At 39.2% G+C, this 144,179-nt stretch overlaps 3 protein-coding genes across 3 annotated transcripts; all 3 read right to left on the bottom strand.

The window, feature by feature from the left end:
• Window positions 1-30,422: 30,422 nt before the first annotated feature.
• On the bottom strand, window positions 30,423-56,284 carry LOC130085669 (adhesion G-protein coupled receptor G2-like). Its single transcript, XM_056251568.1, has 7 exons — window positions 56,182-56,284; window positions 55,989-56,089; window positions 46,899-47,026; window positions 46,498-46,763; window positions 35,450-35,519; window positions 30,836-31,119; window positions 30,423-30,568 (listed from the first exon to the last, which is right to left on the bottom strand). Exons 1-7 carry the CDS (start codon window positions 56,267-56,269, stop codon window positions 30,423-30,425), a joined length of 1,083 nt encoding a protein of 360 aa, XP_056107543.1. The 5' UTR covers window positions 56,270-56,284.
• Window positions 56,285-56,321: 37 nt separating this feature from the next.
• On the bottom strand, window positions 56,322-61,199 carry LOC130085668 (mucin-3A-like). Its single transcript, XM_056251567.1, has 6 exons — window positions 61,173-61,199; window positions 59,422-59,586; window positions 57,250-58,175; window positions 57,016-57,178; window positions 56,811-56,948; window positions 56,322-56,411 (listed from the first exon to the last, which is right to left on the bottom strand). Exons 1-4 carry the CDS (start codon window positions 61,197-61,199, stop codon window positions 57,067-57,069), a joined length of 1,230 nt encoding a protein of 409 aa, XP_056107542.1. The 3' UTR covers window positions 56,322-56,411; window positions 56,811-56,948; window positions 57,016-57,066.
• A 5,745-nt stretch (window positions 61,200-66,944) lies between these two features.
• Window positions 66,945-142,827, bottom strand: LOC130085667 (adhesion G-protein coupled receptor G6-like). The gene is made up of 11 exons (XM_056251566.1): window positions 142,625-142,827; window positions 142,360-142,528; window positions 142,142-142,276; window positions 141,935-142,036; window positions 141,810-141,846; window positions 141,623-141,723; window positions 137,318-137,445; window positions 135,998-136,263; window positions 68,092-68,182; window positions 67,727-68,010; window positions 66,945-67,075 (listed from the first exon to the last, which is right to left on the bottom strand). Exons 1-11 carry the CDS (start codon window positions 142,822-142,824, stop codon window positions 66,945-66,947), a joined length of 1,644 nt encoding a protein of 547 aa, XP_056107541.1. The 5' UTR covers window positions 142,825-142,827.
• Window positions 142,828-144,179: the final 1,352 nt, after the last annotated feature.

Here is a 144,179-nt window from a genome sequence, read left to right as displayed (position 1 = left end):
ATTCTAAGGGAAAAAATTACTTATTTTTTTAACCTCAGAATAGTTTAATATCTCACAATTCTGACTTTAGGCTATAACACGCAATTGCGACTTATCATGCAATTCTGACTTTATATCTCCCAATTGGTATTATAAAGTCGAAATTCTGACTTTTTTCTCGCAATTCTGAATTTATAACACATAATTCAGATTTTATATCTCCCAATTCTGACATATTTTCTTAGAATTGTGAGATATAAACTCGCAATTGCGAGTTATAAAGTCAAATTTTACCTCAGAATAGTTCTCTCACAATTCCGACTTTATAACACAATTGCGACTTTATATCATGCAATTCTGACTTTAGCCTATATCTCCAATTTGCGTATTATAAAGCCAGAATTTCAAGTAGCCTCGCAATTGCGAGTTTATATCTCATAATTCTGACTTAATAACACGCAATTGCGACTTTATATCACGCAATTCTGACTTTATAACCTGCAATTGCGACTTCAATTCTGAGATAAAAAGTCAGAGTAGTGAGATAAAAAGTTACCTTTTTTCATTTGTGGCGAAAACAAGCTTCTATATGTATTGCAGACACTGAACAGCAAATTAAGAGGAACCATAGGCTACAGATCACTGTGGGAAAATGAGTAGGCTATAGCCATTAAAGAAGGAACTCTTACCAGGCAAAATATCAAGCACTTTTTTTCTTTCTTTTTTTACATCTGACGAGATTTATTTTCTTGATGCTGTTATTATTTTTTGCATTTTCCCTTGAATGTGTACTGGTATTTTAAAACGTTTACAGACTTTATTGTATTGTACCTTTAAAATTACAAAGACAATTAGGCTACTTGATTCATTTTTGCTTCCACTCAACAGCAAATGTGACCTGAATAAAATAAAATGGCTTTAAAAAAAAAAAAAAAAACTTGCGGTGCTGAGGACATGCTATTAATCGATCAAATTTAGGTTTAAAATCATGTGATTTAAAATGTTGTAAAATTAACTATTTTGCATAGCCTATGTGTGAAACTCGGATAAGCATCCCATTTATGTAAATAATTACTTATTTATCAGTAATTACTATTTAGCAGTACTATTCTACACAGTTTAGAACATCATATCAGTACAATATTGAGCATACATGTCACTTAAAACCAGCGCATGCGAATTATAATCCAGAGATCGACACTGCGCATGCGTATATGACGTCAGCAAAACACACCTCCATCCAATACGTATTGGACCATCCAGCTACGTCATCGTGCTACAGGCTGCAGCGAGGGGTGTCTCGAATTTTCTCCCTCCCTCTCCCTCCCTCTCCCTCTTTCTGTGTGTGTGGGGGGTTTGGGGAATTTGACTATTATTTTAATGGTGTTCAAGGTTTCAGGGGCTTTTGGGGCCCTTAACGTGCTTGAAAACTCTTGAAACTTTGCACACAGGTCAGCGCCCACAGCCATCAGGCCCGGGCTGAAGCTGGTACCCGGGCGTGGCAGGGGGGCTCAACAGCGCCCCCTTGAACGGGGTCCCCAAAACTTGGTCCATAGATCAAACACGCTTGCATGAATTAATATGAAACTCAGTACACATATAGATCTCATCGGGCCGAACAACTTACCCTCGGTCAAGTTTTACGCCAGCCCAACAGGAAGTCGGCTATTATGGGTTGTTTGGAGAACGCTTGCTCTGGAATTTGAAGTACTTCTCCTAGAGATTGCATCCGTTTACCGCCAAACTCGGTCAGCTTGAGGTCAACACATTGAAGATGCTAAATTGTGGACGGATTTTTGATATCTCGACCGGTTTGGCCGTGGCGAGGAAACGAATTTATGGCGAGAAAAGAGAAACACGAAGTGTTATAACTTCTGCATACATTAACTGATCTTGATGAAACTTCAGCAGTGTGTTCGTGGTAAGAGGCCAATCAGAAGGATGTAACTATTGTGAGTCAAAGTTATAGCGCCACCAACTGGCAGCAGGAAGTGTGTCACTTTCTAAATGCTTTTGACAAAAGTGGGGGGGTTAGTTTTATCTACAGTAACAAAACTCGATATGTATATTGTACTCTTCGAGCCGGACAACTTTCTAATTTACCGTAATTAGCTCGGATCAACAGGAAGTCAGATATTTTTGTCTGAATGTGGACTTTTGGCTAAATCAGCCTCTGATTTTTTACCCACTCCTCTTAAGTGGTTTATTCAATTCCCACCAAACTTTTTCAACATGATGAAAATACATTAAAGAAGCTAAATTGTGAATGGCTATTGAATATCTCAAATTGTTTTGCTATGGCGAGGGATTAAAGTCATGTAAAAAAAGTAAACACTAAAAGCCTCATATCTTCTAAAAAATGAATTATACACCATTTATTTTTAGATAAAATTACACAAATATCAGAACTAAACCCATTTTATTCTTGTTTTCAATTTAAGAATAATGTACAAGTTTAAAAATAGCCAGAATGTGCTATTCAGTTAAAAAATAAATACATCAAATAATACAAAGGGCTATACTGCCCTCTTGTGTCCAAAATGATATCAACTCAGTACATAAAACTTTTTTATCAGGTATGCCTATTGGGTCCCACTTTATATTAAGTGGCCCTAATACCTGTGAACTTACATGGTTACTAGATATGTACTTAGTATGTAACTACAGTGTAAATACACATTGGTACATAGTATTTACAACTGTAATATTTGTGTAACTACACATATGTAACAACCCACGGAAAGGTATGTGTAAGTACAAATGTGTAACAGGACATTGGTAACAACACTTTTTCCACTACAGTAAGTACACATGTGTAACAGGCATTATGTAACTACATTTTGTAACAACAATATGTATTCACACAAGTTGTTCCACTTCCACACGCAGTCTTCCATACTGTAGTTACCAGTTAAGAACACACTGAAACCATGATGATTCCTATGTGTATACCATGTATTTACTATATGACCGGCAGGACTTATGTTGAATTACAGCTAAGGTTTTCCCTTGTGGTACCAGTGTACATACATGGTAACTCCTCAGGAACTCTGCACTTGATACAATGTGTTAAACTGTCATAACTTACATGTATTATGCAAAACCCAAACCTCTGTGCAACTGTACTAACAGTGTACTTACATGGTAACTCCTCAGGAACTGTCCACTTAATATAAAGTGTAAAATGGTCATAACTTACTGTGTATTATGCAAAACACAAACCTCTGTGCAAATGTACTAACAGTGTACTAACATGGTAACTCCTCAGGAACTGTCCACTTAATATAAAGTGTAAAACGGTCATAACTTACTGTGTTTTATGCAAAACCCAAACCTCTGTGCAACTGTACTAACAGTGTACTAACATGGTAACTCCTCAGGAACTGTCCACTTAATATAAAGTGTAAAATGGTCATAACTTACTGTGTATTATGCAAAACCCAAACCTCTGTGCAACACTGTATTAACAGTGTACTTACATGGTAACTCCTCAGGAACTGTCCACTTAATATAAAGTGTAAAACGGTCATAACAGAGACCATCTCAGCAAACCCAAACCTCTCATAGTTTTATTAACAATAACATTAAAATATATTTTGAGCCACTAATCCTACTCATACCCCTAAACCTACCCATAACCATTCCTTAAAACCACGTAGGCTACACTTATGAAGAAAATAAAAACATAACAGACAGACAAGTAACGTTAACGTTATAAATTTCACAATAATTCGTTTATTGCGAAAATGTCAAAACCGGTACCAAAAGTCGTTCACATGATGATGCGTTGCAGCCGCAGTCCTCTCTTGCAGTATTATGATAGTTGGGTATGAGGTACAGATCAGAATATCAATTATTAATCCATGAAAATGTTAATCCGGTTTCGGTTCACTGCACTCTCTGTGAAGGCGCGCGCGCTTCTCCATTTCAAATGTACAACACCGACTGAAACACGGCATGTCGCAATCTGTGACGAAGCAGGCGAGAGCCAATGAGCGTTTGATATCACGGCCGTAAAACATGTCGTAACGCTTCAAGAAGGCACATTTTTTTTTATTTGAATTCATCACCAGCGCGCCTGAGCGCGGGATTTGACGTTGGCGGTCGCTGCTGAGAAATGGAGATGAAGATCATAAAGGGCTGAATTTGGATCTGTTTCTTGCAAACAACGTATGGATTCTAAAGATTTGGATTATATCAGGCTAATACAATTTTTGTTTTTTTGTGAATTTATGTTGTGTTTTATTGGAGGAAACGCTTTTTGTGTCTCACGGTAAATAAACTAAATACTACAAAATGGTTAAACGATTAAACAAGGTATTTTTAAAGTTTTAAAGTGTAGGCTATTCTTGTTTATTGTTTACAGACACTGGAATTTACTGTAAAGGCAAATAGGTCACCACAATGGCAAATCAAAAAATCTAAATTAAAGAATAAATCTTTAAAAGTGCTATGCCGTAATATCCCAGAATCTATCAAAGCATAACTATAACATTTATATTTCAGAGTTTACTATCCACTACGTAACCTTGTGTTTTGCATTTACTGTGGTACACAACAATTACACTTTATATTAAGTGGACAGTTCCTGAGGAGTTACCATGTAAGAACACTGTTAGTACAGTTGCACAGAGGTTTGGGTTTTGCATAATACACAGTAAGTTATGACCATTTTACACTTTATATTAAGTGGACAGTTCCTGAGGAGTTACCATGTTAGTACACTGTTAGTACAGTTGCACAGAGGTTTGGGTTTTGCATAAAACACAGTAAGTTATGATCATTTTACACTTTATATTAAGTGGACAGTTCCTGAGGAGTTACCATGTTAGTACACTGTTAGTACAGTTGCACAGAGGTTTGGGTTTTGCATAAAACACAGTAAGTTATGACCATTTTACACTTTATATTAAGTGGACAGTTCCTGAGGAGTTACCATGTTAGTACACTGTTAGTACAGTTGCACAGAGGTTTGGGTTTTGCATAAAACACAGTAAGTTATGACCATTTTACACTTTATATTAAGTGGACAGTTCCTGAGGAGTTACCATGTAAGTACACTGTTAATACAGTGTTGCACATAGGTTTGGGTTTTGCATAATACACAGTAAGTTATGATCATTTTACACTTTATATTAAGTGGACAGTTCCTGAGGAGTTACCATGTTAGTACAGTTGCACAGAGGTTTGGGTTTTGCATAATACACAGTAAGTTATGACCGTTTTACACTTTATATTAAGTGGACAGTTCCTGAGGAGTTACCATGTTAGTACACTGTTAGTACATTTGCACAGAGGTTTGTGTTTTGCATAATACACAGTAAGTTATGACCATTTTACACTTTATATTAAGTGGACAGTTCCTGAGGAGTTACCATGTAAGTACACTGTTAGTACAGTTGCACAGAGGTTTGGGTTTTGCATAATACATGTAAGTTATGACAGTTTAACACATTGTATCAAGTGCAGAGTTCCTGAGGAGTTACCATGTATGTACACTGGTACCACAAGGGAAAACCTTAGCTGTAATTCAACATAAGTCCTGCCGGTCATATAGTAAATACATGGTATACACATAGGAATCATCATGGTTTCAGTGTGTTCTTAACTGGTAACTACAGTATGGAAGACTGCGTGTGGAAGTGGAACAACTTGTGTGAATACATATTGTTGTTACAAAATGTAGTTACATAATGCCTGTTACACATGTGTACTTACTGTAGTGGAAAAAGTGTTGTTACCAATGTCCTGTTACACATTTGTACTTACACATACCTTTCCGTGGGTTGTTACATATGTGTAGTTACACAAATATTACAGTTGTAAATACTATGTACCAATGTGTATTTACACTGTAGTTACATACTAAGTACATATCTAGTAACCATGTAAGTTCACAGGTATTAGGGCCACTTAATATAAAGTGGGACCGGCTATGGTAATTAAATATAAATATATTAGGTATGTGGCTGTGAGGATCTTTTCCCACCGGTTAATCGACGTTAGACACCAGCGAGGCCTTTTAAATCGCTAATATAAAAGTGAAAGTAAAGTAAGGACGTCCGCACGGACATTTATAGTGGTGGCGCTCGCAGTGCGCTCGAATGAATTTCTATGGAAGTAGAAATGAAAAAACGTTCGCTCTGTTCTGCTTGCTCGTCGCCATGGACGCGCACCGTAATGAATGCCACTGCAGCCGCATACTTTTTAGTGTCACTTTAAAATTAGTGCAATATCGGGGGGGCCAATTGCTTGAATTGTGAGTTCAATAGTCTATTATTTTTCACGGAAAACACAACAACAAAAGAGTACAATGACAGATTCGCTTAAATAGGCGCTTCTACATAAAATAGCCTATTCCGTCATCATCTTTTCAGTCAGCTCTTCACTATCGTGATTAATGAAATTTGACTCCTGTTGCTGATATTTGCTGCAACTTTCGTTCTGCTCACAATTTAGTAAGCAAACACTTCTTCAAATGTGTTTTTATTTTATTTTTGTGTATATATATGTGTGTGTGTATATATATATATATATATATATATATATATATATATAGCTTATGTTTCAAATATGAGTTAATTAACAATCGTTTGAAAGAATGATACTTTTAAACATATCACTAAACCGTCATTAGGTGTCGCCAGGCGACCGTCTTAATGAGCGAGTCATTGATTCATTTGTTCGAACGATTCGTTCGAACGGCTGAGTCATTCATGAATGAGACAGATTATGGATTGGTCATTGAATCTTTGAGTCAACCGATTCGTTCAAAATGCTGAATCATTCAGTAATGAGAAAACACGTTGCTGTGAGATGCTCGATGGTTCTGCTGTGATCTTTGTTTAACTATTTTCACTGCTGAAACAGAAAAAAGTCAGTATTGCATATAAAATGTAAGTGATTTGACTTGTGTGTGTGTGTGTGTGTGTGTGTGTGTGTGTATGATTGTGTCTGTTACAGTGATTGTTTAACCCTTGTTAAAGTTTAGGCCTTGTCTTTTTGGATATATATATTTTTATATAAAAAAAATAGGCATACAACCCATATATTTTAAATGTATTGTTTGCTTTAAATTACATTAAGATTTGTATGTTTGGTAATTGAACCTGAATGAATTTTAAATGAATGTGCTATATTTCAGAGTTTTCCTTAAAATTTGAACTAACACTAACTTTATTCTCATCTGAATGATAGATTATTTATTTCTGTATAAAATAAAAAAGAGATTTTGGTTGGGTGACAGTTGTAGTTTACAGTTTGACAAAAGCACAATGTTGTGTTTTATTGCGATTGTTCACAAATATAAGTAAACACTTTACAGTTTGAATAATGTGCTGTATGAACAAAAGGACGGAGTATGTTTTTATGTCTACATTGTTCAATCACGTTTCACACACACACACACACACACACACACACACACACACACACACACACACACACACACACACACACACACACACACACACACAAACTTTTTTTCTAATCAGATCAGGCAAGTAATATTCTGTCTTGGCACAATTGATTTAACTTTCATAACTTACTTATTTCATGTGTCCATTAAGTCCATAAGACCGTAGGGTGTCTCATTTTTCATTTTAGGTTTCAGAAGGTTGCTCACGCATATGATATGTGCCCTCAATGCACACTTTTGCAGAGCCCACACCAATGCAAGCTCTACAGTACACATCTTCTCAACAGTCAAAGCGGGGTTAAGTTATTGCCCGTCATGCACAGTAACCCTAAAGGCACCAGGGTGGCGGTGCCACCGGCTTGTTTTTATATATATATAAATATAGCTGCGAGCAGCGATGAAGGGCCAAAGCCGGTGGCACCGCCACTCCGGTGCCTTTAGGTAACTAAAGGCACCGGTGTTGCAGTGCCACCGGCTTGGGCCCGTAATCGCTGCTCGCAGCTATATTTAGTTTTGTTTTTGCCCGTCATTTTCTCCCACTTTGCAAAAAAAAAAAAAAAAGGTTTTTCTACTGATCCTTCTTTGCTAGAGCTGATATTTTGGTATATTATCATATCAATATTAGAAAGTAGCATTTAAAAGTTTATTTTAACTAATAGTATAATTTTGTACCATAGCCTCCTGAGACCCAGAAAAAAAAAGTTTTTTGAATTTAGTTTTTTTCCATGTCATCACACTGTTTAGAGCACAATAAACAAATGGTAAAAAAACATATATATAAAATAATATTTTATTCATACGTTATGCTATGTCCTCTGTAGTGGACGCCAGGACTAAGTTGTTTAAAAAATAAAATGACATGAAATTATATATGTATAGGCAAAACCAATGGGATTTTTTTTTTCAATCACCAATACATTTTGGGGTTTCAGGATTTTTTCAACCAAAATTTGTATAAAGATTATTCTCAACTATGTTATGAAAGAAATAATGGAATGAATTGATACACCATTTTACTTTTTGCAATATGTGGGTAAAATGGCCATAAGTTAATATTCCCATTCAATGCAATGTATCTATACACTGTATCTAATTTGCACATTAATGTGTTCTTGGAGCAACATTTAATGAAAAAATAAGGGTAATAATTGGAGTAATAATTGGCAACATTTTAATAATAATGTCTAATATTTCATAGGAATATTGATGTATAATTTATTTCCATATTCACTTGTTGTGTCTCCCAGAATGCCTGATAAACATGATTTTAGTCCTGATGTCCTCTACAGTGGACACGTTTGAAATCAATGTCCTGTTTTGTAACAGAAAGTAATTTTTTTATTTGAAACCCCTTAACATTTTCCTGAGATGTTGTTTTATGAAATACAATTTGAAAAGTAGTCCAATTTAAATTATAATTACAATATATTATCATATTTCCATAAGAATGCTACATTTGATCACTAAATTAATGTCAGACATTTTTAAAGACCAATGAGAAGTTGTTTTCATGGTGAAACCTCCAAACATTTGGTATCACTGAAAAGTCCTGAATGCGCTCTTTACAGGACACCCAGGTTGTGTCATGTGACATGTATGATGTCAGAGAAATTCACTAAAATATAATGTCCACTACAGTGGACAAAAGTCTATTCTTGGGTCCCAGGAGGATATACAATAGAATAAAATTAGCAGCTCTATCATCAAATTGCTTTGTGCTTTGTTCTGGTTTTACCTCACTCCAGTCTAAACTAAATTATTTTATGGGTAATTTACTACACATTGTCAAAGTAACCTGAAAATACAGTGGATTATTAAGGCTAAATCTTACTAACCACTTTTGCTAAATGGGGTAAGCACACTTACATTCTCATTTCAGAGGTGTTCTGTGTAAATGATTTGTTATACACCAATTCAGACAGTGATGTCTCATGAGTTCAGTGTTGGACAGATCAGTTGTTTTAACCATTCATTAAAATAAATCAGGTTAAAGAAGTCATTAGGTCGCGAATCGGACATTAGCGGACATGGATGCATTGTATGATAACCCTGGCTGTTAGGACATCGCAAAAGATTTGTGTCAACACAGAAAACACTTAATCACTGAATAGGATTTTTTTTTCCGTTTATTTAAAGTGTGTTTTATGTCAGCAAACGCGTCTCAGAGAAGAGGCAGCGTTTTTTCACACCCAGTGGTAATTCAGCAAAAAAATCTCAATGCGCCAATTTTAACATGGATTTGGTCTTCTGACATTTTATCATTGTTAATTTTGATTTAATATGCGTGAGAGAGAGAGAGAGAGAGGGAGAGAGAGAGAGAGAGAGAGAGAGCTTATAAGTGCTTAAGTGCTTCAAACTATAGTTTGAACTGAAGACAGAGAGAGTGTGAGGCCCTCTCTCTCAGCTCATTCTGTCTCCCTGTCACAAGCGCAGCAGTCATCAACATCACTCATAAAACACAATAACTGATCAAATAAGGCTTTGGCGGGACAAAAATTTGTTTTGGTGGCCGTCAAAAAACTTTGATTGTAGGAAAAACCCTGAATGATAAAAGTGTAGCCTAATATAATTTACAATATCTGAACAGTGACCACAGATAATTGCAATTTTACGTTCAGAGTCACTACAAGTGTGTCGTTGGTGGATTTTTTGAATATTGATCTGTTTGAGTGGCTTGACACATGTGAAGGACAAGGACTATAAATGGCAGACCATAGGAGTGTTAGGAAAACTGCTCCAACAACAGTCTGTATACATAGGTGTGTGTGTGACTTTATGGAATACTTGCACTTCTGTTTATAATAAGTACGGATTGATAGTTTCCGGTTATGTATATTTTCAATGTGCTGTAGCCACCTAGTAGACTAAATGCCACTTAAAATAGGTGCGTCCCAATTCGTGTACTTATGAACTAATCTATGCCGATTTGTAGTAGAAATAGTGCGAGTAGTCTGTTCACTGAAAATTTCAAAAAGAAAAAGTGCACTTTAAAATCCCGGATGATGCACTTAATTAACCGAATAAAAAATAAAAACACTTCATAAACTCAACTGTTGCAGCTTTAATTTCATAGTGGAGCGGGAGGAGCAGTTAAATGAAAAAAAAAAAAAAAAAATTATAAAGTGTATACACTATATGGTGTATCATTTGGGATGCAACTAAGTTTCTGCAAGATTTTAAAATCCGGAGATTTTCAGGGACAGGAGAAGATATATTCTTCTGATTAATAATATCAGAACAAACCTTTATTTATTTATTTATATTAAATATTTTAATCAAATCGTTTTTTATTGGCAATCATTTCACTGTTTAAGACTAATTAAATATGTGTAACATCATTCAATTTAATATGTGTAACATCATTCAATTTCCTTAAGGCTGGTACCGCATTCATTCAGACTATTTTAAAACACTGGGTGCACAAGTACAAGTAACAAGTACAAAGCAACAAGTAACACACACAAGCAAATCCTGTTTATCATTAGTACGGCTGAAAAAACTTCAAGCAGATGGTACAAGATGTTAGCTGTATTTTCAGCACAGAAAGAAAGAAAGAAAGAAAGAAAGAAAGAAAGAAAGAAAGAAAGAAAGAAAGAAAGAAAGAAAGAAAGAAAGAAAGAAAGAAAGAGAAAAGAAAGCAAAGGCTTATTCTCATAGTGGCCTGTTTCACTTGTCCTGTTAAATAACCAACTGTTCTGCCATAATTAGAGAGAGAAACTGAAATTAAAAACAATTTGAAAGTAGATAAAATCTTACCTGATGTCGCCTGGCATTCCACATTCAAAATTACTGTAAAAGAGAAGTGATGGAATTATTTAAAGTCTCACTAAATATAAATAATCTATTATTGACCTGCGCTTTCTCAGAAACGCATTACAGCGCTTACAGGACAATTCATATTCAGACTCCATTCAAAAAGCTTGTTTTGTTGATTATTTTAGCCATAAGTGTGTTTGGATCTGTTTATGGTTTGCATTGACAACAGTGATCAATCATAGTGAAACACTTTTGTGGAAAGTACATCTAATCTTATGTGAAAAAGAACAACAACACCAAAAACTCACAAACTTCAACACTATCACTGTCTATTGTAGGACGACACACACCTGAGGAATTCAAGGTTAGGGGACAGACAGCAACATTAGCATTTGGCAATAACTCCAGCTGTATGCCTTCAAACGTCTCATTCATTCTGACTTCACATTGCCCCCCATGGTTTATGCTGAAACTGTATGATTTGCTCTCTCCTGAAACCAGAGAGAACATTTTACATTTGTTGAAAAATAGTTTTTTTTTTTTGGTTGAAATCAAGCATGTTTTATAAATAATATATACACAGGTTTTACCTAGAGATGAGATTATTAGTGTGTAATTGATTATGTAAACATTCCCTTGATGTATCTCCTTAGCTGATAGAGATGTCAGATTTACAGCTGGAAGAAAACCAGAAATTACCTCAATGAGTTTATCAGTCGTCACAAGTGCTTTCAGACAATAAAATATGTAATATTTACATAGTCTACCTGTATTTGTTGATCTCACACAGACTTGGAGATTTTCTGAGCTGGCTGCACAAATACAATGTATAAGGCCACTATGTAATGTATATGATAATCATATACATTTTTTAAAGCAACATACTTATCTGGCACGAAGCACAACAGACGATCATCAGCCACAGCAAATTCTGCTTTTGTTGAGACATAATTCCCAAAAACATTCAACAAGAGTTTAGTTTTCTTTTCAACAGATGTTAGTTATAAATATTAAAGCATTTTCTTATTTCGTTCTTGAGATGTAAAGTCCACAGTCCAAGAGGAGAGAGAGTTTCATCCGTTCACATATGAAGCCGTATGATTATGATCTGCAGATCAGAGCCGCTGGAACACTGACATACGGTTCATTTGCAAACATGAAAATCATGTTATTTTGGGCTTTAACCGTGAATTTCAGGATTAATTTACATTCAGGTCCAGTTTGTCACATTTGTTTAAACTAAAGAGAACTATGTAAGTGTACAATTATATTTAATAATAGAAACAAGATTCCAATGAAAGCATCACCTTAATTAGTGGTTATCGGACAATATTTAGATTATTTTGTCCCATACATAAAATGTTGTTTTATTGTTAAATCTTTTATGTTGTTTATAAAGTTTGTGTCTTTCTTCCCTTTCAATAAATGGTACTTGCTGTGATATTTTGTCACCTAATCAATAATATTCACATTTTTACACATTTGACTCATTTGAATAAATGTTTTTGTAGCCACTGAAAGTCCATCATGATTAATAAATGTTATCTACACATTGTATTATCTTCATTACAACCACATGAGAGACTCTCAGAGATTTAGCCTCATTAAACAATGCAGAAGTCATTAGCTGATTATGACAGTGTTTGCGTTGCAACATTTTGTAAACCTGTTTTATCAAATGATCATGCAAATATCTGTATCCACAGGCGTTTGACTTTAGTTTCATCCTGAATATGTAAATTTGTTTTATAAAAGAGCTTCAGGATTGTTTGTGTCTCTCTGACACACGTTAAACATGGATTATAACTAGGGCTGTCAGTTAAACGCGTTAGGCTATTAATGGCGTTAACGCAAACCCATTTTCACGGCGTCAAATTTTTTATCGCGTGATTAGCGGTCTTTTTGGCATAGCAAACTTTGCAGTCAGGACGCAGCATGCGCAAAAATGTGCGATTAAGTGATTAATAACAGACGGTTTCAGTAATGGTCATCACAGATATTTGACATTTGTTTTGAGCGATTTCAGTAAAGTTGCCCTTTTTAGTGTCATCATTGTGTTGTCAAATGTCATCATTTAATGTAGATACATCATTTGTCTTTGTGTTCTAATTTTGGTGAAAACATTTGGATTTTGGTTTCCCCTTAAACAGCGACTGTACAAATCAGTTTAAGAAATCAGCCTTAAAGTCTTAATTCTCGCTAATAATGAAAATTTTCCACAGCATTAATTGTGGATTGAGCGATAGTTGTGATTGAGCTTTCTGCATCATCAGAGAAATTACCTTCTAAGTCTTCTAGCCTACACTGTAAAAAGAAAAGGTGCCTGGAGGAACCTTTTGGGGTTCTTCACTTTGCCACACCGGCGGAACCGTCTGTAGATCCTCTAGGAACCCTTTTAAAAGGGGCGGTTCTCTGAGGAACCACCCAGGTTTCCTGAGGAACTCCTATATTAGGCACTGTGTAGAACCGTTTTGGGTGCCTCCAGGAACCAATTTGTATTTATTTATTATTATTTAATGTTGTTACTATGGTTACCATTCATTTTTATACCATTCTATTATTATAATAAACAAACTGAACCAAATACAAAATAATAATTGTTTATTACATATTTTAGATCCATTTTAATACATACACTTCCATACACTTGAGAAAAGAAGCTAGTAATAGATGAATATCAATGAATAGAATTCACAAACAAATAGTATAATACATAAGCAACATGAATAATCAACCGTGTATATACAATAGGCTATACAAGAAAAGACATCTCAACAAAATGCATGGAAACACATATGTTGCATGTAAAAAAAATATTAAAAAAGTGCATCTTCACTAAAGTTAAGTTGTGTTAAGCTTGTTAAGTCTGATGTCACTGTTTCCAAATCCAAAAGCTCTATCAGATGCCAAAAACAAACATCAAACGGTGCTAATATACACTCATTGTGCTGTAAAATTCCTAAAAATGATGATCCTAACTTTTATCTCTTTACTGAAATCTCAGATGGTTAGTTATTAAGCTATTTTGAATCGTAAAATATTGAAGTCTGTGATGCCGTGAGACTGGAGACTGTAATGAACACTATGGCTTTTGAAAAGCTTAAATGTGTGACTTGAATCAACAGGACTCATAAATGGTTGTTGAGTATTCTCACTAGAAACAAGATAGATAGTTAAGGTGCAGTATAATTATCTGTTGTTCATTGAATTTTCACTGGTGAATTCCAGTCATTTCAATAAGAATCCACACAATCAGCAATTTTATGTGTGGTCAAAAATGTCACTATGGGACCAAGTTGGTCACTGGAATTGGCTGGATTTGACCAACAGAAAGCTGCTGGAAAGTGACTCCTGTGTGAGCTGTGCTTCATACATTACGTCGCTACATTGCTGACAATGGTCAATGCACTTTTTCTTCACAAGGGACATGTGAGGTACTTCACGACTAAAAAAAAGTCAAAAGGTGCAGCAGCTTAATTTTCCATTTGTTTTCCCTCTTTTCTGGTGGATGGTCCAGGCACTTCAATGATTTTCAGGTCTACAGGAGGATTTTTTAATCTTGTTCAAACTTGTATTTCAGCTTACAGAGGTCCCTGCAAAGAACCAAAATTACTATTAGCAAAGTTATTAAAGTGATAGTTGTGAACTTAAAATAATTTCCTTAGCCTTGTGACATTACTAACCTGTTTGACTTTCTGTCTGTGGAACCCAAACGCAGATCTCGGGCATAATCAGAGGCGGACAGAGTACAGAGCTTTGTTACTTGAGTAAAAGTACAGATACCCCTTGCTAAATTTTACTCAAGTACAAGTAAAAGTACTACATTCAGATGTCTACTTAAGTAAAAGTACTAAAGTACTTGTTTTTAAAAGTACTTGAGTATCAAGAGTACAAGAGTAGATTTTCTAAATATTGCATTACTAATCTACTGCCACAGTGCTTACATTTATGCACAGACCGTCCTACATGGAGTTATGAAAAATGTTAATACCTTGGAGAATGTAAAAGGAATTGAAAGTAAAATCAAGTCATTTTCATCTTTTTACCATGTTGCTTTATTTAATTTAATTACATTTTTGGGGGGTCCCATCTTTAAATGCGGGGACAACACACACACACACACACACACACACACACACACCACATATAAGGGTGGCGCTGCCAATAGAGCACCTAAAAGCTGTCACAAAGAACCGGCAAAATGAATGATTCTGAATATGTAAAATATAGCAAGGAGATATTTTAATTGTTTATTAATAAACACTTGTTAATAAACAAGTGTTTTCTTTGTCAGTGTCGGCTAGATGAAGTTGACGATGCTGACTCGCGATCTTCAGTAGTCAACGCGCCAGAGAGAAATGCACATTTCATACGGATTACATAAGCAGAGAGCAGTCTGTAGTCTGTTTTCTTTCGTTTTGAATTTTTCTGTTTAAAAGTAGACATATCTGTGAGAGGCAAGTAGGCTACCTTATACACTGAGTTTCGGTTCATTTGTGAAACGAGATCCAGTTCACGTGCCGGCGCCTCCGTTTCTTATCTATCGTCTGCTATTTGCTTCTTATTTATTAAAGCCAGGCAATTGGTTGATGAAACATTGATTAAAATTAAGATACAATTAATGCAAAACGAAATTCAGGTTAAAGAAAGGTTTTGTGTTTTCTGTTTGATGTCTCTGTGAACGTTTTAAACCATTTTTTATGCCGCTTTCAGAGCGCTCACGTCCGTAACGGAGAACACGTCCATAACATTGTTTTTTCCTCATAAATGCAAACTCGAAAAATAAAATAAAACAAAATTAATATTTTATGTACTGTGGAGACTGAGCGCCAACCCTTCTTCATTCGCTGGGTAGTAGCCTACTTTGGTTTGCGCAGTGTAATTCACATAATCAGTAAAAATATATTTTGCCTCCTAAAATTTTTTTTTAAGAAATCAGAAATCCCTCGTGGCTACGCCACTGCCACATTTGAACCTGACTGTGTTAAACACACCACATACTCAAGAACATCAAACCAAATGCTTGGCTTACATTAATGTGCAATATAAAATCTGACCATGGAGTTGACTTTGGCGGAAAGCTGAAAGTGATTGCTGATAGGCTGTCCCAATCAGTGGCGCCTGCACAATCCAATCACGTTTGAGAGGGAAACAACAAATTGAGGGTTTCCGAGATTTTTCTTTTTTTTTACTTTTTTTTTTTTTTACTCGGGTACTCACGGTTATGGATAGAAATGTATTGGAGTAAAGAGTACAATATTTGCCTCTCAAATGTACTTGAGTAAAGTCATGAGTACTCCCCAAAAATGATACTCGAGTAAAGTACAGATCCCTCAAAATTGTACTTAAGTACTGTACTCAAGTAAATGTACTCCGTTACTGTCCGGCTCTGGGCATAATGATCCCAGTCATCATTCAATTTCACTGCATGAGACAAGCAGAACAAAATTGTGTAAATCATTAATGAAAACATTCTTATGTACACTTGTCTAGTTCAATTTAATGCAACAATTTATGTAAAAATGGTTAAATGTTCTGTTAAGCTCCAAAAATGTCCCAGAAAAGTTTTCTGAGTAACATGAATGAGATTTAAGAGCATCAAGGAATATTTTCAGAGAATAACTGATTAAAAAACACAAGTACACTGTCAAACAAAACAAATTCACACAGAAAAGTTCATAGTAATAAAGTAGTTGCGTGTGGTGCAGGTAACTTACTGTAATTCAATGTTGCCTCTGAAATGTTCAGATGATTTTAGAAATGCAGTGGTTGTTCTGGGGAAACAAAAGAACAAAGCTGATTATATCCATTCACAACATAATATTTATTGGTCAGTAAAGGGCTTTAAAATGGTATTTGAAAGAATCAGGGTAAATTACCTGTAATAAATAAACAAAAACAGACCAAACTAACGTTAACTATAGGCCTATCCACTTGTGTTATTCATAACAAAAGCCAATGACAGCAGGAATCAGCTAATTAGTTATATCAGCAATTGGAAGACACATTTGTACATAATACATTGAAGTGAATGACTAAAACAATCTAAGACAATAAGTCAATGATTTCCATTTGTTCTTTAACGTTAGTTCATTAGATTAGTTAGCATTGCGACTAAAAACCTTCATACCACATACTGTGCAATAAACGAGTGGTAACGTAGACTCACCGTACTCATTCCGGACACTTGACCTTTTCTCGCAAATTCTATAAATAAAAACTTTCAGGTCACGGTATATATATATATATCCGTGCCATCTTTGCCTCCTCCTCTTTCGATTCTGACCAATCCTATGTTTCCAGAGCCAGTCGTTTCAAAGAAATCAACGTGAGTTTCTAACGTACACCAATGACTGTTCAGAAAATTGCTAGGGGAAGGTTTTCCGGCAGGACAAAAGGAAGAGGGGAGAATACCTCCGTAGAAAACGGCTCTTAAAACATGTTCACCCACCAGAAAATGACAAAATAAAATAAAATTAAATAATTATGAGTTACAATTTGCAAATATTTGTACTTTTTATAAGGGATTTAAAAAATTTAAATATTTAAAACTCTTAAATATAACGTTAACGTTAGAATATAATGCTCACATGACCAATCGTCGATTAAAAGACTGTATAGACACTTATACAACAAAGTTATGAAGATTAATATGATTATTTTACCAACTTATAGTTGGTAAAAACGAATGTGTTTCACATTAGAAATGACTCCTCCTTAACTGTCCGAAACACAGTGAGTAGAAATTTTCAGCCGTCCGGAACACCATAGCTGTGTCCCAATGTGAAGGCTGCGTCCTCCGAAGGCCGCATTTGAAGGCCGATTGGCCGCATTTGAAGGCCGATTTCGTCACAGCGGCGCGACGAAGGCTGTCCCAATTCAAAGGCTGCATCTTGGAAGGACGCATTTGAAGCATAGACAGTATAAGAAGTGGACAGAGCGATCTCATTGGAACTCAGTTGAGACAGTTGAAGCCCATTTTTAGCGATTTTTGAGCACTTCCGTTCCTGACGCGCAGACTCAAACCGACTCAAACTAAGCTTGATGACGTGAGCAACCTGTCTGACAGACGTTACTCTTCTAGTAGCTGTGCGTGAAAATTGCCAACGTTAATCTTGGGGAACTTGAGCAAAGAGTTCTTTGGCGTGAGTGAGCAGGAGTAAGTATTCCGTTGCTTTTATGGACTCATTATCTATGGGCTTCTCCCTTGACGGGACGTCCCCCCGATCGCCTGCGAGCTTCTCCTCCTGTCTGTACGGTCATTTCTGTACAGCGTGACAGAGAGTCGAGTGGTTATGACGCAATCGTTAGCCTATTTTTACTAAATCTGTTTCTACGGGGCCATAATGTAACATAGAAGGTAATGGAGCCCTTTATACATTGTCGTGTTTCTTTAGAAATAAATAATGGACAAATGGAGTCTTTAAACGCCTCAGATGTAAAGTTATTCGCTGTCAAAGTGACGCCAAAATGAATGGGAGTCAATGGAAATGCTAACGCAAGTGAAGTTCTGCTACAACATGGCGGCACCCGGCCGGCTTCAACTTCCGGTCGATGGATTACCCCCTTGATTTGAAGGCCGATTGCGTCACCGCGGCGCGATGAAGGCTGTCCCAATTCAATTCCGCATCCTTCGAAGGCCGTATTCGAAGGCCGGTTGCGTCATCGCGGCTGACGAAGGCTACCCTGATTCAAAAGCGACGCCAAAAGCACCCTTCGTTTCCCCGTGAAAGGAAGGATACATAAATGGACACTTAGCGGCCTATCCTACCCTGATCCTACCCCATAATTCATTGCGCGCCGGTGACGACAGCATTTTTGGTGCAGCATTCGGTGTGTAGCCTACAGTTCAAATTCAAATGTTGGTGTTCAACTATGCCTTTTAAAACCGTTCATTTTTCGTTTTTCAATTACGGGTTAAAAAAATTAAAAACGAATGGATGCAAATTTACACAGAGTCACAGACTATTAAACTAAAGATAGTTTAGTGATAGTTTTTTAGATTAAAGTCTTTGATTTTACTAGTATTTTGATTGACTATCAAACCTTTCAACAAATACATTATTTTAAATATTTAATAATATAAGGTAGCCTACTTTTGCGTCCATTTGTTTTTCTTTTTTTTTTTACCCGTAATTGAAAAACTAAAAATGAAAGGTTGTTGTATTTTTAAAAGCCAAAGTTGAACACCAAAATTTGAACTGTAGGCTACACAAATGCTGCGCAAAAAAAGAATAAAAAATAAAAACTTTTTGCCCCTTTATTAAACATTTAAAATATTCACAAATTACTATGGGACAAATGTCGATTTTACTGGTTTTCTAAGGCCAGATTAGAACCTGGAAATTATATTTTTCCCGCAATGCTGAATGAGAAGAGCCATGTCTCTGGAACCATGATTTATAGGCTAATGATAATAAATGTGTCTGAATAAATAACGAGGCATTTTAATTGTTCGTTTAAAAGTGAACATTTCAAGCTTTAGGCTAGGTATATTTTGTTTCAGTTCATTTATGAGACGCGCTCCAGTTCACGGAGATCATGAAAGCGCGACTGATTGTTTTATTTTATTTTACAAAAGCACAACGTTTTCTTGTTATGTGAGTTTGGACAAATAAAAGTAGTTGCGAATGATGTATTATTCTTTTCTGTATGACCAGAAATTATAGAGTATTTTTTAAGTTGTTTCCACTGTTGATGGGAAAAAGCAAGTGTTCGCGGCCGCGCCTCCGTGCCGTGCAGTGCGCGCTCACACTCCCACACACATTTGTGTCAAAATCTTGTGTTTATTTGTGATAATCTTAGCCCTGTATTAGGACTGACATTTGACAAATTTCTTTGTTCCTTTTTTGGATAAAACCGCCTTCTAAATATGTAGCCTAAATGTAGGCTAATAATAATAATATTATTATCATTTGCGTTGAGTTCACTGAAGACGGTAATAATCATAAAATAATTTATGAATGTTTTATTTTTATATAACCTCACCTTGTGTTTGTGTTATATTTCTTTTTTATATGTGAAGTCTTTTTTTGCTTATTCTATTATACTGAGCTTTTTCCTCCTAAAAAAATTACTTTAAAGACAAGTGGCCTAAATGTCGTTTAGAAAATTCATGTATTTAACATCCTCAGTCAAATATAAAACATAAAAATGACAATAGCCGATTCTGGCTCCATAGCTGTTTACTCAATTATAGCAAATTAATGATCAGGGGCCGTATTCACAAAGAATTTTATCTTACCACTAGGAGTACTCCTAAATCGCACTAAAATATTTTAGCTAGGAGTTTTGTCTTAAAAGTTATTCACAGCGCCTTTCAGACCTACTCTTAGTAAGGAAAAATGACAACTCCTAAACTAAGAGTGAGTCTTCGTTTCTATGGATGACGTCAATTCTCATGCACGAGCCTCCTCGCAATGATCACGGTGATTGGTTGTTAGATGACAGGGCCATCATGCGGAACATAACACAGACGCAACAAATCATGGAATTACGACATCTAAATATGTCTGTGTCCTACACAAAATTATAATAGTAATGTCATCGAAATACATATATGAAATACACATATGACATGTTTGTGCAGGCCCCAGTGAAGTGTGATTCTAAAAAGGCAGAGAGAGAGAAAAGTCGTGAATTAAAATAAATTAAATCAAGGTAGCCTAATACCCTAATGAAAACCTCCACTTGCCTAATAATGAAAAACAACACTTGCATTAACACTTGCTTGGTTAATTGACATCCTATTAGCCTAAATAGAATAGTTAAAGCAAGGAAATGTTGCTCTTATTGAAGTAATGTAATAGTTGAATGACAGTGGATTATAAAGTCGCCAAAACGTAAAAGAAAGCCCAACTGGACGCAGGATCAGTTACTGCTGCTGGCCGAGTTGGTGCTAAAAAAAACAAAAAACCAAAAAAAAAACATAATAAAAGTGAAATTCGGCACTGGGATATCAAGCAAAACTAATCGTGAGACATGGGAGAGGATTTGTTTGCAGATCAATGCAGCGTTCCCGCTTGTGTCGCGGACCCCGGACGACTGCGAGAGGCGCTGGTGTGCGCTACAATCCTTTGTGAATAGGTCTTAGTGAGTTAGGAGTCCTCTCGACTTCTTTTAAGCTGTCCCAGACTTAGGTGCTACTTTTAGGGCTAAAATGCTTCGTGAATTACTCTTAGTAAAAAAAATTAGGAGTCCTAAAGTTAGGAGTGACACGCCCATTATTTTTAGGAGTTGCTCCTAAATTCGCCAGTTAGGAGCTACTTTTAGCCTTAAAATTCTTTGTGAATACGGCCCCAGGACGGCAGCTCCGTCTCGCACTGTTGCTTGGCGCCATGGAGCGGTAATCGGGAACACCTGGATGCACTATTAGGAAATCCTATGAAGGCTACAAGGTGCGTCCTTCGAAGGACGAATAGGCTGCATCCTTCGAAGTCCGCGGCCTTCGGAGGATGCAGCCTTCACATTGGGACACAGCTCATGAGTTCTCACGATAATCCGGACACTTCGTCTCCCGGCAGTTTTTTCAAGATTTCTCCAAAATGATTAGTCCAAAATGTGTCAATCAAACTTTGGAACATGTGGAAGGCATGTCCCCAGAGACAGACGAGCCAATCAGGTTTATCTTTCTGCGGATTGATATCTTACGGGACGTTTTACTGTGCAAAGTGTCCGGAATACAGTGAGTCTACGTTAAACAGTGTAAAAACGATAAAGAAAAAAAAAAAAATTAGTTTGTATGTGTTTGAATATATAGTGAGTAGACTCTGTATTTATATTTCTTTGGCGAGTTTACAAACCTTGTAACGGAGAGCCGAACAAACAGCTGAAGCTTTGGCGAAAGGAGCCGTTACTTTCAAATCCGATGACGATCAGCTGATCTGTGTTGCGCGCGGGCAGCGCGAGGGTCACTGATGACAGCAGAGGCAGTTTCGAGACAAAATAAAACTGTTCTCCTCCTGCTGCTTCTCCTCTTGCTTCTTCTTTTTCTTCTTCTCCACCTGCTTCTTCTTATTCTTCTTCTCCTCCTGCTTCTTCTTCTTCATATCATTATTATTATTATTAGGCTACTTACTATTTATGGTAGTTAAGTTTTAAATAAATCAATAAAATAGGTCTATACTAAATAAATGTAAGTATACTGAATCAGAAGTATATATTATGAAATATATTATTATTATTATTATTTTAAACTTAAGTAGCCTATAACAATAATAGGATAATAATCCTATTCTGGCCTCACAGAACCATTGGGTTCCTCCAGATGCTGGCTTTAACATAAGAGATCTTCCAGGAACCACTTAAATGTTAAAAGATCTTACAATAACCATTTTATAGCATTCAAGTTCCTCTAGTTTCCCCCAAAGCACTTCGAGGTCTCATGGTAGTGAAAAGGTGACTCCAGAACCTCTGAACTGAATACAAAGTGCTTAAAGGATCCCATAAGTTCCAGCAAGAACCGCAAAGATTGTCAGTGCTCCTCCAGGAACCCTACCTTAGGAGAAAGAGCTTTGAGGCACTTAAATTACATTTTTAAGTTCCTTGAGTATCCGACAGGATATTTGAGGCACCTTTAGTTTTTACAGTAAAAAAAAAAAAAAAAAAAGAGTTACGAGTGTTTTTAAAGATAAAGTCTCGGAGAGCCTCCGAAGATGCGTCCTTCTAGCTCCGCTGCATCTTGTGACCCCCTCTTTATTTCATTCTTGAGATGAAAAGTCCACAGTCCAGGAGGAGAGAGTTTCATTCGTTCACATATGGGTTTTAACTGAATTTCAGTATTTTTGGCGTTTTGCATTTTCTATAACCAAATATGTTCCACATCCGTGTGTTTGATCAAGGAAATATCTGAATCCACAGGCATGTGACATTAGTTTCATCCTGAAGATATACATTTGTTTTCTAAAAGAGGTTCATTATAGTTAGTGTCTTTCTGATGCATAAACATGGATTATAACCCAATAAATCTAACATCAGTAATATTCAGCACAATTTAATCCTCCTACAATAACAGACGTTTCAGTAACAATCATCACAGATATCTGTCTTTTATTTTGAGTGATTTCAGTAAAGTTGCTAGCCTGGGAAAACCCAGACAACTTCCGGCAAATTTAGATTTGCTCTGAAAGTTAGTCTGGCAAAGAGCTCATTCAAGCCCATTTCCAATCCGTCGAAATCGCGGCACCAATCAGAAGCGTTGGGGCGGGCTTTACACGATGACGACAGCGCTGGGATTTTGAAGCAGATTTTGTAGCCTACATTACAAAGATGGATGCCGCCGTCGAACATCGCTCGTTCCAATCAGCTATCGCGTCTGTTTTAAGCGATTTGAACGTTTCCTTTTAGTTAAAAACCGAGCAAAGAACAACACTCGGAGATGTGTCTCCGCCGCTCTGCATACGTCATCTCCTTCATCGCTCTGATTGGTTTAGGTCTATCCGCGACGTCCGTTGGTGACCCCCCTTTGGAAATGATTTGTCTATGACGCTTTGCCAGACCATAACTCAGTTACAACTGAGAATGGTCTGGTTTTAACCAGGCTATAAAGTTGCCCTTTTTAGGGTCATAGTTTAATGTACATACAGAATTTTAATAATTTCTCACTCATTCAGAAGTGTCATTTGTCTTTGGTGAAAATTTTATATATTTTTTTATGATTTTGGTTAAAATACAGTTTCTTCTTAAACAGCAGCTCAGTTTAAGAAATGAGTCTAAGAAAGTCTAAGAGACAAAGACACCTTAAACCATAATTATTGTAACGCTAGGTGAAAATAAGCAGGCATGAGAGAGAATCTAAATGCTAGGAAGTTTAATAAAAACACAAGGAAACAGGGTAACGGGGGAATTAAGCAAACTCTTACAACGACGGACAATCCACAAGTGAAACATAAGCACTATATATACAGACAAAAGATCTAAACAAGATAACAAGGGGGCATGGTTAAATGGGGAAACACCTGGAGAACTAAATCAACATGATGAACTTCAAAGCAAAGCACACAACAGGAAATAAAGTCCACAAGGAAATATATGACAATTATGCAAATTTAAAAAATATTTTCCACAACATTAATGCTGGATTGAACGATGGTTGTGGTGGAGCTGGAGCTTTCTGGATCATCAGAGGAATATCCTGCAACATCATTTTGAATGTGGTAGTAATACAGGAAGAGGAAATGGTAAATGGACTGCATTTATATAGCGCTTTCACAGACCCAATGGCCACCAAAGCGCTTTACATTTTGCCTCACATTCACCCTTTCACTCACTCATTCATACACCGACAGCGTTGTCAGCCATGCAAGGCGCCATACAGCTTGTCGGTAGCAGCTGGGGTTAGGTGTCTCACACACAGCTGGGGTTAGGTGTCTTGCTCATGGACACCTCGACACTGGGTCAGGTGGAACAGGGTTGTAGACAACCTACATGAACCATTGAGCCACTGCCGCCCAGTTATGAAAGGTTTCAAAAAGGTTCAGAAAAGCCGCCCCCCCCCCCCCCCCCCCCCCCCCCAAAAAAAAAAAACCTGATAAGAGAAACATGTTTTATCTAATTTATTATATATTCTGAGTGACGCACGACCAGGCCAACCACAGGTAATAGGGTAATGTAGCCTGCTGTGGCTTGGCGATGCTCACAAGTAAGGTAAATAAAACACCTGTAATGATGGTGATAAATGATTTGTTATTAAATCATAAACATTCACAAACCACTGTTAATTTAACATAAAAGCAAGCATAGGCTACTACGTGCATGACAGAAATAGCGCAAAGTGCGCTCCCTTAATAATTCCTAAAATGATTGTGATTGTCTACATTGCTCAACGCTGCAAACATGTTATAAATAGAAACTTGTTCTGGCCTGTAAATCGTTTTTATTTAGTTACTTTATCCACAACAGTAAAAGACCTAGGTGTTACATTAGACTGCAACCTGTCTTTTGAAAAGCATATTTCATATGTTACAAAAACAGCCTTTTTCCACCTTAGAAACATTGCTAAGCTACGTAATATGCTATCAGTCTCTGATGCAGAAAAGTTAGTTCATGCATTCATGACCTCGAGACTAGATTACTGTAATGCTTTATTAGCTGGTTGTCCTGCATCTTCAATAAACAAGCTACAGTTAGTCCAAAATGCAGCCGCTAGAGTTCTTACTAAATCAAGAAAATATGATCATATAACACCGATTCTAGCATCACTTCATTGGTTACCTATAAAGTTCCGTATTAATTACAAGGTATTGCTTTTGACTTCTAAAGCTCTGAATGGTTTAGCTCCAGTCTATTTAACGGATCTTCTATCGCCCTATAATCCATCGCGCTCTTTAAGATCACTAAATTCGAGGCTTCTGGTCATTCCTAGGATATCCAGATCCACCAAAGGAGGGAGAGCATTTTCACATTTAGCTCCGAAGCTCTGGAATAGGCTTCCTGATATTGTTCGTTGCTCAGACTCGTTCTCCCAGTTTAAAACTAGACTAAAGACGCATCTATTTAGCCAGGCATTCATATACAGGTCCTTCTAAAAAAAATAGCATATTGTGATAAAGTTCATTATTTTCCAAAATGTAATGATACAAATTAAACTTTCATATATTTAAGATTCATTGCACACCAACTGAAATATTTCAGGTCTTTTATTGTTTTAATACTGATGATTTTGGCATACAGCTCATGAAAACCCAAAATTCCTGTCTCAAAAAATTAGCATATCATGAAAAGGGTCTCTAAACGAGCTATTAACCTAATCATCTGAATCAACTAATTAACTTTAAACACCTGCAAAAGATTCCTGAGGCTTTTAAAAACTCCCAGCCTGTTTCATTACTCAAAACCGCAATCATGGGTAAGACTGCCGACCTGACTGCTGTCCAGAAGGCCATCATTGACACCCTCAAGCAAGAGGGTAAGACAGAAAGAAATTTCTGAACAAATAGGCTGTTCCCAGAGTGCTGTATCAAGGCACCTCAGTGGGAAATCTGTGGGAAGGAAAAAGTGTGGCAAAAACCGCTGCACAACGAGAAGAGGTGACCGGACCCTGAGGAAGATTGTGGAGAAGGACCGATTCCAGACCTTGGGGACCTGCGGAAGCAGTGGACTGAGTCTGGAGTAGAAACATCCAGAGCCACCGTGCACAGGCGTGTGCAGGACATGGGCTACAGGTGCCGCATTCCCCAGGTCAAGCCACTTTTGAACTAGAAACAGCGGCAGAAGCGCCTGACCTGGGCTACAGAGAAGCAGCACTGGACTGTTGCTCAGTTTTGCATGTCATTCGGAAATCAAGGTGCCAGAGTCTGGAGGAAGACTGGGGAGAAGGAAATGCCAAAATGCCTGAAGTCCAGTGTCAAGTACCCACAGTCAGTGATGGTCTGGGGTGCCATGTCAGCTGCTGGTGTTGGTGCACTGTGTTTTATCAAGGGCAGGGTCAATGCAGCTAGCTATCAGGAGATTTTGGAGCACTTCATGCTTCCATCTGCTGAAAAGCTTTATGGAGATGAAGATTTCATTTTTCAGCACGACCTGGCACCTGCTCACAGTGCCAAAACCACTGGTAAATGGTTTACTGACCATGGTATTACTGTGCTCAATTGGCCTGCCAACTCTCCAGACCTGAACCCCATAGAGAATCTGTGGGATATTGTGAAGAGAAAGTTGAGAGACGCAAGACCCAACACTCTGGATGAGTTTAAGGCCGCTATCGAAGCATCCTGGGCCTCCATAACACCTCAGCAGTGCCACAGGCTGATTGCCTCCATGCCACGCCGCATTGAAGCAGTCATTTCTGCAAAAGAATTCCCGACCAAGTATTGACTATTGAGTGCATAACTGAACATAATTATTTGAAGGTTGACTTTTTTTTATTTAAAAACACTTCTTTTATTGGTCGGATGAAATATGCTAATTTTTTGAGACAGGAATTTTGGGTTTTCATGAGCTGTATGCCAAAATCATCAGTATTAAAACAATAAAAGACCTGAAATATTTCAGTTGGTGTGCAATGAATCTAAAATATATGAAAGTTTCATTTTTATCATTACATTATGGAAACTAATGAACTTTATCACAATATGCTAATGTTTTGAGAAGGACCTGTACATTTTTTATTTTACAGTTACTGTAAATCCGGCCCCTACTTCATAAACGCCAGAGGAGAACTGGCCCCGACTAAGCCTGGGTTCTCCCAAGGTTTTTTTTCTCCATTGGGTCATCTGATGGAGTTTTAGGACACCATCAGGTCACTTGATGGAGTTTTTCATTGCCTTTGGCTTGCTCAGTTGGGGATATTCAAATTAAATGACCCATCATACCACTGATCAGCTCTACCAAACTTGGCTGTCTTTTCCAGTAATAAACCAACACTGTTAAGTTGTTTTGATTGATACTGTGAAGCAGCTTTGATACAATCTGTATTGTGAAAAGCGCTATATAAATATATTTGACTTGACTTGACTTAGTTTTAGTTATTCTTGTTGCTTCTGTGCAACATATGAATAACAATTTATTTGTTTTATTTGTAGATATTTCTATTTTGCGGGAGTCCCGCAAATCGTTTTATTCTCCTGCAACCCGCACACACATGAGTACGTGCCGCCCGCACTCGGCCATTAAATCTAGTCCCGTGCCGCACTCTGTTGCATTGGGTCCCGCGGGAGTGCAGGTCTCTACACTCCATCGACTGAACAGCATTTTCTCGACATATTTCCGTGTTGTTGTTGCTCAGCAACAATGCTGTCTGGGTCGGGCAAAAGGAGGGAGGGACGGTGGGCAGTGCTCGGCGTGGAGACTGAAGGCGGTGACTGAGTAGTTCTGACATCACATTTTTACGGATGGTGAAAGGCACAGCTACTTTATGCAGGCTGTGTGCATTTGTCTGTGGATTGACTGTTTTGAAACTTATATGGTAGTTACATAGCCCCTAGACCTCTTTTATCATGAAAATAGCCAGGAAATTTCATTTTTGACAATATGGGACCTTTAAACATTCAAATGAGTCTCTGTACATGAACATGGTAAAATGAAAAAGCAAACCGCTGTGGCAGGAATGTTGAACAGGAACTGTTACAGGAATGTTACAAAGTCTCTCTGTTCAGATCATTGTGCTCACTAATGTGCCTTTTTGTCCTTCATTATGTATCTTTGGCTTTAATCAAAGAGCCATTCTTTTAATCTCCTCATTCTTTGTTCAAGTTCCCTCACAGTCCCACCTGATATGGTCATTAGGGGAGGGTCTTCGTCTTCCCAGGAGTGAAACACATCAATATTCATGATGATTCACGCCCTCCTCGCATACAGCTTTCTTAAACAAAACATTTCTTACAAATTTTAAATCTATAGACTTGCTATATGTGAGAGTCGGCAGGATGGTTTTCACATAGTTTAGAAGAAAAAATTCTAGGCTACGTGATACAATTTTCAAAAGTCTTGTAAACAAATAATCAGTATGGGTTTATGGCCTTATTTCAGTGACAATTTCTTTTTCAAGTTACATTTACATTTATTCATTTAGCAGACGCTTTTATCCAATGCGACTTACAAATGAGAACAAAAGAAGCAGTTAAACTAACAACAATATGCAAGTGCTATGACCCCTTTTAGTTTAATCTAACGCAAAACATGTAATTTTTAATTTTTTTTTATAAATAACAAATAGATTAGAAGAGAAAGTGTTAGTATTACTGGATCAAGTGCTGCCGAAAAAGATGCGTCTTCAGCAGTTTCTTGAAAGTGGCCACCAGCAGGGAATCAAATCACGCATTAACATAATTTTCTCAAAACTACAAACTTTTACATACATGCTGCTCACATATTGTTGTAGCAGAGTTTGTGCTTAATACAGTGTAATCATACTTTAGCCATGCAAGTCTTACAAGTAACAGAAATAAGCACAAATGTCAGAGCATGTCAGAACACCTCCAGGACCCAGAGGATTCAATTTGCTTTGATATCAGGCGCTCTGGCTAAACATGTGACTATGGTGGCTGGTGTCTCTATTTTTAACGTTCTGTGTAATAGAATCGCCAATAACTAGGGCACTTTCAACAAGATTATCAGTGGGTAGAGCCTGTTTGATGTCCTCTTATGTCAAAATATCACGGCAAATTTGATTTCTCATGTCATGACCCATTTAAAATAGCTGTTTTCTATATAAATATATTGTAAAATGTAAATGTTTATTCCTGTGATCAAAGCTGAATTTTCAGCATCACTTCAGTGTCACATGATCCTTCAGAAATCATTCTAATATGCTGATTTGCTGCTTAAGAAACATTTACGATTATTATCAATGTTGAAAATGGTTGTATTGCGTCATATTTTTGTGACAAATATAATGCATGTTTTTTCAGGATTCTTTGATGAATAGTTCAAAAGATTAGCATTTATTAGTAGCCTGAGTTTGACTGGAATTGTCATTAAAAAACATGTCATCAACAGGTGAAGTGCTCATCTCATTCAACTGGATAGAAGTTTATTAGTCAATGTGAATCACAAGTATTGAGTCAATAGCTGGTTGTAATTGCAACTACATGTCACACTGAGTCATTATAGATTATCTCATTCACATCTTCAACTCCAGCCTCAGACACTGTGAGTTACTCTGCACAATCTCACAGCGCCCTCTAGTGTTACACAAGCCTATTTCACTATCATAAATGCATATCAAATACATAACCACTGCAAACAAACCTGCAAAAAGAAACATTTAGTAGCCTACCACTGATATACTTATGTAGAATGACCAAATCAAATATTGAATATAATGCACAAATTCATGCCGTTATGGAGGCAAGAATAAAACAATTCATATTAGTGCACTGTATAAAAGAAACAATATAATTTTCACTTTTGTTTAGACGTCAGAAATATGGCTTAAAGCATAAGTCTAGATGAAAACTGCATTATAATTATTTGAAACAAAATTCTTTTTACTTGACATCTTTACAACTACATCAAGAAACAATGAATGAAATAATATTCTTTGCACAATTTAAACGTTCAAAAGTCAGTCAAACAATACATTTCATAACTAGGGTTACAGTTGTCCTAAACTTACAATAGGAGAAAAAAATGACTTTCAAAGTAGCTTCCATTGATGATGTTCAAGTACGTGTTAAATTATCTTAAAAGCTAATGTTCCCATTTATGAACCCATTATGAGTTATTGCATCCCCTCACCGTACAACATCTTAGACAGAGATTATTATTAAACATGACTAGTATTCAGACCTTCTACTTTCGACTTGCTGTCTAAGAGACAACATGGGTTTCTGTCTTAATTATGCTCATTATAAACATTTTCCACAGCATTATCTCTGGATTGAACGATGGTTGTGGTGGAGCCGGAGCTTCCTGGATCATCAGAGAAATTACCTTCAATGTCTTTGTGAATGTGGTAGTAATACAGGAAGAGGAAAAACCCTAGAAAAAAATCATAGAAAATGTATTCAGCTAATTATGCCTCCTCAAATACAATGATTTTTTAAAAACTGTAACCAATAATAAAAATAAAAAAATCCCATTATAGCCCTTATAATTAATTAAATACTTTGAAAAAATAGTGAAAGTGAAAATAAATAAATCAATTAAAAATCATCAATGAATGAAATCAAATAATTTGCTGAAATCTGTGAAAAATAGAAGCATCCTACTAAACCAAATGCAATGATGCATGTGATTGTTTCTCACCCTGAAACGAGTTCAACACGGTGAAGATGTAATATGAGGGGATGAGCATCGGTCCATAACTGAAGAACGCCACAGCCCACGTCAGGCCGAAGAGCAGGAACAAGCTCAACACCATCATGAGCTGCTTTCTGAACGTCTTTCTCTTGCCGTCAGGCGCTCTTATGTGCCGGGCTTGGACAATCTTAGTGACGATCATGATGAAGATTCCTGTTGTGAAGATGAAGACTAAAGCGTAGTAGCCAATGTTCACTATGTAGTGAATTAAAGGATCTGTAATCCAGCACCTATAATTAGAAGAGAGTGAAATATAATTAAGACAATTAGAAGGCACTTAAAGTGCCCCTAATATTCTTTTTTTTTTAGATATTATCTTTGATGTAGAGTGTCATAGAGCTGTTTGTGAAGATAGAGAGTTTGCAAAGTTTCATAGATCAAAGTGCAGATAAAGTTATTGTCTCCTAAAAGAAAGAAACTGAACTGCCTGAAACGAGTCGTCAGAAATTCCAGTATGACTTCCTGCTGAACCTAAAGGTTGATTTATACTTCTGCGTCGGACCTACGCCGGAGCCTCTACGCTGTAGACTACGCGTTGGTATTAATTTATACTTCTGCGTCGTTTTCCGCGTTGATGCGCGCAGAGGGAACATGTGAAACCCGAGGGAGCGGTTCTAGCAGACCAATCACAGCGCTTGCGTCCGCGTAGAATTGATGTGTTGTTACATTTTTGGAGAGGTGCACGTCAGGGTACGCGCGCTACACACAGCTTACGACGTAGCTACGGCGGGAGGTCGACACAGAAGTACAAATTGGGCTTTAGTAGGTTTTAATGCCTGCCAGTGTTGTCAAAAATATTGATATTTTGATATCAATTCTGAAATATTTGAAACTGTTCCAATACTCATTTTCTGCAGTATTGATATACCGATACTAGCTGCGTGTTCTGTCTCTCTCTCTTCTCTCCGACGGCGAATTGACACACACCGGCCTTCTCTCACTCACTCGTCTTTCCGGTTTCTTTCCCATTCTTTCCGGTTGAATAGCGCTTATATTATGCAAAAGCGTGTACAACTAACCGATGGCGTACTGTGCACACATAAAGCCGCCTCTCAAACAACTCACAAGTACCAAATTGAATTGTATTGTGCTTAAATGGTCAAATACACACAAATGTCAAAATGCCCGTCTTGCCCGTCAGTTTTGGAATGTAAATAGTTGAGCGAAAACGCATGTTGTGTAATGTTGCGAGTAGGACGATGCCGAGGGCCGTGGGAGAACGATTGCTGATGAGCTGTCACGGAATGGTCAGAACTGAGTGGAGGATACAAGAGCAGGATGAGAGGATGTTTATTAAATAATACAAAATAAAACAGAACCAAAATGAGTCAAAGTCCAAAACATTGACCAGGGAGGGATAGAGCCAGGAAGATCAGGCTTGTCAGGAGTCCTGGGTGAGGACCAGGATGGTGCAGGCTTAACAGACCACCCGGGCGGATCCAGCATCCAGGGTGGAACAGGCTTGGCAGGCATCCAGGGCGGAGCATGAGTCCAGGGCGGAGCAGGACATGTAGACGACCAGGGTGGATCAGGCTGTGCAGGTGACCAAGGTGGAGCAGGCAGTTCAGGTGGCCAGGGTGGATCCGGGTGTGCAGACCCTTCGGGTGGCCACGGTGGAGATGACCATTCGGATGGCCATGGTGGAGACAACCATTCAAGCGGCCAGGGTGGGTACCACCCTTCAGACGGCCATGATGGAGACGACCATTCAGGTGACCATGGTGGAGACCACCCTTTTAACGGCCATGATGAATGAACAGTCACCGGTTCAGGGACAGACACCGGCTCAGGGACAGACACTGGCTCAGGGACAGACACCGGCTCCGCAGACGTGACGGCGACAGTCTCTGGATCGGCAGAAGTGACGTGCTTGGGCGGCGAAGGCAAGGAGCTTGGGCGGCGCCGGCAGGGCAAGGCGTCTGGGTGGCGCGGCAGGACGAGACCCTTGGGTGGCGCCGTTAGGGTGAGATGCTTGGGTGGCGCCGGCAGGGCGAGACGCTTGGGTGGCGCCGGCAGGCCGAGACGCTTGGGTGGCCCGGCTCTAGGCCTCACTGGATGCTTCGGGGTCTTGGCTGCAGGCTTCGGAACAACCTCCGGGCCTCGTGGTTGACCGAAAGCTCTTCCTCCTCCGCTTACATGAGCGAACAAGCTTTATAGGCTCCTTGGCCACCACTTGGGACGCTGCAGGGAGAGTGAACCGCTCTGGGACAACCGGACCTGGGACCCCCGAAGTCGGATCCTTCTGGACCCCCGGGCTTGGGACCACCGAAATTGAGTCCTCCTGGACCACTGGACTTGGGACCCCTGAAGTCAGATCCCCTCGGACCACCAGACTTGAGACCACCGAAGTCAGATCCTCCCAGTCCACCGGATCTGAGATCATCAATGTCGAGTCCTCCCAGAACACCGGACTTGAGACCCTCGACACCGAGTCCTCCCGGACCACCGGACTTGAGAACCCCGACGTCGTCTGGTTCTTCCGGACCCTCCGGTTAGGAACCATCGAAGTCGTAGGATCGCCGTCATTAAATGAACTTGGACTGTGGACTGATGTTGGTGTCCACGACGACCATGTCCCCTTCTATGGCCTCCACGAGTCCCCGAGAATCTGGCCAAGCAGGATCCCTCAAAGGATTGCGGGTGAGCCGGAGTCTTAGAGGAGCTGCCAGTTGCCGTCCTGGGCTTACCCCCTCCCACCTGACCGCCAGCTCCCATGGTCTCCTCAGTCCTACGAGCGCACTTAGCGAAGTAGTCAAATAAGGAAATGGCAGATCCCTTCTCTCCCGCAGGAAAAATCTCATTCCGCTGTATCCACATTCTTTGGCTGGTTTGTTCTGTCACGGTATGAAAAACAAACCCGAGGGGAAAAAAAAGAGTGGTTTCAGGCAAAAACAGGTAACACAAGGAAACATGAAACATTGACAACGAACCAGCACAGGACAGCAAACACAGGGAGACTAAATAGGGAAACAAACAAAGGAGGGTAACAAGAAAGACAGGTGGGACAAATTAACCAATAATCAGATAACAAGATGGGAGGGGCTAGACAATAGACAGGAGAGCACATGGCACAAAGGAAACACATGACAAGCCATGTGCTCACAATAAACAGAACTAGAACACAAGCACATGACAAACCGGGAGTGTCAGAGCTCTGTCACCTACTAAGATAAAACCAGACAGAAGTGACAGAACCCTGACATGAGCGACACCTGCGCGACGCACCGGTCTCGTATCTTTCACGGAGGAGCGGAAGGATAACGGAACGACGACAGAGAAGGACGAGAGACAATTTTATTTAATGTTTCGTTTTATTATGTGTGGCGGCAGTCGACTGTGAGGGACTGCCGTCTTTACTTTCATTTTTGTATTTGTTTAATTATTTATTATTAAAATCGTTGAATGTTCGCCGGTTCCCGCCTCCTCCTTCCTACAACATCAAAGCTTGTTACATGTAACAGTATATTGGATCTGTGCATTAGCTCTTTAAGTGACAACAGCCTAATAAATATGCTGCTGTCTGTTTTATTAGTTGATCAGTCTGTTTTATTAGTTATTAGTTGCTCTTGACTGAATAACTTTTGTTGCTTTAATTGTAAGCAATAATCTGTATTTAATTGTTACAATGAAACTATGCAGCGTTATTTTGCATTTTATTAATTTCTGTAGTATTTCTTACCAGAATACTACTGTTAGACCCACCTCAAAGCCATATTTATTTCAGTTTTCTCTTTGATCTAACGTATTTATTTGTGCTATTGTTTGCGATTTAGTTGATTTGTTCTTATTTTATTAATGACTGTTTACTTGTCTTTTTTGTAAATCTAGTTCAATGATTTAAATAAAGCCTCCCTGTGCTGTGTAAGCTATTACAACAAAATTACCCAAATTATCCAATAATTATGAAATAATAACAAATTATATGTATGGCGGTGTATATATTTTCCCCGTGGTATCAAATATTGATATTTTAATTACAAGGAATCGTATCGAAGTTGGAAATTCCAGTATCATGACAACACTAATGCCAGCCTATGGTCTCCATTGGCTGCCGGTGAACAGCGTCTCTTGGCCCCGCCCTCAAACACTGTAGTTGTATCTGAGACTGGAAGAGTTCGTTTCGTGCTGTTCATGTCGAGAAGATGCTGTTTTCTGCTGACAAAGCAAATCCACTGATGAGATTGATACAGTAAAACCCACGCCATCGTTACTGTTCGTATCACTGTGTCAAGAGCTGAGATTCAGATATAGAAATAAGTGTTTGGTTTCTTCACAGCAGACTGGGACATCTGACCAATCAGAGCAGAGCAGCTCTCATAGAGGCGTGGTTTAGAAAGACTGAATCCTTTATCGAACCGTTTCATACACTGAGAGAAAAGAGCTGATACAGTGGATATTATAAGATTTTTTTTTTAAAGAGTAAAAATATATTTTTTTTAAACCTGGATCCATGTAAACCTATTGTAGGAGACTCCAAAACAACATTAGGAGCATTTAAAGTTCCATAATAGGGACAAACAAAGCTTCATTAATTCATATATTTGAGACATAAAAACTTACATTCGAGTTTTTACATTCATTTTATATCCTCCTATTGAAACAACAGCTACAACTATCGGAGCCGGAAAACCTGAAGACACACAGAGAACATTTTCATTACTTGAAATAAAATAAACTTTAACTGAAAATAAAATATATATTAAAAAAACATTTTCTTTCAGCTAGTTGCCAAGGAAACATTTCTCATATTAATTTAATTTAACTTAATGTACTTAAATGACTCAAACTAATTAAAACACCACGTAATGAAGACAAGCTGCTCAAGTAAAGGTCAAAAACATCATCAAAGTATCATGACAGGAGTTCATAAGACTTTTCAGGTGAACTTGAGTTTACAGTCTGACTTGCTGGTTTTTATTTATTTTTAATTATTTCTTAAGGCAAAAGTATAACAGGAGTTCCCTTTCATAAGGGAAAGGGAACTCCTGCATCGATACTTGATGCTTTGGGGAATGCCTTCGGCATGATGCGTCTTAAGTCTGTAGTGGAACTACTCCAATCTTGATTGGTGCTATGTCTTTTGCATGTGACGGTGATCCGGAAGCTATAAAAGGACATTGGAGCATAGCCGTTGTCAGTCCAGGTCTCATGGGGTTGCAGCCAGGGGCAGCCTCATGGGACAGCCGCCAGCTCCTCATATTTTGAGAAGGTTGCTGCCCTTGCTCCATTGAGACTTTAGGGGATCCGTATTCTAAATTATATAGATGACTGGCTCATTCTGGCTCAGTCAGAAGAACTGGCGATTCAACATCGAGATGTTGTTTTGTGTCATCTGAGGTGCTTGGGGTTGACACTCAATGTGAAGAAAAGTTCCTCTTCAGAGGACTACGTTCCTGGGAGTAGAGTGGGACTCAGTCATGATGCGGGCACAATTGTCTCCTGCTCGTATAAATACTATCTTAACCACAATGAAGAGTATTTGGTTAGGCCAGTGTTGTGGCAAAAATTCATCTCGAGCAAACATCACTGCGTAAGAGACAGTCAGAGTCAAATTATATAAAATAGAAGTATTTATTCTTGCAAGAATAGGAGCAGTCTAATACACAGTTGTTACCCTGTGCAGAAGAGTGACACACCCCCAGACAGACTGAACCAGCTTTTATCTAAGTTTCAAGGCCTTCTTTCCCCCAGAGCCTTCCTCCCAGTAGTTTTCCATAGACTAAGCCCCCCTGCACCAAATGGCCTTCTGACATCTAGGTCAGAGGTCCCTGTTCGTCTGCTCCCTGGAGTGTCTCCCCCTTCTGCTTCCCCAGGTACATAAACAGAATCTTGTCTCACTACAAGTGAGAGACACACATGTGACATTCTTTGAATCATCTATATTTTACACATTGAATAGGTTCTCTCTCTTATGATATCTGTTAGGGATCAATGACTATTAAAATTTCCACAACAAATTCCCGCTTTTTATCATTCTGATTACCCATAATCATAACAATAAACAATAAGACAAATTTTAAGTCATATCATCACACTTATACTCTTCATCTCTGATTTTTTGCATAAATGATCACTCTCCTTGAACCTGTGAAGAAAAGTTTAGAATGAAGAAGCATAAGGCTGTTTTTGTGGGGGAAAGGCCCCGTAATATTTTAGCTAGCAAGTAAATATTTTCACGACGCCGGGCTGAACGAGAAATCTGTTCCTGCGCTCCTGTAAACAGACCCTCAGTCACGCCAGTAAGGAAAAAGGTAGTTATAACATAGTAAGGAAACAAACAGATAAAAGTATAATAAAAAATCACTCAGTTTCAAACCCTATCTTTGTACGCCATCTCGTAACACGGATGACCGCTGCTTGTAACCTTCTTTAAATCTTTTGCCCTTAATCTTTCTCAGAAAATAAACAAATAGAAGAAAAACAAACAGAACATACATTTAACACATATCTCACTGTAGCTCCCGCTACCTGTATCGTCACATAATTTTGTTCATCCTTGGGATAGACTGTCATTTTCACCAATTGAACAGACAGCATGTTTCACCTGTCACTATAATCATATTCCCCCATGAATAACAAAATTATTAGAATAACAATCCTAAACCCTATCATTAAGCCTTTTCCATTAATCTACGCCCATCTCCATATTTCACCTCGGTTTTCCTAACCATATTTTGTTCACTTCTAATTCAATTTAGTAAGCTCTATTTAATGCCATATTTAACAAAATCTAACCAGAGAAGTCTTATAATTGTATCCATTCTTCTAACCAATGCAGTTGTTCAATATTAACTCTAATATTTCCATTACGGACACAATCAATATATTTTCTACATTTACAATCAAATCAATACCTAGTTTGATTCAATCAAACAAAATCATCACAAAAACAGATTCTTCTGTTAAACGTTCCGTTTCTTTTACCTTTAACTTTTAATTCAAACAGGCCGTGGTTCTACTTAATAAGCTTCAACAATAATCCCTATAATTTACATTAATTAATAGATCTTCTCTTCCCAAAAACATTTTCCTTAAATATTTCCTAATGAATCAGTAACCAATCAAATCTTTTGATCTACTGTATATCAATACTAAGCCCTATTTTGATTTAATCAAATAAAATCCTCAAAAATCATCACAAAAGCATTCCTCTGTTACACTTAAACCGTTTTACCACATCCTCCTCCAGGTATGTTGACCGTTGCCCCATGCACGTTCCGTCTTCGCCAGGTTTGACTCTTTACGAGCCGTAGCCCTGGGCTTCCCACGTTGGTGGGGGAGGTTACGTTACTAGCACGTCCTTGATTCCCCCACTTGATTCCCCCACTCCAACACGTCGGCGTTTGGGGTATCTGAGGTTGATTGGTGAAGCTTAAGATGCTTGGACTTAGGTGTCGCGTCTCCAACCTTTCAACCTTGCCTGAGGAGTTAACCATTTCCTGGTCATTTTCACCTGTGAATGGAGACCTTAAGTATTTTGTTAGTGACCGCTTGTCTTGCCGCTCGTCCCCTTTGGTGTGACCTGTGGAATTTTCACCATCTGTTTACAAACTGAAACATATTATCATTAGACATTTCTTGCTTAATAGCACTCAGTCCTTTTCCCCTGAAAAACACATATATCCACTTTGCTTACGTTAACAAGTCAATATTCATACATTTGGAGACACAATCAGTTCAGCTTGATGCAATCCATCCTGACATTCTGCAAAAGGAAACTTTTAAGTTATGCGCTGCGCAGGTGTAGCACCTTTCTGCCACAATAATAACCCAGGCCAGGACAGTTAGCCAAATTCATCCATAACCATTATTTTATTGGGCACATTTTGCCCTGTCTCCCAATCCTGCATGCTCTCTGTAAAGAGAAACAAATTTCGAGGTTATTGTCAGATAGTAAAGTACGTAGTTTCTTTTGTCTACTGTTCTCCCGTGTCCTTCGATGCCCTGGCGTTTCCTGTTGAAACAATCTTTGTTATTGGTGTGTGCAGCACACTCACAGACATAAATTTTGTTAGGCAGAAAAATGGCTTCTTTCAGGGCTTTTATCCAAATACCCCTAGTGTTCTCCCAACATTTATTCAGCAAATGTGAACCCCTTAATAAACCATATTTGGCAATTGTTATACCATCCCCCTTTTGATGCACGACACAACTCGAGCATCAATTTAACATAACATTTAACATAGTGTTTTTGATAAAGTTTGCCATCAACACTAATCCAAACATTGTCCTTCAGACAAATTTCCTCCAGACATCTTTCCCTGTCTCTGAAACAAAAATATTACATTCTTCACTTAAAGCCACAATCTCATCTTCTTCTCGCAGTATTTGAAGGGCAACGGCCCTCAGTCTCACAGCAAATGCCGCTTTTCAGGCCTGTTGTTTGGTCTCTCAAGTCAGTCATCTACAAACATTTTCCAAAGTCATCAATTGTTTCTATCAGGTCAGGTCGTGCTGTACAGACTTGGTCATTGTCAGTCAATCATTTCTCCCCCTTTGTTCACAATAATCATAAATGTGAGGGGCTCTCTTGATAATTTCATGTTGGCTTAGCCAATATGTCACTTTGTTGTTTCCCTCAAATCTACAACATTTTCATTTATCTCAGCCCATGCCAGATGGTGATCTACCACTACACTTCTACCTAATTTTACATCTGTTCATTATTCATTTGATTTTTAGACAAGTCAGCTGGGTTGTTTTGTTTCATTATCATTATTTTGCTTCAGCTTGCTCTAGCAGGCCGATAACAGAAAGACAGACACAGTTACCATCCCTTCCTCCGCTCAAGCAGTCTCTCTCACTATAAACAAATAATATTTCCCCCCCCCCCAGCCTCCTAAGGCTGTAACTTAGACAAAATTTGTATTCATTACAATAACCTTTGACCATTCACCTTTGTTATCCAGACTTTTCTCAAATCTACAAAAGCTGTCTTCATCTTTAGCCACCACCATGTCTAACGACCTTCAAGAGTTAAAACTATGTTATAACATATTAGTTCAAAATCAACACTATTATTTTCCTTGCCCATAAGGCAACCAGTACATAAAAAAAAATGTTATTACTGTCTCCACAACAACTAATGGGAATCACTTCATGGCCTCAGCTGGCTCTTGAAAGCCCACTCCTGTTCGCCCTTTATCTATAATCTCCATCAGGGTGTTTTCCCCTGGCATATTTGCAGACGCTTGTCACAATAAAAAACAAGCCATACAACTAATGCGGTTTCTTCTGGCGAGTGGTATATATCGAGGAGCTTTGCTTTATTGGGGAGACATGCCGTGACTCGTCATCGCGTCATCTCCCCTTAACGCCATAAGGACGCTGCTGGCCTCACAGCTCCTGCTCAACCCTCATACCTGTCTCACATAACACACCTCCATTCAGGAGATGCCCAATGACTTTACGTGATCCACTCTGGCTTGGGTTGCCCCCTGTCAGGCCAATAGAAGGTCGTACCCGTCATAGAGATGGCCACTCGTGCCCACTGGTGACCGCTCTTTCCAATCACACAATCAGTTCTCTTCAACAGAACTCAGCTGTTTTCTGGAGCTTAGGAAAGGCACGTTCAAGAGTCATCCAGAGCCATTCCGATTGCCTAATAGTGTTCACATAGGGAGACAGATTAATAACAACAGTATTTAATCACTTAAATCCATTAACCATCTTAAAAGCAGAAACCTAGCTGCTTAGATTTATACTCAGTGAATTTAGATCACAACCGTACATTCAGTGTACTTCATCTGTAGCCGGAGCCATCGGTCCTGAATGGTGGAGACTAAATGAGACAAAGAAGTTACTGGTCCTAAAACAAGCTAATCAAAATGTCATCTCTATCTGTATTATTATTTTAAATACTTCTTTAAAGTCATTCAGTTTTACTTTTAAAACAAATTGCTCTCTAAATGGTTTCTTTTACCATCTCTGTGTCTATGATTCATCAACTGACACACTGTGCTTTACACATTATCACAGATACCAGCTTTTAGCTGACTCATTGAATGAGAGAGACTCTGAGACTCTATTGGATGGTACACTGCTCTCTCATATACTTCTAACATCAAACATTTATCTATCATCTTTTAACTCTATCCCAGCTTAAGGCATCTTTGCCAGAAATTACATATGGTTTCAAATAAACATAATTTTATAGTTGTCTTTTGCCCACCTCAGGGAATTTAGACATTACAAATTTCCACTCAGATTGAGTCTCTGTCGCACTGGTAGTTTCAGGCACAGCACACATCTGATTTTAGATAAGCGAACTGTTTCATTACAGCCCATAGCAAACTTATCTTTTGAAAGCAAAACATCAGCTTCTAGTTCTTTCATGGTCAACACTAGCAGGCCTTTTTTCTTTAATCAAATGCCTCTCTATACATTTTACATTTAGCAACTCTTAATCCTATAACACTGCTTCTGCTTATTTGTTCTTACATAATGGTAATTATTCTAGTTCTCAATAACGTTTCACATTTCTCAATCTCAATTTTAGTTGTCAAGTTCTCAATTACCATAACTTAATATCTGACCTCAAAGTTTTCTCTTCTAGGAGTTTATCAGTCTCCAATCAGGATTCACACTAACTTTTACAAGGCTACTGCCTCTTTTGCAGTTATTATAAATCATCTTTGAGATCTGTCTCTCTATATTACCTGAACCCTTTTAAAAATGCTTAATTAAAACACAATTCTCCTTCTAGTTACCTTTACTATATTTTGCAACTCACATTTGTTGCAGTCATTCATTTTGCATCAACCTGTATTCAATTCACTTATAAAAATTACTATTATAGATCTTTTCTTCAAAAGGATTCACTTTAAGACTTCAATCTTTTGACCTTGTTTTTTATCTCTTATTTCTCAGACCAAAAATTGTCACTGTCGTCATTTAAACACTGATCTATTTTCAAACCAATATTATTACCAGAAATGTGTTGTCATTTTATCACATTTTTAAACACCTTCTCGGTGGTAATTTACAGTTACCTACTAAATTGTCCTGATGACCACCATTAAAACACTCTCTGTCATCTAGTGAATCTGTTTCAGCCTCAACTTCAGCATCAGACACCTGTCCTTGACTATAGTTTGATCACTGTGAGCTTGCAAACGGCTCCAACTAACTGCACACTCTTGAAGCAGTGTGTCCCATTCAGGAATGTAAACAGACCCACTGATAAGCAGTTCTCTGTATTCCTTTGACCATCCACCAATGGCGGATTCAAATCACAATAGCCAAATCATACTCTTTATCATTATTATTGGCAGAACATAATTTCATGAGCAGCACAGAAAATGCTCAAAATATTCGAATTTGTTTTCTGTCTTTACCTTAGTAATTTGGTATTATCATCAACAACACTAATTACAAGTACTGTTGCTGTTATCCCCGCTTATCTTTTACAAAACATCATCTGCAAATCTCTTCAAAGTGAGATCTTCAGAGCAGAGCTGTTTACAGCATTTGCTCTCTTCTGTCTCTCTATTTATTTATCTATTTATTTATTTTCCCGGACTGTTCAGTTACTCTTCATAAAGTGTAACAATTTGTACATCATTATTTTCATTACAACTGGTTTGAAGCCTTTTTCCTTCCATCACATGGTTAGTCTGCAGATTCAACTTAATATTATCATTATTGTCTCAGTCTTATCTCTACTGTTTCTCCAAAACAGATTATATTACTCAGTCCGTAAATTACACAGACAACCATTATAGCTACTTGCTTCAATACCCTTATTTTCTTAATCTTAATAGAATAAAGCAGATATATCATCATTATTTTATCAAAATCTAGAATTGTTCCCCATTCTGCTTAAAACATTCTTCATATCATGTTAATCCCTGTCAATCATACAATGCCTTATTTTATTCTAAAACTTTTCATATCATTTAAACAGTTAATTTGACTTCTATAAATTCTGTCAGACATTTTATTTTCATCACATATAGTTTTCTACTATATTTCTTCTCAATCTTTCCCTACATGCCAGTTCCTTCATTATCCTCTCCTTTCTTTTCCCTACATGCCAGTTCCTTCATTATCTAACCAGTACATGATTGTTTGCTTACAATCCTTGTCATATAAATTTAAGTTCTATAGACATCCCATGTCATGCATCCATTATCTGTTCACATTTTTACACACATGTTGAACGCAGCCACAACAACCTTTTGTCCCGCTGCCCTGTTCCACTGATTCTCGCACACTCTTAGTCTATTTGTGCTCATGGTAGCTCATGATCATGGTATTTTCTCAGTTTTTTCCCAATATCTAAAACATACATTTCCCCCCATACTTTCCTAGTTCTACAGAAAACCGGTGTATCAAATTTCGCAAGCTTGCTTTTGAGACATCCCCATACTGGCTGTTTTCTGTTCTCTGTGGATTTCTCTTCAACGCGCGTTTTCTTTAATCTGCTGGGCGTCCCCAGCAAATCCGATTCTTTTCTTTTAACCCAAATCGGTCGGGTTGCACTATTAGTGCCCTCCTAATTATGGTTTACCAAAAAAATTCTGGTTCCCCCTAATTAGCCTCAGCACCTAAAAACAATTTGCTCCGTCCGTGGAACAACTCATTTCCAGGTTGCCTATCTGTTTGAAATCTCTTGGTCTGTTACAGTTCTCACTTAATCCCAGATTATTTATCTGCTTGAAATTTCTTGTTCTGTCACAGACCTCAATTAATCTCAGATAATTTTCTCTCGTATCTGTTTGAAACCTCTTGATCTATATATAGATCTCAATTAATCTCAGATTACGTACCACAGAAACAGCCCTCAGCCAATATGGTTCAATTTCACTCTTCTCCCCAATTAAACTGAATTTAATTAACTTACCCAAAAGAAAATAAATTGAACTGTCTCTTACCAGAGATGCTTCTGTTGCCACCTGCGGGTTCTTTAGATTCCAGTGGTCGATTTCTCCCGGCCCTGATATCGGTCGGCCCCTCTCTCTCAAGTTTACGAGGTAGAGCTGGAACTTACTTAGTCCAGGTGGCCAAACACCGTCCGATCTCAGGTCCAGGAGGCACGTCCAAGGAATATCACTTCTGACACCAAAACTGTTGTGGCAAAAATTCATCTCGAGCAAACATCACTGCGTAAGAGACAGTCAGAGTCAAATTATATAAAATAGAAGTATTTATTCTTGCAAGAATAGGAGCAGTCTAATACACAGTTGTTACCCTGTGCAGAAGAGTGACACACCCCCAGACAGACTGAACCAGCTTTTATCTAAGTTTCAAGGCCTTCTTTCCCCCAGAGCCTTCCTCCCAGTAGTTTTCCATAGACTAAGCCCCCCTGCACCAAATGGCCTTCTGACATCTAGGTCAGAGGTCCCTGTTCGTCTGCTCCCTGGAGTGTCTCCCCCTTCTGCTTCCCCAGGTACATAAACAGAATCTTGTCTCACTACAAGTGAGAGACACACATGTGACATTCTTTGAATCATCTATATTTTACACATTGAATAGGTTCTCTCTCTTATGATATCTGTTAGGGATCAATGACTATTAAAATTTCCACAACACCAGGCCATCACTGTCAAACACTTTCAAAGAGTTCTGGGCCTCATGGCTGCAGCTTCCATCGTAGTGCCTTTTGGTCTGCTCCATATGAGGGCCTTGCAGTGGTGGCTCAGGACCAAGTGGTTTTCTCCGTTGGGGAACCCCTTTCGCATGATCAGAGTTACGCGCAGATGCCTTCGTGCTCTTGTCATGTGGAAGAAACCATGGTTCCTGTCTCAAGGCCCGGCTTTGGGAGGACCATGTCAGAGAAAAACGTTGACTACGGATGCGTCCCTCATGGGCTGGGGTGCGGTTATGGAGGGCTGTTACACCCGAGGTACTTGGAAGGACCATCATCTCTCATGGCATATTAATCGCTTGGAGATGTTGGCCGTATTCTTTGCCCTGAGGCACTTCCTTGTAGACCTCAGAGGCCATCATGTCCTCAGTAGGACAGACAATATGTCGGTGGTCTCTTATATCAACCGCCAAGGAGGCCTGAAATCACGCCCTCTTTCTAGACTGGCGCATCAGATTCTTCTATGGTCCCAGGATAAATTTCTCTCTGTTAGATCTATTTATATTCCTGGGGTTGATAATGTGGGAGCAGATATCCTGTCGAGGCAGGGGCTGAGGCCGGGGGAATGGGGCTCCACCCTGAAGTAGTTGAGCTCATATGGAGAGAGTTTGGCCGAGCGGAGGTTGAACTGTTCGCCTCTCATGAGAACTCCCACTGTCCGCTCTGGTACTCTCTCACATCCAGCTCCTTTGGGCCTGGATGCCATAGTATAGATGTGGCCAAGGTCACGTCTATACGCTCCCCCCCCCCCCCCCCGATCGCTCTGCTCCCTGGGGTTCTGGAAAGGGTCAGGAGGTACGGCGTGAGTTTACTCCTTGTAGCTCCGTACTGGCCGAATTTGGTTCTCGGACCTTAAAAGTCTCTTGGAGAGTCCTCCCTGGCGAGTCCCTATTAGGAGAGATCTTCTTTCCCAGGCCGGTGGTACAATTTTTCATCCACGGCCGGAGTTATGGAGACTATGGGTCTGGCCCCTGAGGGGGACCAAACCATAAATAGGTTGCCCTTTCCATCGAGGTGGTTAGGTCATCCATTCTAGAACCCCACTCTACTAGGAACTAAATATTTTTAAGAAAAGTTAGGTACGGCTTTGAACCCAGCTAAATACTGCCCACTGGCTTCAGTACTGGCATTCCATCCTGTTCTCTAACGGGACCTCCCGTTCATGCTTAGGGCCTCTGTGGCGGCCTCAGTGCCCTCCGCAAGCTTCTAAGGGTGAGCTCGTAGGGACATTCCCACTAAAAAACTCCATGTTCCTGTAGATTGGAGGATGAATCCTGTCATCTAGCCTATTGGCATCAGGCGGACGGGTTATCCCTGGCACCCGTCATGTCCTGTGGATGAGTTATATGAGAATATATATAAGAATCTTTTGAGTCTGCTTCCTGCTCGTCCTACTCCCTGGAAGAGCGGTGGCGTTGCCCCCTCTTACTCGAGGGCGTGGGAGCCACTCAATCTTATTTCTGCCTCGACACTGAGGTGCCTGTAGGCAATATCATGATTCATCAGGTAATCCATCCTCCATCGCATGTGTCGGATGGTCAAGGTCATAGCCTTGGAGGCCCCTATGTTAGGCCTCGGGCTGGGAGGAGTTAAAAGGAGTTCTCTCAGTGTGGCGGCGTGGGTATTCGTTCCCCAAAGTGTTGAGTATCGATGCAGCGGGAGTTCCCTTACGAAAGGGAATGTCTCGGGTTACTATTGTAACCCTCGTTCCCTGAGTAGGGAACGAGACGCTGCATCCCTCGGCAATACTTTTCGCGCTCCTGAGAATGACTTGCTTCGACCCTTCAAAAGCTGACGCGGCTATGTTCCGATGTCCTTTTATAGCTTCCGGATCACCGTCACATGCAACGTGAAGAAAGACATAGCACCAATCATGATTGGAGTAGTTCCACTACAGACTTCAGACACATCATGTCGATGGCATTCCCCAAAGTGGCGAGTATCGATGCAGCGTCTCGTTCCCTACTCAGGGAACGAGGGTTACAATAGTAACCCGAGACGTTTTGTTCATATAACTCACTCCAGCCGAACACAATGATCTTCCTCATGTAGTTTGTGATGGTGACGTTCTGTCTGATGAGCCATAAGTACATATGAAGAGCTTGAATGAAGAACCAGGTGAATGTAGCCAGCATTGAGTAATGCATGAGCAGCGCTATGAAGACACACGCAGCCTTGTCTTCTGTGTTGGCGACGCTCTCGTTTGACAAAAAGGATAAATTCAGGAGAAACAAAGCCACAAACATGTTTATCAAGATCTTCGTGGCTTGATTTGATTTGGCTTTCCTGTTCAAAAATAAAAACAACCTGTATTTGTAACTGCATTTATGCATTTTGCAGATGCTTTTATCCAAAAGAGGAACAAAAGCAGCTGGTCAAAAAACTTAAAGTAACTGTATGTTATATTTTAAGATACTCTACCGTAATAGGAAATGCATGAACAGAGCGACGGATAGAAAAAACATGGAGATGCCACAGCCGATAGAAGAGATGAAGCTCAATGATTCCACATACGAAGCTGTGATGTTTGGATTTACATCTGGAGGAGACTGAGCAGAGAAAACAACCCTTTTAAAACCCTATTAGCAAGAATCAGATCTAGGGCTGTCACTAACGATTATTTTGGTAATCGAGTAATCATTTGATTATTTTGACAATTAATCGAGTAATCTGATATTTTTTGTGCTAAGAAAAATAGACCTAAGAAAATACGTAAGCCTTTAAAATGACTTAAATAATAACAAAGTGGCAGTAATATTTGGTTCAAATAAAGTATATAAAAGCAAGTAATCAAATGGTTTTATAAAACAGCACTTTTAAAATACATAATGTTTATCTTATTCACATTATGTATTATAACAAATGCCTGCAGAAGGGCACCAACGGCCTGGTGTTGTTACACTTTACAGCAGATCAAATAATTGTTTCATATTAGCCAAACAAAAATTAATTAATGTTTACTTAAATTTAATCTCACAGGGCACATATTTATTTTATTGAATCACAGCCTCTGTGAATTCACAATAGCACTATGCCATAGTATGCTTTTTAAATTGTTTTAATACATCGTGCAGCCTTAGGCTGCGTTTACACTTGGCATTAACATGCGACCTGTATCCAGATGGTGTCCACATACACATTGAAAAGACGAGTGTAAACGCGCTTCTGATCAGAATGTTATCCGAGGACGCATTGTGATCGGATCTCAGTGTAATGCAAACGCGATCCAGCCATCGTGTCTGCATTCACAGGTGGACATCATATAAATCCCCGCCCAGTTTCCCCACGTGGCTGTCAGAAAATAATGTCCAGACGCAGTTTAGACAAGAAATTAAACTTATTTGAACCTTACAATAAACGTCAATCTTTAAAACAGTTTATTTAGACTTACATGATACTATGCGTGTCATTTTTCATTTTAATTGTGCAACATTATCTGAACGAGGCGCTCGCCTGTACAATAGGGCTGGGCGATATATCGATATAAAAAATATCACGATATAGTTCAAATATGCCCTGTGATCCTTGCTCCAAGCAAGCTGTTGACCCGGAGCTCACTGCACTGGTGCAGAAGCACCAGCCGCAAGCCATCGACAACACGAAACGGTGTTTCCGCTATACTAGGGGTGTGCGATATGACGATTTTTGATCGTGGACGAATAAAATGTCTCCACGATCTGCTTTTGAAGAAATATCGTAGTATCGTGCATTCTATCAGTTGCTGTTCTGGCGCCTCTGGCCCAACATGCTGAACAACGCGACGTATATTCACATAAAATGTTAACGCAGCGGAACGAGACACTGCAGTTCACAAAAGTTCATAATTTGCATGTGCTTTAATGCCTTGTCGGTTAAACATTTATTCGCGTGCTGATGCGCTGTTCTAACGTGTGCGTTTCTCAGCGCGTACATGTGAAGCTCACATGCACTAAAAGCCTGTCTACCAGCGCCTGGATACTGGACTAAGTTATCTTTCGAGTCTTATTGTGCTAATACTAGGGGTGGGAGAAAAAAATCGATCCATCGATGCATCGCGATTCTCTCTCCAACGATTCTGGATCGATTCTGAGAATTCCAGAATCGATTCTTAACTTAGTTTTTAACCAGATGTGCGATGACGTTGAGTTTGCTTTAGAAACACCCGTATTCTGCTTGCTTCCAATTCCTCACACACATACACCACTCGAACCTTCCGTAAATAATCTTTCATAAAGTTCGGAAAGGTTGAAGCGAATTACAAGGACATTCACAGACTTCATTGCACAGGATACGCTGTGAGAGACGCGCGCTTTCTTTGATGTTACACTTGAAGTGTGCTGTCTCGCCCGTCTGTATTTTCCTTACAAATGCTCTACGAAGTCATCATTTATGTGGTTTGGAATGCAGTGGACTTTATATTTAAAATATGAACCTCACTAACAGCAGGCTGCTTTCAATTTCAAATGCTGACGCGCGCTTTGTTTGTGAGACTGCTCGCGCATGCGGCTGTGCGACTCCGCGACTCCGTGTAGTGGTTTAATGTCAAGGGGGTAATCCACCAGCCGGAAACTGAAGTCTCAGCGGGGGCCGCCATTGGCTAACAAGCCTTCACCTGCTGTTAGCATCCCATTGACTCCCATTCATTTTTGCGTCACTTTGACAGTGAATAACTTTACATCTGAGGCGTTTAAAGACTCCATTTGTCCATTGTTTATTTCTAAAGAAACACGACAATGTATAAAAGGCTCCATTACCTTGTATCTTACGTTATGGCCCCGTAGAAGCAGTTTTTGTAAAAATAGGCTAACGATTGCGTCATAACACGCGACTCTCTGGCGCACACTAGAGAAATTACCGTATAGACAGAAATAGAAGCTCGCGCGCAATCGGGGGGACGTGGAGGCATAAAGTCAAGGGAGAAGCCCATAGAGTGTCATAAAGTTGCTCCTGCTGCGAGCTCATGGACAGCTAATACTCAAGAACTCCGGCTCTGCAAGATTCGGAAGGGAATGATTCAGATTCCTCTTGGGACAGCTACTAGAAGACGTACAAGTTGCTCACGTCACATCTACGTCGTCAAGCTCAGTTTGAGCCTGCGCAGTGCGCTTGGCAATCAGGAAGTGAGTGCTTCTAATTGACTTCACTTTTCTCCGTTGAAGTCTATGGGGTCGCTGTATCCATTTCTTTTACTGTCTATGTTTAATATAGCCTACTTGTGCAAAATTAACGTAAACACAGCCAGTTATGTCTTAAGGGATTAAACGGACAGGACACACCGCATTACTTCTTTTATTTCAAAAGAGATGCGTGCGTGAATGCAGCTTAATAGATCTCCCGCAGTCTATGATGTCATAGTAAAAAACAACAGTAAAGATGAAGAAAAATCACTCACAGTTCTTGAATGGAAAACGTTCAGATAATCTATAGGCTACTGAAAGCACTTTTTGTTTGTTGTTTGTTATATTTTTCTATGCTCCTCTTTATTATTTGTTATATTAGTTAGCCTATATTAGTTTAAAATTCTTAACATACAACTGTTTTAATAAAAAAACAATTAATTTGTAATTATTTTTTTAAAAAGTACTTAATTACTTATGTAAACTAAATAATTAATAAGGGAGGGAGGGAGGGGGGGGGGGGGGGGGGGGGGGATTCTTCCAGAAAGAATCGTTCTGGAATCGGATTGTGACTCCCAGAATCGGAATCGGATCGGATCGTGAGGTGACCAAAGATTCCCACCCCTAGCTAATACTGTCAAATACACACAAGGTTTACATAAACAAAGTCAGTTATGTCTAAAGCGAAAGCAAACTTGAGAAAATTGAGAGAAAATCTGCTTGTCAAATGCGTGTAGATTAGACGCGGCGCGCACAGCTCTTAAAGAGGCAGTAGCAATAGTAAACATGCTGCCGCTTGTCCTTAAAGAGATAGTTCACCCAAAAAAAAATGTATCTCATTATTTACGCACTATAATGTTGTTCCAAACCTGTATTAATTTCCTTCTAATATTTTTCTAATATTAATATTTTGAAGAATGTGGCTATCCAAACAGTAGCTCGTCCCCATTGACTTCCATGGGAGAAAAATATACTATGGAAGTCACTGGGGTACATCAACTGTTTGGTTACCCACATTCTTCCAAATAACTTTTATTTTCAACAGAAGAAATAAACTTATTCGAGTTTAAAAGAACTTGAGAGAGTAAATTATGACAATTATTTATTTTTTAGGAGAACTATCCCTTAAAAGTTAATAAAACAACAAAATGCAAAGAGAAAATCACTCACTCCTCTTGACTGATAACTTTTAATAGTAGCTTTAATAAGTATCATGTATAATTTATACAGTGAAGTCTATGTTTTGTTTTATGTTCATTTAATTACTTTCTTCAATGCTACTGTTAAATACACCTACTGTAGCTGAAAACATAAAGCACTGTTTATTTAATTTGTATATTAAGTTGTGTATGTGTAATGTGTATCATTGATCTTAATATTTAATAACAAAGAAAATAATGAAAAATGTTTTATCTTCGCCCCTGTCTGCCATTCTTTTTTATTTTATATTTTGTTACCTAAGGCTTTGTTTTTAAAATATGGACATTAGTTTGGCTGTAATGCTCAGTCACAAAATAGTAAAACCAAGAATCGTGATAAAATCGTGAATCGTGATTTTCCTGAAAAAAATCGTGATATGATATTTTTGCCATATCGCCCACCCCTACGCTATACTCATTCTGCCGTGGTGGTCCGCCACACCAAACATCATCCCGCCACGGCTGCAGCTTCTCAGTGAAGTCCGATATTGTGCACACTGTTGTGTTATTGTTAAGCCCCACTAAAGGCATACAAAATATTGTAAAGCACCATAAAGTTTTTGTGCAAAATATTCCAAGACTTCTAAAGTCATTCGATTGCATAATGTGAGGTAAAAATTAATATTTAAGTTGTTAAAACTGCAGTCGGCAAGTCTGGCAGATTGAGTGGATTTAGGAAAATTTTGAATGTTTACAACTCTCATGCCCCTCCCCCACTATCAACGGATACCCTCCCACAGTCCCACCGAGTTCGTACTCGTCAGTGCGTGTGCACCAGATTTTCAGTGAACGCGCCCGTCTCATCAGCATCCATCAACACCATGGAGTATTTGGAGGTATGCTGTCCTGGCTAATCTACCGATAGATTGCAATTGCTAACGTCATTTATACTCTAAATGAGGTTACTTGATTTTCCGCCATCACTCTTCGTTACTGCGCGAACTTCCGCGAACTTCAGGCGTGTGCATGTGATTGTAACGTGCGCGAGGGGTGGCGTGTGCCCGATCTGTGATTGACAGTCAGATCTCACACCCCCCTGCGCTGATTGGACCCGATGATCCGGGAGCTGTGGATTTTTGCAAAACAAATAACACGCTCCAGGTGGAGTTAGAAGCTCGGGTTTTTTTCTAAAACCACTTTATTTATGTTGTTCTGTCAGATTATAGTGTCGATTTCACTGAATATGATCAAAAATTTTTTGCCGACGGCAGCTTTAAGTTAAAGTTAATGGAAACTCATTTCTCCTCAGTCATTCTCCATTCAGCATTCAAACAGCGCGTCACGTTCGGTTACGACAGTAACACGATGACACTCTCTTCAAGATCAATGTTCCCACTATTATACTTTATTTGTAGATAAATGTCTATGTTTTGCATAAAATGACTTTGTCTTGCTGGAGTTTACTGCGCTTTCTAAATCATATTCCTTTCTTATTCATATTCATATTTAATTATGAACCAGGTGAAGAAACCTGTTTATTGTTTATTCATTTGATTCTGCACCTGTTTACTAAAATAGCCGGTTTCAATAAAACTAGGCTACTTGTGACGTCATATTTGGCTTTGACTTTGACTTAACATTTGCTCTCACTTTGCGTAAAAAATATCGGGATATGACTTTTGGTCCATATCGCCCAGCCGTCAGTCATGAGATCTTAATGAAGAGCTGCACGCTGCTTTGCAGAGGAATAATCGGAATCGGAATTTTTTAATGTTTTAAATGTTGAATGTTTTTATTGTTTCAGCATGTTTATCAATCTCCCATTTCTGTCAATATCATTGCACGCTATAACCTTAAACCCAGATGATCGATGATGTGACATGTTTAACATGATCAACCCCGTTATTTTTGTATGATTAACTCTGGAAGTATTCCTTCGTTCAAAAAACTTAATTTGATCTAAGACTGGAGATTGCACAGGAAAGTAAAGTGAGTCAGTGAAAGCAATTGGTACATTGTTTAATTGGTATCATCTTTACTCTTAATCTGGTGTTGTGCCACAGACCTAATTTAAATATTATGCAGGAAACAGAAATCCGATCGGTTATCCAGATACAGAGGCTGCTTAATTTGAATAAATGTAAACGCGCCATGTCCCGATTGGCTAATGATCTGATCTGCTTGATCGGATCACGGTGATTGCATGTTAATGCCAAGTGTAAATGCAGCCTTAGAAAACAGTGTAATAATGCGGTTCATGGATTCTCATCTGTGGAATGCGCCACTTCCTGGTATTTTGCCGGTTACTCAACACGGTAATGTCATGATTCTGCCATCAGGTCTGTGAGTTCTAGTATTTTGGCAGGATCATGACAGACCCATGTTCTGTGTGCAAGCACATGGCCTTGTGTTTTGGTCATGTGCTTGTGTTGTCTCGTCTCGTTACCCCGCCCCCTTGTTATCCTGATTCTGTCATTAGTGTTTCACCCGTGTCACCTGTTATGTTTGATTAGTCTTCCTATTTAATCCCCTTGTGTTTGCTGTCTTGTGTCGGTTCATTGTTATACGTTGATCGTGAGTACCCTGTGTACATCTAGTCATTGTTAGCATCGCTTGAAGTCTTGTTTGTTTTCTTGTTCAGTTGTTTCCCAGTTTAGTCTAGTCAGTGTGGTATTCTGTGTTCCATCTGTTTTGCCCCCTCGTGGGTTTTACTTTCTGTTTTGTTGTCATTAAACCGTGTCTTATTTTATACTGTCTGCGTTTGGGTTCATCTCTGTGTCTCACCGTGACAGAATGAACCGACCCATTCTGAACCCAGCGGACAGTATGTCATCCCCACTAAGACAACAATCAGCTGACCAGGAACTATGGTGGCAGTCAGCTATCAACGACAGCAAGTTGGGCAAGCTTCCTTTCCCTCCCCAGGGAGAGAGGTCCCTGAGAGGATATGCTCAGGCCGTGGAGGCAAAGAGAAATTTTTTACCGGAGAGCCTGGTTAACCGTTACCTCATCGCGGGTCTCAAAGTTCCTCCACCTCTGGCGGAACGGGAGAGGCTGGCCCACCGCCCGTTCCGGGACATGGTGGACTGCTTGGTTCGTCGGGAGTCACAGGGTCCCATGGTGTCGTCACCTCCTGCCTGTCTGCCGGTGATCCCGGAGGATCTGAGGTTAGGCTTCGTGAGGCTTGGAGAACAGACTCGTCCCAGTTCGACTCCCGAGGCATCATCGGCTCCGCGAATCAGGAGGAAGAAGAGGAGACCTGCGTCTGCCCAGCCAGAGCCAGTTCACGTCCCGTCTGTCCAGCTAGAGACTGTTCACGCCCCGTCTGTCCAGCTAGAGACTGTTCACGCCCCGTCTGCCTTCCTGAGCTGGGACTATCTGGAGCGTCTGGCTCGGATCTTAGAGAGGCCGGTGTTCGGTGTTTCGGAGCTGAACCCAGTGCCCGTTCCAGAGCCCGCTACGGCAAGCGCTGTTCCAGAGCCCGCTACGGCAAGCGCTGTTCCAGAGCCGGCTACGGCAAGCGCTGTTCCAGAGCCCGCTACGGCAAGCGCTGTTCCAGAGCCCGCTACGGCAAGCGCTGTTCCAGAGCCCGCTACGGCAAGCGCTGTTCCAGAGCCCGCTACGGCAAGCGCTGTTCCAGAGCCCGCTACGGCAAGCGCTGTTCCAGAGCCCGCTACGGCAAGCGCTGTTCCAGAGCCCGCTACGGCAAGCGCTGTTCCAGAGCCCGCTACGGCAAGCGCTGTTCCAGAGCCCGCTACGGCAAGCGCTGTTCCAGAGCCCGCTACGGCAAGCGCTGTTCCAGAGCCCGCTACGGCAAGCGCTGTTCCAGAGCCCGCTACGGCAAGCGCTGTTCCAGAGCCCGCTACGGCAAGCGCTGTTCCAGAGCCCGCTACGGCAAGCGCTGTTCCAGAGCCCGCTACGGCAAGCGCTGTTCCAGAGCCCGCTACGGCAAGCGCTGTTCCAGAGCCCGCTACGGCAAGCGCTGTTCCAGAGCCCGCTACGTCAAGCGCTGTTCCAGAGCCCGCTACGGCAAGCGCTGTTCCAGAGCCCGCTACGGCAAGCGCTGTTCCAGAGCCCGCTACGGCAAGCGCTGTTCCAGAGCCCGCTACGGCAAGCGCTGTTCCAGAGCCCGCTACGGCAAGCGCTGTTCCAGAGCCCGCTACTGCAAGCGCTGTTCCAGAGTCGGTCGCCGTGAGCGCGGCACCCAGTCCTGTCCCGTCACCAACCATGTTCCCCGTCAGAAGTCCCCGGACTGTCTCCTCGTGTGTCCCTGTCTCTACTGCCCCCGGACTCCCGTTTGTTTCCCCCGTCATGGTTCAACCTAGGACTGTTTCTCCGTCTACTCACACCACTCCACCCAAGTCCGTCCGGGTCCCCCGTCCTAAGCCCACACCCTGTAGTTCCAAGATCACCGTCCCGCCCACCCACCCTGGATTCTCGCTCAAAGACTCTGTTGTCCCTCCGCCTCCCCTTCCTTGTTTATTTTTTCTGATGTTTCACCCCAACCCGGTCATTGTTCACGCTTGTATGCCCCTGTTATTATTTGTCATGTTTTGTTGGGTCTGGTCTATGTCTCTGTCAGTCTTGTCCCGCGTTTAATGTCTCCTTGGGGAGCGTCTGGTAGCCGCTCTTTAAGGAGGGGGTACTGTCATGATTCTGCCATCAGGTCTGTGAGTTCTAGTATTTTGGCAGGATCATGACAGACCCATGTTCTGTGTGCAAGCACATGGCCTTGTGTTTTGGTCATGTGCTTGTGTTGTCTCGTCTCGTTACCTCGCCCCCTTGTTATCCTGATTCTGTCATTAGTGTTTCACCCGTGTCACCTGTTATGTTTGATTAGTCTTCCTATTTAATCCCCTTGTGTTTGCTGTCTTGTGTCGGTTCATTGTTATACGTTGATCGTGAGTACCCTGTGTACATCTAGTCATTGTTAGCATCGCTTGAAGTCTTGTTTGTTTTCTTGTTCAGTTGTTTCCCAGTTTAGTCTAGTCAGTGTGGTATTCTGTGTTCCATCTGTTTTGCCCCCTCGTGGGTTTTACTTTCTGTTTTGTTGTCATTAAACCGTGTCTTATTTTATACTGTCTGCGTTTGGGTTCATCTCCGTGTCTCACCGTGACAGGTAAATTGCAATCAAGGATTTTTTTTTTTTAAATCAAGTACTCTAATTTAATGGAGTAATCGTGACAGCCCTAATCAGATCTTTACATTTTAAAACTGTTAAGTTTCTTTAGTCATTTTTTACAAGTTCTGTAGCCAATAGACTCTGACCATCTCACCATCAGCACTGCAAAGAACGTCAGATGTGAACACAAGCACTTTATTGTGTTATTGTCGATTTTTACTGTCTCACAGCCGGACGTCGTCCATGTTAGATTTCCTTCAAAGAAAAGAGAGAGAGAGGAATGAAATATTTAAAATAAATTAGGTTTGTTGATGGGAACTGATCAAAACATCCATAAATAAATGTACCTTTGCCATCCCAAGAACTGCAAGACGCCTCACCTTCCTGTAAGAACATTTTTATTGTGCTTTCAAAGTGTCTGATTATTATATACATAAAGCTTTCGGAACAGAACCTTTATTACCAGATCTTTCTGTTTAAAGAACATTTCTATATTGTTGGTAAGGTCGGAGATATTGGCCCTCATCGTTATTCCATAAACCTCATTGTTTCAAACAGTGTAATTTTTAGTTTCATCCTAAATAAGAAATAGAGCAAATCAAATATAAACATGTTTGAAAACAATAGATCAAGAAACATTTGTTAAAAGAATAGTTTTAACACAAAAATGTCTCTTATGCTGTTACATTTTCACTGGAACACAAAAGTAGAATTTTTAACTCTTTTCAAACAACAATTCATAATCTCAAAGAGGATAAAAAACACCAAAGAAGCATCATAACAGGTAATAGTAATGACATAATGTACTAATATCCAGCCAGGTCAAGAGATTTGTGGAATGGAAAAGAAGATTTCATAATGGAAAAGAGATTAGTGTAAATGTATTCGGTGAACTTGGGTGTACATTTTTGGGTGAACTGTCCATAAACATTACTGAAATTTTTCAAACATGGATTTTTTTATTTATTGTGAGTACCTTTCCCATGTTTTTGAACCGTAGAACTCCAAGTAACGCACATCCATGGTTTTTCAGTCGCGATTTATTAGAGGCCTCGCTGGGAATCTTTACAGACCAGGGAATGTCTGTCTTCAGGTCACTTTGACAATTCGTAACCTGTGAAAAAAGAATTATAATAATAAATAAGAAATCATACCATGTTTTATTGTTTCTCAGGTCTTACGTTTATCCTTTTCGGATCGGAAGAGTAACATATGTCTCTGGTTTCTGTGTTTTAGTCTTGTATGTGAAGAAGACCAATAACATCCCCCATGACAATCCGTGCGTTGCTTATATTGTTCTTTTCCATCTCTTCCATCTTAGGCTCAAGATTGTCCAAGGCTTTTCTGCAAAAATTGAAAATCACCCTGTATTCTGTCATTTTAATTTTAAAAGTCACTGGTAACCACACACTTACGATGCTTTTGAGGGATTAATAGATCCATCCTTGTCTTTTAGATCATCTGTAGTTAGATTGTAAGTTGTCTCAGATGGTGTGACGCTGGTAGTTGGATTGTTTCTTGTTTTAGGTGGTGTGAAACAAACAATCCAACAACCAGTTGTCTTAGGTGGTTTGGAACAGGTAGTTAGATTGTTAGTTGTCTCAGATGGTGTGAAACTGGTAGATGGATTGTTAGTTGTCTCAGATGATGTGAAACTGGTAGTTGGACTGTTAGTTGTCTCAGATGATGTGAAACTGGTAGTTGGATTGTTAGTTGTCTCAGATGATGTGAAACTGGTAGTTGGACTGTTAGTTGTCTCAGATGGTGGGAAACTGATAGTTGGACTGTTAGTTGTCTCAGATGATGTGAAACTGGTAGTTGGATTGTTAGTTGTCTCAGATGCTGGGAAACTGGTAGTTGGACTGTTAGTTGTCTCAGATGGTGGGAAACTGATAGTTGGACTGTTAGTTGTCTCAGATGGTGGGAAACTGGTAGTTGGACTGTTAGTTGTGTCGGATGATGTGAAACTGGTAGTTGGACTGTTAGTTGTCTCAGATGGTTTGAAACTAGTAGTTGGATTGTTACATGTTTCGGGTGGTGTAAAACTAACAATCCAACAACCAGTTGTCTGAGATGGTGTGAAACTTGTTGTTGGATTGTTAGTTGTCTCAGATGGTGTGAAACTGGTAGTTGGATTGTTAGTTGTCTCAGATGATGTGAAACTGGTAGTTGGATAGTTAGTTGTGTCGGATGATGTGAAACTGGTAGTTGGATTGTTAGTTGTCTCAGATGATGTGAAACTGGTAGTTGGATTGTTAGTTGTCTCAGATGGTTTGAAACTAGTAGTTGGATTGTTACATGTTTCAGGTGGTGTAAAACTAACAATCCAACAACCAGTTGTCTGAGATGGTGTGAAACTTGTTGTTGGATTGTTAGTTGTCTCAGATGGTGTGAAACTGGTAGTTGGATTGTTAGTTGTCTCAGATGGTGTGATACTGGTAGTTGGATTGTTAGTTGTCTCAGATGATGTGAAACTGGTAGTTGGATTGTTAGTTGTCTTAGATGTTGTGAAACTGGTAGTTGGATTGTTAGTTGTCTCAGATGGTGTGAAACTGGTAGTTGGATTGTTAGTTGTCTCAGATGATGTGAAACTGGTAGTTGGATAGTTAGTTGTGTCAGATGTTGTGAAACTAATAATCCAACAACCAGTTATATCAGATGGTGTGAAACTGGAAGTTGAATTGTTAGTTGTGTCGGATGATGTGAAACTGGTAGTTGGATTGTTAGTTGTGTCGGATGATGTGAAACTGGTAGTTGGATTGTTAGTTGTCTCAGATGATGTGAAACCTGTTGTTGGATTGTTAGTTGTCTCAGACGTTGTGTAACTGGTAGCTGGCTTTTTAGTGGTATTGTATGACAATGGTGTGAAAGTAGTTGATCTTTCTTCAACACAGATGACACACATCCATTCTTCCCCATTAAAATGCAGAACATATTTACTTCCTTCTCCTTCAACACAAATAAATATATAAGAGATTAATTTTAATCTGTGCATTTGGATCTCAAAGATTAAAGGGATCCAATATATTGTTGTTTATTTATAAACCTATCCCTCTATTGTTATTTCATCATGCATATTCATCACAGTTGACATAGATCATTATTGATAATAAATGAGTCCTATAATATAGATTACACCTGAGAAGAATAAGAAGTTCCCCTTCAAGGGAACTCACGCTGCGCCGAAACGCTGTGCGAACCCCCCTGCATGATTGCACTGTGAAGCACGTATGGAATCAGTCCAATGGTGTGACAGAACGTCATAGGCGGGTGACGTCATCAACCAGGAAACTATAAAGCACACCTGAACAAAACAATGTCAGCTTCTTTGTCTTCAGCAAGCGCTTTGTGTTTGAATTTGTGTCCCTGGTGTTTTTTGTCTTTCTTTAGAAGTTGCTATGCAGATGTTTTCACCTATATATATTAATAAAACATAATGGCGAACGAACAACATTTCAGGAAACTTTACACATAGAAATATACTGTGTGTTGTTTATTTGGGAGTGCAGAATGCTCAGTCAGCTCGCGAGGGAGATGAATGTGAGCATTGTGAGCGACTACCGCTGAGAATGCTGCGGCTCGTGTACCTGGCAGCTCGGGTCCTTCTTCTGCCGAGGCAGAGCGGCGGCTCCAGTCGTGGTGTTTGCAAATAGATCTGGCAGATGGGTTAGAGATGGGCCTGGCCTTTTCTCTGCCTTCACCTGCCAGGTCCAGTTCCTCAGTTCAGTCTCCTGCATGTGAGGAGCTCCACACTGAGGTGTTAAAGTCGTGGAAGAAACCAGCTTCTTACCATGTATTTAGTCCACACATCTACCTATTCAAACATTCATGGGCTCAAACAATACGGTTATGGGGCGATGCCCAGGGCTGAAGAGACGTTGGGGAGCTATCTCTCCCCTTAGTCAGCATCATCCCTCAAAGCACTGGCATTACCCACCAAGCCTCTCAGAGCTACTTCGGCTTTGGTGGGTAAAGCATATTCGCTGGCAGGTCAGGCTGCGGCTTGTCTGCACACAATGTCAATTCTGCAGGCATACCAGGCCGACCTGCTCAAAGACATGAGTACAAGCGAGGAGGTCCGCACTCGAATTACATCAGGCTGCAGATTTGTCTCTCCGGGCCACAAAGGAGACGGCCAAGTCATTGAGCCGTTCTATGGCAGCCCCGGTAGCCAGCCACGGAGAGGCATCTCTGGCTGAACCTTGCAGGAATGAAGGAGCTTCCTTCTTAACGCCATGCTCTCTCCTGCTGGCCTCTTCGGTGACGCAGTTAATTTTGTCATCGAGGTATTTCAGGAAGAAGCAGGCGGCGGCGTTCCAGAAATTTCTGCCTCGCCGAGCTCATGTCTCGGGGGCTGCTGAGTGGGAGCAGCCCCAGCCGTCATCCAGCTCCTCACATATCATTAGTGGTTTCTCAGTTCAAGGCCTGTGGTGGGACCATCATCTCTTATCTGACTGAGCATTCTGCACTCCCACATAAACAACACACAGTACATGTGTATGTGTAACATTTCCTGAAATGTTGTTCGCTCGCCATTGTTTTTTTAATTTATATATATATACGGTATAGGTGAAAACATCTGCCTAGCAACTTCTAAAGACAGACAAAAAACATAAGGGAGACCAGCATTTTCACTGAAAATTTTCACTGAAAATGCTGGTCATGTTTCAAGCTTTGAAATACTTCCTCCCAGACCTGAGGGACCAACATGTGTTTGATCGTACCGACAACACATCAGTGGTCTCCAACTTAAGCCATCAGGGGGCTCTGCGGTTGCACCCCTTATTCAAGCTGGCTCAACAGATCCTCCTATGGGCCCAAGGGAAACTGCTCTCTCTGAGGGCAGCATGTATTCCGGGGTATTTAAATCAGGTTGTTGAGGCAGGGGCCGAGGCCCGGGGAATGGAGACTCCACCCCGAGGTGGTACAGCTCCTATGGAAAACTTCAGTTGAGTGGAAGTAGATCTGTTCGCATCTCAAAAGACAACAAACTGTCCACTTTGGTTCTCCCTCACTCAACCAGCCTTTTGGGCTGGACACTATGGTACAGATGTGGCCAAGGCTACGTCTGTACGCTTTTCCCCCGATAGCTCTGCTCCGGGGAGTTCTGGAGAGAGTTTGCTGAGACGGGGCCTGACTTCTGTTAGTAGCCCCATTCTAGCTGGCCCGAGTATGGTTCTCAGACCTAGTGTCTCTCCTCTAGCGCTCTCCTCTGGAGGTTCCACTCAGGGGGGACCTTCTCTCTCAGGCGAGCGGGTTGATCCTTAACCTCTGCCCAGAATTAGTGGAAACTTTGGGCTTGGCCTCAGAGGGAGCCCAGCTCATAGGCACCCGTTACCTTTGTGACACTTGGAGATTTGGCCATTGTTTTGGAGGGCCTTTCCTTGGCTCCCTTTGAGCCTATTGAGGAAGTTTTTGAGAAGTTTCTCACACTAAAGACTGTCTTTTCTCCTTGCTATTACGTCTCTCAAAAGAATCGGAGACATTCAAGCACTCTCTGTATCTCCCTCGTGCCTGGAATTTGCACCCGGTATGGTAACATTGACACAGACTGTTGTAACATGGCCTGAGGGTGCCTCTCAGCAGCTGCAGGACTGCTTTGATACAACCAACTGGGACATCTTTGAACATCAGGACCTGGAGGTGTTCACGGACAGTGTATTATGCTACATTAGGAATTGCATGGACACTGTCACAGTGGACAAACGGATCCGGGTCTACCCCAATCAGAAGCCATGGATGACCCGGGAAGTCCAGAAGCTGGTAAAGGAGAGGAACATCGCCTTCAGATCCAGAGACAGGGCTCTCTACAGCACGGCACGATCAAACTTAAAAAGAGGCATCAGAGAGGCCAAATCGAACTACAGGAGGAGGATTGAGGAACATCTGGGCAGTAACAACAGCAGGCAGGTGTGGCAGGGAGTCCAGCATCTGACCAACTACAGGGCTAAACTCGGAGCTGCTGAAGGTGACATCTCGTTGGCAGAGGAGTTGAACCTCTTTTTTGCCCGTTTTGAGATGACACCACCAGAGACAGCCACACCACAGCTCACAGCAGCTTAAGTTTCACAGTGGAGGAGCATGAGGTGAGGCGCACACTGCGGGCCATCAACCCGAGGAAGGTTACAGGGCCTGATGGCGTTCCGGGACGAGTGCTGAGGGACTGCGCTGACCAGCTGGCTGGAGTCTTTACCAGGATTTTCAACCAGTCCCTGGCCCAATCCACTGTCCCACCCTGTTTGAAGTCCTCCACCATAGTCCCCCTACCCAAGAAACCCCATATTTCCAGTCCCAACGACTATCGACCAGTTGCACTCACACCTGTGGTGATAAAATGCTTCGAAAAACTGGTCCGGAGGCACATCACAGCACTCCTGCCTCGAGGCCTTGACCCCAACCAGTTTGCCTACAGAGCGAACAGATCCACAGAGGATGCCGTAACCACAGCCCTCCATACTGCACTGACCCATCTGGAGCAGCAGGGGAGCTATGTGCGGATGCTCTTTGTGGATTATAGCTCAGCATTTAATACCATCCTCCCACACAAACTAGTGGCCAAATTGAGGGACTTGGGGCTGCCACACACCACCTGCACATGGATCAACAGCTTCCTCTCTGGGCGTAGACAGAGGGTCAGAGTGGGTAATCACACATCTACGGCCTTAAGCCTCAGCACCGGCTCCCCCCAGGGCTGTGTGCTGAGCCCCTTGCTCTATTCCCTATATACATATGACTGTACCCCAACCCACCACGGCAACACCATGGTGAAATTTGCTGATGACACCACAGTGGTGGGGCTCATTTCTGGGGGGAACGAGTCTGCCTACAGGGATGAGGTGGAGCGGCTGACAGTGTGGTACAGCGATAACAATCTGCTTCTGAACACCGCAAAGACCAAGGAGCTCATTATAGACTACAGGAAAAAGAAAACAATCATTCAACCACTTATTATCAATGGGGACTATGTGGAGCGGGTGGCAGACTTCAGCTTCCTGGGAGTCCACATTGAGGAGGGTTTAACCTGGTGCAAGAATACCTCTGAGCTAATAAAAAAGGCCCAGCAGAGACTTTATTTCTTGAGAGTACTCAGGAGGAACAACATCACACAGAGGTTGCTGGTGTCCTTCTATCAAGCCTCCATAGAGAGCTTGCCAATATACTGTATGTGCGTGTGGTACACCAGCTGCACAGTGGCACACAGGAAAGCGCTCCAGAGGGTCATCAACACCGCACAGAAGATCATTGGTTGCCCTCTCCTCACACTGGTAGAACTATACAGTTCCCGCTGCTTCAAAAAAAATCCAAAAAATTTTAAATGACACCTCTCACCCAGGCCACCCCCTGTTCGAACTGTTACCGTCAGGCAGACGGTACAGATCCATCAGGGCAAAAACTAACAGACTCAAAAACAGTTTTTACCCATCTGCAATAACTGTAATTAACGCTGCTAAAGTGAACTGAACTGATTGCAGGATTGGTGCAATATGTGTGACTGTGTATGTGTATATGAATGCCTGTTCAGGCTGCTTTTCTTTTAGATACTATTTATTTACTGTTTTTTTAATTATATTAGGAATGATGCACTGGCTGGTCAGCACTTTAAAATCTTTGTGACAATGACAATAAAGTTTTCTATCTATCTATCTATCTATCTATCTATCTATCTATCTATCTATCTATCTATCTATCTATCTATCTATCTATCTATCTAAAGGCTTTTCTTTATCCTGGACTGGGTTATGTTCCTAAGTTTCCTACTAATATTGTAAGACCTATAGTTCTGACGACCTTCTGTCCTCCTCCCTTCCGGACGTCAGACCAAGTGAAACTAAATCTGCTTTGCCCAGTTAGGGCCCTAGATACTTATGTCCACAGAGCTGCCATGTGGAGGAACTGTTTGTTTGGTTGGGTCACCCAGAAAGTGGTCCCTAGCATCTAAGCAGGATGAGCAAGTGGGTGGTCGAGGCCATCTCAGTTGCTTATGAGTCGGCCGGTCAGCCCTCACCTTTGATTGTGCGGGCCCACTCTACTAGGAGTATGGCTGCTTCCAAAGCATTACGGTCAGAAGTTTCTCTCCAAGATGTTTGTGATGCGGCAGGCTGGTCCTCACTGCACACGAGGTTCTACGACCTTGACCTCAGCTCCACTCCAGGGGCGCAGATGCTTTCATCTGAATATGCACACTGACCTCACACAAACAGACACTTGCTCCTATGTCAGCGTGGGTAAAGCGTTTTAACGCAGCTCGAGTTCCCTTGAAAGGGAACGCCTCTGTAACGTATGTAACTTTAGTTCCCTGAAGAGGGAGCGAGGCGTTGCGTCACCCTGCCATACTCCCGGCATGCACGTGATTGACTTTGCTTCAGCCTATCAGAAGCTGACATTGTTGGTACAGGTGTGCTTTAAAGTTTCTTGGTCGATGACGTCACCCGCCTATGACGTTCTGTCAGGGCATTGGACTGATTCCATACGTGCTTCATGACGCAATCACGTAGGGGCGTTCCCACAGCGTTTCGATGCAGTGTCTTGTTCCCTCTTCAGGGAATTAAGGTTGTATATGTAACCGAGACGAATTGTGTTCACTTTTCTATTTATTTGGTATATGATCAATAAATAAATGTACATTTAAACCAGTGCTTCTCAAACCTGTCCTGGTAACACCCAGCACTGATCTTCCTCATCAAACACACATGATTCAACTCATCAGCTCATTAGTAGAGACTGCAAGGCTTGAGAGTTGGGTGTGTCTGATGAGGGAAGTATCCGGAAACTGCAGTGCTGAGGACAGGGCAGATCTGAGAGGCACGGGCAGCTGGCACACACTAAAAAGGTTTGGATGAAGTTGTGGAAATTGTTATGCATTTTAATTTATTTTAATTCTAATTTAACAAAACATAATTCAATTCTAATATAACATCTTGCCAGTTACTGGTTAATGACTGGCATCGGTTAGGGAAAAAACTAAATTAACATTTCTAACGGTTGTTTCACCAAGTACAGTGTAAATGCAGATATCGGATATAGGTCCCTTTTAAAAGAAGATGCAATCTGATACAGAATACGGAAATGCCTGAGCTGTAATAAGTAAAAAGCGGAATTCGTTGTGCAAGTAGTCCATTTTGCGATGTACACCTCTCTCAAATTGTGAATTTGAGTATGATTGTGGAAAGTAAATGTATTTGTGTATGTATGCAATTGTTCTACTTTTATATACTGTTCAATGAGCTCTGGTGTACTTCCAATAAAAGATACTGTACCTAATATTATATGATAACAAATACCAGTTTGCAATATTAAGCAGCTTAACAGGCTGATTTTGTGCAGTTAAAAAAATGGAAGCAGATTACGCAAATCTTATGTGAAAAATAAGGTGGTTAGTTTAGCTAGTTTAGGATTGTTTTAGCTTACAAATCCGAGACAAAGAGCAGTGGAATGAAAAAACACAACTGATGTAAAGTGATTGTAACAAATAAATATGTAATATTCACAGTCTACCTGGATTTGTTGATGTCACACAGACTTGGAGATTGGAGTTTTCTGAGCTGTCTGCACAAATACAACATATAAGGCCACTATGTAATGATGTTAACATTTTAATTTTTTAAAGCAACATACTTATCTGGCAAGAAGCACAACAGACGATCATCAGCCACAGCAAATTCTGCTTTTGTTGAGACATAATTCCCCAAAACAGCCTGAGAGAGACACGAGTTGAATTTTCTTTTCAACAGATGTTAGTAATAAATCTTAAAGCATTTTCTTATTACATTCTTGAGATGAAACGTCCACAGTCCAAGAGGAGAGAGAGTTTCATCCGTTCACTTATGAAGCCGTATGATTATGATCCTCAGCTCAGAGCCGCTGGAACACTGACATAAAGTTAATTTGCAAACATGAAAATCCGGACTATTTGGGTTTTAACTGAATTACAGTATTTTCTGTGTTTTGCATTTTCCATAACCAAATATGATCCAAATCCGTGTGTTTGATCAAGGAAATATCTTAATCCACTGGCGTGTGACTTTAGTTTCATCAGGAAGATGTAAATTTGTTTTCTAAAACAGGTGCAGTAGTTTGTGTCTCTCTGACATACATAAACATGGATTATAACTCTCAATAAATCTAACAGCAGTAATATTCATCACAATTTAATGTCACACACCAAACAAGACGGTTTCAGTAACGATCATCACAGATATTTGTCATTTATTTTCATTGATTTCAATAAAGTTGCACTAATTTCATAATTTATACATAATTTTAAACAGTTCTCACTAAAGATTATAAACATAACATCATATAAACATTTGTCTTTGGTGAAAATGTAATTTTAAATACAGTTAAAATACAGTTAAACAGCAGCTCAGTTTAAGAAATCAGTCTGAGAAAGTCCTGGAGACAAAGGGCCCTATTTTAACGATCTGAAACGCAAGTATCAAACGCGAAACACAAGTAAATTTGTGGGTGGATCTCGACGCAAATCTAAAATGGGTTGGTCTGAAGTAGCTACATTACTAATACTTGTGGTTTGGGCGTAACGTGCAATAAACCAATCAGAGCGTCTTCTCACATTCCCTTTGACCGACGTTCTCGTCAGGGCCGTAAAAGACAGAGAAGTGACGTTGTATGGGGATTGGAGAAACCCACCCAAATTAGCTTTGGCTATTTTTTCACATCTTCATGGACACCACAATGTAATAATGTATGATTTGCAAAAATGGGAACTGCTGCGTCTGTGTAGATGAGAGAAGCAAAGTGTATGCGCGTTGTGCACACAGTACAGTATGGCCAAGGATGCGCCCTTAAAATTACATCTACTGTAAATAACGCGCCACTGACTTTAGACTAGGTTTTTCCTGGTCAGTGGCGGAATTGTTTTCTGGAACTGCAAAATAGCACCAGGGAATGTTTGCGCTGGAACATGCCTCCTTTTTCGCTGAACCGCCCCGGGAGCGCAAGTTCATTCCCTAATTTACTGACGTGTGTCTGTGGAAGGAAAGGTCCGCAGTGCGCCGGGTGCAAAATAGAAATGATAGATGCGTCGGTGTACAAAGTCAATTGCGTTGGGTGCAAGATAGGGCCCAAAGACAAAACCTTAATTATGCTAATTTTAAATATTTTCCACAACATCAATGCTGGATTGAATGATGGTTGTGGTGGAGCTGGAGCTTCCTGGATCATCAGAGAAATGTCCTGCAACATCATTATGAATGTGGTAGTAATACAGGAAGAGGAGAAACCCTGAAAAAACAAAACAAAAAAAAAAACGATAAGAGAAACTTGTTTTATCTAATTTAAATACATTTAATATATCATTAAAGGTGCAGTATGTAAAATTGACAGCTAATGGTTGAACTGGGTATTGCAGTCCAAATTCTAAATATTGGAGAGGGTCTATATTATAGCTCTCTATGCAAAGCATAGGCTACTTTATTTAAAATGGCGCGGGAGTATTTTGAACAGTAGCTAAACGGAGCGGACAGATCACAGTGTTTTTCAGAGAAATATGTATGTGAACGCATGTTTCTTAAATATCTCCAAACATATTATGGTATTTTTATGCTTTAGTACAGTCAAAAACTTACATACAGTACCTTTAAAGTCATTTGCATCATTTTTAAAATGTAACCAAAGATAAACTTTGGGCCAAATGATTTTGGTCAAATTGATTGTTACAATAGCTGCTACTACAAACCCTTATAATCAATAAAAATAATAAAATAAAATAAATGAATGAATGAATGAATGAATAAATAAATGAATAAATAATATTTTTGAAATATAACTTTAATAAAATAATAATTATATATAAAATAAACAATTACGTACGTATAAATAGAAGCATTCTCCTAAACCAAATGTAATGATGTATAGCATGTGATTGTTTCTCACCCTGAAACGAGTTCAACACGGTGAAGATGTAATATGAGGGGATGAGCATCGGTCCATAACTGAAGAACGCCACAGCCCACGTCAGGCCGAAGAGCAGGAACAAGCTCAACACCATCATGAGCTGCTTTCTGAACGTCTTTCTCTTGCCGTTAGCCACTTTTATGTGTCGGGCTTGGACAATCTTAGTGACGATCATGATGAAGATTCCTGTCGTGGAGATGAAGACTAAAGCGTAGAAGCCAATGTTCACTGTGTAGTGAATTAACGGATCTGTAATCCAGCACCTATAATTAGAAGAGAAGAGACGATGTTGACATGTTAAAAGCTTCATTATTTCATGCATTTGTGACATCAAAACAACTTACATTCGTGTGGTTTTTCCAGATGTTGCTTTTATAATCACTTCGTTATATCCTCGTAATGAAACAACAGCTACGACTATTGGAGCCGGAAACACTGAAAGCACACAGAGACAAGGGTTACTATTGGTAACTAATATCACCTACACAGCAAAATCCCCAGAGTTAAATTAACTCTGCTCAGAGAACATTTGGTCCCTCTCTACAGAGAGTTAAAATAACTCTGAATCAGAGTTAAAGTTAATGAGATACTTAAGTGATTAATTAAGTGATGATTGGGCATTAATGATGAACACCTGCTGTCAACAAGCAGAATCACTGAAGGAAAGAGAAACAACAAGAACAGGAAAAAAGATAAACACAAGAACTACAACTGACTTCTAGCCACAGCCTTAGATGAAATCAAATGTAGACAAAAGACATTAAATCTCTCTAGTTCTCAGCAGAGGAGGATTAAACAACTCCACAAACAGCATTACCAGCTTCACTTATTACTAACCAGACTGACTTTATTTCTGTTAAGTCTACAGAAGGTCTTATTGAGAATTAACAGAAGTTTAGATGTTGATGATTTATTGAAAATGTTTGATCACCATTATGGCGATGAGTGTTTCCTTTAGTTGGTCAGATTTGACTCTTGGCTTTTATTCTGAGTTTGTGGTTTTTGTAACAGATTTTACCAAAACATGTAGTTTGTTACAAAGAAAGCCAAAAACAATGATGATCAGGTGATATAGTTTTCAACAACAAAAAATAGAATAATGCACTTATCTCAATGCAATGCATGCTGGGAGCAACAATAATATAAAACGTATGGCTCCCAGGATGCATTGCGGCATGAAGCATATTACCATTGTTGAGATTAATATGCTGATTCTTGATGTCTGTGTCTTGGAAAAAAAAATCCCCATAATGTATTTTAAAAGTCAAAAATCAGAATGTCCGATCTGTGGCAAGAGAGTATTGTTAGTGAATATAATGTACTAATATAATGTATTAACATCATATAACCACTTTTGGACAGTGATGAGATAAGTGCATTATTCTATTTTTTGTTGTTGAAAACTATATCACCTGATCATCATTGTTTTTGGCTTTCTTTGTAACAAACTACATGTTTTGGTAAAATCTGTTACAAAAACCACAAACTCAGAATAAAAGCCAAGAGTCAAATCTAAACCAACTAAAGGAAACAGTCGTCGCCATAATGGTGATCAAACATTTTCAATAAATCATCAACATCTAAACTTCTGTTAATTCTCAATTAGACCTTCTGTAGACTTAACAGAAATAAAGTCAGTCTGGTTAGTAATAAGTGAAGCTGGTAATGCTGTTTGTGGAGTTGTTTAATCCTCCTCTGCTGAGAACTAGAAAGATTTAATGTCTTTTGTCTACATTTGATTTCATCTAAGGCTGTGGCTAGAAGTCACACTGTAAAAAGTGAATATGGGTGTAAGTTGGATTACTAGAACTATTTGAGTCTATGTAGTTCGTATTTCTGCTTTCCTAATCGTAATTGATTATTGTACACTCATTCAACTTGAGCGCATAGAAATTCACTGACACTCAAATATCTCACTTTCACCCAAAGTATAATTTCCCTTTAAGGAACCCTGCGTCAGACTTTTTTTTTCTGACGTCATGACGCACAACCGCCATTTTCTTTTTCTCTCGCACTCGGATGAATAAGGTAGGTTGGAAGTTTGTTTTAATTAATATACTTGAATATGCAACTTTTGGACGTGTGTATAGTTGTTTATGAGTTAATTAATGTTGTTTGTGAACATGAATACTAACGAAATCGTAATTAACCGAATTTTTGAACGTACGTTTGCGAAATAGCGTTACTGAATAATGTTCTATGGATACAGGATGTTGTATTTACTCGTTTGTTTGATAAAAAATGTGTTCAGTTTGGATCTTGGGAGTATGTGTATAACATAATTTTTAAAATTGATGCCTCCTTAACTGTCTGTGCCGCGCGAGATATTGAAAATGCTTTGGGCGGGAAGTGCTCGGGGAGCGGGACAAAATGCACGAATTTGAATTTCTGCAGTAGCCTATTGAGTTTGATTTTCAAGTAATGCTTGTCTGTTCTTTTATTTGTCTTTGAAACGTTAGCTCTGATTTATTCATCGACTTTTTTCGCCTAAAATGATTGAAAGTCTGTGATAAAAGTCATCACATCAGCTCTACAGCTTAGATTCTCTGCCCGAGCCCGAACTTGTCGGGTCGGGCCGATATTTCCCGTCACTATCCTCAAGCCGGGCCCTTGATCTAGAGACGTGCATTCCCAACGAGTGCGCCGCGGGACTAAATTTGATGGCCGGGCGCGGGCGGTAATGCACTCACTCTGTGTGCGAGTTGTGGGAGAATAAAACGAAACTAGAAATATCTATGAATAAAACATATAAAAACGAATACATTTTTATTTTTGTTTCATCCGCCTAGCTCGAGGTGTTTCATCCAGGAAAAAATATCAGGGGTTTCTTTAGTAAAAAAATATGATTTTTTTTTGTAGAAATAGTAGTATTTTCAAAACTAATTAATTACTTGGCCTGTAGCAAATCATTTTCTACCACTTAAGTTAAATACTACAACATTTTTCTCCCCTTAGGACCGAAAGCTTTTTTCATGTTTGACAACTGAGGACGACGATTGCTATAACGTTACATGGTAAGTAATTTCTATTAATTTAAGTAATGCAGAAATTCTTCAAATTTTGGATCAGGTACGTCTGTGTGTTTTACATTAATATCAACTAAACAATCTTATTTTAGTTACAGTATGTTCAACAGTAACATTTAATTGTTAGGCTAAATACTTGTTTTATAGCTTTGAAATTGTCATAACCACCCAATCAAAATGGACAATTTAAAAGTGATAGTCCACTCATACAATAAAAAAATGCTGTTAATTTACTCACACCCTCCGGCCATCCAAGATGTAGGTGACTTTTTTCTTCAGTAGAACAGTAAAGAAGGTTTTTTTTTTTTTTTTGCTGAAACTGTGTTCCATGGTGATTAATATATAATGCAAGTCAAAAAGAGTCACAAAAAGAAAACATACAGGCAAAACAAAATTAATACCTGTGGGTCCTGACGATTCATTGAGGTTTAAGGTTCATTGAAGCGAAACGATCGTTCTATGGAAAAAACTGAACATTATTTACAACATTATTTCTTGTGATTACCTGTGAATAATGTTGCATGTTAATGTTCTTGTTTCTTGCACAGACTGATTGTTTCAGTTCCTAAGACCTCGATGTATTGTCTGGAGCCACGTGTACATACATTTATTTATTTTTTTGATTCTCAAAAGAGACGGTAGCCATTGACTTGCATTATATGAACCACAGAGGACTACGGTTTCAGCTAAAAAAGTGCTATACTAAAGAAAACAATATTCTATTTTGAACGGTAACGTAGACATCAGTGTTTACTGTATATCTGAATAATGATTTTTGTATAATTCTGTGATGTATATACTTTGGCCAGTCATTAATACAAACTTTTATGGTTTTTTAAATGTTTATATTTTCTTGTCCTTTGCCATCCTCTGCGAAATCTGATTCTCTATTACAGATTACTCAGAATTTTAAAAATAAGAAAAATATTCACAATTGCTTTTTCACAGACTGAAAACATTCACACAAAAAGAGTGTCCTGAAGGCCCTCATTGTTTTCCTGGGGGGAAATCCTCAAGACCTCATCAAGAAGTACCTTGTGAGTTGAAATTCCGCATATATTCTATTTTGATTTTATTTTTCAGAAAGTTTAAATTTGTGTTTTGTAGTTATGAACGCAAAATGTATTTTTTTTTTTTATGTACACTACTTTAGGAGAACCAGCGAGATGATTGCGAGGGTGAGATGGAGCACCTCACCACCTCACCACCAACACAAAAGAAGATGTGTTGAAGAATGTTGGTAACCAGACAGTTGAAGGTACCTATTGACTTCCAGTATATTTTTTTTCCTGCTATGGAAGTCAATGGGCGCCGTCAACTGTCTGGTTACCAACATTCTTCAACACATCTTCTTTTGTGTTCAGCAGAAGAAAGAAACTCATGCAGGTTTGGGACAACTTGAACCATTTTTAGGTAAACTATCCCTTTAATTGTTTTTAGGGCATAGGGCATAACCACTATGTTTTTATATTTATTTTTATAAATGTATTAGTGGCTCAGTTTTGAGCATTATGCTGTGCAAAGACAACTTTGCAAAAAGACTGTTAATGGAATGGATGTTAAGTGTGTCAGTAAATTAAATTTCATTGGCACAACAAATATGAACAGTTTGTAATGATTTCTCAAAGTTTGTAATATGAAAAATACTGATGGCGTATAAAATGAATTAATGTTAATAAATATTTATAAAGCAATTTGAGTCTTGTGTGATTGACCTGGTGAAATTAAGTTGAGAAAATATAATAATTTAAGTTGAGAAAACGTACTTTTTTTAGGTGTTACCAATTGAAGCAATTTTTTTAAGTTGATCCAACTGTAGGAAAACTTAATACATTTAAGTTGGAATGCAGTGAAATTAAGTCAGACCAATGTAAATAATAGGATTGAATGAACTCAAATAATTTAAGTGTGATTGACCTAGTGAAATGAAGTTGATAAAACGTGATAATTTAAGTTGAGAAAACTTAATTTTTTTAGGTGTTACCAATTGAAGTATTTTTTTTAGGTTGATCCAACTGTTCACTTTTTACAGTGCAGTTGTAGTTCTTGTGTTTATCTTTTTTCCTGTTCTTGTTGTTTCTCTTTCCTTCAGTGATTCTGCTTGTTGACAGCAGGTGTTCATCATTAATGCCCAATCATCACTTAATTAATCACTTAAGTATCTCATTAACTTTAACTCTGATTCAGAGTTATTTTAACTCTCTGTAGAGAGGGACCAAATGTTCTCTGAGCAGAGTTAATTTAACTCTGGGGATTTTGCTGTGTATAAATATGAATATGAATATAAAATACTAAAATAACACTGATGGAGACAAATTAATTTTGTTGAGTGCTCAGATGCTCTTTAAAGGAACAGATCAAGAAAAGGACAAAAACACCATAAAAGTATCATGAGAGGAGTTCATATGTCTCGTGCTCAATATATTTTCTTAAGTGAACACTATAACGGGTGATTTCTCCATATAACTCACTCCAGCCGAACACGGTGATCATCCTCATGTAGTTTGCGATAGTGACGTTCTGTCTGATGAGCCATAAGTACATATGAAGAGCTTGAATGAAGAACCAGGTGAATGTAGCCAGCATTGAGTAATGCATGAGCAGCGCTATGAAGACGCACGCAGCCTTGTCTTCTGTGTTGGCGACGCTCTCGTTTGACAAAAAGGATAAATTCAGGAGAAACAAAGCCACAAACATGTTCATCAAGATCTTCGTGGCCTGATTTGATTTGGCTTTCCTGTTCAAAAATAAGAACAACCTGTATTTGTAACATGCATTTATGCATTTTGCAGATGCTTTTATCCAATAGAGGATCAAAAGCAGCTGGTCAAAAAACTTAAAGTAACTGTATGTTATATTTTAAGGTACTCTACCGTAATAGGAAATGCATGAACAGAGCGACGGCCAGAAAAAACATGGAGATGCCACAGCCGATAGAAGAGATGAAGCTCAATGATTCCACATACGAAGCTGTGATGTTTGGATTCACATCTGGAGGAGACTGAGCAGAGAAAACAACAAAAACGCACAGATCAGCTGGAGGATTTTTTTTAAACCTATTGTTGCTTGTAAGCAAGAATCAGATTTATCTGTTAAGTTTCTTTATTGAACTTGTGCAAGTTCACTAGCATATAGACGTGGACTAAAAGACTCTGATATTGATTTCATGGGGTCTTTAAATGAAACTCTGAGAAGCTTCTCACCATCAGCACTGCAAAGAACGTCAGATGTGAACACGAGCACTTTATGGTGTCATTGTGGATTTTTTCTGTATCACAGCCGGACGTCGTCCATGTTAGATTTCCTTCAAAGAAAAGAGAGAGAGAGGAATGAAATATATCAAATATATTAGGTTTGTTGATCAATACAGCCATAAATAAATTTACCTTTGCCATCCCAAGAACTGCAGGACGCCTCACCGACCTGTAAGAACATTTTTATTGTGCTTTTTAAAGTGTCTGATTATTATAACAAAATAAGTTTCACGACAAAACCTTCATTACCAGATCTTTCTGTTTAAAGAACATTTCTATATTGTTGGTAAGGTTGGAGATTTTGGCCCTCATCGTTATTCCATAAACCTCATTGTTTAAAACAATGTAATTTTTAGTTTCATCCTAAATAAGAAATAGAGAAAATCAAATATAAACATGTGTGAATACAATAGATCAAGAAACATTTGTTAAAAGAATAGTTTTAACACATAAATGTCTCTTATGCTGTTACATTTTCACTGGAACACAAAAGTAGATTTTTTAAAGTCCCTGTAAAAGCAATTTAAAAAAAAAAATCTAAACACATTAAAAATGTTAGAAGTGTATTGCTAAAATACACTCACCTAAAGGATTATTAGGAACACCTGTTCAATTTCTCATTAATGCAATTATCTAATCAACCAATCACATGGCAGTTGCTTCAATGCATTTAGGGGTGTGGTCCTGGTCAAGACAATCTCCTGAACTCCAAACTGAATGTCAGAATGGGAAAGAAAGGTGATTTAAAGGGGTCATATAATGGTACATGCACTTTTACAAGTTGATTGTACTGAAATGTGTGTTGGCAGTGTCTGTACACAACCATCATATAATGATAAAAATCCATCCAGTGTTTTTGTTTTAATCTCCTTATATGTTTTCCCCTGTCTTAAATTGAGCCGTTCGTTTTTGTGACGTAAATAAAACGGACGCCCCTCCCACGATTGTTGATTGACAGCCGCGACAGCCGCGTTTCAACACAGACCCGCCCTCGCTAGCTGTCAATCATAGTCAGCGCGGACCGGCGCGGTCATTGTTGATGTGCTGGAGCACTGTCTATGAGCAGAATGGCGTCTAAGCGATTGTGGTGTTCTGTTCTTGGGTGTAATAACGAACACAGCAGTCATTTTAATGTTCCTAAATCCGAACCGCTGAAGACGCAGTGGCTGAGTTTGTTTTCGAAGGGAATATTCCCCACGAGCAACGTCAATGCTCATGTTTGCGCGAATCATTTCACACACCAGACTGCTTTATAAACGAGGATCAGTATAAAGCTGGTTTTGCTAAGAAGCAGCTCCTGAAGAAAGGATCGGTAGCAGATATTCGTGTTCCTGCTGAACCTCCAAAAGAACTGAAGTGAGTGTAACGTTTTATTAACCTTTATATTACTATTTATATTAATCCTTGTAAATCGCTAGCTGCATGCTTCACAATGAATGCGTCTAAGGTTTACACTCAGGGTACATTACGGCATGTTTTCTATGTATGACGTTCTCAATATAATGCATAATCCCACGTTTATACTGAACAACGCGTTATGGTTATGTGTTATTGTGTTACAAACGGTGTACGCCAGAGCCGGCTCTGGTGACGCATAGAACAGAGAGGCGGAGTCAGCAAAGCTCATGATCATTTAAAGTCATATGCACTGAAACGGCGTGCTGAAAACAGAGCTGTTTTTGACCAGGTAAAATAAGTGTTTTCTTACAATACTAATGAGAATTTTTAATTAAAGTATATTACAAACTTTTAATTTAGACCCTAAAGAATCATATTAGCTTGTACAAAAATGGCATTATATGACCCCTTTAAACAATTTTGAGCGTGGCATGGTTGTTGGTGCCAGACGGGCCGGTCGGAGTATTTCACAATCTGCTCAGTTACTGGGATTTTCACGCACAACCATTTCTAGGGTTTACAAAGAATGGTGTGAAAAGGGAAAAACATCCAGTATGCGGCAGTCCTGTGGGCGAAAATGCCTTGTTGATGCTAGAGGTCAGAGGAGAATGGGCCGACTGATTCAAGCTGATAGAAGAGCAACTTTGACTGAAATATCCACTCGTTACAACCGAGGTATGCAGCAAAGCATTTGTGAAGCCACAACACGCACAACCTTGAGGCGGATGGGCTACAACAGCAGAAGACCCCACCGGGTACCACTCATCTCCACTACAAATAGAAAAAAGAGGCTACAATTTGCAAGAGCTCACCAAAACTGGACAGTTGAAGACTGGAAAAATGTTGCCTGGTCTGATGAGTCTCGATTTCTGTTGAGACATTCAGATGGTAGAGTCAGAATTTGGCGTAAACAGAATGAGAACATGGATCCATCATGTCTTGTTACCACTGCCTCTGCAGTGGTGCAGTGGATGCAGTGGTGCAGTGGATGCCTCTGCTTCCTGCTCTGCCACTGTTCGGACGCTCTTGCTTACTGCTCCGCGCTTTGCTCTATCGCTTTTATATTTTTATATTTTATCTCCTTTTATCACCTAATTTTAACTTCAGCTAATCAGCACAGTGCTCAAACGCTTGGATTACTACAAAAAAGCAGAATTCTTTTTACTTTACCAGCCTCCCACTGAAAGCTTACATTCCGGGGAAGAGAAAATCACAACTGTCTACACTCATAAAGGATAAGAGAAAATGCCTCCTCTGGAATCTACTTGCTGCATTAACTGCCACAGACTTTTACAAAGGATTGTAGTTCTTGAAACAAAGTTATTTGTGGGACCACCAAACCAGACGGAACACACAACAGAGATCAGCCATGGACGCCCTCAGCATACAGCCGGTGAGTCCCATGCATCTAGTACTCCTCGACAGGCCATACTGAGTGTCGAGAAACAAGCCGATCGACTTACAAATCGATGGCACAAACAGGGAGCGAGACCCAAAGGCACTCGAGACATCAGATTGTCACGAGTATCACATATTGCCGCAGTAGCATCCTCTACCCCAGATACGGCTCTGACAAGGATTGCAAACACTGGTCTCCTACCACCGCCTATACATCTTGAGAACAGATTTGAAGTATTAATGAATGAGGAATCCCTGAATGTGATGAATGTGATCGAACACAGACTGAATCAGCCAGTAGCTAACACTGCTAACTGGCGCTCAAGGTCGAGCACACAGCGGCACTCAGCTCAGAGCGCAGCCGAGCCCAGGACTCTGATAGTGGGTGACTCCATAATCAAAAACATTAGTAGCAGGGATACAACTACATGCTGCCTTCCACAAGCAACAACTTCTGATGTAAACAGGGAACTTCAGAACATTCTGATGAAACATAAAACTGCAAATCGACTCATCATTCATGTGGGGAAAAATGATATTCATAAAGAGCAGTCAGAACTCCTTAAGAAGGATTTCAATGAACTTTTTGAAACACTTAAAAGACTGAAAGTTCAAACATTCATCAGTGGACCACTCCCAGCAAGAGGAACAAACAGGTTTTCACGGTTGCTTGGGCTTAATACATGGCTCCAAAAAACCTGCTATTTAAAAGGAGTAAACTTCATTGACAACTTCAATCTTTTCTGGAGTCAGAGGCAACTGTTTCAACAGGATGGCCACCACCCAAACAAACTTGGCTCAAGAGTGCTAAAGGACAATATCTGCTTCTCCCTCAATCATCCTTCTGCAGTCTGTGCCAATCCACTCAACCTGAATGGCACACACATACCTGGACACAGTATGAATGACCACAGGACTTCACTTCAGCACCTGAATGGACATGCGGTTGACACGTCACACAAGGACAATGATAACACCATGCAGCCACAACAACTTCTGCTCACGGACTCAATCTCAGCAGAGCCCCGCCCACAGCGCTCACCACAGACAGACTGTGACATACTAGAACTGCTCCAAGATTCAGCACCCAAGGACGACTTTCTGGAAAACAGCCAGGGAAACCAGGACAGCATATTACAGCCGATAACACCAGAGCAACAGCCCGTCTCACCAGACACATTTTCTCTATCTCCAGCATCTCCACTTCTGTGCTTCTCAGAGAAAATGGAAGAACTGGTGTTTGCTGGAACCAAACTATCCCACTCTTTTGCTGCAAGCCCCCAGATGTCAACCAAAAAGCGGCAGGCCCCACAACCACCAAAGCCTGCAGGCCCAGCTCGCCCTCCCCCTCCTCCTGTGAGAGCTCTTCGGCCTCTGCCACAGCGCCAGGGCCCACACCCTCCTCCATCGGCCCGAGGTCAACCAAAAACAACTGATACCAGCTCTCAGTGATATGTGTCGGGTCTCCGCTATGACAACAGTAACTTTCTTAAATGTTTACATAACAAGCGGGAACCCAGTGTGCCTGTATCTTTCTCTATTGCTGTTCGATTACATGATAGAAGGTCTAAGGCCTTCAAAAGCCGTACAGCAAACCCATCTAATCTGGTACCTATTACACGCCAAACTAAGACTGCTGTGGGGACAAAAAGTAAGACTGTTAAGTTAGCACTTTTAAACATCCGCTCACTTAAAAATAAATCACTTCTAGTCAATGACTTAATAACCACATACAACCTGGATTTTATGCTTCTAAATGAAACCTGGCTAGAAGACAGCTGCAGTGCAACAGTCCTCAATGAAACAGCCCCTCCTAACTTTACTTTTATGAGTGTCTGCAGAGCTGTAAGGAGAGGTGGAGGAGTAGCTGCTCTTTTTAAGGATGTCTATCAATGTAAGCAAACATCATTTGGTAACTACCCGTCTTTTGAATATCTCGGTATTGTGTTAAAAGGTGCCCCACGCATTTTACTTATCATTATTTACAGGCCTCCAAAATACTCTCCAGCCTTTGCTGAGGACTTTACAGAACTGTTATCAACAATTTCCTCAGAGTTCGACTGTTTTGCTATTGCTGGAGATTTTAACATTCACATAGATAATGATACAAATATGGCAAAAGAAATCAAAACTGTTTTAAAAACTTTTGATCTGATTCAGCATGTACACGGACCGACACACACTCGTGGACACACTCTAGATTTACTTATCAGTAAGGGTCTAAACATTTCATCGATTGTTATTAAGGATGTAGCACTGTCTGATCATTTCTGTATTTTCTTTGATATATTGATCTCTCCTGCCATTGAAGCTAGATCTGTGTCTGTCAAGAAGAGATGCATAAATGAGAACACTAGTGTACTATTTATGAAGGCTATATCTTCAACACCAAGCATATCGGCTGACTCTGTTGATTTTCTCCTTGATTGTTTTAACTCAAAAGTTAAAAGTGTAATTGATGATATTGCTCCTGTGAAAGTCAGGAAGAGTGGTAGACAAAAAGCACCTTGGAGAAACTCAACAGCTGTGCAAAATATGAAAAGACAATGCAGAAAAACAGAGCGCATGTGGCGGAAGACAAAACTTGTAGTCCATTATAACATCTACAAAGACACCATCCATGCTTTTAATATGGAACTAGGCAAAGCTAGACAGACTTTCTTCTCAAATATTATAAACAGCAACTTAAACAACACACGCACTCTTTTTGCTACTGTAGAGAGACTGACAAACCCCCCAAGCCAGATTCCCAATGAATTGCTTTCAGACAGCAAGTGCAGGGAGTTTGCTTCTTTCTTCTCTGAGAAAATCAATAATATCAGAAAGGTGATCAGCACATCATTGAGCCGCACTGGGGTCAGACAGATCAGACCACAACCGCAGAAAGTAGCTACTATGTCTGATTTTGAAGAAATTGATGGCAAAATTTTAGAAGAAACCGTACAGCACCTTAAAACATCAACCTGCGCCCTTGACGCACTTCCCACATCTTTCTTCAAAAGTGTGTTAAACTGTTTAGAAGCAGATCTCCTAGAAGTGGTAAATGCCTCACTTCTCTCTGGGAATTTTCCAAACTCCCTGAAAACTGCAGTTGTCAAGCCCCTCCTGAAAAAGAGCAATCTGGATAAGACCATATTAAGCAACTATAGACCGATCTCAAATCTTCCTTTCATAGGCAAGATCATTGAAAAAGTTGTCTTCAATCAGCTGAACAAATTCTTAAGCTTGAATGGATACTTTGACAATTTTCAATCTGGTTTCAGATCGCATCACAGCACAGAGACAGCGCTCATAAAGATAATAAATGATATTCGCTTAAATACTGATACAGGGAAATTATCAGTGCTGGTACTACTCGACCTCAGCGCTGCATTTGACACTGTCGATCACAACATACTTCTTGACAGGCTGGAAAACTGGGTGGGGCTTTCTGGGATAGTCCTGAAATGGTTCAGGTCATACTTAGAAGGGAGAGGTTATTATGTGAGTATAGGAGACCATAAGTCTGAGTGGACATCCATGACATGTGGAGTCCCTCAAGGCTCAATTCTTGCACCACTCCTATTCAACCTGTATATGCTCCCAATGAGCCAAATAATGAGAAAAAACAAAATCTCTTACCACAGCTATGCAGACGACACACAGCTCTACTTAGCCCTATCGCCTAACGACTACAGCCCCATTGACTCCCTGTGCCAATGCATTGATGAAGTAAACAGTTGGATGTGCCAAAACTTTCTTCAGTTAAACAAAGACAAAACTGAAGTCATTGCGTTTGGAAACAAAGATGAAGTTCTCAAGGTGAATGCATACCTTGACGCTAGGGGTCTAACAACTAAAAATCAAGTCAGGAATCTTGGTGTGTCTCTAGAGTCAGACCTTAGTTTCAGTAGTCATGTCAAATCAATAACTAAATCAGCATACTATCATCTGAAAAATATTGCAAGAATTAGATGCTTTGTTTCCAATCAAGACTTAGAGAAACTTGTGCATGCTTTCATCACCAGCAGGGTGGATTACTGTAATGGACTCCTCACTGGCCTTCCTAAAAAGACCATAAGACAGTTGCAGCTCATACAGAACGCTGCTGCCAGGCTCCTGAGCAGAACTAGAAAATATGAACACATCACACCAGTCCTCAGGTCTTTACACTGGCTCCCAGTTACATTTAGGATTGATTTTAAAGTATTATTACTGGTATATAAATCATTTAATGGCCTAGGACCTAAATACATTGCAGATATGCTCACTGAATATAAACCCAACAGATCACTCAGATCATTAGGATCACATCAGCTAGAAATACCAAGGGTTCACTCTAAGCAAGGAGAGTCTGCTTTTAGCTACTATGCCAGCCGCAGCTGGAACCAGCTTCCAGAGGAGATCAGATGTGCTCCTACAGTAGTCACTTTCAAATCCAGACTCAAAACACATCTGTTTAGCTATGCATTTACTGAATGAGCACTGTGCCACTGTGTCCGACTGTTTGTACTGTATTTTATTTAATTTTTTATTCTAAACTGTTTTAATTATTCTTATTTCTTTTGATTATTTTAATCTCTTTATTCTTAACTGTTTTAATTATTCCTATTTCTTTTGATTTTTCTATGTAAAGCACCTTGAATTACCATTGTGTATGAAATGTGCTATATAAATAAACTTGCCTTGCCTTGCCTTGCCACTGTGCAGGCTGGTGGTGGTGGTGTAATGGTGTGGGGGATGTTTTCTTGGCACACTTTAGGCCCCTTAGTGCCAATTGGGCATCGTTTAAATGCCACGGCCAACCTGAGCATTGTTTCTGACCATGTCCATCCCTTTATGGCCACCATACCCATCCTCTGATGGCTACTTCCAGCAGGATAAGGCACCATGTCACAAAGCTCTAATCATTTCAAATTGGTTTCTTGAACATGACAATGAGTTCACTGTACTAAAATGGCCCCCACAGTCACCAGATCTCAACCCAATAGAGCATCTTTGGGATGTGGTGGAACGGGAGCTTCGTGCCCTGGATGTGCATCCCACAAATCTCCATCAACTGCAATATGCTATCCTATCAATATGGGCCAACATTTCTAAAGAATGCTTTCAGCACCTTGTTGAATCAATGCCACGTAGAATTAAGGCAGTTCTGAAGGCGAAAGGGGGTCAAACACAGTATTAGTATGGTGTTCCTAATAATCCTTTAGGTGAGTGTATATTACAAAGACTGTGAACTGTGAAGTACTGAATTGTGGAGTTAGACCGTTAAACAGTTTTTCACCATTGCTATTTTCCGGATTTTTTGGGCGGGGCTAAAACGGGGCTCGATGACGCACTGGAGCCCCTGAGCTCCTGGACACGCCCCTACTTGATGACGCACTGGAGCCACTGAGGCTGTCTGCTCCCCTAATAATATAGAGCACATTCACATCAGTTTTGCCGCTCAATCGTGAGTTACGGTCGGTCAGTACTATTAGTTACTACAGCAGCCTACAGATTGCTAGCTAGCTATGCCTGCTTCGTCAAGGAAATGCGTAGGCTACTACCTGGATGCGATCACTGGATCACATACAAAACAGATCGGTGTCCTTATTTAAATTTCCGAAAAACGATTAACTTACATCAAGAAGAAGTGGATTAATTTTGTGAAGAGCCAACCTTGATGGAGAGCTGAGGATCACTGCCAAAACCCGCCTCTGTAAGTGATCATTTTACACGGGATAGTTTTATAAACTTTCGTCGGAGACAACTGAGACATTCACTGATAATCCGTTGTTACTGATGAATGGGGCCGAACCGACTATCTTCCGCCTCGGCATTCATCCTCCCGTCGCGCCGACAACTGGTGCCATCATCGGCAGTGCGTGCCCACCGTGCGAGCATCTATTCCGGCTGTAGAGTTGAGTGTGGCGACGGCAGCTTTTCCGCGAGTGGGCGTGGTTTCAGCGCAGCCAGCAGACACGCCCCCAGCGTTTGAGAGAAGAGACTACTGCTCATTTTTTCAAGATTTTGATAGCTTATTTTATGTACTTGCTGGCTTTTTTATCATTCAAATTTGGCAGGGTGGCTAATAACACATTTTTCTGTGGTGTGACAAACTCAGAACACATACAAAATTTTGACTTTACAGGGACTTTAACTCTTTTCAAACAACAATTCATAATCTCAAAGAGGATAAAAAACACAATAGAAGCATCATAACAGTAGTGGTTATGACACAATGTACTAATATCCAGCCAGGTCAAGAGATTTGTGTCATTATGGAAAAAAGATTAGTGTAAATGTGAAAATATATTAAATTTATTGGGTGAACTAAATCCCATAAACATTCCTTAAAATGTTCAAACATGGAATTTTAAATGTTTTTATTGTGAGTACCTTTCCCATGTTTTTGAACCGTAGAACTCCAAGTACCGCACGTCCGTGGTTTTCCAGTCGTGATTTATTAAAGGCCTCGCTGGGAATCCTTACAGACCAGGGAATGTCTGTCTTCTGGTCACTTTGACAATCAGTAACCTGTAAAAAAAAGCATAATAAATAAGAAATAATACCATGTTTTATTGTTTCTCAAGTCTTACGTTTATCCTGTTCGGATCTGAAGAGTAACATATGTCTCTGGTTTCTGTGTTCTCGTCTTGTATGTGAAGAAGACCAATAACATCCCCAATGACAATCCGTGCGTTGCTTATATTGTTCTTTTCCATCTCTTCCATCTTAGACTCCAGAGTGTGCAAGGCTTTTCTGCAAAATTGAAAAACATCTCTATATTCTGTGATAAAAGTTCTAATTTTGAAACTCACATGGTAACCACACACTTACGATGCTTTTGAGGGATTAATAAATTCATTCTTGTCTTTTAGATCATCTGTAGTTGGATTGTTAGTTGTCTCAGATGGTTTGAAACTGGTAGTTGGATTGTTAGTAGTCTCAGATGTTGTGAAACTAGTAGTTGGATTGCTAGTTGTCTCAGATGGTTTGAAACTGGTAGTTGAATTTTTAGTTGTCTCAGATGGTTTGAAACTGGTAGTTGGATTGCTAGTTGTCTCAGATGTTGTGAAACTAGTAGTTGGATTGCTAGTTGTCTCAGATGGTTTGAAACTGGTAGTTGAATTATTAGTAGTCTCAGATGTTGTGAAACTAGTAGTTGGATTGCTAGTTGTCTCAGATGATTTGAAACTGGTAGTTGAATTGTTAGTTGTCTCAGATGTTGTGAAACTAGTAGTTGGATTGCTAGTTGTCTCAGATGGTTTGAAACTGGTAGTTGAATTTTTAGTTGTCTCAGATGGTTTGAAACTGGTAGTTGGATTGTTAGTTGTCTCAGATGTTGTGAAACTAGTAGTTGGATTGCTAGTTGTCTCAGATGGTTTGAAACTGGTAGTTGAATTGTTAGTTGTCTCAGATGGTTTGAAACTGGTAGTTGAATTGTTAGTTGTCTCAGATGGTTTGAAACTGGTAGTTGGATTGCTAGTTGTCTCAGATGTTGTGAAACTAGTAGTTGAATTGTTAGTTGTCTCAGATGGTTTGAAACTGGTAGTTGAATTGTTAGTTGTCTCAGATGTTGTGAAACGGGTAGTTGGATTGCTAGTTGTCTCAGATGGTTTGAAACGGGTAGTTGGATTGCTAGTTGTCTCAGATGGTGTGAAACTAGTTGTTGGATTGTTAGTTGTCTCAGATGTTGTGAAACTAGTAGTTGGATTGTTAGTTGTCTCAGATGTTGTGAAACTGGTAGTTGGATTGCTAGTTGTCTCAGATGATGTGAAAATAGTAGTTGGATTTTTAGTTGTCTTAGATGGTTTGAAACGGGTAGTTGAATTGTTAGTTGTCTCAGTTGGTGTGAAACTGGTAGATGGATTGTTAGTTGTCTCAGTTGGTTTGAAACTGGTAGTTGAATTGTTAGTTGTCTCAGATGTTGTAAAACTAGTAGTTGGATTGTTAGTTGTCTTAGATGGTTTGAAACGGGTAGTTGGATTGTTACTTGTATCAGATGTTGTGAAACTAGTAGTTGGATTGTTAGTTGTCTCAGTTTTTGTGAAACTGGTAGATGTATCAATAAATCCATCCTTGTATTTTAGATTATCTGTAGTTGGAATGTTAATTATATTGACTGCTGTGATACTGGTTGTTGGTTTGTTAGTTGTCTCAGATGTTGTAAAACTAGTAGTTGGATTGTTAGTTGTCTCAGATGGTGTGATACTGCTAGTTGGATTGATAGTTGTCTCAGTTGGTGTGAAACTGGTAGCTGGATTGTTAGTTGTCTCAGATGTTGTGAAACTGGTAGTTGGATTGATAGTTGTCTCAGATTGTGTGAAACTGGTAGTTGGATTGATAGTTGTCTCAGATGGTGTGAAACTAGTAGTTGGATTGTTTGTTGTCTCCGATGGTTTGAAACTAGTAGTTGAATTGTTAGTTGTCTCAGATGTTGTGAAACTGGTAGTTGGATTGATAGCTGTCTCAGATGGTGTGATACTGGTAGCTGGATTGTTATTTGTCTCAGATGTTGTGAAACTGGTTGTTGGATTGATAGTTGTCTCAGATGTTGTGAAACTGGTAGTTGGATTGTTAGTTGTCTCAGATGTTGTGAAACTGGTAGTTGGATTGTTAGTTGTCTCAGATGTTGTGAAACTGGTAGTTGGATTGTTAGTTGTCTCAGATGTTGTGAAACTGGTGGCTGGATTGTTATTTGTCTCAGATGTTGTGAAACTGGTAGTTGGATTGATAGTTGTCTCAGATGTTGTGAAACTGGTAGTTTGATTGTTAGTTGTCTCAGATGTTGTGAAACTGGTAGTTGGATTGTTAGTTGTCTCAGATGTTGTGAAACTGGTAGTTGGATTGTTAGTTGTCTCATATGATGTGAAACTGGTTGTTGGATTGTTAGTTGTCTCAGATGGTGTGAAACTGGTAGTTGGATTTTTAGTTGTCTCAGATATTGTGAAACTGGTAGTTGGATTGATAGTTGTCTCAGTTGGTGTGAAACTGGTAGCTGGATTGTTAGTTGTCTCAGATGTTGTGAAACTGGTAGTTGGATTGATAGTTGTCTCAGATTGTGTGAAACTGGTAGTTGGATTGATAGTTGTCTCAGATGGTGTGAAACTAGTAGTTGGATTGTTTGTTGTCTCCGATGGTTTGAAACTAGTAGTTGAATTGTTAGTTGTCCCAGATGTTGTGAAACTGGTAGTTGGATTGATAGTTGTCTCAGTTGGTGTGAAACTGGTAGCTGAATTGTTAGTTGTCTTAGATGGTTTGAAACTGGTAGTTAGATTGTTACTTGTATCAGATGTTGTGAAACTAGTAGTTGGATTGTTAGTTGTCTCAGTTTTTGTGAAACTGGTAGATGTATCAATAAATCCATCCTTGTATTTTAGATTATCTGTAGTTGGAATGTTAATTATATTGACTGCTGTGATACTGGTTGTAGGTTTGTTAGTTGTCTCAGATGTTTTAAAACTAGTAGTTGGATTATTAGTTGTCTCAGATGTTATGAAACTGGTAGTTGGATTGTTAGTTGTCTCAGATGATGTGAAACTGGTAGTTGGATTGTTAGTTGTCTCAGATGGTGTGATACTGGTTGTTGGATTGTTAGTTGTCTCAGATGTTGTGAAACTGGTAGTTGGATTTTTAGTTGTCTCAGATGATGTGATACTGGTTGTTGGATTGTTAGTTGTCTCAGATGGTGTGATACTGGTTGTTGGATTGTTAGTTGTCTCAGATGTTGTGAAACTGGTAGTTGGATTGTTAGTTGTCTCAGATGATGTGATACTGGTTGTTGGATTGTTACTTGTCTCAGATGGTGTGATACTGGTTGTTGGATTGTTAGTTGTCTCAGATGGTGTGATACTGGTTGTTGGATTGTTAGTTGTTCCAGATGTTGTGAAACTGGTAGCTGGATTGATAGTTGTCTCAGATGGTGTGAAACTGGTAGCTGGATTGTTAGTTGTCTCAGATGTTGTGAAACTGGTAGTTGGATTGATAGTTGTCTCAGATTGTGTGAAACTGGTAGTTGGATTGATAGTTGTCTCAGGTGGTGTGAAACTAGTAGTTGGATTGTTTGTTGTCTCCGATGGTTTGAAACTAGTAGTTGAATTGTTAGTTGTCTCAGATGTTGTGAAACTGGTAGTTGGATTGATAGTTGTCTCAGTTGGTGTGAAACTGGTAGCTGGATTGTTAGTTGTCTCAGATGTTGTGAAACTGGTAGTTGGATTGATAGTTGTCTCAGTTGGTGTGAAACTTGTAGTTGGATTGTTAGTTGTCTCAGATGTTGTGAAACTGGTAGTTGGATTGTTAGTTGTCTCAGATGTTGTGAAACTGGTAGTTGGATTGTTAGTTGTTTCAGAGGACGTGAAACTGGTTGTTGGATTGTTAGTTGTCTCAGATGTTTTGAAACTGGTAGTTGGATTGTTAGTTGTCTCAGATATTGTGAAACTGTGAGTTGGATTGATAGTTGTCTCAGTTGGTGTGATACTGGTTGTTGGATTGTTAGTTGTCTCAGATGGTGTGAAACTGATAGTTGGATTGTTAGTTGTCTCAGATATTGTGAAACTGGTTGTTGGATTGTTAGTTGTCTCAGATGGTGTGATACTGGTTGTTGGATTGTTAGTTGTCTCAGATGTTGTGAAACTGGTAGTTAGATTGATAGTTGTCTCAGTTGGTGTGAAACTGGTAGCTGGATTGTTAGTTGTCTCAGATGTTGTGAAACTGGTAGTTGGATTGATAGTTGTCTCAGATGGTGTGGAACTAGTAGTTGGATTGTTTGTTGTCTCCGATGGTTTGAAACTAGTAGTTGGATTGTTAGTTGTCTCAGATGTTGTGAAACTGGTAGTTGGATTGATAGTTGTCTCAGTTGGTGTGAAACTTGTAGTTGGATTGTTAGTTGTCTCAGTTGGTGTGAAACTAGTAGTTGAATTGTTAGTTGTCTCAGATGTTGTGAAACTGGTAGTTGGATTGTTAGTTGTTTCAGATGATGTGAAACTGGTTGTTGGATTGTTAGTTGTCTCAGATGTTTTGAAACTGGTAGTTGGATTGTTTGTTGTCTCAGATATTGTGAAACTGGTAGTTGGATTGTTAGTTGTCTCAGATGTTGTGAAACTGGTAGTTGGATTGTTAGTTGTCTCAGATGGTGTGATACTGGTTGTTGGATTGTTAGTTGTCTCAGATGGTGTGATACTGGTTGTTGGATTGTTAGTTGTCTCAGATGGTGTGATACTGGTTGTTGGATTGTTAGTTGTCTCAGATGGTGTGATACTGGTTGTTGGATTGTTAGTTGTCCCAGATGTTGTGAAACTGGTAGTTGGATTGATAGTTGTCTCAGTTGGTGTGAAACTGGTAGCTGGATTGATAGTTGTCTCAGATTGTGTGAAACTGGTAGTTGGATTGATAGTTGTCTCAGATTCTGTGAAACTGGTAGTTGGATTGATAGTTGTCTCAGATGGTGTGAAACTAGTAGTTGAATTGTTAATTGTCTCAGATGGTGTGAAACTAGTAGTTGAATTGTTAGTTGTCTCAGATGGTTTGAAACTGGTAGTTGAATTGTTAGTTGTCTCAGATGGTGTAATACTGGTTGTTGGATTGTTAGTTGTCCCAGATGTTGTGAAACTGGTAGTTGGATTGATAGTTGTCTCAGTTGGTGTGAAACTGGTAGTTGGATTGTTAGTTGTCTCAGATGTTGTGAAACTGGTAGTTGGATTGATAGTTCTCTCAGATTGTGTGAAACTGGTAGTTGGATTGTTAGTTGTCTCAGATGGTGTGATACTGGTTGTTGGATTGTTAGTTGTCTCAGATGGTGTGATACTGGTTGTTGGATTGTTAGTTGTCTCAGATGGTGTGATACTGGTTGTTGGATTGTTAGTTGTCCCAGATGTTGTGAAACTGGTAGTTGGATTGATAGTTGTCTCAGTTGGTGTGAAACTGGTAGCTGGATTGATAGTTGTCTCAGATTGTGTGAAACTGGTAGTTGGATTGATAGTTGTCTCAGATTCTGTGAAACTGGTAGTTGGATTGATAGTTGTCTCAGATGGTGTGAAACTAGTAGTTGAATTGTTAATTGTCTCAGATGGTGTGAAACTAGTAGTTGAATTGTTAGTTGTCTCAGATGGTTTGAAACTGGTAGTTGAATTGTTAGTTGTCTCAGATGGTGTGATACTGGTTGTTGGATTGTTAGTTGTCCCAGATGTTGTGAAACTGGTAGTTGGATTGATAGTTGTCTCAGTTGGTGTGAAATGGGTAGTTGGATTGTTAGTTGTCTCAGATGTTGTGAAACTGGTAGTTGGATTGATAGTTCTCTCAGATTGTGTGAAACTGGTAGTTGGATTGTTAGTTGTCTCAGATATTGTGACACTGGTAGTTGGATTGATGGTTGTTTCAGATATTGTGACACTGGTAGTTGGATTGTTAGTTGTCTCAGATATTGTGAAACTGGTAGTTGGATTGTTAGTTGTCTCAGATGTTGTGAAACTGGTAGTTGGATTGTTAGTTGTCTCAGATGGTGTGAAACTGGTAGTTGGATTGTTAGTTGTCTCAGATATTGTGAAACTGGTTGTTGGATTGGTGGTTGTTTCAGATGGTGTGAAACTGGTAGTTGAATTGTTAGTTTTCTCAGATTTTGTGATACTGGTTGTTGGATATTTAGTTGTCTCAGATATTGTGAAACTGGTTGTTGGATTGATGGTTGTTTCAGATGGTGTGAAACTTGTATTTGAATTGTTAGTTGTCTCAGATGTTGTGATACTGGTAGTTGGATTGTTAGTTGTCTCAGATATTGTGAAACTGGTGGTTGGATTGTTAGTAGTCTCAGATTTTGTGAAACTGGTAGTTGGATTGTTAGTTGTCTCAGATATTGTGACACTGGTAGATGGATTGTTAGTTTTCTCAGATGTTGTGAAACTATTAGTTGGAATGTTAGTTGTCTCAGATGTTGTGATACTGGTTGTTGGATTGTTACTTGTCTCAGATATTGTGAAACTGGTTGTTGGATTGTTACTTGTCTCAGATGGTGTGATACTGGTTGTTGGATTGTTAGTTGTCTCAGATGTTGTGAAACTGGTAGTTGGATTGTTAGTTGTCTCAGTTATTGTGAAACTGGTAGTTGGATTGTTAGTTGTCTCAGATATTGTAAAACTGGTTGTTGGATTGATGGTTGTTTCAGATGGTGTGAAACTGGTAGCTGGATTGTTAGTTGTCTCAGATGTTGTGAAACTGGTAGTTGGATTGTTAGTTGTCTCAGATATTGTGAAACTGGTTGTTGGATTGATGGTTGTTTCAGATGGTGTGAAACTGGTAGCTGGATTGTTAGTTGTCTCAGATGTTGTGAAACTGGTAGTTGGATTGTTAGTTTTCTCAGATATTGTGAAACTGGTTGTTGGATTGATGGTTGTTTCAGATGGTGTGAAACTGGTAGTTGAATTTTTAGTTGTCTCAGATTTTGTGATACTGGTTGTTGGATTGTTAGTTGTGTCAGATATTGTGAAACTGGTTGTTGGATTGATGGTTGTTTCAGATGGTGTGAAACTTGTATTTGAATTGTTAGTTGTCTCAGATGTTGTGATACTGGTTTTTGGATTGATAGTTGTCTCAGATATTGTGAAACTGGTGTTTGGATTGTTAGTTGTCTCAGATGTTGTGAAACTGGTGGTTGGATTGTTAGTTGTCTCAGATGTTGTGAAACTGGTAGTTGGATTGTTAGTTGTCGCAGATATTGTGAAACTGGTAGTTGGATTGTTAGTTGTCGCAGATATTGTGAAACTGGTAGTTGGATTGTTAGTTGTCGCAGATATTGTGAAACTGGTAGTTGGATTGTTAGTTGTCGCAGATATTGAGAAACTGGTAGTTGGATTGTTAGTTGTCGCAGATATTGTGAAACTGGTAGTTGGATTGTTAGTTGTCTCAGATGGTGTGATACTGGTTGTTGGATTGTTAGTTGTCTCAGATGGTGTGATACTGGTTGTTGGATTGTTAGTTGTCTCAGATGGTGTGATACTGGTTGTTGGATTGTTAGTTGTCCCAGATGTTGTGAAACTGGTAGTTGGATTGATAGTTGTCTCAGTTGGTGTGAAACTGGTAGCTGGATTGTTATTTGTTTCAGATGTTGTGAAACTGGTAGTTGGATTGATAGTTCTCTCAGATTGTGTGAAACTGGTAGTTGGATTGATAGTTGTCTCAGATGGTGTGAAACTAGTAGTTGGATTGTTAGTTGTCTCAGATATTGTGAAACTGGTGGTTGGATTATTAGTTGTCTCAGATGTTGTGAAACTGGTAGTTGGATTGTTAGTTGTCGCAGATATTGTGAAACTGGTAGTTGGATTGTTAGTTGTCGCAGATATTGTGAAACTGGTAGTTGGATTGTTAGTTGTCTCAGATGGTGTGATACTGGTTGTTGGATTGTTAGTTGTCTCAGATGGTGTGATACTGGTTGTTGGATTGTTAGTTATCTCAGATGGTGTGATACTGGTTGTTGGATTGTTAGTTGTCCCAGATGGTGTGATACTGGTTGTTGGATTGTTAGTTGTCTCAGATGGTGTGATACTGGTTGTTGGATTGTTAGTTGTCCCAGATGTTGTGAAACTGGTAGTTGGATTGTTAGTTGTCTCAGATGTTGTGAAACTGGTAGTTGGATTGATAGTTCTCTCAGATTGTGTGAAACTGGTAGTTGGATTGATAGTTGTCTCAGATGGTGTGATACTGGTTGTTGGATTGTTAGTTGTCTCAGATGGTGTGATACTGGTTGTTGGATTGTTAGTTGTCCCAGATGTTGTGAAACTGGTAGTTGGATTGTTAGTTGTCTCAGATGTTGTGAAACTGGTAGTTGGATTGATAGTTCTCTCAGATTGTGTGAAACTGGTAGTTGGATTGATAGTTGTCTCAGATGGTGTGAAACTAGTAGTTGGATTGTTTGTTGTCTCCGATGGTTTGAAACTAGTAGTTGAATTGTTAGTTGTCTCAGATGTTGTGAAACTGGTAGTTGGATTGATAGCTGTCTCAGATGGTGTGAAACTGGTAGCTGGATTGTTATTTGTCTCAGATGTTGTGAAACTGGTAGTTGGATTGATAGTTGTCTCAGATGTTGTGAAACTGGTAGTTGGATTGTTAGTTGTCTCAGATGTTGTGAAACTGGTAGTTGGATTGTTAGTTGTCTCAGATGTTGTGAAACTGGTAGTTGGATTGTTAGTTGTCTCAGATATTGTGAAACTGGTAGTTGGATTGATAGTTGTCTCACTTGGTGTGATACTGGTTGTGGGATTGTAAGTTGTCTCAGATGGTGTGAAACTGGTAGTTGGATTGTTAGTTGTCTCAGATATTGTGAAACTGGTTGTTGGATTGTTAGTTGTCCCAGATGTTGTGAAACTGGTAGTTGGATTGATAGTTGTCTCAGATGGTGTGAAACTGGTAGCTGGATTGTTAGTTGTCTCAGATGTTGTGAAACTGGTAGTTGGATTGATAGTTGTCTCAGATTGTGTGAAACTGGTAGCTGGATTGATAGTTGTCTCAGATGGTGTGAAACTAGTAGTTGGATTGTTTGTTGTCTCAGATATTGTGAAACTGGTAGTTGGATTGATAGTTGTCTCAGTTGGTGTGATACTGGTTGTGGGATTGTAAGTTGTCTCAGATGGTGTGAAACTGGTAGTTGGATTGTTAGTTGTCTCAGATATTGTGAAACTGGTTGTTGGATTGTTAGTTGTCCCAGATGTTGTGAAACTGGTAGTTGGATTGATAGTTGTCTCAGTTGGTGTGAAACTGGTAGCTGGATTGTTAGTTGTCTCAGATGTTGTGAAACTGGTAGTTGGATTGATAGTTGTCTCAGATTGTGTGAAACTGGTAGCTGGATTGATAGTTGTCTCAGATGGTGTGAAACTAGTAGTTGGATTGTTTGTTGTCTCAGATATTGTGAAACTGGTAGTTGGATTGATAGTTGTCTCAGTTGGTGTGATACTGGTTGTGGGATTGTAAGTTGTCTCAGATGGTGTGAAACTGGTAGTTGGATTGTTAGTTGTCTCAGATATTGTGAAACTGGTTGTTGGATTGTTAGTTGTCCCAGATGTAGTGAAACTGGTAGTTGGATTGATAGTTGTCTCAGTTGGTGTGAAACTGGTAGCTGGATTGTTAGTTGTCTCAGATGTTGTGAAACTGGTAGTTGGATTAATAGTTGTCTCAGATTGTGTGAAACTGGTAGCTGGATTGATAGTTGTCTCAGATGGTGTGAAACTAGTAGTTGGATTGTTTGTTGTCTCCGATGGTTTGAAACTAGTCGTTGAATTGTTAGTTGTCCCAGATGTTGTGAAACTGGTAGCTGGATTGTTAGTTGTCTTAGATGGTTTGAAACTGGTAGTTGGATTGTTACTTGTATCAGATGTTGTGAAACTAGTAGTTGGATTGTTAGTTGTCTCAGTTTTTGTGAAACTGGTAGATGTATCAATAAATCCATCCTTGTATTTTAGATTATCTGTAGTTGGAATGTTAATTATATTGACTGCTGTGATACTGGTTGTAGGTTTGTTAGTTGTCTCAGATGTTGTAAAACTAGTAGTTGGATTATTAGTTGTCTCAGATGTTGTGAAACTGGTAGTTGGATTGTTAGTTGTCTCAGATGATGTGAAACTGGTAGTTGCATTGTTAGTTGTCTCAGATGGTGTGATACTGGTTGTTGGATTGTTAGTTGTCTCAGATGTTGTGAAACTGGTAGTTGGATTTTTAGTTGTCTCAGATGTTGTGAAACTGGTAGTTGGATTGTTAGTTGTCTCAGATGATGTGAAACTGGTAGTTGGATTGTTAGTTGTCTCAGATGTTGTGAAACTGGAAGTTGGATTGTTAGTTGTCTCAGATGATGTGAAACTGGTAGTTGGATTGTTAGTTGTCTCAGATGATGTGATACTGGTTGTTGGATTGTTAGTTGTCTCAGATGGTGTGATACTGGTTGTTGGATTGTTAGTTGTCTCAGATGTTGTGAAACTGGTAGTTGGATTGTTAGTTGTCTCAGATGTTGTGAAACTGGTAGTTGGATTGTTAGTTGTCTCAGATGTTGTGAAACTGGTAGTTGGATTGTTAGTTGTCTCAGATGATGTGATACTGGTAGTTGGATTGTTACTTGTCTCAGATGGTGTGATACTGGTTGTTGGATTGTTAGTTGTCTCAGATGGTGTGATACTGGTTGTTGGATTGTTAGTTGTCTCAGATGGTGTGATACTGGTTGTTGGATTGTTAGTTGTTCCAGATGTTGTGAAACTGGTAGCTGGATTGATAGTTGTCTCAGATGGTGTGAAACTGGTAGCTGGATTGTTAGTTGTCTCAGATGTTGTGAAACTGGTAGTTGGATTGATAGTTGTCTCAGATTGTGTGAAACTAGTAGTTGGATTGTTAGTTGTCTCAGATGTTGTGAAACTGGTAGTTGGATTGTTAGTTGTCTCAGATGTTGTGAAACTGGTAGTTGGATTGTTAGTTGTCTCATATGATGTAAAACTGGTTGTTGGATTGTTAGTTGTCTCAGATGGTGTGAAACTGGTAGTTGGATTGTTAGTTGTCTCAGATATTGTGAAACTGGTAGTTGGATTGATAGTTGTCTCAGTTGGTGTGATACTGGTTGTGGGATTGTAAGTTGTCTCAGATGGTGTGAAACTGGTAGTTGGATTGTTAGTTGTCTCAGATATTGTGAAACTGGTTGTTGGATTGTTAGTTGTCCCAGATGTTGTGAAACCGGTAGTTGGATTGATAGTTGTCTCAGTTGGTGTGAAACTGGTAGCTGGATTGTTAGTTGTCTCAGATGTTGTGAAACTGGTAGTTGGATTGATAGTTGTCTCAGATTGTGTGAAACTAGTAGTTGGATTGTTTGTTGTCTCCGATGGTTTGAAACTAGTCGTTGAATTGTTAGTTGTCCCAGATGTTGTGAAACTGGTAGCTGGATTGTTAGTTGTCTTAGATGGTTTGAAACTGGTAGTTGGATTGTTACTTGTATCAGATGTTGTGAAACTAGTAGTTGGATTGTTAGTTGTCTCAGTTTTTGTGAAACTGGTAGATGTATCAATAAATCCATCCTTGTATTTTAGATTATCTGTAGTTGGAATGTTAATTATATTGACTGCTGTGATACTGGTTGTAGGGTTGTTAGTTGTCTCAGATGTTGTAAAACTAGTAGTTGGATTATTAGTTGTCTCAGATGTTGTGAAACTGGTAGTTGGATTGTTAGTTGTCTCAGATGATGTGAAACTGGCAGTTGGATTGTTAGTTGTCTCAGATGGTGTGATACTGGTTGTTGGATTGTTAGTTGTCTCAGATGTTGTGAAACTGGTAGTTGGATTTTTAGTTGTCTCAGATGTTGTGAAACTGGTAGTTGGATTGTTAGTTGTCTCAGATGATGTGAAACTGGTAGTTGGATTGTTAGTTGTCTCAGATGTTGTGAAACTGGTAGTTGGATTGTTAGTTGTCTCAGATGATGTGAAACCGGTAGTTGGATTGTTAGTTGTCTCAGATGATGTGATACTGGTTGTTGGATTGTTAGTTGTCTCAGATGGTGTGATACTGGTTGTTGGATTGTTAGTTGTCTCAGATGTTGTGAAACTGGTAGTTGGATTGTTAGTTGTCTCAGATGTTGTGAAACTGGTAGTTGGATTGTTAGTTGTCTCAGATGTTGTGAAACTGGTAGTTGGATTGTTAGTTGTCTCAGATGATGTGATACTGGTTGTTGGATTGTTACTTGTCTCAGATGGTGTGATACTGGTTGTTGGATTGTTAGTTGTCTCAGATGGTGTGATACTGGTTGTTGGATTGTTAGTTGTCTCAGATGGTGTGATACTGGTTGTTGGATTGTTAGTTGTTCCAGATGTTGTGAAACTGGTAGCTGGATTGATAGTTGTCTCAGATGGTGTGAAACTGGTAGCTGGATTGTTAGTTGTCTCAGATGTTGTGAAACTGGTAGTTGGATTGATAGTTGTCTCAGATTGTGTGAAACTAGTAGTTGGATTGTTTGTTGTCTCCGATGGTTTGAAACTAGTAGTTGAATTGTTAGTTGTCTCAGATGTTGTGAAACTGGTAGTTGGATTGATAGTTGTCTCAGTTGGTGTGAAACTGGTAGTTGGATTGTTAGTTGTCTCAGATGGTGTGAAACTAGTAGTTGAATTGTTAGTTGTCTCAGATGTTGTGAAACTGGTTGTTGGATTGTTAGTTGTCTCAGATGGTGTGAAACTAGTAGTTGAATTGTTAGTTGTCTCAGATGTTGTGAAACTGGTAGTTGGATTGTTAGTTGTCTCAGATGTTGTGAAACTGGTAGTTGGATTAATAGTTGTCTCAGTTGGTGTGAAACTTGTAGTTGGATTGTTAGTTGTCTCAGATGTTGTGAAACTGGTAGTTGGATTGATAGTTGTCTCAGTTGGTGTGAAACTTGTAGTTGGATTGTTAGTTGTCTCAGATGTTGTGAAACTGGTAGTTGGATTGTTAGTTGTCTCAGATGTTGTGAAACTGGTAGTTGGATTGTTAGTTGTTTCAGATGATGTGAAACTGGTTGTTGGATTGTTAGTTGTCTCAGATGTTTTGAAACTGGTAGTTGGATTGTTAGTTGTCTCAGATATTGTGAAACTGTGAGTTGGATTGATAGTTGTCTCAGTTGGTGTGATACTGGTTGTTGGATTGTTAGTTGTCTCAGATGGTGTGAAACTGGTAGTTGGATTGTTAGTTGTCTCAGATATTGTGAAATTGGTTGTTGGATTGTTAGTTGTCTCAGATGGTGTGATACTGGTTGTTGGATTTTTAGTTGTCCCAGATGTTGTGAAACTGGTAGTTAGATTGATAGTTGTCTCAGTTGGTGTGAAACTGGCAGCTGGATTGTTAGTTGTCTCAGATGTTGTGAAACTGGTAGTTGGATTGATAGTTGTCTCAGTTGGTGTGAAACTTGTAGTTGGATTGTTAGTTGTCTCAGTTGGTGTGAAACTAGTAGTTGAATTGTTAGTTGTCTCAGATGTTGTGAAACTGGTAGTTGGATTGTTAGTTGTCTCAGTTGGTGTGAAACTTGTAGTTGGATTGTTAGTTGTCTCAGATGTTGTGAAACTGGTAGTTGGATTGTTAGTTGTCTCAGATGTTGTGAAACTGGTAGTTGGATTGTTAGTTGTTTCAGATGATGTGAAACTGGTTGTTGGATTGTTAGTTGTCTCAGATGTTTTGAAACTGGTAGTTGGATTGTTAGTTGTCTCAGATATTGTGAAACTGTTAGTTGGATTGATAGTTGTCTCAGTTGGTGTGATACTGGTTGTTGGATTGTTAGTTGTCTCAGATGGTGTGAAACTGGTAGTTGGATTGTTAGTTGTCTCAGATATTGTGAAACTGGTTGTTGGATTGTTAGTTGTCTCAGATGGTGTGATACTGGTTGTTGGATTGTTAGTTGTCCCAGATGTTGTGAAACTGGTAGTTGGATTGATAGTTGTCTCAGATGTTGTGAAACTGGTAGCTGGATTGTTATTTGTCTCAGATGTTGTGAAACTGGTAGTTGGATTGATAGTTGTCTCAGATGTTGTGAAACTGGTAGTTGGATTGATAGTTGTCTCAGTTGATGTGAAACTGGTAGCTGGATTGTTAGTTGTCTCAGATGTTGTGTAACTGGTAGATGGATTGATAGTTTTCTCAGATGGTGTGAAACTAGTAGTTGGATTGATAGTTATCTCAGATGGTGTGAAACTAGTAGTTGGATTGTTTGTTGTCTCCGATGGTTTGAAACTAGTAGTTGGATTGATAGTTGTCTCAGATGTTGTGAAACTGGTAGTTGGATTGATAGTTGTCTCAGATTGTGTGAAACTGGTAGTTGGATTGATAGTTGTCTCAGATGGTGTGAAACTAGTAGTTGGATTGTTTGTTGTCTCCGATGGTTTGAAACTAGTAGTTGAATTGTTAGTTGTCTCAGATGTTGTGAAACTGGTAGTTGGATCGATAGTTGTCTCAGTTGGTGTGAAACTGGTAGCTGGATTGTTAGTTGTCTCAGATGTTGTGAAACTGGTAGTTGGATTAATAGTTGTCTCAGTTGGTGTGAAACTTGTAGTTGGATTGTTAGTTGTCTCAGATGTTGTGAAACTGGTAGTTGGATTGATAGTTGTCTCAGTTGGTGTGAAACTTGTAGTTGGATTGTTAGTTGTCTCAGATGTTGTGAAACTGGTAGTTGGATTGTTAGTTGTCTCAGATGTTTTGAAACTGGTAGTTGGATTGTTAGTTGTTTCAGATGATGTGAAACTGGTTGTTGGATTGTTAGTTGTCTCAGATGTTTTGAAACTGGTAGTTGGATTGTTAGTTGTCTCAGATATTGTGAAACTGTGAGTTGGATTGATAGTTGTCTCAGTTGGTGTGATACTGGTTGTTGGATTGTTAGTTGTCTCAGATGGTGTGAAACTGGTAGTTGGATTGTTAGTTGTCTCAGATATTGTGAAATTGGTTGTTGGATTGTTAGTTGTCTCAGATGGTGTGATACTGGTTGTTGGATTTTTAGTTGTCCCAGATGTTGTGAAACTGGTAGTTAGATTGATAGTTGTCTCAGTTGGTGTGAAACTGGCAGCTGGATTGTTGGTTGTCTCAGATGTTGTGAAACTGGTAGTTGGATTGATAGTTGTCTCAGTTGGTGTGAAACTTGTAGTTGGATTGTTAGTTGTCTCAGTTGGTGTGAAACTAGTAGTTGAATTGTTAGTTGTCTCAGATGTTGTGAAACTGGTAGTTGGATTGTTAGTTGTCTCAGTTGGTGTGAAACTTGTAGTTGGATTGTTAGTTGTCTCAGATGTTGTGAAACTGGTAGTTGGATTGTTAGTTGTCTCAGATGTTGTGAAACTGGTAGTTGGATTGTTAGTTGTTTCAGATGATGTGAAACTGGTTGTTGGATTGTTAGTTGTCTCAGATGTTTTGAAACTGGTAGTTGGATTGTTAGTTGTCTCAGATATTGTGAAACTGTTAGTTGGATTGATAGTTGTCTCAGTTGGTGTGATACTGGTTGTTGGATTGTTAGTTGTCTCAGATGGTGTGAAACTGGTATTTGGATTGTTAGTTGTCTCAGATATTGTGAAACTGGTTGTTGGATTGTTAGTTGTCTCAGATGGTGTGATACTGGTTGTTGGATTGTTAGTTGTCCCAGATGTTGTGAAACTGGTAGTTGGATTGATAGTTGTCTCAGATGTTGTGAAACTGGTAGCTGGATTGTTATTTGTCTCAGATGTTGTGAAACTGGTAGTTGGATTGATAGTTGTCTCAGATGTTGTGAAACTGGTAGTTGGATTGATAGTTGTCTCAGTTGATGTGAAACTGGTAGCTGGATTGTTAGTTGTCTCAGATGTTGTGAAACTGGTAGATGGATTGATAGTTTTCTCAGATGGTGTGAAACTAGTAGTTGGATTGATAGTTGTCTCAGATGGTGTGAAACTAGTAGTTGGATTGTTTGTTGTCTCCGATGGTTTGAAACTAGTAGTTGGATTGATAGTTGTCTCAGATGTTGTGAAACTGGTAGTTGGATTGTTAGTTGTCTCAGATGTTGTGAAACTGGTAGTTGGATTGTTAGTTGTTTCAGATGATGTGAAACTGGTTGTTGGATTGTTAGTTGTCTCAGATGTTGTGAAACTGGTAGTTGGATTGATAGTTGTCTCAGTTGGTGTAAAACTGGTAGTTGGATTGTTAGTTGTCTCAGATGTTGTGAAACTGGTAGTTGGATTGATAGTTCTCTCAGATTGTGTGAAACTGGTAGTTGGATTGATAGTTGTATCAGATGGTGTGAAACTAGTAGTTGAATTGTTAATTGTCTCAGATGGTGTGAAACTAGTAGTTGAATTGTTAGTTGTCTCAGATGGTTTGAAACTGGTAGTTGAATTGTTAGTTGTCTCAGATGGTGTGATACTGGTTGTTGGATTGTTAGTTGTCCCAGATGTTGTGAAACTGGTAGTTGGATTGATAGTTGTCTCAGTTGGTGTGAAACGGGTAGTTGGATTGTTAGTTGTCTCAGATGTTGTGAAACTGGTAGTTGGATTGATAGTTCTCTCAGATTGTGTGAAACTGGTAGTTGGATTGATAGTTGTCTCAGATGGTGTGTAACTAGTAGTTGGATTGTTTGTTGTCTTCGATGGTTTGAAACTGGTAGTTGGATTGTTAGTTGTCTCAGATGATGTTAAACTGGTAGATAAATTGCTAATTGTCTCAGATGGTGTGAAACTAGTAGATGGAATGTTAGTTGTCTCAGATGTTGTGATACTGGTTGTTGGATTGTTAGTTGTCTCAGATGGTGTGATACTGGTTGTTGGATTGTTAGTTGTCTCAGATGTTGTGAAACTGGTAGTTGGATTGTTAGTTGTCTCAGATGTTGTGAAACTGGTAGTTGGATTGTTAGTTGTCTCAGATGATGTGAAACTGGTTGTTGGATTGTTAGTTGTCTCAGATGGTGTGAAACTGGTAGTTGGATTGTTAGTTGTCTCAGATGCTGTGATACTGGTAGTTGGATTGATGGTTGTTTCAGATGGTGTGACACTGGTAGTTGGATTGTTAGTTGTCTCAGATGGTGGGAAACTGGTAGTTGGATTGTTAGTTGTCTCAGATGATGTTAAACTGGTATATAAATTGCTAGTTTTCTCAGATGTTGTGATACTGGTTGTTGGATTGTTACTTGTCTCAGATGGTGTGATACTGGTTGTTGGATTGTTAGTTGTCTCAGATGTTGTGATACTGGTTGTTGGATTGTTAGTTGTCTCAGATGTTGTGAAACTGGTAGTTGGATTTTTAGTTGTCTCAGATGATGTGAAACTGGTAGTTGGATTGTTAGTTGTCTCAGATGGTGTGAAACTGGAAGTTGGATTGTTAGTTGTCTCAGATATTGTGAAACTGGTAGTTGGATTGATAGTTGTCTCAGTTGGTGTGATACTGGTTGTGGGATTGTAAGTTGTCTCAGATGGTGTGAAACTGGTAGTTGGATTGATAGTTGTCTCAGTTGGTGTGATACTGGTTGTGGGATTGTAAGTTGTCTCAGATGATGTGAAACTGGTAGTTGGATTGTTAATTGTCTCAGATATTGTGAAACTGGTTGTTGGATTGTTAGTTGTCCCAGATGTTGTGAAACTGGTATTTGGATTGATAGTTGTCTCAGTTGGTGTGATACTGGTTGTTGGATTGTTAGTTGTCTCAGATGTTGTGAAACTGGTAGTTGGATTGTTAGTTGTCTCAGATGTTGTGAAACTGGTAGTTGGATTGTTAGTTGTCTCAGATGTTGTGAAACTAGTAGTTGGATTGCTAGTTGTCTCAGATGGTTTGAAACTGGTAGTTGAATTTTTAGTTGTCTCAGATGGTTTGAAACTGGTAGTTGGATTGTTAGTTGTCTCAGATGTTGTGAAACTAGTAGTTGGATTGCTAGTTGTCTCAGATGGTTTGAAACTGGTTGTTGAATTGTTAGTTGTGTCAGATGTTGTGAAACTAGTAGTTGGATTGCTAGTTGTCTCAGATGGTTTAAAACCGGTAGTTGAATTGTTAGTTGTCTCAGATGGTTTGAAACAGGTAGTTGAATTGTTAGTTGTCTCAGATGGTTTGAAACTGGTAGTTGAATTGTTAGTTGTCTCAGATGGTTTGAAACTGGTAGTTGGATTGCTAGTTGTCTCAGATGTTGTGAAACTAGTAGTTGAATTGTTAGTTGTCTCAGATGGTTTGAAACTGGTAGTTGGATTGTTAGTTGTCTCAGATGGTTCGAAACTGGTAGTTGAATTGTTAGTTGTCTCAGATGTTGTGAAACGGGTAGTTGGATTGCTAGTTGTCTCAGATGTTGTGAAACGGGTAGTTGGATTGCTAGTTGTCTCAGATGTTGTGAAACTAGTAGTTGGATTGTTAGTTATCTCAGATGTTGTGAAACTGGTAGTTGGATTGCTAGTTGTCTCAGATGATGTGAAACTAGTAGTTGGATTTTTAGTTGTCTTAGATGGTTTGAAACGGGTAGTTGAATTGTTAGTTGTCTCAGTTGGTGTGAAACTGGTAGATGGATTGTTAGTTGTCTCAGTTGGTTTGAAACTGGTAGTTGAATTGTTAGTTGTCTCAGATGTTGTAAAACTAGTAGTTGGATTGTTAGTTGTCTTAGATGGTTTGAAACTGGTAGTTGGATTGTTACTTGTATCAGATGTTGTGAAACTAGTAGTTGGATTGTTAGTTGTCTCAGTTTTTGTGAAACTGGTAGATGTATCAATAAATCCATCCTTGTATTTTAGATTATCTGTAGTTGGAATGTTATTTATATTGACTTCTGTGATACTGGTTGTTGGTTTGTTAGTTGTCTCAGATGTTGTAAAACTAGTAGTTGGATTATTAGTTGTCTCAGATGTTGTGAAACTGGTAGTTGGATTGTTAGTTGTCTCAGATGATGTGAAACTGGTAGTTGGATTGTTAGTTGTCTCAGATGGTGTGAGACTGGTTGTTGGATTGTTAGTTGTCTCAGATGTTGTGAAACTGGTAGTTGGATTGTTAGTTGTCTCAGATGATGTGATACTGGTTGTTGGATTGTTAGTTGTCTCAGATGTTGTGAAACTGGTAGTTGGATTGTTAGTTGTCTCAGATGTTGTGAAACTGGTAGTTGGATTGTTAGTTGTCTCAGATGATGTGATACTGGTTGTTGGATTGTTAGTGGTCTCAGATGGTGTGATACTGGTTGTTGGATTGTTAGTTGTCTCAGATGGTGTGATACTGGTTGTTGGATTGTTAGTTGTCTCAGATGTTGTGAAACTGGTAGTTGGATTGTTAGTTGTCTCAGATGATGTGATACTGGTTGTTGGATTGTTAGTTGTCTCAGATGTTTTGAAACTGGTAGCTGGATTGTTAGTTGTCTCAGATGTTGTGAAACTGGTAGTTAGATTGATAGTTGTCTCAGATTGTGTGAAACTGGTAGTTGGATTGATAGTTGTCTCAGATGGTGTGAAACTAGTAGTTGGATTGTTTGTTGTCTCCGATGGTTTGAAACTAGTAGTTGAATTGTTAGTTGTCTCAGATGTTGTGAAACTGGTAGTTGGATTGATAGCTGTCTCAGATGGTGTGATACTGGTAGCTGGATTGTTATTTGTCTCAGATGTTGTGAAACTGGTTGTTGGATTGATAGTTGTCTCAGATGTTGTGAAACTGGTAGTTGGATTGTTAATTGTCTTAGATGTTGTGAAACTGGTAGTTGGATTGTTAGTTGTCTCAGATGTTGTGAAACTGGTAGTTGGATTGTTAGTTGTCTCAGATGTTGTGAAACTGGTAGCTGGATTGTTATTTGTCTCAGATGTTTTGAAACTGGTAGTTGGATTGATAGTTGTCTCAGATGTTGTGAAACTGGTAGTTGGATTGTTAGTTGTCTCAGATGTTGTGAAACTGGTAGTTGGATTGTTAGTTGTCTCAGATGTTGTGAAACTGGTAGTTGGATTGTTAGTTGTCTCATATGATGTGAAACTGGTTGTTGGATTGTTAGTTGTCTCAGATGGTGTGAAACTGGTAGTTGGATTGTTAGTTGTCTCAGATATTGTGAAACTGGTAGTTGGATTGATAGTTGTCTCAGTTGGTGTGAAACTGGTAGCTGGATTGTTAGTTGTCTCAGATGTTGTGAAACTGGTAGTTGGATTGATAGTTGTCTCAGATTGTGTGAAACTGGTAGTTGGATTGATAGTTGTCTCAGATGGTGTGAAACTAGTAGTTGGATTGTTTGTTGTCTCCGATGGTTTGAAACTAGTAGTTGAATTGTTAGTTGTCCCAGATGTTGTGAAACTGGTAGTTGGATTGATAGTTGTCTCAGTTGGTGTGAAACTGGTAGCTGAATTGTTAGTTGTCTTAGATGGTTTGAAACTGGTAGTTAGATTGTTACTTGTATCAGATGTTGTGAAACTAGTAGTTGGATTGTTAGTTGTCTCAGTTTTTGTGAAACTGGTAGATGTATCAATAAATCCATCCTTGTATTTTAGATTATCTGTAGTTGGAATGTTAATTATATTGACTGCTGTGATACTGGTTGTAGGTTTGCTAGTTGTCTCAGATGTTGTAAAACTAGTAGTTGGATTATTAGTTGTCTCAGATGTTGTGAAACTGGTAGTTGGATTGTTAGTTGTCTCAGATGATGTGAAACTGGTAGTTGGATTGTTAGTTGTCTCAGATGGTGTGATACTGGTTGTTGGATTGTTAGTTGTCTCAGATGTTGTGAAACTGGTAGTTGGATTTTTAGTTGTCTCAGATGATGTGATACTGGTTGTTGGATTGTTAGTTGTCTCAGATGGTGTGATACTGGTTGTTGGATTGTTAGTTGTCTCAGATGTTGTGAAACTGGTAGTTGGATTGTTAGTTGTCTCAGATGTTGTGAAACTGGTAGTTGGATTGTTAGTTGTCTCAGATGTTGTGAAACTGGTAGTTGGATTGTTAGTTGTCTCAGATGATGTGATACTGGTTGTTGGATTGTTACTTGTCTCAGATGGTGTGATACTGGTTGTTGGATTGTTAGTTGTCTCAGATGGTGTGATACTGGTTGTTGGATTGTTAGTTGTCTCAGATGGTGTGATACTGGTTGTTGGATTGTTAGTTGTTCCAGATGTTGTGAAACTGGTAGTTGGATTGTTAGTTGTCGCAGATATTGTGAAACTGGTAGTTGGATTGTTAGTTGTCGCAGATATTGTGAAACTAGTAGTTGGATTATTAGTTGTCTCAGATGTTGTGAAACTGGTAGTTGGATTGTTAGTTGTCTCAGATGATGTGAAACTGGTAGTTGGATTGTTAGTTGTCTCAGATGGTGTGATACTGGTTGTTGGATTGTTAGTTGTCTCAGATGTTGTGAAACTGGTAGTTGGATTTTTAGTTGTCTCAGATGATGTGATACTGGTTGTTGGATTGTTAGTTGTCTCAGATGGTGTGATACTGGTTGTTGGATTGTTAGTTGTCTCAGATGTTGTGAAACTGGTAGTTGGATTGTTAGTTGTCTCAGATGTTGTGAAACTGGTAGTTGGATTGTTAGTTGTCTCAGATGTTGTGAAACTGGTAGTTGGATTGTTAGTTGTCTCAGATGATGTGATACTGGTTGTTGGATTGTTAGTTGTTCCAGATGTTGTGAAACTGGTAGCTGGATTGATAGTTGTCTCAGATGGTGTGAAACTGGTAGCTGGATTGTTAGTTGTCTCAGATGTTGTGAAACTGGTAGTTGGATTGATAGTTGTCTCAGATTGTGTGAAACTAGTAGTTGGATTGTTTGTTGTCTCCGATGGTTTGAAACTAGTAGTTGAATTGTTAGTTGTCTCAGATGTTGTGAAACTGGTAGTTGGATTGATAGTTGTCTCAGTTGGTGTGAAACTGGTAGCTGGATTGTTAGTTGTCTCAGATGTTGTGAAACTGGTAGTTGGATTAATAGTTGTCTCAGTTGGTGTGAAACTTGTAGTTGGATTGTTAGTTGTCTCAGATGTTGTGAAACTGGTAGTTGGATTGATAGTTGTCTCAGTTGGTGTGAAGCTTGTAGTTGGATTGTTAGTTGTCTCAGATGTTGTGAAACTGGTAGTTGGATTGTTAGTTGTCTCAGATGTTGTGAAACTGGTAGTTGGATTGTTAGTTGTTTCAGATGATGTGAAACTGGTTGTTGGATTGTTAGTTGTCTCAGATGTTTTGAAACTGGTAGTTGGATTGTTAGTTGTCTCAGATATTGTGAAACTGTGAGTTGGATTGATAGTTGTCTCAGTTGGTGTGAAACTGGTAGTTGGATTGTTAGTTGTCTCAGATATTGTGAAATTGGTTGTTGGATTGTTAGTTGTCTCAGATGGTGTGATACTGGTTGTTGGATTTTTAGTTGTCCCAGATGTTGTGAAACTGGTAGTTAGATTGATAGTTGTCTCAGTTGGTGTGAAACTGGCAGCTGGATTGTTAGTTGTCTCAGATGTTGTGAAACTGGTAGTTGGATTGATAGTTGTCTCAGTTGGTGTGAAACTTGTAGTTGGATTGTTAGTTGTCTCAGTTGGTGTGAAACTAGTAGTTGAATTGTTAGTTGTCTCAGATGTTGTGAAACTGGTAGTTGGATTGTTAGTTGTCTCAGTTGGTGTGAAACTTGTAGTTGGATTGTTAGTTGTCTCAGATGTTGTGAAACTGGTAGTTGGATTGTTAGTTGTCTCAGATGTTGTGAAACTGGTAGTTGGATTGTTAGTTGTTTCAGATGATGTGAAACTGGTTGTTGGATTGTTAGTTGTCTCAGATGTTTTGAAACTGGTAGTTGGATTGTTAGTTGTCTCAGATATTGTGAAACTGTTAGTTGGATTGATAGTTGTCTCAGTTGGTGTGATACTGGTTGTTGGATTGTTAGTTGTCTCAGATGGTGTGAAACTGGTAGTTGGATTGTTAGTTGTCTCAGATATTGTGAAACTGGTTGTTGGATTGTTATTTGTCTCAGATGTTGTGAAACTGGTAGTTGGATTGATAGTTGTCTCAGATGTTGTGAAACTGGTAGTTGGATTGATAGTTGTCTCAGTTGATGTGAAACTGGTAGCTGGATTGTTAGTTGTCTCAGATGTTGTGAAACTGGTAGTTGGATTGATAGTTGTCTCAGTTGGTGTGAAACTGGTAGCTGGATTGTTAGTTGTCTCAGATGTTGTGAAACTGGTAGTTGGATTAATAGTTGTCTCAGTTGGTGTGAAACTTGTAGTTGGATTGTTAGTTGTCTCAGATGTTGTGAAACTGGTAGTTGGATTGATAGTTGTCTCAGTTGGTGTGAAACTTGTAGTTGGATTGTTAGTTGTCTCAGATGTTGTGAAACTGGTAGTTGGATTGTTAGTTGTCTCAGATGTTGTGAAACTGGTAGTTGGATTGTTAGTTGTTTCAGATGATGTGAAACTGGTTGTTGGATTTTTAGTTGTCTCAGATGTTTTGAAACTGGTAGTTGGATTGTTAGTTGTCTCAGATATTGTGAAACTGTGAGTTGGATTGATAGTTGTCTCAGTTGGTGTGATACTGGTTGTTGGATTGTTAGTTGTCTCAGATGGTGTGAAACTGGTAGTTGGATTGTTAGTTGTCTCAGATATTGTGAAATTGGTTGTTGGATTGTTAGTTGTCTCAGATGGTGTGATACTGGTTGTTGGATTTTTAGTTGTCCCAGATGTTGTGAAACTGGTAGTTAGATTGATAGTTGTCTCAGTTGGTGTGAAACTGGCAGCTGGATTGTTAGTTGTCTCAGATGTTGTGAAACTGGTAGTTGGATTGATAGTTGTCTCAGTTGGTGTGAAACTTGTAGTTGGATTGTTAGTTGTCTCAGTTGGTGTGAAACTAGTGTTTGAATTGTTAGTTGTCTCAGATGTTGTGAAACTGGTAGTTGGATTGTTAGTTGTCTCAGTTGGTGTGAAACTTGTAGTTGGATTGTTAGTTGTCTCAGATGTTGTGAAACTGGTAGTTGGATTGTTAGTTGTCTCAGATGTTGTGAAACTGGTAGTTGGATTGTTAGTTGTTTCAGATGATGTGAAACTGGTTGTTGGATTGTTAGTTGTCTCAGATGTTTTGAAACTGGTAGTTGGATTGTTAGTTGTCTCAGATATTGTGAAACTGTTAGTTGGATTGATAGTTGTCTCAGTTGGTGTGATACTGGTTGTTGGATTGTTAGTTGTCTCAGATGGTGTGAAACTGGTAGTTGGATTGTTAGTTGTCTCAGATATTGTGAAACTGGTTGTTGGATTGTTAGTTGTCTCAGATGGTGTGATACTGGTTGTTGGATTGTTAGTTGTCCCAGATGTTGTGAAACTGGTAGTTGGATTGATAGTTGTCTCAGATGTTGTGAAACTGGTAGCTGGATTGTTATTTGTCTCAGATGTTGTGAAACTGGTAGTTGGATTGATAGTTGTCTCAGATGTTGTGAAACTGGTAGTTGGATTGATAGTTGTCTCAGTTGATGTGAAACTGGTAGCTGGATTGTTAGTTGTCTCAGATGTTGTGAAACTGGTAGATGGATTGATAGTTTTCTCAGATGGTGTGAAACTAGTAGTTGGATTGATAGTTGTCTCAGATGGTGTGAAACTGGTAGTTGGATTGTTTGTTGTCTCCGATGGTTTGAAACTAGTAGTTGGATTGATAGTTGTCTCAGATGTTGTGAAACTGGTAGTTGGATTGTTAGTTGTCTCAGATGTTGTGAAACTGGTAGTTGGATTGTTAGTTGTCTCAGATGGTGTGATACTGGTTGTTGGATTGTTAGTTGTCCCAGATGTTGTGAAACTGGTAGTTGGATTGATAGTTGTCTCAGTTGGTGTGAAACTGGTAGCTGGATTGATAGTTGTCTCAGATTGTGTGAAACTGGTAGTTGGATTGATAGTTGTCTCAGATTGTGTGAAACTGGTAGTTGGATTGATAGTTGTCTCAGATGGTGTGAAACTAGTAGTTGAATTGTTAATTGTCTCAGATGGTGTGAAACTAGTAGTTGAATTGTTAGTTGTCTCAGATGGTTTGAAACTGGTAGTTGAATTGTTAGTTGTCTCCGATGGTTTGAAACTAGTAGTTGGATTGATAGTTGTCTCAGATGTTGTGAAACTGGTAGTTGGATTGATAGTTGTCTCAGTTGATGTGAAACTGGTAGCTGGATTGTTAGTTGTCTCAGATGTTGTGAAACTGGTAGATGGATTGATAGTTTTCTCAGATGGTGTGAAACTAGTAGTTGGATTGATAGTTGTCTCAGATGGTGTGAAACTAGTAGTTGGATTGTTTGTTGTCTCCGATGGTTTGAAACTAGTAGTTGGATTGATAGTTGTCTCAGATGTTGTGAAACTGGTAGTTGGATTGATAGTTGTCTCAGATTGTGTGAAACTGGTAGTTGGATTGATAGTTGTCTCAGATGGTGTGAAACTAGTAGTTGGATTGTTTGTTGTCTCCGATGGTTTGAAACTAGTAGTTGAATTGTTAGTTGTCTCAGATGTTGTGAAACTGGTAGTTGGATTGATAGTTGTCTCAGTTGGTGTGAAACTGGTAGCTGGATTGTTAGTTGTCTCAGATGTTGTGAAACTGGTAGTTGGATTAATAGTTGTCTCAGTTGGTGTGAAACTTGTAGTTGGATTGTTAGTTGTCTCAGATGTTGTGAAACTGGTAGTTGGATTGATAGTTGTCTCAGTTGGTGTGAAACTTGTAGTTGGATTGTTAGTTGTCTCAGATGTTGTGAAACTGGTAGTTGGATTGTTAGTTGTCTCAGATGTTGTGAAACTGGTAGTTGGATTGTTAGTTGTTTCAGATGATGTGAAACTGGTTGTTGGATTGTTAGTTGTCTCAGATGTTTTGAAACTGGTAGTTGGATTGTTAGTTGTCTCAGATATTGTGAAACTGTGAGTTGGATTGATAGTTGTCTCAGTTGGTGTGATACTGGTTGTTGGATTGTTAGTTGTCTCAGATGGTGTGAAACTGGTAGTTGGATTGTTAGTTGTCTCAGATATTGTGAAATTGGTTGTTGGATTGTTAGTTGTCTCAGATGGTGTGATACTGGTTGTTGGATTTTTAGTTGTCCCAGATGTTGTGAAACTGGTAGTTAGATTGATAGTTGTCTCAGTTGGTGTGAAACTGGCAGCTGGATTGTTAGTTGTCTCAGATGTTGTGAAACTGGTAGTTGGATTGATAGTTGTCTCAGTTGGTGTGAAACTTGTAGTTGGATTGTTAGTTGTCTCAGTTGGTGTGAAACTAGTAGTTGAATTGTTAGTTGTCTCAGATGTTGTGAAACTGGTAGTTGGATTGTTAGTTGTCTCAGTTGGTGTGAAACTTGTAGTTGGATTGTTAGTTGTCTCAGATGTTGTGAAACTGGTAGTTGGATTGTTAGTTGTCTCAGATGTTGTGAAACTGGTAGTTGGATTGTTAGTTGTTTCAGATGATGTGAAACTGGTTGTTGGATTGTTAGTTGTCTCAGATGTTTTGAAACTGGTAGTTGGATTGTTAGTTGTCTCAGATATTGTGAAACTGTTAGTTGGATTGATAGTTGTCTCAGTTGGTGTGATACTGGTTGTTGGATTGTTAGTTGTCCCAGATGTTGTGAAACTGGTAGTTGGATTGATAGTTGTCTCAGTTGGTGTGAAACGGGTAGTTGGATTGATAGTTCTCTCAGATTGTGTGAAACTGGTAGTTGGATTGATAGTTGTCTCAGATGGTGTGTAACTAGTAGTTGGATTGTTTGTTGTCTTCGATGGTTTGAAACTGGTAGTTGGATTGTTAGTTGTCTCAGATGATGTTAAACTGGTAGATAAATTGCTAATTGTCTCAGATGGTGTGAAACTAGTAGATGGAATGTTAGTTGTCTCAGATGTTGTGATACTGGTTGTTGGATTGTTAGTTGTCTCAGATGGTGTGATACTGGTTGTTGGATTGTTAGTTGTCTCAGATGTTGTGAAACTGGTAGTTGGATTGTTAGTTGTCTCAGATGTTGTGAAACTGGTAGTTGGATTGTTAGTTGTCTCAGATGATGTGAAACTGGTTTTTGGATTGTTAGTTGTCTCAGATGGTGTGAAACTGGTAGTTGGATTGTTAGTTGTCTCAGATGCTGTGATACTGGTAGTTGGATTGATGGTTGTTTCAGATGGTGTGACACTGGTAGTTGGATTGTTAGTTGTCTCAGATGGTGGGAAACTGGTAGTTGGATTGTTAGTTGTCTCAGATGATGTTAAACTGGTATATAAATTGCTAGTTTTCTCAGATGTTGTGATACTGGTTGTTGGATTTTTACTTGTCTCAGATGGTGTGATACTGGTTGTTGGATTGTTAGTTGTCTCAGATGTTGTGATACTGGTTGTTGGATTGTTAGTTGTCTCAGATGTTGTGAAACTGGTAGTTGGATTTTTAGTTGTCTCAGATGATGTGAAACTGGTAGTTGGATTGTTAGTTGTCTCAGATGGTGTGAAACTGGAAGTTGGATTGTTAGTTGTCTCAGATATTGTGAAACTGGTAGTTGGATTGATAGTTGTCTCAGTTGATGTGATACTGGTTGTGGGATTGTAAGTTGTCTCAGATGGTGTGAAACTGGTAGTTGGATTGATAGTTGTCTCAGTTGGTGTGATACTGGTTGTGGGATTGTAAGTTGTCTCAGATGATGTGAAACTGGTAGTTGGATTGTTAGTTGTCTCAGATATTGTGAAACTGGTTGTTGGATTGTTAGTTGTCCCAGATGTTGTGAAACTGGTAGTTGGATTGATAGTTGTCTCAGTTGGTGTGATACTGGTTGTTGGATTGTTAGTTGTCTCAGATGTTGTGAAACTGGTAGTTGGATTGTTAGTTGTCTCAGATGTTGTGAAACTGGTAGTTGGATTGTTAGTTGTCTCAGATGTTGTGAAACTAGTAGTTGGATTGCTAGTTGTCTCAGATGGTTTGAAACTGGTAGTTGAATTTTTAGTTGTCTCAGATGGTTTGAAACTGGTAGTTGGATTGTTAGTTGTCTCAGATGTTGTGAAACTAGTAGTTGGATTGCTAGTTGTCTCAGATGGTTTGAAACTGGTTGTTGAATTGTTAGTTGTGTCAGATGTTGTGAAACTAGTAGTTGGATTGCTAGTTGTCTCAGATGGTTTAAAACCGGTAGTTGAATTGTTAGTTGTCTCAGATGGTTTGAAACAGGTAGTTGAATTGTTAGTTGTCTCAGATGGTTTGAAACTGGTAGTTGAATTGTTAGTTGTCTCAGATGGTTTGAAACTGGTAGTTGGATTGCTAGTTGTCTCAGATGTTGTGAAACTAGTAGTTGAATTGTTAGTTGTCTCAGATGTTGTGAAACTGGTAGTTGGATTGTTAGTTGTCTCAGATGTTGTGAAACTGGTAGTTGGATTGTTAGTTGTCTCAGATGTTGTGAAACTGGTAGTTGGATTGTTAGTTGTCTCAGATGATGTGATACTGGTTGTTGGATTGTTACTTGTCTCAGATGGTGTGATACTGGTTGTTGGATTGTTAGTTGTCTCAGATGGTGTGATACTGGTTGTTGGATTGTTAGTTGTCTCAGATGGTGTGATACTGGTTGTTGGATTGTTAGTTGTTCCAGATGTTGTGAAACTGGTAGTTGGATTGTTAGTTGTCGCAGATATTGTGAAACTGGTAGTTGGATTGTTAGTTGTCGCAGATATTGTGAAACTAGTAGTTGGATTATTAGTTGTCTCAGATGTTGTGAAACTGGTAGTTGGATTGTTAGTTGTCTCAGATGATGTGAAACTGGTAGTTGGATTGTTAGTTGTCTCAGATGGTGTGATACTGGTTGTTGGATTGTTAGTTGTCTCAGATGTTGTGAAACTGGTAGTTGGATTTTTAGTTGTCTCAGATGATGTGATACTGGTTGTTGGATTGTTAGTTGTCTCAGATGGTGTGATACTGGTTGTTGGATTGTTAGTTGTCTCAGATGTTGTGAAACTGGTAGTTGGATTGTTAGTTGTCTCAGATGTTGTGAAACTGGTAGTTGGATTGTTAGTTGTCTCAGATGTTGTGAAACTGGTAGTTGGATTGTTAGTTGTCTCAGATGATGTGATACTGGTTGTTGGATTGTTACTTGTCTCAGATGGTGTGATACTGGTTGTTGGATTGTTAGTTGTCTCAGATGGTGTGATACTGGTTGTTGGATTGTTAGTTGTCTCAGATGGTGTGATACTGGTTGTTGGATTGTTAGTTGTTCCAGATGTTGTGAAACTGGTAGCTGGATTGATAGTTGTCTCAGATATTGTGAAACTGGTTGTTGGATTGATGGTTGTTTCAGATGGTGTGAAACTGGTAGTTGAATTGTTAGTTTTCTCAGATTTTGTGATACCGGTTGTTGGATTGTTAGTTGTCTCAGATGTTGTGAAACTGGTAGTTGGATTGTTAGTTGTCTCAGATGATGTGAAACTGGTAGTTGGATTGTTAGTTGTCTCAGATATTGTGAAACTGGTAGTTGGATTGTTAGTTGTCTCAGATATTGTGACACTGGTAGTTGGATTGATGGTTGTTTCAGATGGTGTGACACTGGTAGTTGGATTGTTAGTTGCCTCAGATATTGTGAAACTGGTAGTTGGATTGTTAGTTGTCTCAGATATTGTGAAACTGGTAGTTGGATTGTTAGTTGTCTCAGATGTTGTGAAACTGGTAGTTGGATTTTTAGTTGTCTCAGATGATGTGATACTGGTTGTTGGATTGTTAGTTGTCTCAGATGGTGTGATACTGGTTGTTGGATTGTTAGTTGTCTCAGATGTTGTGAAACTGGTAGTTGGATTGTTAGTTGTCTCAGATGTTGTGAAACTGGTAGTTGGATTGTTAGTTGTCTCAGATGTTGTGAAACTGGTAGTTGGATTGTTAGTTGTCTCAGATGATGTGATACTGGTTGTTGGATTGTTACTTGTCTCAGATGGTGTGATACTGGTTGTTGGATTGTTAGTTGTCTCAGATGGTGTGATACTGGTTGTTGGATTGTTAGTTGTCTCAGATGGTGTGATACTGGTTGTTGGATTGTTAGTTGTTCCAGATGTTGTGAAACTGGTAGCTGGATTGATAGTTGTCTCAGATATTGTGAAACTGGTTGTTGGATTGATGGTTGTTTCAGATGGTGTGAAACTGGTAGTTGAATTGTTAGTTTTCTCAGATTTTGTGATACCGGTTGTTGGATTGTTAGTTGTCTCAGATGTTGTGAAACTGGTAGTTGGATTGTTAGTTGTCTCAGATGATGTGAAACTGGTAGTTGGATTGTTAGTTGTCTCAGATATTGTGAAACTGGTAGTTGGATTGTTAGTTGTCTCAGATATTGTGACACTGGTAGTTGGATTGATGGTTGTTTCAGATGGTGTGACACTGGTAGTTGGATTGTTAGTTGCCTCAGATATTGTGAAACTGGTAGTTGGATTGTTAGTTGTCTCAGATATTGTGAAACTGGTAGTTGGATTGTTAGTTGTCTCAGATATTGTGAAACTGGTAGTTGGATTGTTAGTTGTCTCAGATGATGTGAAACTGGTTGTTGGATTGTTAGTTGTCTCAGATGGTGTGAAACTGGTAGTTGGATTGTTAGTTGTCTCAGATGGTGTGAAACTGGTAGTTGGATTGTTAGTTGTCTCAGATATTGTGAAACTGGTTGTTGGATTGATGGTTGTTTCAGATGGTGTGAAACTGGTAGTTGAATTATTAGTTTTCTCAGATTTTGTGATACTGGTTGTTGGATTGTTAGTTGTCTCAGATGTTGTGAAACTGGTAGTTGGATTTTTAGTTGTCTCAGATGATGTGATACTGGTTGTTGGATTGTTAGTTGTCTCAGATGGTGTGATACTGGTTGTTGGATTGTTAGTTGTCTCAGATGTTGTGAAACTGGTAGTTGGATTGTTTGTTGTCTCCGATGGTTTGAAACTAGTAGTTGAATTGTTAGTTGTCCCAGATGTTGTGAAACTGGTAGTTGGATTGATAGTTGTCTCAGTTGGTGTGAAACTGGTAGCTGAATTGTTAGTTGTCTTAGATGGTTTGAAACTGGTAGTTAGATTGTTACTTGTATCAGATGTTGTGAAACTAGTAGTTGGATTGTTAGTTGTCTCAGTTTTTGTGAAACTGGTAGATGTATCAATAAATCCATCCTTGTATTTTAGATTATCTGTAGTTGGAATTTTAATTATATTGACTGCTGTGATACTGGTTGTAGGTTTGTTAGTTGTCTCAGATGTTGTAAAACTAGTAGTTGGATTATTAGTTGTCTCAGATGTTGTGAAACTGGTAGTTGGATTGTTAGTTGTCTCAGATGATGTGAAACTGGTAGTTGGATTGTTAGTTGTCTCAGATGGTGTGATACTGGTTGTTGGATTGTTAGTTGTCTCAGATGTTGTGAAACTGGTAGTTGGATTGTTAGTTGTCTCAGATGATGTGATACTGGTTGTTGGATTGTTACTTGTCTCAGATGGTGTGATACTGGTTGTTGGATTGTTAGTTGTCTCAGATGGTGTGATACTGGTTGTTGGATTGTTAGTTGTCTCAGATGGTGTGATACTGGTTGTTGGATTGTTAGTTGTTCCAGATGTTGTGAAACTGGTAGTTGGATTGTTAGTTGTCGCAGATATTGTGAAACTGGTAGTTGGATTGTTAGTTGTCGCAGATATTGTAAAACTAGTAGTTGGATTATTAGTTGTCTCAGATGTTGTGAAACTGGTAGTTGGATTGTTAGTTGTCTCAGATGATGTGAAACTGGTAGTTGGATTGTTAGTTGTCTCAGATGGTGTGATACTGGTTGTTGGATTGTTAGTTGTCTCAGATGTTGTGAAACTGGTAGTTGGATTTTTAGTTGTCTCAGATGATGTGATACTGGTTGTTGGATTGTTAGTTGTCTCAGATGGTGTGATACTGGTTGTTGGATTGTTAGTTGTCTCAGATGTTGTGAAACTGGTAGTTGGATTGTTAGTTGTCTCAGATGTTGTGAAACTGGTAGTTGGATTGTTAGTTGTCTCAGATGTTGTGAAACTGGTAGTTGGATTGTTAGTTGTCTCAGATGATGTGATACTGGTTGTTGGATTGTTACTTGTCTCAGATGGTGTGATACTGGTTGTTGGATTGTTAGTTGTCTCAGATGGTGTGATACTGGTTGTTGGATTGTTAGTTGTCTCAGATGGTGTGATACTGGTTGTTGGATTGTTAGTTGTTCCAGATGTTGTGAAACTGGTAGCTGGATTGATAGTTGTCTCAGATATTGTGAAACTGGTTGTTGGATTGATGGTTGTTTCAGATGGTGTGAAACTGGTAGTTGAATTGTTAGTTTTCTCAGATTTTGTGATACCGGTTGTTGGATTGTTAGTTGTCTCAGATGTTGTGAAACTGGTAGTTGGATTGTTAGTTGTCTCAGATGATGTGAAACTGGTAGTTGGATTGTTAGTTGTCTCAGATATTGTGAAACTGGTAGTTGGATTGTTAGTTGTCTCAGATATTGTGACACTGGTAGTTGGATTGATGGTTGTTTCAGATGGTGTGACACTGGTAGTTGGATTGTTAGTTGCCTCAGATATTGTGAAACTGGTAGTTGGATTGTTAGTTGTCTCAGATGTTGTGAAACTGGTTGTTGGATTGTTAGTTGTCTCAGATATTGTGAAACTGGTAGTTGGATTGTTAGTTGTCTCAGATATTGTGACACTGGTAGTTGGATTGATGGTTGTTTCAGATGGTGTGACACTGGTAGTTGGATTGTTAGTTGTCTCAGATATTGTGAAACTGGTAGTTGGATTGTTAGTTGTCTCAGATGATGTGAAACTGGTTGTTGGATTGTTAGTTGTCTCAGATGGTGTGAAACTGGTAGTTGGATTGTTAGTTGTCTCAGATGGTGTGAAACTGGTAGTTGGATTGTTAGTTGTCTCAGATATTGTGAAACTGGTTGTTGGATTGATGGTTGTTTCAGATGGTGTGAAACTGGTAGTTGAATTATTAGTTTTCTCAGATTTTGTGATACTGGTTGTTGGATTGTTAGTTGTCTCAGATGTTGTGAAACTGGTAGTTGGATTTTTAGTTGTCTCAGATGATGTGATACTGGTTGTTGGATTGTTAGTTGTCTCAGATGGTGTGATACTGGTTGTTGGATTGTTAGTTGTCTCAGATGTTGTGAAACTGGTAGTTGGATTGTTAGTTGTCTCAGATGTTGTGAAACTGGTAGTTGGATTGTTAGTTGTCTCAGATGTTGTGAAACTGGTAGTTGGATTGTTAGTTGTCTCAGATGATGTGATACTGGTTGTTGGATTGTTACTTGTCTCAGATGGTGTGATACTGGTTGTTGGATTGTTAGTTGTCTCAGATGGTGTGATACTGGTTGTTGGATTGTTAGTTGTCTCAGATGGTGTGATACTGGTTGTTGGATTGTTAGTTGTTCCAGATGTTGTGAAACTGGTAGTTGGATTGTTAGTTGTCGCAGATATTGTGAAACTGGTAGTTGGATTGTTAGTTGTCGCAGATATTGTGAAACTAGTAGTTGGATTATTAGTTGTCTCAGATGTTGTGAAACTGGTAGTTGGATTGTTAGTTGTCTCAGATGATGTGAAACTGGTAGTTGGATTGTTAGTTGTCTCAGATGGTGTGATACTGGTTGTTGGATTGTTAGTTGTCTCAGATGTTGTGAAACTGGTAGTTGGATTTTTAGTTGTCTCAGATGATGTGATACTGGTTGTTGGATTGTTAGTTGTCTCAGATGGTGTGATACTGGTAGTTGGATTGTTAGTTGTCTCAGATGTTGTGAAACTGGTAGTTGGATTGTTAGTTGTCTCAGATGTTGTGAAACTGGTAGTTGGATTGTTAGTTGTCTCAGATGTTGTGAAACTGGTAGTTGGATTGTTAGTTGTCTCAGATGATGTGATACTGGTTGTTGGATTGTTACTTGTCTCAGATGGTGTGATACTGGTTGTTGGATTGTTAGTTGTCTCAGATGGTGTGATACTGGTTGTTGGATTGTTAGTTGTCTCAGATGGTGTGATACTGGTTGTTGGATTGTTAGTTGTTCCAGATGTTGTGAAACTGGTAGCTGGATTGATAGTTGTCTCAGATATTGTGAAACTGGTTGTTGGATTGATGGTTGTTTCAGATGGTGTGAAACTGGTAGTTGAATTGTTAGTTTTCTCAGATTTTGTGATACTGGTTGTTGGATTGTTAGTTGTCTCAGATGTTGTGAAACTGGTAGTTGGATTGTTAGTTGTCTCAGATGATGTGAAACTGGTAGTTGGATTGTTAGTTGTCTCAGATATTGTGAAACTGGTAGTTGGATTGTTAGTTGTCTCAGATATTGTGACACTGGTAGTTGGATTGATGGTTGTTTCAGATGGTGTGACACTGGTAGTTGGATTGTTAGTTGCCTCAGATATTGTGAAACTGGTAGTTGGATTGTTAGTTGTCTCAGATGTTGTGAAACTGGTTGTTGGATTGTTAGTTGTCTCAGATATTGTGAAACTGGTAGTTGGATTGTTAGTTGTCTCAGATATTGTGACACTGGTAGTTGGATTGATGGTTGTTTCAGATGGTGTTACACTGGTAGTTGGATTGTTAGTTGTCTCAGATATTGTGAAACTGGTAGTTGGATTGTTAGTTGTCTCAGATGATGTGAAACTGGTTGTTGGATTGTTAGTTGTCTCAGATGGTGTGAAACTGGTAGTTGGATTGTTAGTTGTCTCAGATGGTGTGAAACTGGTAGTTGGATTGTTAGTTGTCTCAGATATTGTGAAACTGGTTGTTGGATTGATGGTTGTTTCAGATGGTGTGAAACTGGTAGTTGAATTATTAGTTTTCTCAGATTTTGTGATACTGGTTGTTGGATTGTTAGTTGTCTCAGATATTGTGACACTGGTAGTTGGATTGATGGTTGTTTCAGATGGTGTGACACTGGTAGTTGGATTGTTAGTTGTCTCAGATATTGTGAAACTGGTAGTTGGATTGTTAGTTGTCTCAGATGTTGTGAAACTGGTTGTTGGATTGTTAGTTGTCTCAGATATTGTGACACTGGTAGTTGGATTGATGGTTGTTTCAGATGGTGTGACACTGGTAGTTGGATTGTTAGTTGTCTCAGATATTGTGAAACTGGTAGTTGGATTGTTAGTTGTCTCAGATGATGTGAAACTGGTTGTTGGATTGTTAGTTGTCTCAGATGGTGTGAAACTGGTAGTTGGATTGTTAGTTGTCTCAGATATTGTGAAACTGGTTGTTGGATTGGTGGTTGTTTCAGATGGTGTGAAACTGGTAGTTGAATTGTTAGTTTTCTCAGATTTTGTGATACTGGTTGTTGGATATTTAGTTGTCTCAGATATTGTGAAACTGGTTGTTGGATTGATGGTTGTTTCAGATGGTGTGAAACTTGTATTTGAATTGTTAGTTGTCTCAGATGTTGTGATACTGGTTGTTGGATTGTTTGTTGTCTCAGATATTGTGAAACTGGTAGTTGGATTGTTAGTTGTCTTAGATGGGTTGAAACTGGTTGTTGGGTTGTTAGTTGTCTCAGATTGTATGAAACTGGTAGTTTGATTGTTAGTTGTCTCAGATGGTGTGAAACTAGTAGTTGGATTGTTAGTTGTCTCAGATGGTTTGAAACTGGTTGTTGGATTGTTACTTGTCTCAGATGGTTTGAAACGGGTAGTTGGGTTGTTAGTTGTCTCAGATGGTGTGGAACTGGTAGTTGGATTGATAGTTGTCTCAGATATTGTGAAACTGCTAATTGAATTGTTAGTTTTCTCAGATAGTGTAAAACGGGTAGTGGGATTGTTAGTTGTCCTTGATGGTTTATAACTGGTAGTTGGATTGGTATTTGTCTCAGATGGTTTGAAACTGTTAGTTGGATTGTTAGTGGTGGTGTGTGACAGTGAAGTGACAGTAGATGATCTTTCACCAACACAGATGACACACATCCATTCTCTCCCATCACAATGAAGAACGTATTTGCTTTCTTCTTTTCCTTGAACACAAAGTATTAAGTAAGAGATGGATTTTTATTATATATCTGTGCCTTTGGATCTCACAGATTAAAGTGATCCAAATATATTGTTTAAACCTACACATGAATTGGATTGTCATTTCATAATGCATGTTCATCATAGTTCACATATTCATTATTGACACTATTGTCCAGTCATGAATGAATCACGAGTCCTACTTATCGCTGCATGTATCATTGTCAAATGTAGCTTTTACACCTTGGGATCAACAGAAGGGAATTTCAGACAACCTCAAGAGGCCATGACAACACATAATTTAACATCAGCTGTACGAGTTAAAAGCAATACCATTTCTGCATTGAATAGTCATCAGATACAATCAGGAAGGTAATAAAAGAACAACAGATGAATAAAACAAAAATGAGTTAAAAAGGCCATGTTATGCCCTTTTTTTGTTTTTGGGCTCTACTAGAACAGGTTTTCAAGCTTGAATGTTCATTATTATCCCCATGTTTGTAACGCTCTGTTTAGTTCCTGTCTCTTTGAGGCCCCTCCTTCTGAAAAGCATAATGTGCTCTGATTGGTTGGCTGGAGCAGTGTGTTGTGATTGTTCAACCGCTTTGAGCGTATTTTGGAAATGTCCCGCCCCTTACCATAACCCCTAAAATTTATTTTTTCCCCCTTTTTTAACCCTCTGGGGTCTGAGGTGTTTTCGGGGTCCTTGAGATGTTTTGGCATGCTCTGACATTTCTGCTTTTTTCAGTTGCTTATAAACATATTAATGGCACAGGTGAAATTACACTCTATATAGCACACACAGGGCTACCATAATATGTGAGCAACATGTATGTACATGTTTGTATTTTTGAGAGAATATTGTTTATGCGTGGTTATTGAAAAAACTAAAAAATAAAGTTTCTAATATAAGGCCACAAATAACATACTAAATATCTGTCCACAAGACTTTTGACAAGTGGATGTTGTTGCCTAGAGTTTTTGCTTCAAATTGATCTGAAAATCATTCTGCCTAATCATTCACATAAAACAATAGATTGTTTTAAATTGTGAAAAACATTTTTTGTTTGCAAAGGCAATATGCGGATGGGCGTGAACGACCCAACCCCCTCATGAATAATTAGGCAGTTCTCACCTGAGCAGACTGCATACTAATGAGCCTTTCATTCAGGGGTGTCACACAAGAAAGAATGCAAGGACAATATATATATATAAATAAATAAATATTTACACACACACACACACACACACACACACACACACACACACACACACACACACACACACACACACACACACACATATATATATATATACAAACAATCAAAATATAAATGAAAGCCAAAAGCACATTTTTAGTCACCTTTTAGCCATCCACATACCATTTTTAGCCATCCACCACGGTAAAAATAAACCAGTCGCATTTCAAAGTCGTTCGCGAAATGACCGCCAGGTGGCGCAAAGGGACATTTAGCAAAACGTAAGTGGGGCTAATGTCTGTAGCCTAAGGATGAAATACTACAAGTTATGGTAATTTCCAAATAAGCCTACAACAAACATTTATAGCCTACTCCGTAATTGTTGGTCATACAGATAAGATATAATCTTTTAAAACTGTAAAAGGCTAAAGTATAGGCCTACACTCACAGGCTAAAGACAAAACGTTTTCTCGCTCATGTGAGAAACAGACGTTCGGGTATTTCTCAATGAGAAAATTCATAGCCGAGCGGTAGAACTTGCGGTTAATCATCAAGATGACACGGGTTCAAATCCCGCACAAGCCTGGTCTGTTGTAAGTTTTATATTTATTTAGGTTTGTCTAGCTCTAAAACTCTGTTACACCATACAGTTTTTTTGCTTATATATATAAAATACAATTATCATGCATTTCCATTTTACACACAAAATAGTACCCAACAGAACGACTTTGCATCTGTATAATAATAGGCTACCAATCGTAATTTCAAAAGCAGTTCTGTAATAAATAAATTATATATAGCCTATATATATATATATATATATATACTATATATATTTTTTTTTCAGGGCTGCCAACTCTCACGCACTGAGCGTGAGACTCACGCAATTGACCCAAATCTCACGCTCTCACGCCACACCCCCGATTTCTCACGCTGAAGTGTCAACCCGGTCGGTCAAATTCCTAAAAGATATAGTTTATCTATAGATCTACCTGTTGAGCCACTCGTGATCGACTAGTTATACCGCAAATTAGTTAAAATATCTCGTAATCTATCTAGAGCGAGCGTGCATGCGAGACAGATTGTGCTCCAAACCATGCGCGCGCATGGCAGAGAGGTCTGTTCCCTACAACCTAGAGTTTTAAAAAACATGGTTTTAAGTAAAGTGTGATTTGCCAGGGGGGATTGGGATTTCCTTCTGGTCTAAACATCCCTGCTTCTGCTGAATTATTTTAATCCCCACACCCCTCCCTCCACAGCTAATCAATGCTATAGGCTACTTCACCAATATCAAATATATAAAATAGAGATATGCAACAGGCACGTTTAAACGACAAACAATAAAATCAAAACCAGCGTTTCAGTTGTTCATTAAGTCCTTAAAAGTGAAGTGAATAGTGAATATTTTGATTGCCACCAGATGGTTTGTCCCAGTATTTTTTTCTGTATTTTTACAGACTAGCAGGAAATTCTAAGACAAAATATAGGAGGATAACATCGTGAACACAAAACAAACCTAATAACAAAAAAGAATAGAAAACAACCAAAGAAAGTAAGTTTTTACATGTGATTATGTTATCACATGGACACTTTGTTCGGTTCATTTTGGTTTTGTTTTCACTATGTCTGCTTCGTTTCCATTTGCCCGTGTTTCACAATTATGGATAAATTGAGAATCACGATTTTTGGGGTTTCAAACAGAGATTGCGATTCTCCCACGATTCTGAACAGTCAAATAAACAAAATAACATGTAATTTACAGAGGTTTTGACAAATGTTTATTTCTGCAGTCTATTTAAAATTATTTAATTAATTAAAATTAATTATAAAAAAAAAAAAATTTGAATGAATGACATACTACTCTCTCTGAGTCAGAACACAGATCTTAATGCTCCGCTGTGATTTTTTCAAGGTTTTAATAGACTATATATATTTAATATTTAATAGCTATTTATTTTATTTTTGTAACGATTAATCCTGCAGCTCAAGTTTTCATTCTGTTCATGAAGTAAATTAAGTAATCTTCTTTTTTGTGATCCTACCTATACCACACCCTGTTAAACCATGACATATGTGCAGTGTAGGTACTAGGTTTTCTTGTGCATGTGTTTATCTCTGTCTTGTATGTATCTTAGTATATATGTAATGTATCTTAGTATATATGTATATGGAGTGGGAACTGAATTGGGTAGGGAGTTAGTCTAGTCCCAGTGTCATTATGTGGCCCAATTCCCCAAGCAGTCCACTTGCAGAGACGCCCCGTGGTGCAACACAGTTCTGCTCCCCTTTGGTAATCAAATCATTAGAAGATAACTTGAAATACAAAGGAAAGACGAATAAATCGATCTGTGATATAGCGATGATGGGCCCACGCCCCGTTGTCACCGCCACCCGGTGGGAGGTTGGGAAATTTGCATTTAAAGCAGGTAAATATAAAAGTACTGTGTCAAATTCGTTTGAATATGCCACAATTAATAAAGCAGCTGTTGCCAATTTGACCACGAACCACAATCGCCACATCCATGTGATCAATTATATTAAAATAAATGTCATGTCATTGGATGTCTTAGGCCATTATCAAATGTGTGTGAAGTTATCATTTGATAACCAAAATCTTACCGGGTAGTGCGTTTCCATTAAGGGTGCAGACGGGCTTGCAGACGGGGGTGGTCACAATCTGTGGTAATAAACCAGCTGAAGGGAAGAGAGTTATTACAATACTCACTAAATATAACTAGTCTAAAATAGTCTTTACCATAATCTGCTCTTCCAAACTCAAACACATTACAGTGCTTAGAAGACAATTAACACACATAGACTCCATTCAAAAAGTTTGTCTTAGGTGTGTTAGGATCTGTATTTGTTTTGCATTGATTGACTAACAGTAACTTCATCATCATTGATATCAATGATCAATCATGGCAACACTAAACTTTTGTATGAGTTGTGTGTTAAAACGTCATTAAATTTAGGATGACACACACCTGTTTTTTGGACTTGTGACTGCAGACAATTCAATTCATTTGGCAAAAAACACAGCTCTATGTCTGCACTTGTTTTATCCATTCTTACTTCATATTTACCTCCATAATTTGTTATGTTGAAACTTTGTTTTTTGCCATCTGTTTCGCAGCACCCTGGAAACCAGAGAGAACATTGTTTAATTGTTTAATCAAAAAACTTTCTAAAGAGATTAGATCTCAATAACATTTAAAATCAAATCAAATATATAAAATAAATAAATAAATGTTTTTACCTAGACAAGATGTGTTTATTTTGACATTCACTGTGCAAACGTTCTTAACTTCTGTATCACAAGCTGGTGGAGATGGCAGTTCAATACCTGGATTCAGAGAGTTTGGAAATGTATCTGCCAGTCATCACAAGAACATTCAGATAATAAATGTACAATTAATCCTATGGTCACGATAGCAGTGTATATTTCACATCTACCTGTGTCACCCGAGTCCCAGAAACATGCATCTGTCAAATTGTCACCAACTAGTATATTTTTGAGCAGCTTTCACAAAGATAACATTAAGAACCAATTATGTAATGATTGTAACTTTCAGGTCAGACAAGGAAGAGGAGACGATGCAAGCGGATCTAGATGCAGCCGCATTATTTAATAAACAAATAAAAACCAGGAAACAAGCAAGGATGAACACAGGATAAATGCTTCCTCTTCACTCCAGCATAGTTTGCTTGAGTATAATGGATGCAAGATGAATATGGCATTCTCCAGAATCTCTCCACTTAGGCGTGAAGATCTTGGAGAATGGTAAGGCTCGCACCGAGATGAAAGCGCAGACTGAAAATGGAAAAATGTGCTTTTCGTGTCATGCATATGCATTCATGGGATGGTCAAGGGGAAAGTGGGAGTGTCCCATAAAGAGATGGGAGGGGAAGCGTAAACTGCGCCTAATTGTGTATTCCGCGTTATGTACAGAAAAAGCCGGTGAAAGCGCGCCTCTATTTTGCGCTGAAGATTCTCCGCCTCTTAAAGGTGCTAAATGTAACTTTTCTTCTAAAATGAATCCTTTTTTTATTGCCTGTGTGTGAAGGGGTTGTAATCACACATTACAATGATCCACTTGTCGGGTTTTGCTATTACCTCTAAAGGCCAGTATTCCTATTTCTCTGTGAAGTCTCCGGGTCGGATTTTCTGCGAAATCCATCGGATGTGACTTGCATGCGCGCACCCGAGCCTCTCTCCTTTATATATAGAGTCTATGTGATGGTACTGCAGCTGACGACATGAGTCTGATAACACCCAAACACGACCTGCCTCCAGCACAACACACACTCCAACACAAACTCCACATAAAAATAAAAAACAAAACAAAAATGTATCTGCTGAAGCTCGTCAGGCCAAATGTGAATCGGATCGACTTAGGACGAAAACACGGATCAACATCGGCAGAGCGTTTGAATTATGGCGAGACCTCCGCTATTTTTCCGCTAAGTTTTCAGATATGCTGAAATAAATAATGGTAAACTGTAATAAAATAGCAAGGTAAACTACAACATACATGAGACACATACATATAGCACCTTTAAAAGCAGGTGTATAAAAGCACCTGGCGTACGCCTCCTGGTGTAACGGCAGCTGTAATCCGAGCAAGACGAAGACATAGGCGAAGGAGACGAGCTGAAAAGAGTTTTGCCACAAGAATCACACTTTTTCAGTTGAGTGAAAACGAAATCATTAAGCGTTACAGATTAAGCAACTACGCAATATTACAGTTACTGGAAGAAATCAAAGATGACATCGAATCTCCGACTCAGCGTTCACATTCCCTTCCAGCAGTTGTTAAACTCCTCGCTACATTACAATTATTGGCATCAGGATCATCTCAAACAGTCACAGCATCAGCAGTGAGAGGACGAGGCCCATTCAGTTGCGCGTTTAAATTCGCGCAATTTACGGTATAGTGTGTGTGGACCAAGCGTGCCGCACAAGCCCCCAAAAGTGAAGCCAAAACGTTTAGATCGCCCCCCAGTGACCGGTCCTAGTATAGGTCATAAACCCCGCCTCCCCATGTTATTCAACGGGACGTGAGACCAACTAAATAATTAAATTACACTTCACATATCTTTTTTCTAAAGATAGTTTCTGTCATTTACTGTAGTTTATATCACGTTGATGTAATTTCAAGAGTTTGTTTTTAAAATAAGTTAGTTTTTAGTTAGTTATTTGATGCTATAAAAACGGTGCTGTGACATCATGATTGACAGCTGTGATTGACAGGTTCTCTGTGCGAAGTAGTCACTGAAGTACTAACGGACTTTTTTTCATAATGTTGACTATGTGGTTAGTAGTTGTATTTACATTATTTTAACGAGGCACTGCAATCAGCAGACATCATTGTAGAGGAACGGAGCAGACAAGGCCACTTAAGAAAAGTGCAGGGCGTGTGCTTGCGATTGATTCAGCGAGAGTGGGGGCGGGGCCTGATTTCACGGCTTTACTTCCTGCTCACGACTGCGCATGACTGGTGCCGAAAACGCTACTGCGCAGACTCAAGTTCCAATATGTCAGCGCCATATCGGGACACTGGCGGCTTCAGTTCTCTCCAATGGAAAAGAGCGAAGGGGCGTCGTCCATCTTTTTTTACATACTATAGTGTGGACAGGCGCTGATTACCTGATGAACTGCAGGTTTTGGTTCATAACACACACACTGCGGTTTCACATCAAGCGGTTTCTGAGTCTTGGCCATGACGCTATTAACGCTGCGTTCGCAAATGTACGTACATCTGGCCCTGAGTGTGCATGCTCCTCGCCCAAGCAAATAATGCACAATGGGCGGCAGTGGCGACACCTGCGAAAGCTTTTCTAGCTAGTGCTTGCCATATTTGCCTTAGTAGACATGCGTTTAAACAAACCAAAGAAAGAGGATGACGTATTTCACAGGTGCCCTTTTATACTCACGGTCACACCTGAAGTGACATTATAGGCTGTCGTCGGCCAATGTGAAGTTCATTATCGTGTTTAGACTCAATCGTGTTTAGTATCGTGTCGTGTATAGGCATTTCTCAAAGTGTCCTCTAGGGGACGCAGAGCGAGTTCCCATTCGAAAGGGAACAGACTGGAAACTATGTAACTAATAAAAACTAAAACTGAATGTGACAATGATGTGAGAGTGTTATAAAACAACAATATAACAAAATCATAGAATGTGATTAGTTTTTTTTTTTAGTTTTTCAACAAAAAAAGTTTGCTTTCGCTCACCAAACAACATATTCACTGGCATTATAGACTTTCTTTTGAAGTTGATAAATGTAATTTATTGTTCAAAGCAACATACTTATCTGGCTTGATCCACAACAGACGATCATCAGCCACAGAAAATTCTGCTTTTGCCGAGACATAATTCCCCAAAGCAGCCTGATAGAGACAAAAGAGTTGAATTTTCTTTTCTACAGATATTGGTGGTAAATCTTAAATTTGCGAGCATTTTCTTATGTCATTCTTGAGATGAAAGTCCACAGTCCAAGAGGAGAGAGATTTTTATCCGTTCAGACATGAAGCCGTACGATTATGATCTGCAGCTCAGAGCCGCTGGAACAATGACATTTGGTTTATTTGCAGATATGCAAATCATGTTATTTTGGGCTTTAACTGTAATTTTCAGTGTTCCTTTACATTCAGGTCCAGTTTATTAGACAATAGTTAGATTATTTTGCAATATATAGATTCATATTCATATTTTTGAAGCCACTGAAAGTCCATCATGATGAAGACATTGTATTATCTTCATTACAGTCACATAAGAGGCTGATTAGCTGATTCTGACACAGTGTTTGCATGTCTTTCATTTTTAATAACCAAATTTGTTCCACATTAGTGTGCGTGAATTTTGTAAAGCTGTAATATCAAATGATATTTTGTAATATCATGCAAATATCTGTATCCACAGGCGTGTGACTTTAGTTTCATTCTGATGTAAATTTGTTTTCTAAAAGAGGTTCAGTATAGTTTGTGTCTCTCTGACACGGATATGTTCAAAAATGGATTATAACACTCGATTAATCTAACATCAGTAATATTCAGCACAATTGAATCCTCCCACAATAACAGACGGTTTCAGTAACGGTCATCACAGATATTGATTTTGGTAAAGTTGGCCCTTTTTAGTGTCATCATATAAAGTAGATACATAATTTTAAACAGCACTCACTCATTCAGAAGTGACATTTGTCTTTGTTGTTCTCATTTAGTTGAAAATTTGATTTAGATTTTTAGATTTTGACAAAAATACACAGTTTCCCTTATACTATACTTTATGAGTTGCAGATTGGCATTTTTTCCGTCATGATGTAGATTTTCATACAGCTATGTGTCCAGAAATCGGTATCGAGAGTAATTTTGTATATTTTGGAGAGTAGTTTTTTAAAGAAAGATATATTAATTAGCTTTGAGATTGAAGCAGAGAGATATAGGTTAGTGATCAGAATTACGATTTTTGCTTTGATAGATTTTACTCCTACATACTACATTTACTCCTGATGCTGTAGGACCAAGTAGGAAAATGAGGCCAGGTTATTATTATGGAAGATGTTGACATTGTGTGATGCCCTTTTTTTCCCATGTGTGGAAGTTAATTGGCATGTTAACTGTAAAATCTGTGTTACTCCAAATGGGGGTGTATTTAGATGTGCAAGAGGGGTGTTTGTGATTTGATGACATTTCCACCTGGCTGTCAGAGCTGTTGCTATTGCTGGTGTTTTTTGATTGTCTGACTGTAGAAGGGTAAGAATGAAATGCAAATGTCCTTACAAATTGTTTGTTCAACATCCAACCATATGTTTTCTGATGGGTTAGGATGAGTCCATTTGTACATATTTTGAAGCTGTGCTTTTGGTTTCTGTTAGGTAGTCGGTTCAATTCCTGGGGTCTTATTTTACCAGTAGAATTTGGTAATGGTTTAGTCTAGAAATTTAAACCAGATGAGAGTGGGTTGTATTGGAATCATTGAGAATAAATAGTTTAATTTATGCATTATGATATTCTGTCCATAACAGATAGTGGTAAGTTCATCCAGTGTTAAAGATCCTCGTCTGTTTTGTATAACGGAGTAAAGTTCAAAAACTCTCCGTTTAAGTTTAAAAGTCTACGTGGGTTGGTGGATGCAAGTCTACCTTTAATAAAAACCGGATTGATCTGGGTGGATTATAGATGTGGTGACTTTTTCCATTCTATGGGCTAGTGCTTTGGTTATGATTTTAATGTCTGCATTAATTAGAGAAATGGGACGATAGCTTGACAGCAATGTTGGGTCTTTATTGGGTTTGAGGAGTGAAATGATGGCTGTGTTCGTGTTAGCTGGAAGTTTTTTTTATTTTTGTTATTCTTATTCATTCTTATTCTTACTTATCAGCCAGATGTGGATGAAGTTAAAATTTACGATAAAATTTACCAGAAGTGTTTGTATCAGTGGGTATTTCTTTAAGACTGCCATGTCAAAAAATTAATGGTCAAATATTAGGGGTGTCACGATTCTCCAAATCTTCGATTCGATTGAATTTTCGATTCTAAGGTCACGGTTCGATTCGATTCTCGATTTTTACATTTTTTTTTTTTAAAAGCATAGGTTGCTAATAGCCTGGGAAAACCCAGACAACTTCCGGCAAATTTAAATTTGCTCTGAAAGTTAGTCTGGCAAAGAGCTCATTCAAGCCCATTTCCAATCCGTCGAAATCGAGGCACCAATCAGAAGCGTTGGGGCGGGCTTTACACGATGACGACAGCGCTGGGATTTTGAAGCAGATTTTGTAGCCTACATTACAAAGATGGATGCCGCCGTCGAACATCACTCGTTCCAATCAGCTATCGCGTCTGTTTTAAGCCATTTGAACATTTCCTTTTTGTTAAAAACCGAGCAAAGAACAACACTCAGAGAAGTTTCTCCACCGCTCCGCATACGTCATCTCCTTCATCGCTCTGATTGGGTTTAGGTCTATCCGCGACGTCCGTTGGTGACGCCCCTCTGGAAATGATTTGTCTATGACGCTTTGCCAGACCATAACTCAGTTACAACTGAGAATGATCTGGTTTTAACCAGGCTAGGTTGCTATGCCATTTTTACTTTTATGCAATATAATATCTGACCTTTGTTCGCAATGTACCACACTATATTGTCAAATTTAAAACATTTATTAACAACATAAAGTGCTTATAATATAATATAATACCTTATATCTTTAGTCAATTGGAAACTTAAGCAAAATAACCTGCCATATTTTGCCATAACCTGTCATACGCAGATTATAAAATCAAATCAGTCATTTTAAACTGTCTGCGAAATGCAATTTCACAAACAGCGTGAGTGTTCAGCGGTGCCGCGTCTTCTCTCTCTCTCTGTCTCTCAAAATGGGTTGCACAAGGCAATTGTCAAGCACGCTGCTCTCACGTTTTGGGAGTCGTGACATGACGGAATTGTCACTTGCATAATTGGGCCAGCATTACATCGTGAGTAACTAAAGTTTACCATTTGCTAGGCCTGTAGCGTCGCGTCGATGACGTCGACGCTTCGACGTCAAAATTTCGTCTACGTCATATTTTTTTGTCGACGCTTCTTTATTTATTTAGGCTATGTATTTATTTTTTTGCACCGTTCCCGGCGGTACTGCTCGCCACACACACGTGGGAGACCGAAACATTGCAGAATCGAGAACGAAACAGCAACCTCTTCACAGAATCACAACAAAGCCATGCAAAAGTCCCAACAAAAGAAAAAGTCCTAAAAAAACCCAGCTCGCACCAAATCATTGAAGGTATTGGAATACTTTAAATTTAGTCTCAAACGTAAAGGTGTCGTTATTTGCGCTCTTTGTCAAATGGTGTTGACAAGTCTCTCGCATGTTGATAGCGGTTCCCTGATGTCCGCAAATTAGTTAAAATCCCCCAGAATCAAGAGCTCGCGAGCTCCAAACCGTGTAGCGCGCGCAGCGAGGGAGAGAGCGAGAAACCTTGCGTGTGTGTGCAAATGTGCGTGTGTGGCTTATGAAGCGCATGTAAACCCCACCCCCGTCAACAAAACCGAAAAATCAGTCCGGATGTTTTTTAATGGCACTGAAAACATTAAAATGAGCACCACATCCAAGTGTGATAGGGCTCATTTGAGTAGCCTACCAAACATTTTACAGTGTAGATACTCTGTAAGAACCAGATCAAAATTGTTGTGCATTGAATGTGCACTCCTGCAATTTCCATGTTACAAAAAACAATCGTTCAATTAGTCGTTAGATTAGTTGACTTATCGATAAAATAATCGACAGACTAATCTTTCAATTAATAATCGTTTACCCCAGCCCTACCATTTGTACATCTTTTTAAGTCTTACCAGTTTGAACATTCAAGCGATTTTAAACTATTCAGTACTCGCACGCTCTCTGAGAGATGGTTTTCTTCGCACACATACATAAAGCCGCCTCGCAAACAGGCAGATGACGACATTCAAGTTCACAAAGCAAACAAACAGTTGTTGATTTAACAGATAAATCTATGTTTTTGTGGAGATGCCCTGCCATGTTAGTCGTGCTGCCAGTGGAAGAATATGGTACACGCACATGGCAGAACGTTGAACGCGAACGTTGACAACATAACTCACTGGAAATCCAAAATACTTCCACACCGGTGACTACAATGAGGGAGTAGACGGTTCAAGTTCTGTCGATGGGTCTCCTGCATCTGCAGTTGCCATGCTATCTTTTGACTGGCTGTAGCTAAGTTAGAGGAGGTTGACTCGCAGCACTTCAACACGCATGTTTTTTCCGTGGCATGGGCGTTCGATTTAAAATCGAAATCGTGACACCCTTATCAAATATGTACTATTGTGTTAACATTTTATTGGCTAAAAATGCATTAGAACACGTTCACCTCGATGACGAGTTCATTCAGAATCAGATACATATAGCAGGTCGGCTGACTCGATTTCCTTCTCATACATTCCCGTAGCGGCAGAGTGCATTTTCCTGTTGAAGCCGAGCGTCCATTGACTTCATTGGGGCTGCTTTGAACAGTTTTTTTCAGTGCTTCGAAAGTAGATGACCATTGGATAAATGTTGCGGTTATGGGAACATTTAACATCCTCTGGTAATGGTAACAAGCGCCCTCTGGTAACATTCCATTTTAATGTTACAGGGGCATGGTCACTAATGACCGTTGGATGGATCTATGATTCAGAAATATTTGATATTATAAAGTTACTGGTAAGAAAGAAATCAATGCAGGAATTTGAGTGGTGAACTGGTGAAAAAAATAGTATTCTTTAGCATTTGGATGCTGTAGCTGCCAACCATCACCAAGACCAAAATCACTCATGTACTGTTTTATGGTTTCTGTAGATTGCCAATTGTGTTTATTGATTCGAATATTAGATCTATCTATTGATGGGTCGAGAACTGTGTTGATGTCACCTGCTATTATGACTGGACAGAGTTTGAAATGGAAGGGAAAAAGGTCTGAAAAAGAAGAGCCAATTGTGTTTGGGCCATATAGATGGTTGTTATTACAACTGGGTTCGGCTATCGCGCCGGCGCGACGAGCTCACTTTTTTTCTTATCAGTGCAAAAGAGACTCAAATTACTCTGTTGATTTTGATCTTACATATAAGTGTTGTACATCATTAGATCCTAAAAACAAAGTGTTCTGCTTTTTGTCAAATTAAGAAAAAAACATGATGCGAATTTTGCCTTCTCTCTGTCAGTGAAGTTCATTCTGAAATGCGTCTGAAAATGAACTGTAACTAAGTAAATACTTGTCACACAGGCACGAAAGATTTTTCGTTATGAAGCTGAAATTCTCTTCTTTTAAATGAAGTAATTTATATAAAAAAACAAATATTCTCAGTTTATGTAATCTGTATGAAAAGAGAGAGATGTCAGTCTTTTTCCTTTCAGCTAATTATAGCTTATTTATAATTAGCTGAACAACATCCATTAGTCAAAAGTCTTGTAGACACATATTTAGTATGTGTTTTGTGGCCTTATTTCAGAAACGTTAATTTTTAGTTTTTTCAATACCAATGCATAAACAATATTCTCTCAAATACAAACATGTACATACATGTTGCTCACATATTATGGTAGCCCTGTTTGTGCTAAATAGAGTGTAATTACACCTGTGCCATTAATATGTTTATAAGCAACTGAAAAAAGCACAAATGGCAGGGCATGTCAAAACATCTCAAGGACCCCAAAAACACCTTAGACCCCAGAGGTTTAATAGGTCTAAAAGAAAAAGCTCACTGAAATGTTAATGTTAATGAAATTTATTGTTTTTTTTCATCCCATTTTACCCAATATAATAAAACAAATGTAATTTAGGCTGACTGCAATCATTACACACATGACTGACAGCCTTCTGTTATAAAGCAAGGCAGGCCTGAGACAAATAGAAAGACTTCTTGGATACATAAAGAAAACTCCTTGATACAAAAACAAAAACTTTTGCAAATAAAACTGGTATATAAAATGAAAATAAATAAACAATAGGACAAATACAATAGAAAAAATATACATAATTAATTCAGCCTAGGTTTATCTAACATGTAGTAAGAAGTACTACAGAAATTGAATAATCAAATGTAAAAAAAATAAGACACAGTATAATCGTCACAGTATGGAATATAAATTGATTGAGTCTTCACAGTATGGAATATAAATTGATTAATAATGAAGATACTAAAAGTGATTCAGTCAAAACCAGTGAGTGATTTTCTCTTTATTATTATTAAATTAACGAAACTGACTGCAATAGTTAATTAATACTGCACAATTTAGAAAATCAATTTCTGAAATTTGTGAATCGATGCGAATCGGCAGAAGATAAATTTGCGATTCATATGTGAATATTCATATGTGAATCGATGTTCCTCCACCCCTGGTGCATGGCTGTATGCGTTTGAGTGTATATATCTGTGCAGTTGTGACTGTGCACTTAATATTGAACAATATTATTGATTTGACTGTACTGATGCTGTTCGTTGACATCACTGTTTTCTCCAGAGCTGCTGTATAGATAAATTAACTATATTAATAACTAATGATTTTTACAACGGAAATGAATCAACACTAAACTTACTTAAGCTGGACTGTGATACTATTTTCTTCTAGATCTGCTGTACAGCCAAAACAAACTTTGTTGCATTATTTTCCTCTTATGACTGTAAAGCTGCGTTGAAACAATCTGCATTGTAAAAAAGCCCTATACAAATAAAGGTGGCTTGACTTTACATATGCGTGGGTGCATAACATGGCAGTGCTGTTGGCAAAACTACAGATACACAAAAGATAGAATGTACACAACAGAACAACAACACCAATACAGAAACCATTAAATACAGACATAGTGTATAACAGGTGGAGTCGGAAGGGCACGAGACCCAAGTGCAAAGCAAGAGCACATCTTATAGATTTAAGCGAAAGAACAAGAGAGAGAGAGAGAGAGAAGGGATGGGTAGTGGTGGTGTGATTATAAGTTTATGATCATGGCAGGTTTTGACACAAGAATGGGAGTGTAGGGCTCAAAAATGCCAGAAGGAAATGTCCTTATCACGATATAATTGTCCATCTATGTATAATTTGTCCAATGGTTGTTTTTTTTCCTTCATTTATCATCTGTTTCCAGATTGGGAAAAGATGTTTTCGATGTTCAAGAATGTCCTTTGGGTATTGCTCGTTGAGTCTGTAGTTTGTGCCTTTGAGATGTCTGGCTTGCCTCTGAATCAGCTCTTTTTGTTTATAGTGTTCAAATGATCAGATTATCGGTCGTGGTCGATTGCTGTTGTTTTGAGATCTAATACGGTGCACACGGAGAAAGCTGGTAATCTGCACAGTTTCGGCTGGTAATTTGAGTCGTTTTCTCATAAAGTCCTTGACTGATATTTCAGGGTCGTCTGGAGTTTGTTCCTGTGAAAACGAAATTGTCCCTCATGCTGCGGGTTTGCAAGTCCAGAGTGCTCTCGTTCATGGCTTTGTTTTCTGTGATAATGTAGGGGAGTTGAGTTGGTGAGTGCTTAAAAAATGATTTACTATGGTGAGAGTGTCTATCTGTTCTTGGCTGAATTCCAGGCAGTGCCGCAGTTCCTGGAGTGCAATCCTGGCGATCCAAGTCCGGAAAGTTTATTTTCAATGGAGAGCATAATGTTGCTTACCTCAGTGCAGCAATGGCGGTCTAGGTGATGTGGATTATGTTGGACCTGGGCTGGAGAGTGAATCGGGATGGGGAATCTTGGAGTTTGGAGTCGGGTTACCTTTACATTTTTTGGTTGTCTGGTTTGTCCCTGTTAATGGAGCAGCAGAATCTATGCATGTATATATATTCCTCATGGTGATTCAGGTTGTATTACGTTAAATTCCAGGTTTTAAATGGGAGAAAGTGCAAAAAGCACTATAATTCTGCTAATTATAAATATTTTCCACTGCATTAATTGTGGATTGAACGGTGGTTGTGGTGGAGCTTGAGCCGGAGCTTTCTGGATCATCAGAGAAATTACCTTCAATGTCTTTGTGAATGTGGTAGTAATACAGGAAGAGGAAAAACCCTGAAAAAAAATACCAGTAGAACATATTTCAACTAATTAATAAACATTTCAGATAACATTAAAGTAATTTGTATAATTTTTAAAACGTAACCAAAAAAAAAAGCACAACCAAATGTTTGCAGTTTGCATTGCAAACATCCATGTCGGAGCCGTGTGATTGTTTCTCACCCTGAAACGAGTTCAACACGGTGAAGATGTAATATGAGGGGATGAGCATCGGTCCATAACTGAAGAACGCCACAGCCCACGTCAGGCCGAAGAGCAGGAACAAGCTCAACACCATCATGAGCTGCTTTCTGAACGTCTTTCTCCTGCCGTCAGCCGCTTTTATGTGTCGGGCTTGGACAATCTTAGTGACGATCATGATGAAGATTCCTGTCGTGAAGATGAAGACTAAAGCGTAGTAGCCAATGTTCACTATGTAGTGAATTAACGGATCTGTAATCCAGCACCTATAATTAGAAGAAAAGAGACAATATTGACATGTTAAAAGCTTCATCATTTCATGCACTTGTGACATCAGAACAACTTACATTTGTGTGGTTTTTCCAGATGTTGCGTTTATAATCATTGCTTTATATCCTCCTGATGAAACAACAGCTATGACTATTGGAGCCGGAAACACTGAAAGCACACGGAGACAAGGGTTATTATAGGTAACTACAAAATATTAATAAAAATTAAAATAAATTAAAGCTGCAAGCAGCATTTATCGGGGTTCAAGCGTTTAAGGCCTTTAAGCACATAAGCATTAAAGACATTAAGTTTTATTTGAGCAAGCATTTAACCAGTGACATCATAGATGGAAAAGACCATTTACAGCCAATAAAGGCAATTTACCATAAGGAATACATGGTTTTCAAAGCTTTTTAACAGTTATAGTGCCACCTATGGTCCGATCTCCATAATATTTGGCATGCTTTTTAAGGATGTTATGTCACATATGCTCACCAATTTTTTTTTGTTAAATAGTTTTCGTATAGGATTTATAGGCTTTTGACTTAATTTTGCCACGGCCGTTTTATAAATGACCCTGTTATAGCCAACCAAATGCCGAATTTCAACTTTTTTGGGATAATTATTGATCTAGAGAGTCCAGAGAAATGTCCTAGACTGGTTTGGTTCCAATCGGGCGAAAAACCTAGGACTAGTTCGCAAAAGTAGGTTTTGGACACTCACTCCAGCCGAACACGGTGATCTTCCTCATGTAGTTTGCGATGGTGACGTTCTGTCTGATGAGCCATAAGTACATATGAAGAGCTTGAATGAAGAACCAGGTGAATGTAGTCAGCATTGAGTAATGCATGAGCAGCGCTATGAAGACGCACGCAGCCTTGTCTTCTGTGTTGGCGACGCTCTCGTTTGACAAAAAGGATAAATTCAGGAGAAACAAAGCCACAAACATGTTCATCAAGATCTTCGTGGCTTGATTTGATTTGGCTTTCCTGTTCAAATATAAAAACAACCTGTATTTGTAACATGCATTTATGCATTTTGCAGATGCTTTTATCAGGGTTCTCAAGTCTCACGCATTGGCCGTGAGACACACGCAATTCAACCAGTTCACACGCTCACACGCCACACCGTGTATATCTCACGCTGAAAAGGCAATGCCAACCAAGTTGTCCTGCAAGCTTTATATATAACGTTGTATACGAGGCGCATGCACACAAAGATAAGTTTCCTGCCGCCAGCGCGTCCGCATCTCGGCCAGATTGCGTTCGTTACTAGGCAACTTATAGACGCGCGAAGTCCGCGAACACACACGGAAGTTCGGCCACCGCGACATCGCGCGAACACACGTCGTGATGAGAAAGTAAGTTGGAAGAAAGCTCGCCTAACATTTGTAGACTAGAACATTTAATATATAGCCCATCGTATACATTATTGATGCAGTCAAAAACTCTACAACTGCTTTGCAACCCAACAGCTTTGGCTCAGTTTGGCTAAGGAAATGTTATTGGGTATGGGAAGGAATGAAGATGTATTTCTTCAGTTTATTTTAAATTCTATATTATACTGTATTAATAGTATTTCTAGTTACATTAAGGCTAAAGCAGAGTGCTCTTGGTAATATTGTATATCCTGTCAAAACATACATTAGCCTAATCATTGCCATTGCATTTGTATTTTTCAAAGATGTCAGGGAAAAATGCAAAAATATTTGTTTTTCCAAACATTTTGGAGCAATTTGTAGCCTAATTTTGAAATATAACATTAAAGAGTAGGCCTATATTTGATGTGATGAATTCCTTTGTCATTTATCAGATTTACCAATTGTTATAATTTCAATTTTTGCTGGTTAATTATGAACAATGGGTAAAATTGGGGGCGGGTAGGCGGGGGCGGGGCTCCATTTAGGCTCCTCCTCTAACCGCATGTGATCTCACTCCAAGCTTTTGATAAAACTTGAGAACCCTGCTTTTATCCAAAAGAGGAACAAAAGCAGCTGGTCAAAAAACTTAAAGTGACTGTATGTTATATTTTAAGACACTCTACCGTAATAGGAAATGCATGAACAGAGCGACGGACAGAAAAAACATGGAGATGCCGCAGCCGATAGAAGTGATGAAGCTCAATGATTCCACATACAAAGCTGTGATGTTTGGATTTACATCTGGAGGAGACTGAGAGATCAGAGAAAACACAACAGAAATAAACAGATCAGCTGGAGGATTTTTACTATCATTTCCACATGTCATCATGTTATACTTCAAAAGAAATCAAGACACACAAGCTCCAAAATGATGAAGGAATATGTGCTCAACTTTGCCAAGTCTGCAGTTAAAAATCAGATTTCCAAAGTCTGAATATGAAGTCAAATACTCCCAAGTTCAAATTATCTGAGCTGCTCCTTGTTTATTTTATAGTTGTAGTTAGTATAACTGAGTTGACTGTTAGTAGATGTCTCAACTACAACATTTGGCTGCAATGATTGACCTCTATTCAAAAGTAGGCAGATAGATAGATTGATAGAACAAATTTGATCATTTAAATGTACACTATGTAACTTTTGGCCCTCTAGCAGTTAAAAAAACAAAACTGCGTGTATTTAGCAGAAGAATATTGTTTTGATTGTGCTTCGGCTCTGCGCGGATGAATATGGTTATCCTGCTGCTCATAAAACATTCTCTACTAGGATTAAAATATATAATCAGTTTAGATGGAAAAGATCTCAAGCTGACTAGCTGAAGACAGTACTGTAGCTTTGCCTATTAATAGACACAATACTTCTTTGAAAATAAATTCCAGCACAGTGTTACAACAACCATAATGAGATAATGCTTTACAGTCAGTGAACTCTGTTAGAAAGCTGCATATGGTGGTTTATCTGTTCAATAAAACATTTAAAATCCCTCAGTTCTCGCCATTTCTGAAAAGCCAAGCCGATGTTGATTCTTGTTCCCTTTCGAAAGGGAACTCGCACTATTGGGGAACGCCTCCTTGTGAACCGGTGTCTGAAACGCTTATCCAATCACGGCAATCGTATTGACCGGCGACAGCCTATGACATCACTACTAGTGCGACCTGGAAGTATATAAGGGACACCTAGAGAACATGTCATCCTCTTTTCGTCTTCAGGGACCGTTTGGTTTGTACGCCTCAACCTGAAACTTCAAAAGGTAATCATGGCTTGTGAAAAATGCTTCAGTGCATTCAGTGTGTACATCCGTGTCCAAGATATTTGACACCTGATGACACACACAACTTATGTCCATTTACTGTTTGGGCGAAGAGAGCTCAAAATCAGTTATTGAGGGGGGCTGATGTAGCCTGGTTAAAACCAGACCATTCTCAGTTGTAACTGAGTTATAGTCTGGCAAAGCGTCATAGACAAATCATTTCCAGAGGGGCGTTACCAACGGACGTCGCGGATAGACCTAAACCAATCAGAGCGATGAAGGAGATGACGTATGCAGAGCGGCGGAGAAACATCTCCGAGTGTTGTTCTTTGCTCGGTTTTTAACAAAAAGGAAATGTTCAAATGGCTTAAAACAGACACGATAGCTGATTGGAACGAGTGATGTTCGACGGCGGCATCCATCTTTGTAATGTAGGCTACAAAATCTGCTTCAAAATCCCAGCGCTGTCGTCATCGTGTAAAGCCCGCCCCAACGCTTCTGATTGGTGCGTCGATTTCGACGGATTGGAAATGGGCTTGAATGAGCTCTTTGCCAGACTAACTTTCAGAGCAAATCTAAATTTGCCGGAAGTTGTCTGGGTTTTCCCAGGCTAGGGCTGATGTGCTAACTGTGAGATTTTTCATTTGAGAAAATTCTGCTCTCTTCTAGCCCACTTCTCGAGGGAAGAGGGACAGGCATCTGTGCCCGTCGGTTCTGGTCCCGCTCACGCTGAGGCAGAGCGGAGACTAAAATCATGGGGTTCTCAGAGGGAGCTCGCAAAGGAGTTTGAAAGAGGTATTAATCTCTCATGCCGCTCGGAGGCTCGCGAATTTGAGCTTCCGAATGAGGATGCGTTGTCACTAGTATCCTCTGATCCGCCAGCGAGTGCTCTGCTGGACAGCCCAAGAGAAAAGGAGATGGCTGATGAGGGTGAAGAGGATTTACAACCCAAACACTCACATCCACCCTGCCCCGCGTATGTTGAGTTGTGAGTGTTATGTAACGCGCCTCAGCGAGGCTTCAGCTGATGTTGGAGCATGCGAGGGAAAAGATCGCTTGTGGCAGACTTGATGAACGGTTTCTTTCCGGTCATAACGCTCCAGTTCCCATGAGCCTTCCATTCCTGCCCGATCTACACTATGAGATCGAAAGGCATAGAAGAACCCGTATTCAGCACGCATCCATCGCCATCAGCGAGTGAACTACGCTGATGTTGAGGGGATAAAAATGACATGGAAGACACGCTTAAATGGTAGGGCATACCTGGGGGCGGGTCAGGCTTGGTGCTGCCTTGGACACAATGGCTGTGTTGCAAGCATACCAGGCTGGGGTGCGTTTCCCAAAGCCAACTATGGTCACAATATCCGTCGTTACCAATAGAGTTCAATGGAAATTGCGATCATAGTTGGATAACGATGCTTTCGGGAAACGCACTCCTGATCTGCTAAAAGATTTGGACCAAGGTCAGGGTCTTTCCCCTGAAGCAGTGAACGAGCTGTGGCACACCACAGATTTAGCTCTCCAGGCCACCAAACAAACAGCCACCGCGATGGCGGTGATGGTGGCAGACTTGGCTGACATCGGGGAGAAAGAAAAAGCCTTTCTTCTCGATGCACCAGTGTCACCTTCTGAACCTTTCGGCAACTCCGTCGAGGCGGTGGTGGGAAAGTTCAGAGAGACGTAGGCGTGCTCGGCTCCATTTAAATCTTGCATCCCGGAGGGAATACTGTCACTGACCCGAAGGGGGAGTGTTTGGCAGTTCAGTGAAACTGCCATTTTCTGACGTTTTTGTCTCAGCCATAATAGCTTGTTTTCATATGACGATGAAATGCAAATGGAGGGCAGGAAGTGATTTGCTGTATTTAGAAAGCACTATAACAAACTCAAAATGCCTATGTTTTGCGTTGTTTATGGTTACTTAAATCGATCAAACCACGAGGAGTTTTTATCGTGTACCAAAAGTTGTTGTTCATAAGGGGGGAAATGCCAGAAATTGACCGAAAAACTCTGGGAAAACGGCTTGCAAACCTACGTCTGCGGTCGGGAGGAGCCGAATGGGAAAATCCCCGTGTGTGCAGTGATCACTTCGTCAAAGGTGAGTTAATACAACTTAAGTGGCTGTGTTTGTGTAACGTGTAACGTTTCCGAACTTTGTAAAGTCAAAGTATGTCTGTAAGACGAGGTAGTTGCTGATATCTAGCGCCTCGATGGCAGGATATCTTTCAATTCAGTTGAAAAATCGCTCCTCTTCATAACGTAAGGATCACGTCCAACATATGTTTGATTTTTTGTTTATATCTTTATCTTGTAATAGCGTGTAAAGTAGTACAGTACGGACTTTCCTCCATCTCGTCCATTGCGCTCTTCACTCCCTGCCCTCCATCTGAATTTCGCGCGTCATCATAATCACGTGACTGAAACCCAGCTATTGGCATGCACTCCCCTCAGCAGAGTGGGTTGGTATATCATTCCCCATAGCGTCATCGACGCAGTGCGAGTTCTCTTTTGAAAGGGAACGCCACAGGTTATGACTGCAACCTATGTTTCCTGAGAACAATGCAACCAAATAATCCAAATAATGGATTATTTGGTTGCATGTAAACGTAGCAAGTGTCATGGACGTAAGGGCAGATCAAGTTTAAATATCTTTTCTAGTCTATATTTCCATCTTGTAAGGCCACTGTTTTTTTATATTTTTTTTATATAAATATTTAAATATAAATGATTTGTAATAGAGCAGACACTTTGAGTTTTTTAATAGGTTATGTTATAGCCCTAAATGTTTTTAATGTTTTTAGGAAATATCTGTATTGACTGTATTATCATATCACCGTATTTTTTACCGCCATGCGAGCCACAAATTAAAGCTTGGTGAGCCGCGCAATGAGTAACACTGCTCTATAATGCTCTCCTGAATGTTTTTGTACAGTATCATTTCTGTTTCTTTAATTTAAATAAAGTAGGTGGTATAATTGGAAGAATTTTATTATTCTAGAAACATTTTTGGACTAAACTTCTTGTCAATATATAAGATTTTCCCGGGAGATAGAGACTTTAAATTTTAAATGCATTTGTTAAGTTTCTTTAGTGATCTTGTACAAGTTCACTATAGCATATAGTCATGGACTAAAATATATCGATTTCATGGGGTCTTTAAATGAAACTCTGAGAAGCTTCTCACCATCAGCACTGCAAAGAACGTCAGATGTGAACACGAGCACTTTATGGTGTCATTGTCGATTTTTACTGTCTCACAGCCGGACATCGTCCATTTTAGATTTCCTTCAAAGAAAAGAGAGCGGCAAATGAAATTGATTATATGAAATGACTTGATTGGAACTGATCAATACAGCCATAAGTTAATTTACCTTTGCCATCCCAAGAACTGCAGGATGCATTACCGACCTGTAAGAACATGTTTGATTTTTATTTTGCTTTCACAGTGTCTGGTAATTATTTTTTACATTTTCTTTTAAAAAAAAAACTTCATTACCAGATCTTTCTGTGTAAAGAACATTTCTATATTGCTGGTAAGGTTGGAGATATTGGCACCCATCGTTATTCCATAAACCTCATCGTTCAAAACAGTGTCATCCTAAATAAGAAACCATACAAGAATTAAAAAGCAATCATTAATAATCAAATATAAACGTTTGAATAGAACAGATCAAGTTTTGAATGATCTCATTGCACACATTACCTTATTTCTCATATTTTTGAACCTTAAAACTCCAACAAATGCACTTCCATTGTTTTCAAGACGTGATTTATCAAAGGCCTCGCTGGGAACATTTACAGACCAGGGAAAGTCTGCCTGCAGGTTATTCTTAACAACCTGTGGATTTTAAAGAATAATTAGCACTAATAAATGAAGAATCCTAGTCAGATGGACATGCTTTAATGCTTCTCAGGCCTTACGTTGATCATGTTCTGTTTTGAAGAGTAGCATATTTTAATGTCTTTGCTTTCTGTGTTCTTGGCTATTCTTTGGAGAACACCAATAATATCCCCCATCACAATCCCCGCATTGCTTTTATTGTTTGTTTCCATCTCCTTCACCCAGGAGTGCATTTTCTCCAGAATCTCTCTGCAAAGTTGATTGAATAACTTGGTATTCGTACTAGAGTCTATTACACTGTACTAGAGTTTTAGACTTTATTGAAACTGGTAACGGCACACTTACGATGCTTTTGAGGGTTTAGGTTTACTCCAGTCTGTTGTATTATCTGAAGATATATTTATAACAATCTCGGGTTGTGGAAGAGTGGGAGATTGATTCTGAGTTGTCGTGGATGGTGTGACACTGGTATCTGGATTGTTAGTGGTGGTGGGTGTCACTGGTGTGACAGTAGTTGATCTTTCATCAGTGCAGTTGACACACATCCATTCTGTCCCATTAAAATTTAGAAAATATTTGCTTCCTTGCGCTTCTACACAAATAAATAAATAAGAAATGGATTTGAATTATACATCTGTGCAATTGTGCAATAATTGAAAGATTAAAGGTTGTATCAGTGATTTCAGGCCTAAAAATAAATGTCTAATCTTTCCTAACGATCCGCTAGCTGCTCGCCCCATAAGCATGCCGTCTAAAAACCGCGTCTCTGTATGCAGCCTAGGCTCTGAGATCTGCACACAAAAACAAATGTGTACAACCACCACTCAAAACCAAAATAAAGTGTTCCAACCAATCACTGACAGGGGCGGGTGTTGTGAGGTTTTGCGCTCGTGCACGGCTGGACGCGAAATCGGAGCAACACCCGCCCCTGTCAGTGATTGGTTGGAACACTGTTTATTTTGGTTTTGAGTGGTGGTTGTACACATTTGTTTTTGTGTGCAGATCTCAGAGCCTAGGCTGCCTACAGAGACGCGGTTTTTGGACGGCATGCTTATGGGGCGAGCAGCTAGCGGATCGTTAGGAAAGATTAGACATTTATTTTTGGGCCAGAAATCACTGATACAACCTTTAAAGAAAGTGTTCTAATATGTCATATATCATAAGAAACACTGTTATTTCAGCATTATACAGTTGCATGTTCATATGCACTCTCAGAAAAAAGGTTCAATGTGGTTCTCTAAAGAGCTCTAGGGTTCTTGACTCTTTAAAGAGACCTTGATGTCAGAAAGGTTCTATATAAAGAGAAATGTCTTAAATGATTGCGTAATATTTTCGTGTTTAATGGGTTAAATCAATTTTTAATTGCAATCATAATTGCACTAAACAGTTTCAACTTCTCATGAACGAATTACTCATGCTTGTCAAAGCAAGTAGATTCTATGTTTAAAAGGTTAAGGAACCCTAATATTACCCTAATCTTATAACTTAATGATTTTTAACTGGAAAAAAGACATATGCATGTTCTACATGCTGTAGGCCTACTTTATTTATTTTGATAGATTGAACTTTGATGGGTGTGTGAAACTTTAAGTAGTTTATAGACACAGACTCACCGCTGCATGTATCATTGCCATATGTTGCATTTTTACAGCTCTCTCCAGGATTAACAGAGGGGATTTTCGAACAACCTCAATAAACCATGACAACACATAATTGTGTCAGACACAGTGTTATGATTTGTACATCTTTGTATACTAAGAACAGCATGAAGGTATTACAGTTTTTTTCAATTGCTTACACACTAAAATTAAATCTTTCCCACTATTAGCAAAACCTTACACTCAAGGACCAAAACACCAGCCTAGATTTGCACAATTGTAAGCACGTTGTCAGCTTCACC

This window comes from Rhinichthys klamathensis, unplaced genomic scaffold (assembly GCF_029890125.1).
Source record: "Rhinichthys klamathensis goyatoka isolate OS25496 unplaced genomic scaffold, OSU_Roscu_1.1 h1tg000085l_1, whole genome shotgun sequence".
Classification (NCBI taxonomy): Eukaryota; Metazoa; Chordata; class Actinopteri; order Cypriniformes; family Leuciscidae; genus Rhinichthys; species Rhinichthys klamathensis.
Note: the sequence above shows the minus strand (reverse complement) of the source record. Positions and strands in the feature narration are given on the sequence as shown.

Coding starts and splice junctions, on each gene's coding strand:
- LOC130085669 (XM_056251568.1), bottom strand. CDS start 56,269: ATGTATATAATAATCAGACACTTTGAAAGCACAATAAAAATGTTCTTA. Junction 46,764..46,898: donor TTCATGCATTTCCTATTACG/GTAGAGTATCTT, acceptor ATTTTTGAACAG/GAAAGCCAAATCAAATCAAG. Junction 31,120..35,449: donor ATGAATGTAAAAACTCGAAT/GTAAGTTTTTAT, acceptor TTCTAATTATAG/GTGCTGGATTACAGATCCTT.
- LOC130085668 (XM_056251567.1), bottom strand. CDS start 61,199: ATGGCCAAATCTCCAAGTGTCACAAAG. Junction 59,587..61,172: donor AATCTCCAAGTGTCACAAAG/GTAACGGGTGCC, acceptor TTAACACCTCAG/TGTGGAGCTCCTCACATGCA. Junction 58,176..59,421: donor AGAAGGACCCGAGCTGCCAG/GTACACGAGCCG, acceptor ACACCATCTCAG/ACAACTGGTTGTTGGATTGT.
- LOC130085667 (XM_056251566.1), bottom strand. CDS start 142,824: ATGTGTGTCAACTGCACTGATGAAAGATCAACTACTGTCACACCAGTG. Junction 136,264..137,317: donor TTCATGCATTTCCTATTACG/GTAGAGTGTCTT, acceptor ATATTTGAACAG/GAAAGCCAAATCAAATCAAG. Junction 67,076..67,726: donor CGTGTTGAACTCGTTTCAGG/GTGAGAAACAAT, acceptor TTGTTTTTTCAG/GGTTTCTCCTCTTCCTGTAT.